The sequence below is a fragment of the Malus domestica genome, chromosome 03 (assembly GCF_042453785.1).
Source record: "Malus domestica chromosome 03, GDT2T_hap1".
Classification (NCBI taxonomy): Eukaryota; Viridiplantae; Streptophyta; class Magnoliopsida; order Rosales; family Rosaceae; genus Malus; species Malus domestica.
The window spans coordinates 1,979,740-2,121,069 of NC_091663.1; the positions used below are offsets into that span (position 1 = coordinate 1,979,740).

Genomic DNA, 141,330 nt, shown 5'->3' on the forward strand with positions numbered 1-141,330 from the left:
TTATTCAAGAAATACCTTTCTTGTGCTTATCCTTCAGCTAAAAAAATGCTTTTAGAATCAAAGAAGCACTTAACTATTTAATTAGAAGATGCAGGAAGCTCATCCAACGCAATCAAAACCCTAGCTTCCAACACGCTTTCTTCCTAACACAAGAACGAGACTCCGTTTCCCCACTCCAATTTTCGGCTCATCGATCAAATATTGTGAGTTCTTTATGTCTTTCTTCTTCTTCTTCTTCTTCTTTTTTCAAGAGCAGGATTATGTTGTTCTCTTCTGTTTTAGTTTTTGTTATAGCAACAGTTCCCTTGAATTTTAGTTTCTTCTTCTCAATTATAGCTAGGTTATTGTTTTGTAATTATATATATTTCCTCACCCTCGATCTCTATCAAATGTGCAGCCTAGGAATTCAAATTTTGAAACAATGGCTCACAATTTGCCTGAGGAAATCATACACGATATACTTTATAGACTACCGCCGAAATCCTTGATCATATGCACCTCGGTGTGCAAGCCATGGAACTCCATGATAAAAATTCCAAACTTTATACGCACCCACCTCAACCGTACAATCGATCTTAATAACCAGTTTGGTACCCACCTCCTCCTTGTGTACTGTGATCGTATGGTTAAACATTTTAGCAACACCAATGGTGACATTGAAGAAGAGTTATTGGAGGGGCATTACAATTTGCATTATGACAACCTTGCTTTTGATGAGTACTGCAAACTAGAATTTCCAATTGTTCCCAAGGAAGAACTGTTCAATAATGTTTTAAAGGTGGTCGGCATTTGTAATGGGCTGGTGCTTCTTGAGGATTGTAAATTTTTTTCAGGTAACACCGCCATGTTATGCAACCCATCTACGAGAAAGTCAGTGACCCTTCCTAAGCCTCATTATCCCTTCAAAGGAGATGGCGGTTATTATGATTATATTGGTTTTGGTTTTGGTTTTGACGCTGTGACTAACGACTACAAGGTTGTGAGAATTACCGTTGATGAATGGGATGATCTGAGTGTTTCATATGAGGTTTATTCACTGGCGGCAGGCTCATGGAGTGATCCTTGTTCTTTGGATCACATAAGTGGACTTGAAAGAACTTGCCAAACCGCTTTTGTTAATGGTGCTCTTCACTGGCTGGCATTCAAGCGTTTGACATATGGTGGTTCTGAAGATTTCATTTTGGCGTTTGACGTGGGCAGCGGCTCATTTCGCAGGATAATGACACCAGAGAATTTGAGAAGCTTATGTGGCGAGTACTTGTATATTTCAGGTTACGGGAAATCTATTGCTCTGTCCAAGCCTCATTACAGTAATATTGGAGAGCCTTGTCTTGATATATGGGTGATGAAAGAGTACGGCGTGGAAGAGTCGTGGACGAAGGCAACTCTATGTCCAGCAGGTCCACAAAGAGGAGTTAGCTACTTGCCATCATGTTCTAGGAAGAGTGGTGATGTAGTGTTGAAACCGATTGATGGTTATTGGAATGATGATGAAAGGTATGGATTAGCTTGTGTAGACCTTGTGAGCAAGCAACTTAAAAGTCTTGGAATTCATGGATATGGACATTTCTATGTTGAATCTTATGTTGAGAGCCTCGTCTTACTCGACAAGAAAGATGCAGTTTCTTACTGAGGAAAACAACAGGTAAGGTGGTATGACGGCTTCTGTTTAGCTGCCAAGTGATGACATAATGTGCTTCAGAAGTTTATGAAGACTTTGAATCTATTGCTTTTCTTTCTGTTTGGTAGGATATGATTGGGAATTTGGCCCCTTGTTACCATTTGCATTTCCATTGAATAGAAGTTCTTTCTCGTTGTTTCCAAACAAAGCCCAAAGTAAGGAGGCTCTCTAACTCTCTACCACCTCATGTTTTTATGATTGTAATTACAAAAATTCTATTGGAAATAGAGGAATGCTAAGGAGACTCTTCAAAGTGGGACTCTCCACCCCTTATGTTTTTGGCACAATTCTAGTGCCAAACATTATAAAACATTGTGGAAAAAATATAAGGTGGCGGAGAGTCTATAGAGAGTTCTACTTTGAAAGAGTCTCCTCAGCATTTTTCTTGAAAATATCTTTGTTCACCACCCTTAAATGATAGTAATGCTCATCACTTTATTTTTGTACTATTTGTTGAATTTAAATTTTGAAATTTGTATAGTAGATAATAAGTAGGGTGGTGAACATTACCACTACTTGATGGTAGTGAGCAAAAATGCACACAAAATTCTAGTGCCAAACATTATAAAACATTGTGGAAAAAATATAAGGTGGCGGAGAGTCTATAGAGAGTTCTACTTTGAAAGAGTCTCCTCAGCATTTTTCTTGAAAATATCTTTGTTCACCACCCTTAAATGATAGTAATGCTCATCACTTTATTTTTGTACTATTTGTTGAATTTAAATTTTGAAATTTGTATAGTAGATAATAAGTAGGGTGGTGAACATTACCACTACTTGATAGTAGTGAGCAAAAATGCACACAAAATTCTATTAATTTTTCAAATTCAACATCTTATATATTAGTCACGAATCTATCCAACTAAAACTATGAGAAACATATGTGGTTAGTGTGTAAGCGGTAGATTCACATAATGGTTAAGGCCTTTTTCTTTTATCCTCTACCTCCGAAATTCAAACCTTCTCTTCTTTTCTAAGGGTAAATTAAAATATTAATATTGCTTGTATAAAAAGAAAAAAATGTGGTCGGCTTAGTTCTTTAAAGCCATTTTATAAGTTTTCCAAAGCTTCACCAAATCAATTATTAGGCTGCTTCCAACCGAGGGTCAAATGGTTATATGACTCGTTTTAGTCCTGTCACAAAAAACCATCTCTAACTGAGGATCAAAGGGCTATAGTATGGAATGTGAAGAATTGAAATAAAATGAGGTTAGATAGTATGGAATAGTGAAAAATATGTGAGAAATGATGTAGGAAAAAAAATAGAAATTAAAAAAAAAAGTCCAAAAAATTAAAAAAAAAGCTGTTGGGCATAAAAACAAAATGTGGGCTGGGACCATAAAAAAAAGAAGGGTAAATTACACTTTTATACTTCAGGTTTGGGGTCTATTTCAATTCCTTACAACATCTTTAAAACATTTCACTTTCATACCTTACGTATTATTTTATTTCAAAATAATACATCTGTTACATTTTCCATCAATTGATCTGTTAAATGCTGACGTGGCTACCACATATATGCCACGTGTCTGCCACGTGGCAAATAAAAAAAATTAATTTAAAAAAAAAAACCTGAATTTTCTCAACAAAAAAAAAAAAAAATTGAAACCCACATATGCAAGAAGAAGAAGAAGAAGAGGGAGGAAGAAAGAAAAAGAAAAAAAAAATTGTCCCTCATCCCCCCCCCCCCAAACGACCCATAAGAAGAAGAGGAGGGAGGAAGAAAGAAAAAGAACCAAAAAAAAAAAATTGTCCCTCATCCCCCCAGCGAAGAAGAAAAAGGAGGAAAAGAAAAGAAAAAAAAAATGTCCCCCCCGGGACCCAGAAGAAGAAGAAGAAGAAAGATAACCCAAAAACCCCCTTCCTCACCCCCCACCCCCGGCGACCCTCCCCCCACCCTGACCCATCTCCCTTCCTCCTTCTTCTTCTTCTTCTTATTCTTCTTCTTCTTCTTCTTCTCCTTCTTCTTCTTCTTGTTGCAGATGTGGGTTTCTATTTTTTTTTTCTTCTTCTTCTTTCTCTTCTTCTAGGTCGCTGAGGGGAGGAGGGACAATTTTTTTTTCTTTCTTCCTCCCTCTTCTTCTTCTTCTTGCAGATGTGGGTTTCTATTTTTTTTTGTTGAGAAAATTTAGGTTTTAAAAAAAAAAATTAAAAAATTATTTTATTTGCCACGTGACAGACATTTGGCAGCGACGTCAACATTTAATAGATCAATGGCTTCTTCTTCTTCTTCTTCTTCTTGCAGATGTGGGTTTCTATTTTTTTTTTTTTTCTTCTTTCTCTTCTTCTGGGTCGCTGGGGGGAGGAGGGACAATTTTTTTTTTCTTTCTTCCTCCCTCTTCTTCTTCTTCTTGCAGATGTGGGTTTCTATTTTTTTTTTGTTGAGAAAATTCAGGTTTAAAAAAAAAATTAAAAAATTATTTTATTTGCCACGTGACAGACATTTGGCAGCCACGTCAACATTTAATAGATCAATGGATGTAAAATGTAACGGATGTATTATTTTGAAATAAAATAGTACTTAAGGTATGAAAGTGAAATGTTTTAAATATGCTGTAAGGAATTGAAATAGACCCCAAACGTGAGGTATGAAAGTGTAATTTATCCAAAAAAAAAAAGCCATAAACCCTAAAGTGGGTTGGGCAATGGAAAAGAACAAAAAAAAAAAAAAAGAAATTGGACTAGCCAGCAAGCTGGCTGGCTGGTTGAAAGTGGTCAGCCGATTGGCCCTTTCAAACTCTGTGGGACCCACAAGTCCTCTAGTCTAGCCCTCCATTAGAGATGATTTTCGGATGTTTTTTGGCCTTTTGGCCCTTTGGACTTGTCACATCCCGATTCGGGCTCCACCACATCCTGAGCTCGACTCTGCCGTAACACAATATTGTCCGCTTTGGGCATCGACCACGCCCTCACGGTTTTGCTTCTGAGAACTCACACGAGAACTTCCCAGTGGGTCACCCATCCTGGGATTTTTCTCGTGCGATCTCGCTTAACTTCGGAGTTCCTATGGAACCCGAAGCCAGTGAGCTCCCAAAAAGCCTCATGCTATATGGAGGTGGGCATGTACATATAAGGCACATCATCCCCTCTCCGTTGATCGATGTGGGATGTTACAATCCAACCACTTTAGAGGTCCAACGTCATTGTCGGCACACTCGCACTACACAGCAGAGTGGCTCTCTAATACCAAATTGTCACATCTCGACCTGGGTTCCACCACATCCAGGGCTCGACTCCACCGTAGCATGATATTATCCGTTTTGGGCCCCGACCACGCCCTCACGGTTTTGCTTTTGGAAACTCACATGAGAACTTTGATGAGTAGATTTTATATTATATATTTTACCCTAATCTTAGTATATTTTGGTTAATATTTTGGAATAATTTTGATGCTTTGAATTATATTTTCAATATAGGACTTTCGACTTCCTCTGGAGCAAAACAAGATCAAATGGATGAATTTTGGAGTAATTCCAGTTGGAGGACGTTCGTAAGTCACTTAGCTTGATCGTATTTCCACCAAGCGGTTATTTTGTGGCGATAAAATAAAGGAGCGATGCGCAGTGCTGGAAAATGACGTTTTTGGGCTTAAATTGCGTTTTTGGAGCCTAAGATGAAATCGGATGGGTTCGTGGCCTTTTGGAGAAGTGTTCAGAATATTCCCAACATTAAATCTAGCTATATTAGGCTAGTTTTGGAGCAGCTTATGTGTCCAAAACGTGGCTGTTCGGATTTTAGACGAATTTTACCATTTAATTTAGGATTATGTTTCCTATTTTTATTTTATTATTAATTTTTAGTTTTCTAGGGGGAATAAAGGACCTGTTTTTAGGGTTTGTGGGGGGGGGGGCTTGGCAGATTTATTGCTTGGCCGTCTACCATTTTTCTGGACGCTTTATTTTATGCAACTTTGGAGACAGAGAGAATTGCTAGGGTTTTGGAGATTTTCTACTTGAAGGTGTTTTCAATCCTTTTCTTAATAATATTTTCTATGATTTCAATTATGAATATGCATAACTAATTTCTTTTGCTAGGGCGAAACCTTGAGCCTTAACATGAATATATGATTTTTATTTAATTGCTTATGATTGATTGCATGCATACTTTGAATTGTTAATCACCGGGATAAAAACGATCTAATTGTCTTAACGCCTGATCACCATTAGGATCTTTAGAAAAGTAATTTGATGCAATTTTGATCGGAAGGTTCCCTGAAATTGACGCTGGCTTTTTGTGATTAATAATTGTAATTTCACTTAGGATAACCACCACGTCTAAAGGGTTGCATAGTTTTTCAAAAGGTTTTTATAAAGCATAATGAGTCTTTCATGTTCAGATTTGATCCGAACGTCCGAACGGGTTGCATGTTAGATATACGTTATATGTTGGAGGTTCCAAGTAGAATATGAATTAGGAAAATCTAACCTTCAAAGTGGCATATGTAGATCACAAGTAATTGGTAAAAGTTCATAGGATTGCTAGGTGATGGTGGAACCCTTGCTTTCTTAATTTGATTTCTCCCAAAACTGTTTTCTTTTCCCTATCAAACTTCCTAGTGGGTCACCCATCCTGGGATTGCTCTCGTGCGATCTCGCTTAACTTCGGAGTTCATATGGAACCCGAAATCAGTAAGCTCCCAAAAGGCCTCATGCTATATGGAGGTGGACATGTACATATAAGGTACATCACCCCTTATCATTTGATCGATGTGGGATATTACAGAACCCTTCGGTTGGAGATAGCCTTACATTCCGGTTTTTTTTAGACCCTTTGACTTTATATGGTCAAATGCACTCAAATTGGACACTACGAACCAATTCTATAGTGGCATTCTATTTTAATAACATAATATTATATGAAGTTAGATTAATATTTGACATTATATTATTAGACCGAAAGTAGTATCATTAGACCGAAACTGGCGTCGTTAGACCGAGACGCCACATTGACTCCTTAACGTCCATACATCTAGGCCACCCTCCAAAATAGGGGGCCAAAGTAGAAGTTGTAGAAATTAGATAAATTATAGCGGTAAAGTTAATCATTAATCCCTGTATAAACACAAGATGAAGGCATTTAAATCTCCAACGGGCATATAAATACAGAGACGGAGATACACAGGATCTTCCTTCTCTAGGGTTTGTGCCGATGCCTTTCCCTCACCTACAGAAGGCAACGCCCTAGAACCCTGAAAGCCTCCATTTTTTTTCGGCTCAGCAACGCCGCAAAAGTGTTAGAGAAGGAGTCTTATACAAGCAAATCGTTTATCCTGAGGTTTAAGAGTTATTATTGTAATATAATTCTGATTGTATTCATGTTTTATAGAGATCCTTACTTGTAACTAAGTCTACTCATTTATATAATTGTACCTTTGTGCTATGAATATAATTATCAGATTATAATTTCTATAAGAAGGACAAGCCTCGCTTCCTTAATTCCAATCTTAAGTCCAATTTTCGGCTCATCGAATTTGTGAGTTTCTAAAGTCTTTTCTTCTTTTTGTGGTGTTTTTTTATTAGAAGAGCTTATTTCCTATAACAATGGTGGATTTGGATATAGTGTTCGTTTCTTCAGATGGATTTTGATTTTATTTATTTATTTATGGAGTGGAGATATTTGGATATTTGGTTACTCTACTGTTAAAACAGTTGCCTTGATCTTTACTGCATTTCAATTACAGTTAACGTAATAATTTCCAAAGCAAACCTAATGCAAGGATATTTGGTTGCTCTACTGTTAAAGCAGCTAGCTGTTTGATCTTTGCTACTCTATATACTGCCAATTGGTTTTATGGTGGAACCTAACGTTTTTCATGGTATCAGAGTAGGTTGTCCTACGTATGAAGCTAAATGGCCACAGGCGCTCTACGTCACCTCATTGTGTTGTCCACGTGATAGGCTTGAAAATTCGCTACGTGAGTGGGCGTGTTGAGAATGAATCCCACATTGTATGGCCTTATAAGAGGTTGGGCTACTCCTTATATTGTCAATTGGTTTTATAGTGAAACATAAACCTTCTCCACAAATATTCTGATTCCTAATGTCTCTTTTCTCTTTTTATTTCTTTTTTCAAGAGCAGGATTTTGTAGTTCTCTTCTGTTTTAGGTTTTGTTATAACAACATTTCCCTTGAATTTTAGTTTCTTCTTCTCAATTATATTTATGTGGGTTTTTATCACAAATGGTTCTTAAAATTAACCTACCCCATCAAAATGGTCCATGAAATTGAAAATCAATCAATGTAGTCTCTGAAAATGGGTGTCGCAAATCAATCTAGTCATTCCGTTACAATTCCGTCAAAATTTCTATTAAGTGATGACATGACACATAACTGGACCCTACAAGTCTAATTAAATATTGACACGCCCCGATCCTGATATTCCCCGAATATCAGGATAGGCACGTGGTGGCCGACACCTGAGGTGACGAAAGCCATTTATTGAAATACAAGAGAAATGATTAGGAGAAACACGCACGATTAAACATCTGAATCCAAAGGGAGTTACAAACAAAGTTTAGGGAAATATCTAGAGTGCGCAAAACACGTTCGAAGTCAAGATCACAAAAGGAAAGATCATTACAAATATTACATAAGTGGAAGATAGACTGCTACTGGTAGGAGAATGCCTCGTAGTTCTCGTTCCTAAGACCTGAATGGGGGCTCAAAACAAGGGTGAGTGGACCAAGTTTATATACATACATAATACGAAAATAATTATAAACATACTAACCCCCACAGTTAAGATAATGAAAACTACTAAATAATAAGTGATAGGTTTCTCAAAACCTCTAGCATGCCATAAAAATAATTCATATATCTCTCTGCAATCAATCCCAGAAAATCATATCAGAAATTGTATCAGGAAGCATAACACAAGTTGTGCTGCTAGTGAGTGCACTGAATAATAATACTCCTAACCCAATGCCTGCACCTCAGTCTTTATGCCCGTAGCCAGAGATATCTCCCTCCTGGCCCAATGCTTGTCACTGTGTCCCTCAGCCTTTCGCTAGGGATTATTTCTCCCGGCCTCAATGCCAACACCAGATCCTCACCCCAGGCGGCATATTGTTCACTAGGTACGCACAAAACATAATTCATCTCTAAAATACAACTTCGTAGCATAAATTCATCGATCCTCTATACTACGAAGAGGTGTTCGAAAGTCATTTGAAACACATTCTTAGCATCCTATCATCATCGATCAGATAGTCTACCAGAATGAGGGTTCTATAGAAAATACAATATAATGAAAATAGTTCAAAATATATATAATCAATCATAATTAAATCATCATGCTTCCTGTAAAGTATTCCTCAAATCAATAATTCTGCAAGGCATGCTATTAAATTATGCAATTCTATCAATAAAACATGCAATTTTCGAAGGTGGTCCACTCACAGATACTCCGAAGCAGCAGAATTGTGCGGAAAATGATTAAGGAAGTCTCCACTAGCAACTTCACCTAAGCACGAAAATGTACAACTTAATCAAACTACCCAAACAATATAATTCTAGGAAATGGAAATGGGCCTTGGATTTGGATAGGTAGGTGGTTTGGGCTTGAGCCCAACCCATACTTATCAACACACACACACATGCAAAGCATGCACTGCTCACACACACTTGCATATACATATACATATATAAACACACACACACACACACACACACGGCATGCATAAGCATGCACTGCACACACACATTTGCATATATATAAATACATATATGAACACACACACACACACACGGCATGCATAAGCATGCACCGCACACACACATTTGCATATATATATATATATAAATACATATATAAACGCGCGCACACACACACACAGCCAGTTCGCACACACACACACACCTGCACCACGTACACACTGCACAAACACACACTCACGAACTCGCCGGAGTTCGTCGTCGGAACCGGACATGCATGCCCAAGGGATGGCAAGGGTTAGGGCTTGAATAAAGGGTTCTAAAACTTCACAAATATACCTAAGAACTCACCTGGACGCACTGCAGCAGGTTTTGGGAAGAGATGGACCTCGAACTCGTCGGAGTTCGTCGTCGGAGCTAGATTATTGACACAGAGAAAAACTGAGATCAAAACCCTTGAGTTTTGTCATAAAACCAACATGCATAACCCAGAAATTTTAAGAAGGAACACAATCCTCACCTGGGTTCGAGTTTTAGAGCTTTGAAGCTCTCGGCTTCAATGGCAGAAAACCCCACGGTGCTCATATGGCGCATGCAAGGGTACCATTGAGTTCGTTAGGTCTCAAGGATTCCAAATATATGGTTTTTGGGGTTTGATTTGTGAGGGAAGTGAGGTGAAAGCTAGAGAGAAGCTATCGGAGCTTAGAGAGTGTGAGAAAGAGAGAGAAGAAACCGAAAGAGAGAGAGAGCACTGAGATTGAAAATTGTTTCGGGAAGAGAGGGAAGAAAAGAGGGTTCTGAGAACTGCCACATGGCAGTTTAAGGACAATAACATTTCTAGATCAAGGGTTAGGATTAAAAGAGAAAAAGGGACTAAATTGATAGATAACAAATATGTTCCAAGGGAAAAATAGAAATAGTATGAAAATATGGGGGTGGGGTTTAACAAATATGCCACGTGGATTAAAAATATTTAAATTAAAAAACATTTTTTATTTTTTGTATAATTAAAAACTTAAAAATAAAAAAAAAAGAAGACCAGCGCATCTTCTTCTCCTCCCAATTGAACACAATCACACCTGCATTACACCCAAACCCCTCCTCACGATTTTAATTGCCAATACATCAACAACTTCGAAGAGTTCGGTGATGGAATTGATATAACAATGAGCCAAAAAATTAGCTATTGCTTCACCCCATCATCTACTGCTTCTCCAAACCCGTCATCACCTCCTCCAGCATAGCCACCACCTTCTCCACCAGCTGCCTCTCCTTCGGCTACGTCAGAACACCCACTAGATGCGCTTCCCCACCACCTCCATCAGAGGGTTCCCCCTCCCAAATCTTCCCCAACACCTCCAGCAGAAGCCTCACCTCACCTCCACCTAAATCCACAGAGTCCCCACCTCCTCTAGCTGATGTCCCGCCCCCTTCGTCCGATTCTCCACTAGCACCACAAGGAGAAGCACCAGAAAAATATCCTCCATCCCCCACCGTCACACCTCCTCCATCTGGTTCCAAATCTGCTCCTCCACCAGCTAATAACTCAATAACTCATCCCTTGCGCCCACGATGCAGTCACCACCTCCTTCTGTCCCTTCACCCCCTGGTACTTCGCTCCTTTAACTTCCCTATTAATTGAGAAATTAATGCAATAAGAAAGGATTTGGGTGTGGTTGTGTTCGGGTGGGAGGAGAAGAAGATTGACTGATCTTCCTTTTTTTTTTTTTATATTAATTATTTAAATATTTTTAATTCATGTGGTAATATTTAATTAGACTTGTGGGACCTAATTATGTGCCATGTCATCACATAACGGAATTTTTGACGGAAATGTAACGAAACAATTAGATTGATTTGTGACATCTATTTTCAGGGACTACATTGATTGATTTTCAATTTTAGTGACCATTTTAATGAAGTTGGTCAATTTCAGGGATCATTTGTGATAAAAACCCTATCTAGGTTATTGTTTTGTAATTATATATATTTCCTCACTTACTCTATCTCTATGAAATCTACAGCCTGGGAATTTAAATTTTGAAATAATGGCTCACAATTTGCCTGAGGAAATCGTACATGATATACTATAGGCCTAATCGGATAAACGATCCCTGTGGTGATAAGGTAATCAGAAAGTAGCTCCCGTGGTAAAAAAATTAGGATTTAAACCCTCGTGGTGTAATCCGTTAGCAAATTTAGTCCAAAAGTGATTTTTCCATTAAAAGTCTGTTATATGCAAGGGTAAAAATGTACATTGATGTGTGTCTTCTTCTTCATAGTCTCATAGAACACCGGGAGTATTTAAAACCTCAAAAGCCATCATTCAGCCAAGAAAATTACGACATGGCCCGAGTATTTTCCTTGATCAGGGAATGCTACTGAATCAAAAGCTGAGAGCTCTGAATCTTGAGAGGAAGCTTCATAAAGCTGGCGGGTTAAGCAGTGGTTAGCATCACTAGGACTAGGGGTAGTTTGTTAGGATTTTCCAGAGGAAAAGTCTGAGTAAGTTCCAGTTGGTGAATCTGACCATGAAGAAGCTCAACGACATGGGTGCCAATGCAGTAGGGTATAAATGTACATTTTTACCCTTGCATATAACAGACATTTAATGGAAAAATCAATTTTGGACTAAATTTGCTAACAGACTACACCACGAGGGTTTAAATCCTAATTTTTTTACCACGGGGGCTACTTTCCGATTACCTTATCACTACGGGGACCGTTTATCCGATTAGACCTATACTATATAGACTACCGCCTAAATCTTTGATCAGGTGCGCCTCAGTGTGCAAGCCATGGAACTCCATCACCTCAACCGTACAATCTCTCTTAATACCCAGTTTGGCACCCAAGTCCGCTTACTCCACTGTTCCTAGAGCTATTCTTTCCAGCAATGTCAACGTTCGCGCAGACGAGCCAAGGGAAGAGCATTACAATTTGCACTATGACAACCATGCTTTTGATGAGTACTGCAAGCTAGAATTTCCAATTGTTCCCAAGATGAATAAATTTCATCGCGTGGTTGGAATTTGTAATGGGCTGGTGTTCCTTACTGATGATAAGGACCGTTTAGGTTACACATTCAAGTTATGCAACCCGTCTATAAGAGAGTCAGTGACACTCCCTAAGCCTCATCTATCCTTCGAGACAATTGACCCGTACTACGCTTGTATTGGTTTTGGTTTTGGTTTTGATGCTGTGACTAATGACTACAAGGTTGTGAGACTTGTCATTGATCTATGTGAGGGTATGAATACTTTTTATGAGGTTTATTCACTAGCTGGAGGCTCATGGAGTGATCCTCGTCCTTTGGATCTTGCACGTTTAGTTATGAATCCTCGAAAACCCCATGCTTTTGTTAATGGGGCTATTCATTTTGAGGCATGGCGCCCTTTGACAACCATGCTTTTGATGAGTACTGCAAGCTAGAATTTCCAATTGTTCCCAAGATGAATAAATTTCTTCGCGTGGATGGAATTTGTAATGGCCTGGTGTTCCTTGCTGATGATAACGACCGTTTAGGTTACACATTCATGTTATGCAACCCGTCTATCAGAAAGTCAGTGACACTTCCTAAGCCTCATCTATCCTTCAAGCCAATAGGCCGGTACCATGCTTGTATTGGTTTTGGTTTTGACGCTGTGACTAATGACTACAAGGTTGTCAGACTTATCACTGATCAATGTGAGGATCCAAATACTTTTTATGAGGTTTATTCACTTGCTGGTGGCTCATGGAGTGAGCCTCGTTCTTTGGATCACGTACGTGAAGTTACAGATCCTCGTAAACCCCAGGCTTTTGTTAATGGAGCCATTCATTGGTAGGCATGTCGCCGTTTGAAAAATGGGGATTATGAAGATTTCATTTTGGCATATGACTTGGGCAGCGATTCATTTCGTGGGATAATGGCACCAAAGAGTTTCCATAGCTCATGGACCTCGCAGTTGTTTGTTTCAGGTGACGGTAAATCCATTGCTTTGTTTCAGCCTTATTTGACGAATACTGAAAAGCTTTGTTTTAATATATGGGTGATGAAAGAATATGGCAAGGAAGAGTCATGGACCAAATTGACAACTCTAATGGCGCGTTTACTAATCCGTAATCAAATTGAGAGGAATTTGATTGAGGGGGAATTGGATTGAGGAGGAATTGAAATGAGGTGGAATCAGAATCAGATTCCTGTTGAAGTTGTTTACTAAAACTGTCATGAATCGGAGTAGGAATGATGTTGAGTCCATATAAGTTGTTTACTAATTCATTTCAATCGGAATGAAAACTAGGTTGATTACTATATTGCCCTTACATAAATAAATTATTTTCATACTAATAATTTAATTAAATTCTTAATTAAATTTATATAATAAAATTCATCTATATAAGCATGTATAAATAGGTTTTATTTATTTATTAAAAGATGGCAAAAATGATATTGAGTCTATATAAGTTGTTTACTAATTCACTTCAATCGGAATGAAAACTAAGTTGATGACTAAATTGCCCTTACATAAATAAATTATTTTCATACTAATTAATTAAATTAAATTCTTAATTAAATTTATATAATAAAATTATCTATATAAAAAAATATAAATAGGTTTTATTTATTTATTAAAAATGACATAATGAGTGTCAAATGAAGGGCAATGTTGGGATAATAAGAAACAAGTGAGGGCATAATTGGAATAAAATATGCATTCCTGATTCCCTTGCCCTTAGGGAATTCAAATACCTCACAAAACTAGGGAATCCGGTTCCTCCAATTTCAGGAATTGGATTCCTTGTTTCGTGTGGGCTCCACCACTTTTTTGATTCCTTAATATTTAGTAAACACTGGAATACTCCGTAATCGGAATTCAATTCCCTTTCTTTATTCCGATTACCCTTACGTAAACATGCCATAAGTCCATCAGGTCCACAAAGAGGAGTTCGCTACAGGCCATTATGTTTTAGGAAGTGTGGTCATGTAGTGTTGGCACCAACTTATGGTTATTGGGATGATACTGGTAGGCATGAATTAGTTTGTCTCGACCTTATGAGCAAGCAATTTAAAAATCTTGGAATTCATGGACATAGATATTACTATGCTGAATCTTATGTTGAGAGCCTCGTCTTACTTGACAAGACCAATGCAGTTTCTTACTGAGGAGAAGAACAGGTAAGGTGATAGCATTGGTTTTTCTTTGGTTTTCATTTTCTTCTTGTTTCTAACGCTTATACCTCCAAACTCCAACTGACTTTGACATGATATGACCATTAGATTCTGGCATCGGAACAAAGTTTGTTATGCATTTGTTGCTTGAATTATTCTTGCCCTGTAATTGGTTGCTTATTTTACATTCATGAAATGGACATTGAACCGAAGTGGTGATTGAAGATACTTCAAAAACCACCAATGTGGGACGATTAATGATAGCAGGACGTACTAGTAGTGATAACTCTAATAAATGTTATTTGCCCGTGAAATCACAGGGAACTCTTCTTTCTACATTGTTGCCTTTCAAGGTGCAGACTATGTAATACTTGCTGCTTGATAGTAGCATGTTTATCTTTGCAAATCATTTACGTTTTGGATATACCTATATTGAACATTGGTTATTGTTGTCCATCATATTAGGACAGATGATACATCATCCATTTCTGTTAATGATAAATAGTTTGGAAAAACTAAATGTAGTTAGTTTTGTTATTAGTTGTGGTTAGTTAGGATTGTACAAGTTTAGTTAAGGAAGCTAAGGGTATAAATGTAAAGAGCCAAAGGCTATATAAATGTACATCCATGTAATTGTTTATTCAGTCAATGAAATACAATCTTACAGAAGAAGATTTGTTTCTCTTTATGGTATCAGAGCAAGAGCTGTATATTTTTGGGCTACAGTCTTCAACACAAAGGCTATCGCTGTTTTGATCCTATTGACAACCGAGTCTACATCTCTAGACATGTAATCTTTCATGAAGACGCATATCCTTTTCAGTCCCTGCCTCTTCATTACTCTCGGTCAGCCACTGCTTCTCCAGTTTCTTCTTCTTCCATGGACCTTTACTTTAGCAAGTTTACTCAACCTGCTAATCCAGGTGCTGCTACCTCATCTTCCTCTAGCCCGAGGTCTCTTTCTTCACCGGGTGCTTCTCATCCTGCCTCTATGCCTGCAAGTCCTGCTGTATCACCAACTGCAAATCCTGATGTCTCACCACCTGCATCTCTGCCTGCAAGTCCTGATGTATCACCACCTGTGCCACGCCCTCTTCCCATTTCTGTTAATGTTCATCCTATGATTACTAGATCTAAGGCAGGAATTTACAAACCTGAGGCTTATGCAGCAACTAAACATCCACTCCCAGTTCCTCTTGATTTTGTTCCAAGCACCTATTTACAAGCGTCTAAGTATGCTCATTGGAGGGCTGCTATGCAGGATGAATATAATGCATTACTATCTACAGGGACTTGGTCTCTAGTTCCTTCTCATTCCACTCAAAATGTCGTCGGCTGCAAGTGGGTGTTTCGTGTCAAGACAAAAGCTGATGGTACTGTTGATCGATACAAAGCCCGACTAGTGGCCAAGGGCTTTCATCAGCAAGAGGGAATTGATTTCCAAGAAACCTTTAGTCCGGTTGCTAAACCGGTTACCATTCGAATTCTGCTTACTCTTGCTGTTCAACACAATTGGTTCTTAAATCAATTAGATATTAGCAACGCCTTTCTTCATGGTGACTTAAAAGAGGTTGTTTACATGCAACAACCCCATGGTTTCATTGATCCTCTCTTTCCAGATCATGTATGCAAGCTCAGAAAATCGTTGTATGGACTCAAACAAGCGCCTCGCGCTTGGTTTGATAAACTGTTTCAAGCATTACATGCTCTTGGTTTCACCCAATCCTCCTCTGATGCATCTTTATTTGTATTGAATGGTCCTCAGTTGGTTATAGTTCTTGTGTATGTGGATGACATTCTTGTCACTGGGCCTAACTCCACTCTCTGTCATCAGTTTATTCAGCAGCTAAGTGACAGATTTCCAGTGAAGGATCTTGGTCCTTTACACTATTTTTTGGGGTTGGAAGTTCAGAGGTCTTCCCACGGGATCTTTCTTCATCAAACAAAATATTTACTTGATCTTCTCCAGCGGACAAATATGGAGGGTGCAAAGCCTTGCTGCACACCTCTTGGCTCTCAAAAACTGGATCACAGTGGGTCACTTCTCTCCAATCCGACTGAATATCGGTCTCTTGTTGGAGGTCTTCAATACCTCACCTGGACTAGACCGGACATTGCTTTTGCTGTTAATCAGTTATGTCAATTCATGCATGCTCCGCGTGATCACCACTTTCAGGCCGCTAAAAGAGTCCTCCGTTTTCTCAAAGGTTCTTTTTCCCAAGGACTGTGGTTTACCAAAGGTTCTGTTGCTCTCTCTGCCTACTCAGATGCTGATTGGGCTGGCTGCACATTTGATCGGCGGTCGACTACTGGTTATTGTGTTTTTCTTGGCTCTAATCTCATCAGCTGGAGTGCCAAGAAACAAAGCAATGTTGCTCGTTCTTCTACAGAAGCCGAATATCGGTCTCTGGCTCACACAGCTGCAGAACTCACTTGGGTCTGCAAAATTCTTCGTGACCTTCACTGTTCTATTCCTAAACTGCCTACTCTGTGGTGTGATAACATCTCCGCCATTTCCTTAGCTTCAAATCCTGTTTTCCATGCTCGCACTAAGCATGTCGAGATTGACTACCACTACATTAGAGAACTGGTTTTAGCTCATCTGCTTAAAGTGCAGTTTGTGTGCAGTGTTGATCAATTGGCTGATCTACACACCAAGTCCTTGTCCAAAACCAGATTCCGCTACTTGTGTTCCAAGCTTCCTCTTGGCATCACTTCTGATTCCTCCTCTCGCTTGAGGGGGTGTATTAGGACAGATGATACATCATCCATTTCTGTTAATGATAAATAGTTTGGAAAAACTAAATGTAGTTAGTTTTGTTATTAGTTGTGGTTAGTTAGGATTGTACAAGTTTAGTTAAGGAAGCTAAGGGTATAAATGTAAAGAGCCAAAGGCTATATAAATGTACATCCATGTAATTGTTTATTCAGTCAATGAAATACAATCTTACAGAAGAAGATTTGTTTCTCTTTACATCAAGCACAGCTCGTTGAAGCATAATTGTATTCATTCATCCTCCATGTAGGTCGAAAATGGGGCAGATAACCTTCAAGACTTTTACGATGTCTTCTCAGTAGCTGCGTAGTGCTAGCCTTGCTGTGTAGTGCTAGCCTTTCAAGTGATTGAAAGAGTACCTTTCTGTTTGCTAGGAGATGTTTGGGATTTGGTAACCTTCTTATTTAACTATCTGTAATTTCGAGTTTCGACTAGAAAAAGGACATCACTTGTAATCGGGATTTTCTGCCGTCCCTTAATGATGAATATCCTGTCACTAAATATGCTCTTGGTTAGAAATAACCATTGTTTCCCTTTAATTTGTTCGGTTTACACTCGTAGAAAAGTTGCTTATTACATTCTGCAAAGATTTGATGTTGTTTTGATCCCCTTGTTAACCCCAGCTCTGTGCTTTGCATATGTTGGTGACAAATGTTAAGTGCATTGTATCCTTTTCTTGATTACAAACCTTCATCTTGATGTCCTTTCTTGTGAAGCTTGCACCTCCGATAGCCGAGAAAAACTTTCATATCTCGAGATCGTAGCTCGAATGTTTCCATCTCTGCTCTTTCCTTCAGTAAGTGTAATAGTACTCCAAAAGGTATTATCAATGTCAAATTGCCACATAAGGCATCAAATATCATTTTGATGTTTGAAAATTAATAGCTTCCTTTAGAGATGGTCTTAGTTGCCGTGGTTCTGGGGTTTTTAGGGACCGATATTTATACTAGCCAAAAAGTTAGAGTTTCCATCCATAAAGTAAGCCTAAAAGCCCTCTTTCTTGGTTTCCAAGTAGAATATCATAATCACATTCAATTGAGGACTCCATCAATCCTACTTAGAATATAAGACACTTGATCAAATCACAATCTACATTATTATCAAAGTATACATTCCTATTCAATATAGAAACCACTTAAATGTTGATTCATATTGGATAAATCCGACATTTCACTCACCCAATTACCTACAGAAACCGATGCCCTAGAGCCTAGAAAGCGTCCTCCAACAACGTGACTCGCTTCCTCAGCTGCATTTTCCGGCTCACAGAATATTGTGAGTTTCTGAAGCCTTTTTTTAATTAAAAAAAATATATATATATATATCCTTTTTGGGTTTTTCAGATGGGTTTTGATTTTTCTCATATATAAAGTGGAGATGTTTGGTTTCATCTGCAATTTTTTTAGTTTTTAAAATGAATGTTGCTCGGCTGTTAAAACACTTGCCTTGATTTTTACTTCTTTTCCATTTTAGATTATTTTTTTAATTAATTCCCTCTTGTTTTATCTGTATGGAAATTGCAGCTTGGGATTTGAAAATTTGAAGCAATGATTCACAAATATCCTGTTTAGATAACCTACTAAATCATTGATCAGATGCACCTCAGTGTGCAAGTCATGGAACTCCATGATAAAAAATCCCAGCTTTATTCGCACCCAACTCAGCCGTACAATCAATCTTAATAACCAGTCTGACGCCCACCGCCTCCTTCTGTACCGTGTTCGTACAGCGCCAATCGAGGAGCATTGCAATTTGCGTTATGACAACCTTGCCTTCAACGAGTACTCCAAGCTGGAATTTCCAATTCTTCCCAGGGAAGAACTGTGCAATAAGTTTCTACGTGTGGTCGGTGTTTGTATGGGCTGGTGTTCCTTGCTGATGATAAGGAATATTTAGGTTACATGTTCATGTTATGGAACCCGTCAATAAGAAAGTCAGTGACCCTTCCTAAGCCTCGTCTTACCTTCGAGACAATTAGCATGTATTATGCTTGTATTGGTATTGGTTTTGGTTTCGATGCTGTGACTAATGACTACAAGGTTGTGAGACTTATCACTGAGCAATGTGAGGATCCGAATATTTTCTATGAGGTTTATTCACTAGCTGGAGGCTCATGGAGTGATAGTCGTTCTTTTGATTTCGGATGTGAAGTTGTGAGTTGTCCCAAGCCTCATGCTTTTGTTAATGGTGCTATTCATTGGGAGGCATTCTGCCGTTTGACAGACGGTGGTTTTGAATGTTTCATTTTGGTGTTTGACGTGGGCAGCAATTCATTTCGCAGGATAATGGCACCAAAGAATTTCATAACCTCGTGCTCAACGCAACTGTTTATTTCAGGTGACGGGAAATCTATTGCTCTGTCCAAGATGTATTCTACTAATACTAGAGAGTCATATCTTGATGTATGGGTGGTGAAAGAGTATGGCATGGAAGAGTCATGGACCAAATTGACAACTCTATGTCCATCACCAGATATGGGCTGGTTTGGTATTGCTGCGCTTTGAAAAAAAAACTGCTTCTACTGTGTTGTGAGAATAAGCTCATTTTTGCTGCTTTACGTTTTCAACTTTTTTTCACCCAAAACTGTGAGTTGTTTTTAAGTGTTTACCAAACACATTTTTGAGCTCAACTTTTTTTGATACCCACATTTTATAAAAGCACTTCAGTACCAAATCAGTACATACAAAGAGAAGTTCCTTACAAGCCATTATGTTTTAGGAAAAGTGGTGATGTAGTGTTGGTTCCGACTGATAGTATTTTTTTATTATGGTGATAGGTGTGAATTAGTTTGTCTAGACCTTGTGAGCAAGCAATTTTAAAGTCTAGGAATTCATGGATATGAATATTACTATGCTGAATCTTATGTTGAGAGCCTCGCCTTACTCTACAAGACCGATTCAGTTTCTTACTGAGGAAGATAATAGGTAAGGTGTGGTGCGACGGGTTTTGTGTAGCTGCGAAGCGATGACATCGTCGGGCATAATATTCTTCAGAAGTTTATGAAGACTTTGAATCTATTGCTTCTTTTCCTATTTGGTAGGAGATGATTGGGAATTTGGCACCTTTTTATCATTTGCTTCTCTTTGATTTTTTCTACATGTCTGTAGTAACTCTTTCAATCTAGCATCTGCCACCTGGTTTATTTCATCAATCTCGCTTCGACTTTTGAGTTTCGACTAGTTAAGGATATTCCGGTTTCATAGTAGTTCTAGTTTCTCTGTTTGTTATGATTATGTGGATTTCTTGTAGTTTCATGTGGCCTGTCAGTATACTAATATTTTGAAACATATACGATTTAAATTTGTGTCTTCAACACGAAAGAAGCAAGATCTAAAAGAGGAAGTGTATTCTTGACCAAGGATGAAAATATCGATATTATCGGCGATATTTCGCCGATAATATCATTTTTTTGAGATAACGATATTTTTACATATATCCACTTAATTATCGTCCAAATATCACGATATTATCGATAATATCGATAATATCGCGATATTTTCGATATCTTTTCGATATTTTCGCGAGGAGGATGCTCCGACGAGGAAGAAGAAGGAGCAGAGCTAGAAGAGGCGGAGGAGGGCTTACTGAACGGTGGAAAGGGAGTGGAGCCGCCGGAATCCGCCGAGCGCGAGGACTCCTCTGGACCGAAGGTGCCGAGCCAGACCCGGGTCTTCTTCCACGGGTCACGGATCTCGGCAGCAAACCGGCCCCACGGTCTTTTCCGAACCCCTTGGTACCGGACCTCTTTTCCAATACAGGGTCTGGATTCGGTGGGTTCGGCCGGCGGCGTTGCGGGTCTCGTAGCGGCTCCTCTTCCCCTCCTCATGGCCAAGAATCGGGCTTTTTAGAGTCTGATGGTCATAGAAAGAATTGGGTGTTTGAGAGATTTGGATTGGGAAAATTGAAAGATGGGTTTTGCAGAGACAGGAAGAGAAGAGAGAGAGAGAGAGGATATGGGGGAAGGTTTGCTTAGAGGGATGGGTGGGAGAAGAACTGGATGGCACCAGCACCACCTTCCCTTCTACACAAAAAATATATAAATAATAATGATTTTTTTGGTTTTTGGTTTCTGGGATTATTTTTTTATTTATTTTTTGGGATTTCTGGCTGAGATAAAATTGGCTTTTTTTTTTTTTGAACTTTTTTCCGGGTCAAAGAAAAGAAATAGGGTATTTTGGTTGTTTCTTTTTCTTTGGTTTCTTTGTTCCTTCCTTTCTCGATTAGTGTAGCTTCTGTTGCCCCCACAAACCGACCGGACTCGATTTCTTTGCTTCTCCCTTTATCATTCTCGTCCTCCCATTTTATTTTTTTCAAGTTTCGTAAATTATGAATTTTCGTTTCTTCCCTTTTCGGCTTTTCCACCGCATTCCAAATCTAAAATGTTTTATGTTATTTAGCAAAACGATTATTTTTTGTTCTTTGTATTTTTAAGTCAAAGTCAAACAGTGTCCTAAGTTTGACATCAAATTATCACGAATTCAATATCAATTTTGTTTTGTTGGTTTTTTTATGTGTTTAAGTTTACATATTACAATTAAATGATAATCATCTTTATTTGTAAGTTAATAAAATCTTAAATTGGATGCCAATTTATCACAAATTCTATACTAAATTATCAATGTTAGCACTTGTGTGGCATGACCAAAATCCACACTCCTACATTAATTACTACATATTTTCTACACTCACAATGTTTGTCAGCTCGCTATATAATCAACTTGATAATGTTAAATCCATCATGCAATGCATTTCCTTCCAATTTTTTGTGATAAACTAATAGATAATTGACTAAATAAAATCTTGCAAAGTTTCAATATAAATTTCCAAGTTTTTCTTACAATTTCCGTGGTTTCCATGTAATTTTTATCGATATCGATATTATCCCGATATTTCCATCGATATTTCCGTGTTTTCGAACTACCGATATTTTCGATATTACCGATATTTTCTTCCTTGTTCTTGACAACTAAATAAAAAGAATTTTGAAAGTCTTTATTCGCGAAGTACATTCATTGTGCTTCTCCAAATCATACTTAATGTTTAGGGTTTAAGATTTCGATCGATTTTACTCTAAAACCGCAATGTGACAATTTCAATGGAATGGTTTGGTTCAATCGGTTTTACAAAAGTCATTGAGCCATATTACAGCTGAGCATTATGCAAGGGATAATCCCTCTAGCTTGTTAGTTTTTGAGAGAAACTTGTCCACCCAAAGGAAGAAGAAAACAAATTGATTTGAGAACCAACAAAACAAATGACATTTAGTATCACTGGAGTTGGGCATGCCACGAACAGATCGGTTATACTTAAACAACAAAAGTGCAAGCTTGAACCAATTATAATAATATAAATTTAGTGCAGATGACGCTTTATCGCAGTGTCAAAAAATTATATTATATCTGCAAACCATTCGCCCTCCTAACAACTACAATTTAACCCACTAAGCCCTGATTTGGCATTGAGGTGATTTTAAAAAAAAGTGGGTATAAAAAAAAGTTGGGAGGGTTTTTGGTGTTTGGTAAACTCTCAAAATCAGCTTTATTTCAAAAGTTTTGGATGAAAATAAACCCAAAACTTGAAGCTGCAAATAGCAGCTTCCAAAAACCAGCTTATTTTAAAAAACATGGGTGAACAATAATCTTTAATGAATTTTTCAATAACCCAAAATTGCCCTCATTTCCTTGCATTCACGCTCTCGCAAAACCCGAACCAGAAAACTTCAATCCCAGATCTCTCTCGTTCTCCAGGTTTCTTCGGCTCAATATAGATTCAGAGTTACCTAGAGTTAAGATTTGACAATTGGTGTAGATTCAGTCTTAAGTTCGCCGGAAAAATGACCAAGAAGATCACCAGATTTCTGGGCATGAACACATAGAGGACACTTGGGGTTAAATCCCAAGAATTTCATGCCAAAATTCGATTTGCAAGATACAGAAGTTGTACTTGAGATTAAATGAAGGTTGAATTGAGTTTGAAGCACCCCAATTTCATCGAGCCTCAGGTCAACTCGTCAAAGAGTTTTTCACCAAGAGGGAAGGGTTGGCTTTCTTCATTTTTGAGTACTTGATCTTCACATGCAACGCCACCATTCGAATCCATAGGTCAAACTACACCTAAAACATGGAATATTGGTATGGATTTCACTTGAAAATTGGTGTTGGTGTGGGTGATTCTCTCGGTAATTAGAGAGAGTGAGGGTATCATAGAGAGAGAGTTAGAGAGAAAGGAGAGTCTTACCGAAAAAAAAAAGGAAGAAAGAGAGAAGAAGGAGACCAAATAAAAGGAGTGGGCCCCTCAAGGCACACTAAATAAGACCAAATCATTTTTGGTCATTTTACACAGTCACAATTATTTTACATAAAAATTTACTAAACACTATAATACTGCTTTTTTTTTTCTTCCAAAATCACTTTTACAAAAAAGTTTATCAAACATTCTGTTGCTTTATTTCACAGCTGCCTAACAACTAACAATTTAACTCACTAACGCTATCATTTGTAATATATATAATTGATCTTTTTAGCAATTTATTTGTAAAGTAATTTCTACAAACCATTTTTGGTAGTGTCCAAAGTAAATAGAAAATAATTGACTCGAGAATTAACTATGATATATTGATTTGATCATACATTGAAGACACATATACCATGTATTGACGACATATCACTTTCATATTAACAATATAACAATAAATATCTTTCTCTTCCAGCCACTGCCACTCAAGTTTAAACCTTCTCTTATTTTTTAGTGTAAATATATATTTTTTTACTTTATTTGATATTTTATTTTTGAACAAACGATATTATCTACACTAAGGGAATGATGGTGAACTTAGTCTCACAATAAGCTAGCATTAATGTAGTTCAAATTCACTTTTTAGCGAGAATCAAACCTAAAACCTCTCACTTATAAATAAAAAGAAAGATCACCAAATAATAGTACTAAATGATTTTTTTAGTGTAAATTAAAATAGTAATCTTGCTCGTGCGTACTAAAAAAGGTCAGCCTAATTCTTTTTAAGCCATTTTATAAGTTCTCCAAATCTCAGCCAAATCAATTTGTAGACATCGAAATTTCGGTAAATAAATGTTGACCGATAAATCAAAGTTTCAACGCTCATGTATTACATAAATTTTACACGTAGCGTGTGTCTAAACAAAAAATCGAGAATCATCGGAAAAGTCATCAAATAGGACACATGTCAACACCTGGCAGAAACGACTTATTTCATATGGAATATTATATTCAAAATTAGGCATTGGAAAATTCTATAAATAGAAGCCAATTTCATTCTTTTCAGAGGACGAATTCATATTACACCTTGAAGCTCTGAAACTCCGAAGCTCTCAAGCATCCAAGTTCCCGAAGAATCAAGAAAGCCTTCTTCGTTCTTCGTTCATCGTTCATCCTAAGATCAAGCCCAAACGGCCCTTTGGATCAACAATCATCCACCAATTCAAGATCAAGCCCCAAAGGCCCTTGAAGAACATCTACCAATTCAAGATCAAGCCCCGACGGCCCTTGAAGAAAGTGTTCTTCGTTCTTCCAAGATCAAGCCCCAACGGCCCTTTGGATCAACAATCATCCACCAATCCAAGATCAAGCCCCGAGGGCCCTCGGATCAACAATCATCCACCATCAAAATCAAGTCCCAAAGGCCCTTGAAGAACTTCCACCAATTCAAGATCAAGCCCCGACGTCCCCTTGAAGAAAGTGTTCATCGTTCATCATCCGTTCATCACTATTCTTCAAAGATCAAGCCCAAAAGCCCCTTGAAGATCCGTTCATCACCGTTATTCAAGATCAAGCCTCAACGGCCCTTGAAGAAACGCTCATCCTCAAGATCAAGCCTCAACGGCTCTTTGAAGATCCGCTCAAATCCACCTTCAAGATCAAGCCCACGGCCCTTGAAGAACGTTCATCCTTAGATCAAGCCTAACGGCCCTTTGGATCAATCGCACATCCACAAATCAACACCTTACGGAGATCGAATCAGATGATCAAATTTAAGAGAGATTGTAACCCAAAATCATCAAATACAAATATTATTTTATGCACGTTGTTCTTATCTCTTTCCTTTCAGGAAATTTTCGTGTTGACACAATTATTACAATCTAGTTTATTTTTAGACCATTTGACTCTTCTATCGTCAAAATAGACTCAAACCGGCCACTGCGAACCAATTAGTTTGGATGGTTCAGTCGGATTGTTGCTCACCCCTAATCGAAACCTTTTGTGAAAGTCGTACTCGTCAGAACGAAAAATGACTTAGATGGATCGGGCCATACTGTAACAACCCGTCCCGAGATTTACTGTACATAAATGGTATTTTTGTATTTTCATCAAGTTTGGGAATTTATCTTCCTTTTGAAATTTGTTTTTGGTCTTAAATGGTGAGCCAAGGGGACCCACCCCCTGATTTCTGTCCCCAGCCTCCCATCTCTCTCTTCCTTCTTCTTCGTCTCTCTCTCCCGTAACTCTCCCTTAGCTCTCTCCCTCTCAGCTCTCCCGTACCTCTCTCCCTCAACCTCTCGCATCTCTCTCTTCCCCTAGACTCACTAGGACCGAGTCACCATCGAAGAGAGGCTCGCAACGAACCCCGGACCCTGCCCTGCGAGTTCGACGGCACGGAGTAAGCTCCGGCGACTTTCGATGAAATTTCCGGCCAAACCACGGCGAGTTGGCCGGCGTGCAAGGTATTAATATCTTCGTCTCGTCGAGTGCTACAACTTTCCTTTTTGTTTCACTCAATTTCATTGAGTATTGAAGAAGTTATACTCATTTGAATCTTACCCAGTTTCCGGCGACCTCCTAGGATTTCGAGGCAATTTCCGGCCAAACCACGGCGAGTTAGACGTCGTGTGAGGTATCATTCTCTTCGTCTCTTCCAGGGCTACAACTTTCGTTTTTGTCTCGCTTGATTTCGTTGAGTAGTGACAAAGTTATGGGCGTTTAAAGTTAGGTGGTTTTCCGGCCGAATTTCCGGCCTTCCCTCTCTCGGCAAAACCAGGCCATCCGGCCTCTCCCCTTTCCCCCCCCCCCTCGGGCCTTAGGCCCGTGATGTCTTAAGCCCAGTACCCTAACCCTTTCAGTTTTTATTTTTAGTTATATGTTTTTAAAACCCAAAGGGCTCGGGCCCTAGTTTTGGTTGGCCTTGGGCCGGTTTTCAACCAAGGGCTTAAAGCCCTGATTTCTGTTAGGAGGCCTTAGGGCCTTGTGTAGTGTGTGTGTGTGTGTGTGTTTATAGTATATGTATATGTTTGGGCTTCAGCCCAAACCCCCTTTCCATACCCTTTTAAATCCTAAGGCCTAGGTTCCTAAAATCCTTTAAAATCCTAAACCCATCCAATCCCAAATTCCCTATTTTATTTAATTCAACCCAATATTTTAGAAAATCCTTTTATTTATTACTTATATATTTTTGTGCTTAGGTAAAATTGCTAGTGGAGAAATTCTATATCTTTATTCGCGCGATTCTTCTGCTAAGGAACATTTGTGAGTGGACCCCTTCTAAAATTACATGATTTTATAGTTTAATTGCATAAATGATTAGCATGCCTACGAATTTGTGAAGTGATTTATGTGAAGCATGTTGATTAAATATATTGATTATCGTCTCGTGTTTTGGTGAGGAATTAATTGTTAGCCTATACTGAGCTATATTTCAATATATCGTATTTTCTATAAAAATCATGAACTGGTAGACTATCTGACAGATGACGATAGGATGCTAGGACATGATTTTGAACCCTCTTTATAGCGTAGACGATATTCGGTAACCTATGCTATGAAGTGGTTATTTAAGAGAGACGTAACTATTTGTGCGTACCTAGTGGACACTATGCCGCCTGGGGCGAGGATCTGGTGTTGGCATGTAGGCCGGGAGAAATAATCCCTAGCGAAAGGCTGAGGGACACGGAGACAGGCATTGGGCCGGGAGGGAGTTATCTCTGGCTACGGGCACAGAGACTGAGGTGTAGGCATTGGGCCGGGAGTTATATTTATTCAGTGATCTTTCTAGCAGCACACCGCGTTTATGAGACGATTTACGAGACGTTTACTGTTTTGATTTCCGCGATGTTATTCCGCGATATGGCTTTTTGAGATACTTTGGCATGCTAGGATTTTTATTAAATCCATCACTTATTATGTTAGTAGTTTTCATTTATATAAACTTTAGGGGTTAGTATCTTGATAATTGTTTTATTATTATTGTATATATAAACTTGGTCCACTCACCTTTGTTTTGCGCCCCCATTCAGGACTTAGAATCAAGGCACATAATTCCGGCATGAAGACACTTCCGCAGCAGCATCTCCGGGTCAGCTCGAATGTAGGACTCACTCCTTATTCATTAAATTTTATTTTAATTATTCTTAGCGATTAGGTTTAGTTGTATGCTCTGAGCACGTTCCTAAACTGTTAACTCATGGTATTTTAAATTCATAACCCTTATTTATTTCTTATTCTTAGCTTTTGTATCAATTAATGGCTTTCGTCACCCTCGGGTGTCGGCCAGCACGTGTCGGTCTTGGTATTCGGGGAATACCAGGGTCGGGGCGTGTCACATACTATTGGGCATTATGATTCAAAACACAATATTTATGATGTAAGATTAATATGAGATATTGTGTCATTAGACCGAGGCCATAGACTGTTTACTGGTACATGGGGAAAAGAGGAAGATTGTCTTCCCTCCTATTTGGGTGTTATTCTCATCCTCTCTTATTTTGTGCTGTCACGGTTAAGTCACGTCAACGTTTTATATTAATTTTTTTATAAAGATAATAAGACAAAAAACAATAAGAATATAAAATGTTGACGTGGTTTAACCGTGACCGCACAAATAGAAGTGGATGAGAATGGTACCCAAACAGGAGGGCATACAATCTGCCTCCTACGGGAAAAGGATCCTCACCGGATCATTTTTATGAAGATCCGGAGAATTCCGTGATCATATCCGTTCATCGTACATCGTATTATTAGAAATTGTTTTAAATTTAAAATTAAATATAAATATTATCTAATGAAAACTAACGATAAAGGAACGTGATCATGGATTCCGAGGAAAAGGAGTTACGCTCCAAAATAAGGGGCCAAAGTTGAAATAAGATGAATTGTTAGCGCTAAAACTAATCATTAAACCCTGTATAAACACAAGATGAACATGAAGCTTTTAAATCTCCAACGGGCATATAAATACAGATAGTGAGATACAGACTACAGAGGATACTTCCTTCCACTAGGGTTTGTGCCGATGCCTTTTCCTCACCTAAAGAAAGCAACGCCCTAGAAGGCTAGAACCCAGAAAACCTTCACTTTTTTTCGCTTCAGCAACGCCGCAGAAGAACGAGGCTCGCTTCCTTAACTCCAATTTTCTGCCCATCGAATTTGTGAGTTTCTAAAGTCTTTTCTTTTCTTCTATTTTTTTTTTCTGGCCTTTTTTTAAGAGCTTATTTCCTATAACAATGGTGGATTTGGATTTAGTGTTCGTTTTTTCAGATGGGTTTTGATATTTGGTTTCATCTGCAATGTTTTTAGTTTTTTTATATGAATGTTGCACTGCTGTTAAAACAAGGTGTTATCTACACATCCCATTTTACTTTTCACACATCCTTAATAATTTATGAATGTTGATTTTCTTCAATTCATTTGATCCAACGGTCGAAAATTAAAAAGATGCGTGAGAAATAAAATGGGATGTGTGGACCCTAAAACAATTGCCTTGATTTTTTTTTAACTTCTTTTCAATTTTTGGGTTATTTTTTTTTTTTTTGTAATTAAATTCACTCTTATTCTATCTATATGGAAACTGCAGCTTGGGATTTGAAAGTTTGAAGCAATGATTCACAAATTTCCTGAGGAAATCATACATGATATCCTGTTTAGATTACCTCCTAAAACGTTGATCAGATGCACCTCAGTGTGCAAGCCATGGAACTCCATGATAAAAAATCCCAGCTTCATACGAACCCACCTCAACCGTACAATCAATCTTAATAACCAGTTTGGCACCCACCTCCGCCTACTCCACTGTGTTCCTAGAGCTATTCTTTCCAGCAACGTCAATATTCGCGTAGACGAGCCAAGGGATGAGCAGTTCTATTTGCATTATGACAACCATGCTTTTGATGAGTACTGCAAGCTGGAATTTCCAATTTTTCCCAGGGAAGAAATGCACAATAAATTTCTTCGGGTGGTCGGCATTTGTAATGGACTGGTGTTCCTTGCTGATGATAAGGATTGTTTAGGTTATACCTTCATGTTATGCAACCCGTCTATGAGAAAGTCAGTGACCCTACCTAAGCCTCATCTTACCTTCAACACAATTGGCCCTTATTATGCTTGTATTGGTTTTGGTTTTGACGCTGTGACTAATGACTACAAGGTTGTCAGACTTATCACTGATCAATGTGAGGATCCAAATACTTTTTATGAGGTTTATTCACTTGCTGGTGGCTCATGGAGTGAGCCTCGTTCTTTGGATCACGTATGTGAAGTTACAGATCCTCGTAAACCCCAAGCTTTTGTTAATGGAGCCATTCATTGGGAGGCATGTCGCCGTTTGAAAAATGGTGATTATGAAGATTTCATTTTGGCATATGACTTGGGCAGCGATTCATTTCGTGGGATAATGGCACCAAAGAGTTTCCGTAGCTCATGGACCACGCAGTTGTCTGTTTCAGGTGACGGGAAATCCATTGCTTTGTTTCAGCCTTATTTGACTAATACCGAAAAGCTTTGTCTTGATATATGGGTGATGAAAGAATATGGCAAGGAAGAGTCATGGACCAAATTGACAACTCTAAGTCCATCAGGTCCACAAAGAGGAGTTCGCTACAGGCCATTATGTTTTAGGAAGTGTGGTGATGTAGTGTTGGCACCAACTTATGGTTATTGGGATGATACTGGCAGGCATGAATTAGTTTGTCTCGACCTTATGAGCAAGCAATTTAAAAATCTTGGAATTCATGGACATAAATATTACTATGCTGAATCTTATGTTGAGAGCCTCGTCTTACTTGACAAGACCAATGCAGTTTCTTACTGAGGAGAAGAACAGGTAAGGTGCGTTGGTTTTTCTTTGGTTTTCATTTTCTTCTTGTTTCTAACGCTTATACCTTCAAACTCCAACTGACCGTGACATGATATGACCATTAGATTCTGGCATCGGAACAAAGTTTGTTATGCATTTGTTGCTTGAATTATTCTTGCCCTGTAATTGGTTGCTTATTTTACCTTCATGAAATGGACATTTAACCGAAGTGGTGATTGAAGATACTTCAAAAACCACCAATATGGGACGATTAATGATAGCAGGACATACTAGTAGTGATAACTCTAATAAATTTTATTTGCCCGTGAAATCACGAGGAACTCTTCTTTCTACATTGTTGCCTTTCAAGGTGTAGACCATGTAATACTTGCTGCTTGATAGTAGCATGCTTATCTTTGCAAATCATTTACATTTTGGATATACCTATATTGAACATTGGTTATTGTCGTCCATCAAGCACAGCTCGTTGAGGCATAATTGTATTCATTCGTCCTCCATGTAGGAAATGGGGCAGATAACCTTCAAGACTTTTACAATGTCTTCTCAGTAGCTGCGTAGTGCTAGCCTTGCTGTGTAGTGCTAGCCCTTCAAGTGATTGAAAGTGTACCTTTCTGTTTGCTAGGAGATGTTTGGGATTTGGTAACCTTCTTATTTAACTATCTGTAATTTCGAGTTTCGACTATAAAAAGGACATCACTTGTAATCGGGATTTTCTGCCGTTCCTGTCACTAAACATGCTATTGGTTAGAAATAACCTTTGTTTCCCTTTAATTTGTTCACTTTACACTCGAAGAAAAGTTACTTATTACATTCTGCAAAGATTTGATGTTGTTTTGATCCCCTTGTTAACCCCAGCTCTGTGCTCTGCATATGTTGGTGACAAATGTTGAGTGCATTATATCCTTTTCTTGATTACAAACCTTCATCTTGATGTCCTTTCTTGTGAAGCTTGCACCTCCGATAGGCGAGAAAAGCTTTCAAATCTTGATATTGTAGCTCGAATGTTTCCATCTCTACTCTTTCCTTTAGTAAGTGTAATAGTACTCCGAAAGGTATTATCAATGACTTGAAAATCACGAGACTTGTTTATCCCTATAGATGTTTGATCTTCAGTTTCTCAGAGTTCAATTGGAAGTACTTTTAAAATGATTGAAAACGCTTTTGGTGAAAATGTTTTTGAAATCAATCATTAGTAAAAATACAAGGAAACTTGAAAAAGCATTTTGCAATAAGCATATGCCTGGTGATTCTTTCAGAAAGCATTTCAAGTTTTTGAAACGTAATTTTTTCCTTTTTCTAAAGTACTTTTAGTCATTTTATGAACATTTTCAAACGAGTCCTTAATTAAATTGAGGAATTGACAACCACGAGACCTCCACATAGACCAAGAACAGTCATTATGGAGCTTAAAGTTCTCTTGAAATGACAGTTGCACAATTTGGTCACAATGGTCCAAGTGTGGCTTCTATGTATCGTAAAAACTGGGTTCCACGTTTGCTTGATCATTAATCTACGCTCTACGGGAGGTCCAGAGGGTCTAATAGACAATAGAAATAAATTGATACAATTTTCAGAACCTTGACGTGCACGTGAAAAAATTGAAAGTTTGTTACCCATTTTAAAAATCACGATTCACCGTAAATATGAAGAATGTAGTTAACCCTAAAGTTTTTATTAAATAACTTCTTCAAGAAATACCTTTCATACGCTTTACCATAAAGCTAAAAAAATGCTTTTAGAATCAAAGAAGCACTTTTAACTATTTGGTCCCTAATATAATAATGTTTCAAACGATAATATTACGTAATATTAAGCAAGAAAGAGTTACAAAAGAAAGGATGGCCTCGTTAGAATTTTGAATGGTGCTTTCACTTGAGTTGCAAGAAAGGAAAATTAAACACCATGAAAAACTAGGTAATATTTTTCAAAGTGAACCTATAAATAGGACAAAGATCCTCTTTCGATCTCACTACCAAGAGTCCAGAGACTAGGTAATCTGGACCACTCAAATTGAATCTAACTGTTCTCATTAACTCATTTTGTTGGACCACTCACACAAACCAAGGATTCCGATCTCTCTTTCACATAAACCAAGGGCCTGGATTTCCTACTCTTTAGAAGGTCTATCCAAATTCCTATACATAGATGATGCAGGAATATCATCCAACGCAATCAAAACGGATTTCCTACTCTTTAGAAGGTCGATCCAAATTCCTATAAATAGATGAAGCAGGAATATCATCCAACGCAATCAAAACCCTAGCTTGCAGCACTCTTCTTCTCTAACACAACACAGTAACGAGTCTCGGTTTCCCCAACTCATCTTTTCGCCTCATCGATCAAATATTGTAAGTTCTTAATGCATTATTTTTTTTCTTCTTTTTCAAGAGTAGGATTTTGTTCTTCTCTTCTGTTTTAGTTTTTGTTGTAGCGACAGTTAGTTTCTTCTTCTCAATTATTGCTGGGTTATTGTTTTGTAATATATTTCCTCACTTATTGTTAGGTTATAAATTATTTCCTGACTCGGTCTATCTCTATGAAATCTGCAGCCTGGGAATTGAAATTTTGAAACAATGGCTCACAATTTGCCTGAGGAAATCATACATGATATACTATCTAGACTACCGCCTAAATCTTTGATCAGATGCACCTTGGTGTGCAAGGCATGGAGGTCCACGATAAAAAATCCCAGCTTTATTCCCTCCCACCTCAACCGTACAATCTATCTTAATAACCAGTTTGGCACCCACCTCCTCCTACTCCACTGTGTTTCTAGAGCTATTCTTTCCAGCAGCGTCAACATTTGGCTTGACGAGCCAAGGGAGAAGCATTGCAATTTGCACTATGACAACCATGCTTTTGATGAGTACTGCAAGCTAGAATTTCCAATCATTCCCAACATGAATAAATTTCTTCGCGTGGTTGGAGTTTGTAATGGGCTGGTGTGCTTGATAACAACCGTTTAGGTTACATATGCATGTTATGCAACCCGTCTATAAGAAAGTCCATGACACTTCCGAAGCCTCATCTATCCTTCGAGACCATTGGCCCGTACGATGCTTATATTGGTTTTGGTTTTGACGCTGTGACTAATGACTACAAGGTTGTGAGACTTATCACTGAGCACCGTGAAGAGCCGAATACTTTTTATGAGGTTTATTCACTAGCTGGAGGCTATTGGAGTGATCCTCGTTCTCTAGATCACGTATGTGAAGTTACAGATCCTCATAAACCCCCGGCTTTTATTAATGGTGCTATTCATTTTAAGGCATTCTACCGTTCGACAAATGGTGGTTTTGAATGGTTCATTTTGGCGTTTGACGTGGGCAGCAATACATTTCGCAGGATAATGGCACCGACGGATTTTGCAGCCTCAGCGTTAACGCAAGTGTCTATATCAGGTGACGGGAAATCTATTGCTATATTCAACCTTTGTCAGTCATTTCTTGATGGCACATATCTTGATATATGGGTGATGAAAGAGTATGGCATGGAAGAGTCATGGACCAAACTGACAACTCCATGTCCACCAGATATACAAAGAGAAATTCCCTACAAGCCATTATGTTTTAGGAAGAGTGGTGATGTAGTGTTGGTACCGGATGGTCATCCTATTTATTATGGTGATCCGTATGGAATAGTTTCTCTAGACCCTGTGAGCAAGCAATTCAAAAGTCTTGGATTTCTTGATTGCGAATATTACTATGTTGAATCTTATGTTGAGAGCCTCGTCTTACTCGACAAGACCGATACAGTTTCTTACTGAAGAAAATAACGGTAAGGTGGTCCGACGGCTTTTGTGTAGCTGCCAACTGATGACATAATATTCTTCAGAAGTTTATCAAGACAGATGAATCTGTTGCTTCTCTTTCTGTAGTCACTGTTTCAATCTAGTATCTGCTGCATGGTTTATTAATTCTAACAATCTCGCTTCTCTTTTCGAGTTTCGACTAGATTAAGGATATCCTGGTTTCATATATCTAGTTTCTCTGTTTTTGATCATGTGGATTTGTTGTCGTTTCATGTAAGTTTTTTTTTTCTCCATAAACTATGGTGTGTCAGTATCTTAATATTTCGAAACATTACTATTTAAATTTTTGTCTTCAATGCGAGAAGAGCAAGATCTAAAAGAGGAAGCTTATGCTTGACAACTAAATAAAAACAAGTTTAAAAATCTCTAATTAACTTAGTACATTCGTTGTGCTTCATCAAATCATTCTTAATTTTTAGGTTTAGGGTATAAGATTTTCAACCTAAAGACTAATAATGACTAAACGAGGGTTTAAGTTTTCAATTTTTAATTTTGCAATTCACCTTAATCGTCCCATCTATCCTCCTTACTAGAAGTTTGGTTTCAAACCCCGGGACACACATGAGAACATATTTACAAGCTTTATCACTAAGCCGAAAAAGTTAAGTCACTTGAACTAAAAGCTCGATCTCATTCCACAAACGAGGTAATATTAGCTTGGCGTTGAAGAAATCATTTGAGTCGTATACGAGCTTTATTCGAGATTGAGCCGAGTTTGAATTTAAGTAATAGGATTCGAACGGAACTTAAGGATTTTGATATTCGGCTTAGCTCGACTTGTTTACACCCACGTGAGAAAGTCAAGAAGAATCATAACTACAATAGTTAAACCGAAAACATTGTAGCAATGTTCATTGAACTTTGGCCCAATTGGAGTTTTGGTTCTGTTGACCCTAACTAGCAAGTCTACGTGTGGCGCAGACCGAGTAACTAATGAGCTAACTATGTCCTTCAGTTGATGCGGGCGTGCCAACTCGTCGACCAAGCTTGGCCGAGGAGTAAAATGTGTTGATGTTGCGTTGAGCGCGCGGCTGACTTCTCGATCTTGCGACTGCGGTCAAGGAATGAACACGTCCTGGCCTTTGGGTTCTAGAGCCTGAAGACAAGGTTGCTAACTTTGCGAAGTTCACAAATCGTTGACGCCGGATTCGGTCACAGTGATTATATTTGTAAGGGTGTAAGCACACCGAATCGGCACCAGAGTATAGGGGCACATATACTCAAAACAGATATATGTCTTGATGGTAAATGTGGTTCGGCCGTCAGAATGCCGAACTCTAAAGCTTACTTGTGAGTATCCAATCATAAAACTACTCGGCGTTCAATGTGCCGAGCACTAGTAGACTGTAACACCTCACCTCGCCGAAAAGGCTAATGAGATGACCTTTGCCAATAAAGGCCCGAAAGTCTTTCTCGACTGAGACTTGGATAGATAACCAGTCAGCCTCGACGCAATGCTATTTATCCAAACTGAAGGTGTTCCGCGGTCGGCTGGTTCTACGGCGATAGTGTTGTTTATCCAAATTGAAGGTATCACCGGTTGCCTTCACAGTGCTGTTGATCCAAATTGTATGTGTCAGCGAAAAAGAAAATAACAATCTCAAGGTTGTTGAGAGGTTTTGCGTAGAGCGAGAATTTGCGCAGGGCAGCTTGTGTGTTAAATTGGAGGGGTCATTTTCCGTTGTTTGCAGCCTTGTATTTATAGCGAGTCTCCTTGATCGCCAATCCAATAGAGACCTTTTCCGAATATCCCAAAAACAACATCAAAATAACTGATATTATTTTAAATATATTTCGACAAAATATCTTCCTAGTCTCCTTATGCATGTAGACTTTTACAAGAGGAACAACATGTGTTCTTTTCAGATCTCGAAATACCATTTCACACGGTATGCACATCGTATTCCCACCGTCAATTCTGATCACTTTGCACCCAATCTAACAATACCCATCACCATGCAAAAAAGCCAGTCTACCTAGGTTTCTTATCTCATCATTATCCAAGACCATGATTGTACTTTTGGAAATCATCAAATCCCATATGCTGATCTCCACTCCAAACTGTTTCAATCTACACGTCTGCTACTAGTCATCCCAAATTAATTTGAACCGTACCGTTTGCTTCATTATCTGATGTTGTGCATATCCTGGATTTAGAGTAATATTAGGGTCAAATAATTTAATATATTAGTAAGAGATAATATCATGATTAAAATCACAATATTATTTCTCAATAATAATATAAAATTATTTCAACCACTTTATCATTCAACGGTCTGAAATCATGCTCATTCAACGGCCTCGATTACTCGGACTGATAGTGTAATTTTGAGCCCAAACAGGTTCTTAAACTAAAAATTCGTTATCCCTAAACTTGTTATAATTGTTAAACCGAGAAACTTGGAGCAATGGTTCTTGATCCTTGTCGAATTTGAGCTTTGGTCGATAAACTAAAAATCCATGACTATTGATCCTGAACTCTATAAGTACTTCCATTCAAAATAAAAAGTTTTAAAGAGATTAAAAAATTTGATGAAAGTTCAAACAGAGTTAATAAAAAAAAAATTATTGTTCCACATTATAAATTGATCAATGCTGACGAATTTTTAATTCACACAAGAAGGCTCCAATTTTCACTAACCTATAAATGGTTCGCGTGTAATATACTTCAGCCGTTGGATGTTATAATCCAACGGTTTCTGTCACTCGTGCTCACCGGCGCCGAAAGATAGGCACCTTCAGTCAGCTCTTTGGTTTTCCAGTGAAGGAAGAAGAAAAGGCGCCACCGAAGTAAATTCCCAATGTTGTCCTCAACGGCAAGGCCGAAGCAATTCGCTCTAGGTTCCCATGCAGTTTCAAAGCTCAGAGCTTTCCATGCTTTCTCCCAGAAAAATCCCAATCCGAATCTCGGAGCCGACGGCGCCAAAAGCATCACTCGCGAAAATCCACAAGCCTCCGGTACGTACCTTTCTGTGGGCCTTTTTCGAGATTGAAGTTTTGATTTTGGTGCACGATTAGGCTTTTTTGAGGGGGATGAACTGTTGAAATTTGGGAAATTATGGCAGTTTCTCTGTGTCTCTCCGTTTTGAGATTAAAGTTTTGATTTTTGGGCACATTTCAAACTGTTAACATTTGGGGGATTCAGGTTGAAATTTGTGTGTTTTCTTTCACTGTTTTGTTTTGCTTTGAGAGTAAAGTTATGATTTTGGGTACTGTGTGTTTGTTTTCGAATTCGGTCACTTGGTCCCTCAGAAACTCATGAATTTTTAGGTGAGGGACCCAACCCAAGTGCTGAGTTTTGAAGACTTAAGAGAACATTTGCGATAAAAACCTGCTAAACTGTTGAAATTTGGGAACTGCAGGTTCAGAAATGGAGAAGAGCATATATGCAATTCTGACCATTGATCGTTGGGTGTCACTGAACCACATGGAGTATAGGATGGCTTCTCTCAGACCAGTTCATGGAAAGCTGGCTTTGAAGTTTCTAAATTGGGTCATCGAACAATCTGGTTTGGAACTCAACCATTTGACTCATATACTTTCTGTCACAACCCATATACTTGTTCGAGCTAGAATGTATGATTCTGCCAAATCAGTTTTGGGTCATTTGTTGCAAATGAATTTTGGCCCGAAATCTGTTTTCAGTGCTCTAATGGACACCTACCCGCTTTGCAATTCAAACCCTTCGGTTTTTGACCTTCTAATTAGAGTATATTTGAGGGAAGGAATGGCTGGTTGTGCTGTAGAGGCTTCGTATTTGATGGGTTTGAGGGGATTTAGACCGTCTACTTGTACTTGTAATATGATCCTAGCTTTGTTGGCAAAGGACCAGAAAGTGGCATCAGTATGGTCTTTTTTCAAAGAAATGCTTGCTCAGAAGGTATGCCCTGATGTTGCTACTTTTAATATATTGATTGGTGTTTTATGTGCGGAAGGGAAGCTTAAGAGAGCTAGTTATCTTTTGAGAAAGATGGAAAAGAGTGGCTATGCTCCGAACACTGTTACTTATAACACTTTGCTCAATTGGTACTGCAAAAAGGGGAGGTATAAAGCAGCCTTTGAGCTTATTGATCATATGGGTTCAAAGGGTATAGAAGCAGATGTGTGTACATATAACATGCTTATTGGCGATTTATGTAGAAATAATAGAAGTGCAAAAAGTTATCTGCTGTTGAAGAAAATGAGAAGGAAGAAGTTATCTCCAAACGAGGTTACTTACAATACTCTTATTAGCGGGTTTGTTAAGGAGGGGAAAATTGATGTTGCTACCAGGGTTTTTGACGAGATGTCTAGGTTTAATCTATCACCAAATTCTGTTACTTTCAATGCTTTGATTAATGGCCTCTCTCAAAATGGTAAGCTTGAAGAAGCTTTCAGACTTTTCGACATGATGGAAGCAACGGGAATAAGACCTACTGAAGTCAGCTATGGGGCTCTTTTGAATGGGCTGTGTAAGCATGCCAAGTTTGATTTAGCAAGAAGTGTTATTGAGAAATTGCGGATGGATGGGATTGCTGTTAGTTGTATTATGTATACAGAGATCATGGATGGGTTATGCAAAAATGGGTTGCTTGATGAAGCTATGAAATTCTTTAATATGATGGTCCAGGATGGTGTGAATCCCGATATTGTAGCATTTTCAGTGCTCATAAATGGACTTTGCAAAGCTGGGAAGATGAAACATGTGAAGGAGATGGTATGTAAAATCTATAAAGCTGGCCTTTCACCGAATAGAATAATATATTCTACTTTAATCTATAACTCTTGCAAGAAGGGTAACATAGCGGAAGCATGTAACATTTATGCAGCTATGAACTGCACTGGTCATGGTGCTGACCATTTCACATGTAATCTATTGATTGGTTCCCTTTGTGAAGCTGGAAAGCTGGGAGTGGCAGAAGATTTCATGCGTCATATGAGCAGTATCGGTCTTGATCCCAATTCTGTTACTTTCGATTGTCTAATAAATGGCTACGGAAGCATGGGAAATGGATTGAAAGCATTTTCTATATTTGATGAAATGATTAAATCAGGGCATCATCCAAGCCCATTCACATATGGAAGTATACTGAAAGGGCTATGCAAGGGTGGAAATTTGGGGGAGGCAAAGAAATTTTTGAAGAAACTCCACGGCATTCCATATGCTGTTGATACTGTTGTGTACAATACAATACTGCATGAGACATGTAAATCTGGAAATCTGCATGAGGCTGTTTCCCTTCTTGATGAGATGGTTGAGAATAACGTTCTGCCTGATAATTATACGTATGGTAGCCTTCTTGCTGGGTTATGTTGGAAGGGAAAAATTGTTGCTGCCATCCTGTTGTTCGGGAAAGTGATGGAAAAGGTGACTCTCTCACAAAGTGCAACGATGTATACCTGTCTAGTGGATGGCCTTTTCAAGACCGGCCAGTCAAAGGCTGCTTCATATCTCTTTGAAGAGATGGAAAACAAAGGTTTATACTCAGATACTATTGCTTGCAATGTAATGATAGATGGATACTCAAGGATGGGAAAAATGACGAAGGCAAAAGAACTCTTTTCAACTATGGGGAGCCAAAGATTGCCCCCTAATTTGGATACATATAATATTCTCTTGCATGGATACTCGAAAAACCGGGACCTCTTGACATGCTCTGGTTTATACAAGAAAATGATCCGGGCTGGATTATATCCTGATAAAATGACATTCCACTCTCTTATTCAGGGATTATGTGAGTCTGGTATGTTGGATATTGGCCGCAAAATGTTGAATAAGATGATAATGGAAGGTGCTGCAGCTGATCAGTTAACATTTAACATGCTTATTAGAAAGTTTTCGGAGACTGGTAAGGTGGGGAAGGCCTGTGATCTTGTTGGGGTCATGGATATGTTAGGGGTTTCTGCTAATATAGAAACCCATGGTGCAATCTTGAATGGACTATTTAGATGCTCGAATTTCCAAGCATCCTGTGTTCTTCTTTATGAAATGTTGGCCAAAGGTTTCACTCCTGAGCATACACATTATATCACCCTAATTAATGGTATGTGCAGAGTGGGAGATATACAAGGAGCATTCGAGCTAAAAGATCAGATGGGAGCTCTTGGTGTCACTTCACGTGACATTGCTGAGAGTGCTATGGTTAGAGGGCTAGCGAAATGTGGGAAGATTGAAGACGCCATGCTTGTTTTTGATCACATGCTTCGGATGAAACTCATTCCAACGACTGCTACTTTTACTACTTTGATGCACATGTTCTGTAAAGAAGCCAACCTTGAAGAGGCTCTAAAACTGAGGGGCGTAATGGAACGTTGTGGTCTGAAGCTTGATGTTCCAGTGTTTAATGTTCTGATTTCAGGCCTTTGTGCTAATGGCGATGTTGTGGCTGCATTTGCGCTTTATAAGGAGATGAAACAAAGAGGGCTGCTGCCCAACGTGACAACATATACTCTGCTCGTTGGTGCTGTTTCTGCCGAAAATAATCTTATCGAAGGTGAACAACTTTTGGAAGATTTATGTGAAAGGGGATTGATATCTGGAAATTGGGATGGAAACGCCCTAACGCTACATGAGGTTTTGATGATTGCAATGCAAAAACTCAATTCTTTGAGGCGCATAAAAGGAACTAATACTAAGACGTGTAGTGAATCAACATAATTTGATTGGGAGTTGTGACTTCGGTGGGCTCTCAGTACTAAACCAAGTTTTAATGTATACATTTCTACTGGAGGTCTGGTGGTCTGGAGGGAGATGGAAATCCAATGGGCTCTCTCTCTCTATCTCTCTTTATCGATGGGAGATGAGTATGATGGCTCTCATCACTTGCCCAAGCTATGATACAACATGACCTTCTGAGGTAGGCTTCTTTCTCTTTTTATTTTACCTTCTTACGATATATTCTGGTTAGCCGACATTCACCTCTCCCAGACCCTGCGTAAAGCGGGAGCCTTGTGCACTGGGTACGACGACGATATATTCTGGTTATTATATTTATACCATAATGTATTTTCTGCTACTTGGGTGAAATTCAGTCTACCTAATGCTTGGATGCCATGTTTCTTGAGATGATATTTGCTCTGCCAAAATGTATCACGCTACGCGCTATGTAAGTTCCAACTTTTGCTTACGTGCATTTACAAGCCCTTGTTTTCTTTCATGATCAAGGCCGTACGAGGTTCAGTTTCCCATTTTAACACCAATATTCTGTTAACATTCTCTTTATGTAGCAGAGGCTACTTTCTGGCAACAGTTACCTGAACGCCGAAGATGGTCTCCTATAATGCATTAGGTTCGCTGATAGGTAATACCGTACTAGGCCATTATCTGGTTTAGTTACTTCTCTCTTTCACATCGGTGTCTGAATATTTCATTTTTGTGCTGCAACTATTAAAGAGAGAGGTCTCTTGGTCTTCGCAAATGCGCAAGAGTTTCCGAGCACTGTCATTCGGCTAGCTGTAAGTTGTGTTTTGCCTGAAATACATTTCTGGAAATCTTTCCATAATCCGTTAAACTTTCTCGTTTTGTATCAAATCTAAATTCTGCGTTTTTTTCTTTTCGAGTGAGGGAATATAATCCATCCCGGCGCCTTGAATACCCAGATTTTTTCGGAAGACACATAACATGGCAACAAAGGTGGAGGGAAACAGATCTTTGGTAGAGAAGGGAGTTGGCTACTGAGGAGGGAACCAAATGGAGAGGATGGGGTGTCTCTGAATCTGCTTCTCCATGTATTTTAGGGTTCTATATTTGCAACATATAATGCCATGCTAACTGCATGGCAGACAGAATCTAGCAAAATTTACATGGGAAAATTGCATTTGTTGACTTTGTGTAATTTATAATATGCCCTATTATTTTTGTTTGTATTTATGCTTTCTCTTTGTCTCTCAGATTCCTCTAGGCTCAGGGATTTTAATTTAATTTAATTTAGGCTTTTTAGCGAAAATGATATTGAGATTGGCGTAGCTCCGCACTTTGGTTAGTGACAATGAAAATCCATAGAAGTGGTACCTGAGTTTGCCTATTGTAAATTATTTTGGTTATTCTGTGAAAAATATGTCCATATCAAAATGATTCACATTGAACAAACTCAAGAACACTTCTATCGATTTTCATTGTTAGAGATCAAAATGAGTAGGTATACCAATCTCAATGACCATTTTGTATAAAGTCTTTTAATTTATTTCCCCCCCCCCCTCAAAATCTACAAGTTTTGAAATCAAGATTTTACGTGATATATGATGACTCCCCCCCCCCCAAAAAAAATCTACAAGTTTTGAAATCGAGATTTTACTTGATATATGATGACTCTAAAACCAATATTGTTGCTAGGGGCTAGTCGCTCATATAATTAAGAGCATTTATTCTAAACTCAAGCTTTGCGTTTGAATTTTCTCACAATATTGTTTGTATCAAAGAAACCGATAGTGATAAATTTGGTAAGGATATAGTTTAGCGAAGCCATATACAAATCTAGCGTACAATTTACCATTTCTAACTCACGATCTAAACCAAGTGTTTACAATTTTCGTATCTTATCTCTACGTCATTTGAATTAGATCTTGTGGACGCTTATCGACCTTTATCGAAACACAAATGTTAACTGATAGATGTTCATTTTTCTTTCATTAATGGAAACAAAAACTTTGATCCAAACAAATTGACGATTAATTAAGTGATTAATTAATTAATTAATTTGATGGCAACTGACAAGACTTGGAGACGCCCAACCGTTTTGAAATTTTAGAGACATGGAATGCCAGCAAGGCAATGTGCTGTTTGCTTCCGTGTAACCCAACAGCTACTCCTTTACTTCCTCACTCCGTCTGCCAGCTCACCATCCCGTTCCATTATTACTTTTCTTTTGGATTAAATTACACAAATGCCTCTACATTATTATTATTAAACAAAATAACAACAAAATCTTATCTCATCAAGTAAGGCCGTCTGTATAAATTGTAAAACATTATTGTGCTTAATTTTGTGGTAAGTTTTCTATGACTCGTCCGCTCCAAGTACTCTATGTCTGAACTGATTTGTAATTCAAATTGATGAAGATTGATACATTCACATAAAAACATCAGGCTTAGGGAAATATTTGCTTATGTTTGGGTGGCAGACACACCTAATAGTAGGAGAGCAGCTTGTACAACACATGTACACTGTACACCACAACAATGACGTCTCGTAAATACAAAGTCACATGGAAAGAAAACTAGTATACGTTTTTTGTTACATTTACACATGTCCTCATAATAGAAGAGGTAGTGCTCGTACAATTTTTCTGTAAAATGATTTTTACACACGTTTTAATCTTCTCATATGCTTCTTCTTTATGTCTGACCATTAGACTAAATAAGTCAAATAAACTAACAGCCAAAATTAAATATAAGTATGTAATAGTGTATATGATTTCTCCTCTTTTTTTTTTCAATTATTTCAACCTGCCTTCCTTTCAATTTTATTCCAAACGCACAAATCACGTCAGGGCTGACGCCCACTTAACGGCGATGCGATCACCTTTCCGTTCACGTCAACAAAATAACGCCGTTCATCCAAGAAACAAAAACCATTAAAGCCTCTCATTTTCTTCCCAGATTTCACATCAATCATAGGCCCATTTCTGGCCCAACCTCTTCTCTCTCTCTCTCTCTCTCTCGCTCTGCTTTCCGAGTCATTTCATTTTCCCGGAAAATAAAAAAGATCTTTCCTTTTGATCGAATTCATGTCGGTACGTAATCGTTTTCGTCTCTTTCTTCAATCCGAATATAAATTCTTAATCTTTGTATGCCTTTATTTGTTTTTGTTTATCTTTAATCTCTGCGATGCTTAATTTGCTGGATTTCTGATTGGATTAAGCTCTAATTCATAGATTTGTTCGTTAATCTGTATTAATCTGATTGTAATTATCTCAGATGCATTTGTTTTACATTAATTTCTGAGCAAAATTCATGTTTTTTATTTAAATTTTTATGTTTTATCATTATGTTAAAGTAAATACATACTTGATGCAAAGTTTGAATTTTCCAGGGGAGCAGATTCTAATTCTTCAGTTTGGTTTTTAGTTTTGTTTAATTGGGAATATAGTGAAAATTAAATGAACAGAAAAGGGTAGTGAGAAAATGACAAGTTTCGTTTGTGTTTTTACAAAATTAATAAGTTGAAATTTTGGAGAGTATATTGGTTTTCGGAGCAGGTATTGTTTCGAGAGTGAATAGTTTGAGTGATCTCGGGCATCTTCACCACCGTTGCCAATTGGTTTTGGGTTGGATGCTCGAATTGTTATAGACTTATAGGTATTGTTGGTTTTTTTTATTGTCATTCATTGTTTGAGTGAGAGGTCGCACTTGGTGCGATGGCAAGTGCCTTCGCCCATGAGCGGTAGGTCTCGGGTTCGAGACTTGGGAGCAGCCTCTCCATAAATGGGGGTAAGGCTAGCCGACATTCACCTCTCCCAGACCCTGCGTAAAGCGGGAGCCTTGTGCACTGGGTACGACCTTTATTCATTGTTTGAGTGGTAGGTCTCGGGTTCGAGACTTGGGAGCAGCCTCTCCATAAATGGGGGTAAGGCTAGCCGACATTCACCTCTCCCAGACCCTGCGTAAAGAGCCTTGTGCACTGGGTACGACCTTTTATTCATTGTTTGAGTGGGGAATATAATCTTTGTACAAATTGCTTCCTGATGATGGTATTGTCTGGTTTCTGTATTTTACTTTTAATGATTAGTATATTAAGGGCATTGTGTACTTCCTAAGTTCTCATGTCATGTTCATGTGTATATGTGGTTCTGTATGTATGCGTGTGTTCTTCATCCCGACTTTGAATGTGTAAACCATCTGGACAAGGAGGTTTTGTTGTAATTGCCTCGCCCAAACCAAGTATTTCATTAAGGGCTAAATAGATTTATTTTAACTGGGTTCTTATGTCCACGGGGAAGGTTAGAGTTCTTTTTCCTTTTTCACGTTTCAGTCAATTTGTGTATCTTTGGGGTTTTTATTAGTATGATTATGGTGGGTTGAACTTCTGTGCTAGGTGTGCTTCCTGAAAATGACTGAGTTATGTTGTCTAAAGTTGTGTGTCCAAATTTAACAATCAGTTGCCTTTTCTGAGTTTTTCCTTCCTGTCTGATTTTTATTTTCCACCTTTTTTCATAGGATATTAGCTCCATGGTATGCTGGTTGCTTCTTGTTTGTATATTCTCGTGTTTTTCCTTTACAATGAACTCAGTGAAATGTTACTATGAATTGGAGTGTTTCACAACTTCACGTTGTCTTCGAGTGATTCCTAATCCTATCACAGTATTCAGGAGAGGAAATCGCTCTTATTTTTGTAGTCTAGGATTATCCTAAGAGATGCAGCACTGAGTAGGAGTTAGGAATTGAACTCAGTGTTGCACATTGAACTCAGTGTTGCACAAACTTACTACCAAGAGAAAGTTTGTAAGCACTTCTATTTTGACTCAGATCCTTACCGAAGTTTTTTTGGAAAGTTGAAACCATATAGCAGTAGCCCAAGGTTGAGATCAGGTTAGAATTATTAGATTGGTGTTCGGCATGTAAATACTAGTGATATGATATTGGTATGCGTTCTTAGGTATATGGGGCCATTACCTGTAAGCTTGGTAGATATGGACACCCTTTTCCGGGAATTGATTTCAATGGTGTTTGATCCTATTGAAGGATCATTTGCATTTTGCAGTCTAGAAAACCAGGGGAGCTTGACATTGGGTTTCTGGTGGTCTGTCCTCTGTGATTAATGCAATTCATCCTGGTGTGGGGTATTTGATTGATGACAACCTAAATAGGTTCGAGATGTAACAGAGTGCTTGTCTGTCCTTTTGTCTTTGTACTTGAGAGAATATGTTATTGCTTTAACAATGAGAATATTTTACTGATTTCTAACAGGAAAAAGGCAGGCCACTCCCAAAATTTGGTGAATGGGACGTCAATGATCCTGCTTCGGCTGAGGGGTTTACTGTGATCTTTAACAAGGCTAGGGATGAGAAGAAGACAGGTGGAAAACCCGAGTCACCAGGAAAGGCTGATCCTAATATCAGGCAGGGAGGAGGAATGGATCCTGGCACTGGCAGGCCTTCATCTGTAAGATTCTTTCTCATAACTGTTGACTCGTTTCTTTCTCTGGTGATTTGATATATAATGAGTTAGCCAATAGCAGTTCATTCTTTTGCCTACTAGATGGCGGTTTTCTTAGTAGTAAGTTTTTACTTTCCAAGTGATGGTAGTACAATATACAACTATATGTAATGCTGCCTTACCTGTCAAACTCAGCATACCATTTGATGTTAAAATAAATGCAACCGACTTTTATAGAATTCTAGTTAGGAGAAGGGCAAAAAGGCTTTACATCTAATATTAGTACCAAGATATTTGAAAAGTAAAATAAAAGAAGATGATTCGGCTGTTTTATCTGCATTTGATTGCTCCATGCGAGTGGAATTGGCATACGAAGTCACAAACACTCTGGTTGTCTTTTTTTAGACAGATGTAGTCTAATAGATGCAGTTTGTTTCATTGTGAATAATTGAAATAACTAGTGGCCCTGAAAGTATTCTCTCTTCTTGTCAATTGATGATTGCGTGACCTTTTCGTTTCTATGTTTTTGAGTATCTGTTGTGTTTCCAGTCAGTAGAATAATAGAAACAGTTGACCGGTGGGTCATTAGTTATGCTGCTGAAAGTTGATCTAGTTTGCTTGATTTGATTTCTTGGTGCACAGAAAAAATGGTTTTGCTGCCTTCATCAACCACAGACCGAGTCTTGACAATGTTGTTCTCTGCGCAAGTGCTCCGATGGAGGAGCACGGTGTTCTGTAACTTGCTCCACCATATTTTTCCAAAGAAGATAGGGAGCTGTATAGCAATGTTGGATGGAATTACCATGTCGCGTAAAAAAACAAAAACACTGTGATGGGAGGAGTAAAGAATGACAAATACTTATTGTATCTATATTGTCCGTCTGATCTGTTTCTTCGTCTTATCTTTGCTTATGACATTCTTTTCCTTCTTCCCTAATTGTATTATCAAACCACTCTTTGTGTGAAATTATTTTGTTCTCGATTTCGAATTCCGAAAACCTCTATCTTCTTTTCCATGACGTTCGTATCTAGTTTTGGTAAATAAATTCTACTTTTCGATGAAAAGAAGACAAAGGGAAATGATTTCTTGCTAGATTTGAATGGATGAGCAATACTGGAGGAGTCATTACGCGTTGCCTGCAAATCACAGTTTAACGCATGCCCAAAAACTCGTTCTCAAAACGAGTTATTTCTGTATGTTTTAAACTGTGATTTATAGGCAAGGAAGAGAAATGACTCCTTGTAGGGAAAGAGCCAAATGTGTACGTTAATATATCAACCAAAATTATCGATCAATCGCCATTGCATATGAACGTGTATTCTTCACAAGTCACAAAGAACCACCAGGCACAAACGCACATAATTTCCAGTTACTCGTGTTCAATGATTCGCCGAGAAAGTAAAAAAAAAAACGTAAGCATGGAGTAACAATTGAAATGTAAAATTCTTCTACTGTGATAAAATGTCGTGGCTGTGTCAAGGCTAGACTCTGGTCATCCCAAGCTTCCGTTCAAAAAGGCGGCGAAGTAGGAAAACTTGGAGAAGACTGGCACCAACAAGGGCTGCTGATTCGAAGAAAACCTTATGGATCGCCCTCCGGCCCATTGCTTCGTTTGCTGCATCAACGAATGCAAGAAACAAATTATATCACGAAAAGACAGACAAAGACACTACGTTTAGACACTGCTAGCGAAAGATAATTGTTTATGCACACTACGGAATCAATACTAGTTCAATTGAGAAAGAGTAAATGCAAAAAGAATAGTCGTAGAGATGCCTGATTTGGATATAATCCTCAACGTAGTCAATAAAAAGGCGAACCCAAGCCAACAAGGTTCCCGGCTTTGCAAGGTCACCCTCAATGTAATCAATCATCAAGGTATTTAGAGTTGAGGAAATACCTATTGCCTGTCGTTCGGTCTGAGCCTCTAGCCAATGCTGCTCAAATTGAATGTTATAAAGAGCCTCCTCTAACTTTGATACCTGTTCTAACAACGGATTAAAGTGCTCTGGACGCACGCACAAAACTACCATAAGTTGTCGTCCTTATTTTTACAAGGATCTTGCTAGTGAAAATGTAATCAAAGAAATCTAAAGAGTAAAATGGCACGTATCAATCACTCACCATCTTTTGCGTGTTGATCATAGTACGTAAAATGGCTAACATGTATATCGAAATCTATGGTTTCATGATAAGGAGACTTGTTAGTGAAGCAAAACTGATGGATTCCTTTGTGATGAGCGACAAAGTCATACTTCTCGGTAGTCTTGTCACGAAAATCATGAATCTTGTCACCGGAAGGCCCCTTCACCTGAAAATTTCAACGGCATTGTATGATCACTACGATCCATCATCCATATACATACACGAACACATGGTTTCTGTTTAGCTATGTACGCTATGAGCTATCTTATCAATTTGGCCAGTAAATGCAGAAGATTATAGCGCAGTTAAAAACATATATTGGAAATTATCAACCCGAATCAGACAACAAACAAGGAGCTTACCATGAGATCAACACCGTCTTGAGTATGATGCCACGACGCATCAACCTTAATAACAACGAAAGAAATGTGGACGGTATCTCCTTCGTATTGAACATTATGAGAGAAGCACTCTTCTCTGTCAATCACAAATCTGATTCCAAAAGCTGCTTCTAGGCTCAACAAAAATGTCAGCAGCAAAACAGCAGCACAATTCGAAAACCCAACTTTCATCTGCAGATTTAATAAAGGGTTGTCAAAATCTTTAAAAATATAAAATAAAACTACAGAAAATTCTAGCTCACACAAATAATTACATACAAAATAGGAAACTTTCTGGTTTCCTTCTCTTATAACTGAGAAATAAATACTACCCAGAAACTATTTTCCACCAGAAGAAATAGAGAAAAATTAAGAATTCTAATACCCCATTAAAACTCCGTCTGTGTAAGTTTATCGTACGCTGTTGGTCCCAAGTGTGGATAAAAGGAGAGGGCATCAAGTAATCGACAACCGGCATTCCGTTTTCACCTCGAATCCCTATGAATATCCATTACAACTCTTCCGCAAAGTAATTATAATCTAATTTTAAAACAAAAGACTCCACTTTTTAAGAGATTGGCCGGAAACAGATTAAAGATTAAAACATGCGATACAATCAAAGGGTGCAATCACAACAAATAGATTCCATTCCATGTCCTGTTTGGCTGCCTAGAAAGTGAAGGAAAATTCAGAAACACCCTCAATTAACGTAAAAAAATAAGTTCCAAAATTTTTTACGTCCATGTTCTTTTCTTTTGCATCAAAAAAGAGTTACATAGGATCGAACAAAACGAGATTAATTGTTGGAAACTATGAAATTTGTAGAAAGAGATAGGATTTACCTTGGAATGTTTGAACGATTTGATTAAGCCCGCAGAGGAAAAAATATATGTTTGAACGATTTGTCGGAGATAAACGGTTGGGAGGATGAAAGAGTTTTGTGTTTATTTATGTTTCATATCTCGAAGGGGAATACTTCGAACGTAACGAGACTGCTAGTACACCAAAAGCTTCAGTTTAGTACTTTTTGTCGTTTTATATCCGACATGTCGTTTTCCTTCTTTCTTAAATTTTTGTTTGCGTGAATTACATTTTACCCTTCAAGTTTGGATGTATGTGCAATCTCATACAATATTTTTAAAACATTTTCATTTCATATAACATGTAACATTTTATTTTAATTTCATACATCTGTTAATTATTTTGGTTAGTTACTGTTAACTAATGACGTGGCCAAAGTTGTCCACATAGATAAAAAAAATATAAATAAATCAATTTAAAAAGAAAATATTTTTTATGCCAAGCCCACCGCATCTGCATATCTGTTCTACTCCGTTCCTCATGCGCCCTCACCCGCCACCACCCCCACCCCATCTCATCACTTAATGATTAAATTAACGGTTTGATTAACAGATATATAAAATTGTAACTAAATATAAGTTTGTGTATAAAATTGAAATGTTTTAAAGATGTTGTATGAAGTTGTAATTGTACCCAAACTTGAGGAGATAAAATGTAATTTATTCTTTTTATTTTTATTGTTTTTTCCAAAAGCCGCTATGGTTTTGATGTTTGTAATAAGAATTTTTTATGATGCTCTGAAGCATCGGGTAATTCATATTTTTAAACTATTAGATAGTTGATAAACACATAAAAACAAAAATTTGACAATTAAAAATTCAGAATATAGAATACTCTAAACCAGAGAATTGTTGTCGTAATAGAATGGATTTGTGAATTTGTTTCTAATTTTTACAAGTAAATAAACATTTATGAAAGAAAAGAAACGCTTAAACTACACAAGATAGTATACAATAAGGAGAACATAATTATTGTTGACCTTTGTATTTTAGGTAGGATCCCTAATTGATTGTCATTCCGTGTATTCTCATGTAATCACTTGTAATTAGTTCTCTTTCTATTTATGTTAGGGTTGTAAACCTACAAGTACCTTTTATTGAGAAGAATATAATACAATTCAAAGCATTCTCTTCTTGGCACCAGAACCAGGTTAAGAAAAATAATAAAAAATTATTATTATCGTAATTTGTTCGAAGAACAGAAATCGCCGTGCAGCCTGTTGTGCTGCGCACTCTGAAACCAGCGAGCGACGTTGTCGTTGCTGATTCGAGTCCACCGAAGACCACCGCGCATCCAATTGTGTACCGTGCCCGTCCGACCAGCGAGCGACGCCGTCGTTGCTGACCGGAGTTCACCGAACCGATCCCTACATCCACTCACGACCTACTGCTGCATCACGTACTCACGTACTCACTATGCATCGATCTGACCAAACCGAACATGAGAGTAAGATCAATCGTGGCTGATTCAAGTCACGTGCATTGGTTGTCGAAGCCAAGGCAAATTCTGATCATACAAGTAATGATGGTAAGGCTTTAAAAATTTCTGCATCTGTTATGAATAGTACATGGATAATTGATTATGGTGCTACTGAACATATAACTTGTGATTCTAGACATGTCCAAACCCTAAAACCATCCACCAATACTATAGTTAGTGTTGCCAATGGTAATGTTGTCCCCATTATTGGGGAAGGCGATGTCTCCCTCTCTGATACCCTGAATCTTGACTCTGTACTTGTTGTTCCTTCCCTTGACTATAATTTATTATCTATTGCTCAAATAACTCTCACCCTACATTGCCTTGTTATTTTTTGGCCTTCCTTTTGTGTTGTTAAGGACATTCGGACTCATAAGGCGATTGGTTATGGTATTCGAAGGGGAAAGCTCTACTACTTGGAGCTGACATCGAACAGTTCTCAAAATTTGACTCAAGCTCTTGACATGGAAGGATCTCATGGGGAGAGGGATAAAGCTTCGGAGGTTTGGTTATGGCATCGTCGACTTTGACATGCTTTTTTTGGCTATTTACGAAGGTTGTTTCCTAGCCTATTTGTTAAGTATGACGTTTCTAGCTTTAAATGTGGTGTTTGTGAAATGGCTAAAAGTCATCATACTTCATTTCCGTCCAATATGAATAAAAGTTCAGTTCCATTTATGATAATTCATTCTGATGTTTGGGGGGCCATCTAAAACTGCTACGTTTGGTGGTGCTCATTGGTTCGTTACTTTTATTGATGATTGCACACGTATGACTTGGGTATGTTTGATGAAGTCCAACAGTGAAGTTCCTTCTTTGTTTCAGCAGTTTTATAAAATGGTACAAATACAATATAAGTCCCACATACAGGTTCTCATGAGTGATAATGGTGGTGAATATGTTAACTCTGACCTTCGTGCCTTTCTTGATCATCATGGCATTGTTCATCAAACCATGTGCCCATATACTTCACAACAAAATGGGGTTGCAAAACGCAAGAACCATCAGCTTTTGGAGGTTGTTCGTGCTTCTTTGCTCGAGGCTCATCTCTCATTATCCTATTGGGGAGAATCCCTCACCTTAGCTGCGTATCTCATTAATCGTGTTCCATCCCGATCCGTTGATTTTCAAACACCACTTCAGGTTCTCTCCTCACACGTTGATGCTCCTGCAGTCCCTAATCTTCCACCTCATATGTTTGGTTGTGTGGCATTCGTTCATCTTCATAAACAGCAAAGGAGTAAGCTTGAACCTCGGGCTTTACGGTGTGTGTTTGTGGGGTATACCTCAAATCAGAAGAGATATCGTTGTTATCACCCTCCGACGAAAAAGTTGTTTGTCACTATGGATGTTGTTGATGCACAAAATCAGTGAGGACTTTGGTACAACAGAAAATGTTAAGTTTGTGACCTTCGCTAGATTGCTCCGGTTACTAGTGTGGATAAGTATGTAAATGGATAGAGACAGGGAAGCAAACACAAGATGTATGTGGTTCACCCAGATTGGCTACGTCCATGGAGTAGAGGAGTTCTCATTAATTGTGAAGGGTTTACACAAGTACATTTACATAGGTTCAAACTCTTCTTTAGTAAGTACAAGTGAATGATTTAGTACAAATGACATTAGGAAATATTGTGGGAGAATGATCTCCTTTTATAGAAGAGAGTTTCTAGCTTTGTTCTGACATTGACACGTGTCGTGTTGTGATTGGATTCCGATGTTGACACGTGTCGCGCTATGATTGGCTTCTGATGTTGACACGTGTCGCGCTATGATTGGCATCCTGGTTGGAGGGAAACTTTTCCAGGTCCTTGACGGTATAATGTTGACCGGTACTCGGTAGTTTCAGGATTGGTCAAGTATGGTACAAACAAATGTTGCTTTTCATGAGAATGATATGTACTTTGCCAGTCCTGAGTCTTCACTTCAGGGGGAGAATCAAACATAAGTTCAAACTCTTGACTATACTATTCCGGAGAATGATAGTTGAATGATTTAGATTTAAGTAGTGATCATTCACAAGAAAATAATAATGTGAATGAATTGGAGGTAAGTGGTAATGTCTTTGAGACAAGTGGTGATCATTCACATGGAAACAATGTTGAAAACTTTGAAAGTAACGAGTTGACTGCACCAGATAACTCACAGCCTTCATCTCCGACTGACAGCTCACTGCCAGTTTCCTCACCAACGGATAACCCTGTGTCGCCAACTACCTCACAATCGATCTCATCGCCCTTGAGCCCCAATAACCATAATCAATCGCCTTCGATCCCGGATGCACCACCGCCACGTCGCTTCCCTGGCCATGTAAACTGAGGTTTTCCTAAACCTACTTATGAAGCTGACCCTACATGCAAAACTAGGTGTCCAATGAATAAGCCTAACCCTGAATCCAATGTGTTATACCCATTAACTAATTATGTGTCGACCAGTCACCTGTCAGAATCAAATAAGTCATTTGTGTATCAATTATTTACTATATCTATTCCTAACAGTGTGCAGAAGGCTTAAGCTGATCCATGTTGGCAAGCAACAATGAATGAAGAGTTAAAGTCTTTGAAGAAGAATGCTACTTGAGAGATCACTGATTTGCCAGCTGATAAGAAACATGTGGGATGTAAATGGGTTTATACTGTGAAGTATAAAGCTGATGGGACGGTGGATCGCTTCAAGGCAAGATTGGTAGCAAAAGGATACACTCAAAAATATGGAATTGACTATACAGATACATTTGCTCATGTGGCCAAGATCAACACCGTTCGTGTTTTGTTATCCTTGGCTGCAAATCTTGATTGGCCTTTACAGCAGTTTAATGTGAAGAATGCCTTCTTGCATGGAGATTTGACTGAAGATATTTATATGGATCTTCCACTTTGATGTAATGCTCCAGATAAATACAAAAGAAAGGTGTGCAGGTTGAAGAAATCCTTGTATGGCTTGAAGCAGTATCCTCGAGCATGGTTTGGAAGATTCACAAAATCTATGAGAGCATTTGGTTACAGACAAAGTAACTCCGATCATACTTTGTTCCTGAACAGACAGAACGGGAAGCTTACTGCACTTATTGTGTATGTAGACGATATGGTGGTAACAGGTAATGATCCGGAAGAACGTGCGGCCTTGCAAAGATACCTGTCTACATAATTTGAAATGAAAGACCTTGGATCCCTGAAATGTTTTTTAGGGATTGAGGTGTCGAGAAGCAGTTCTGGAATTTTCTTGTCTCAAATGAAGTATATTATTGATTTGTTGCACGAAACTGGCATGTCAGCCAATAGTTACACCATTAGAATAATGATTGAAACTTAGTGTTGATTCTAATCAAGTACCAGTTGACAAAGGAAGATACCAAAGGTTAGTAGGCCGTTTGATGTATTTGGCACACACAAGATTGGACCTTGCTTATGCCTTGAGTGTAGTGAGTCAATACATGCATGATCCTGAAGAACAACATATGAATGCCGTGATGAGAATATTGCGATATTTGAAGGGAAGTCTAGGCAAAGGAATTTTGTTTAAAAGGAATAATCACTTTAGCGTTGAAGGTTATACTGATGCAGACCCGGGCAGGTTCAATTGATAATAGGTGCTTAACATTAGGTTACTTTACGTTTGTTGAGGGTAACTTGGTTACATGGAGAAGTAAGAAACATAATGTGGTTGCCCATTCCAGTGCAGAAGCCGAATACAGAGGTATGGCTTTGGGAATTTGTGAAATTTTGTGGCTTAAGCTTCTGTTAAGCGATTTGGGTATACAACATGATCAACCCATGAAATTATTTTGTGATAATAAAGCTGCCCGTGACATCGCACATAATCCAGTACAACATGATAGAACAAAGCATGTTGAAGTTGACCGGTTCTTCATCAAATAAAAATTGGAAGGGAAAATAATTGAAGTACCGACGATAAGAACAGAAGATCAGTTGACAGATATCCTCACAAAAGCTGTTTCAAGTCACAAGTTTTCAAGTTTCTTACACAAGTTGGGTATGAGCGACATATATGCACCAACTTGAGGGGGAGTGTTGACTTTTGTATTTTAGGTAGGATCCCTAATTGATTGTAATTCCGTGTATTCTCATGTAATCACTTGTAATTAGTTCTCTTTCCATTTATGTTAGGGTTGTGAACCTATAAGTACCTCTTATTGAGAAAAATATAATACAATTCAAAGCACTCTCTTCTATTATTAAACTACACAGTACAGTATATAACAAGGGATCAATGTGGTATATATAGAAGTAATAAAAAGTGGTGTTGTGTGTTATTCCTCTAACAAGTTCATGTCCTAAACGAACCCCTCCATTTGTTTAGGTCTGGTTTTCTAATACAATTATGTATGTTTTAAATATATGTAACACTTATTTATGTATTATATAATAAATTTAATTAAAATAAAAAAATCGTCCTGGACTTTCATCTAAGGGATTTAAGTTCTTAGGCCATCTCAAACCGAAGGAGGGCCAAAGGGCCATGTCTAGCCCTATAGTCCTGCAAAAAATTATATTTTAATGAACAATACCAGACCATATTTTATACCATCTCCAACCGAGAGGACCATAGGCCTAACATAATTAATATATATTTTATTATTTTAATTGAATTAATATGGTTAATTAAATTAAGGGTTTCAGACATATTTTGAGTGTCACTTGTCGCTGAATGAATAAGCTTCTAGATTTCTTATCTTTATCTAATCTCAATAATTTTTCGGATAAGATTTTGAGTGACAAGTGTCGCTAACGTGAGTAACTCTCCAAATTTGAAACAAAATGAGGTAAGATAGTGTGGAATGGTGAAAAGTATGTGATGAATGGTGTAGGAATGACTTAGGTATTTATATGAAAAAAGTTAGAAATTTTTTTTTATAAAAAAAATTGATCCAAAAAAAAAAATCAAATTCCAACGGTAACCTCGCATCAGCTAGTCGTTGCTAGTTGACGTCATGCTGATGCCAGGTAGCCGTTGGAGTGCAAGTGGGCTGGGCTGGAGGGCTGAAAATGGCTAGCCCGCTGGCCTGATTTGGTGGTTTTTGCCCAATGGGGCCCACAAGCCCTTTGACCTAACTCTCGATTGGAGACGGTTTTCGTGTCATTTCAAGCTATTTTTAACCCTATAGCTCTTTGGCCAGGTCAGTTGGAGATGACCTTTCCCACCGCCTGACAACCGCTTAGTGATTTTTTTTAATATTGAAAATAAATAGAGAAAATACAATATCGATGTACTTACTAGCTAGCTGAAGTTTTTTAGTATTATTATTAGCTAATTAAATTTCTCCAATACCAAAGTCGAAAGAAGGTAAACGCTCAGTATTTTCGATGATATATTTGCATGTATTGGGTTTCCTTCTTGGTACGTATGGTAGTTGTACATCTTTGTTTGATAACATTTAATTACATCTTCCATACATATCACACTTGCAAATAATGTATGTTTATCGCATAACTTAATAATAATGTCACATGCATCACAACTTTAAACCATAAATTTATTTTTGTCACAATGTTTCAATGAATCAATGCTATATTTCGAATTTTACCTCTCTCTCATCTGTTTTTTTATACAATATTTACAATAAGAGGTGAAGAAATAACTTGGTATCAAACTAATCATTCTTTATATTTAAACATGAAATCTTTCACTTATAAATGAAAAAGAATAGGCCAATTTAGAAGATAGGCTCCGTGGTTAAAAAAAAAAAAAAAAAAAGAAGGATTCGAACACTTGTGCGGTGAAGATCGTTAATCCAAAAATGAAATTTCCATCAAATCTCTATTAGATGCTGGGATAAAAATGTCCATCACCACACTTTTTTCTTTTTACCTTATTCTCTCTTCATCTATCTCCTCTCTGTAATTGTATTCTCTCTTCATGGCCCCCAAAAGAGGAGTAAAAGCTCCGGTTGCAGCTTCCAAGAAGAAGATGTACAAGGTTGTGAACCTGCTGTTCCAAGAAGAAGACGGACAAGGTCTTGTTGGCAATCAAAGCCAACTTCAATGACAAGTATGAAGAGTACAGGAAAATGTGGGGTGGCGGCATCATGGGTTCCAAATCCCAGGCAAAAACAAAGGCGAAGGAGAAGCTCCTTGCGAAAGAAGCTGCTCAAAGGCTGACTTAATCTGGTTGTTTCTGGATTTCATTTTACTTAGGAAAAATTGTCGGGTCTGCTTCTGGATTTGTAAATGTTGAAGTTTATTTAAATCCACGGAGGTTTTTCATTCCTCTAAATGCTGCGATGTTGTTTAGCTATATTGATTGGACTTAATGGACATGCCGATTTTGAGACGGTTTTTTGGGTATTTCAAAAAAAAAAAAAAAGAGTTCGACATGTTTGTCCTTGCATCTAACTGATATTTGACAGAAAATTCAACTTTTGGATTAAATTTACTATGTTTAAATCTTAATTTTTTACCACGTCTTATCTTCCGAATCCCTTATATCATTATAATACATGCACAAACATTGCTACAATATTATAATAGATTTAGGGTCTGGATACTAATTGTACGCATGCTAAAATTTATACCTACTATTGCATATGCACTAGCTATATATTGATACTAAATTCAATGCAGATGACTTACTGACTAACGTCTTAACATCTAGCTATTGTACTTGAATATGGACAACATCTATGTACATACAATGCCAGATTATTTAAAACCTCCTCGCATGTTGCACCTGACAAGCAACATGGTGGCACAATTTGTAAATGGTTGAAACATTGTGGGTAATGTTCATCCTTTGATGGCTTCATATTTATGAACTGAGGCGCGGCAACAGTTTCATAATTTACTACGGTTGGTTTAAGTGATAGATATCCATTAATTTTCCCAACCACAAATATATAGAGAGCTTTGGGAGCAGCCTCTCCATAAATGGGGGTAAGGCTAGCCGACATTCACTTCTCCCAGACCCTACGTAAAGCGGGAGCCTTGTGCACTGGGTACGACGACGACAAATGTACAGAGAGCTGAGAGAGATTAGGGAGCTAGCTAGTAAGCTGAGAAATGGAGAAGGAACCATTGTTTGAGACGCAGAGAGCCAAGGGAAGAGTTCTATATAGGGTTTTTGCAGCATCTATATTTGCAGGAATATGTTTAGTTTGGGTTTACAGGGCGAGTCACATACCAAAAGCAGGAGAAGATGGAAGGTTTGGTTGGATTGGACTTTTGGGTGCGGAGATATGGTTTGGATTTTACTGGCTCCTCACTCAGGCCTCCCGGTGGAACCCTGTCTATAGGCACACCTTCAAAGATAGGCTTTCTCAAAGGTAAATCAATTACCTCATGTTAGTTTGTTAATTATCATTTTTATTCAACAACTGTAGTTCATAAGATTTGAATTGATGACATATTGGAGTTACATGAACAGATATGAAAATGAGTTGCCGGGAGTGGATGTATTTGTGTGCACAGCGGACGCAACCATAGAGCCGCCGTTGATGGTGATAAACACGGTTTTATCAGTGATGGCTTATGATTACCCGCCGGAGAAGCTGAGCGTCTATCTGTCCGATGACGGCGGGTCGGAAATTACATACTATGCTCTCTTGGAGGCTGCTGAGTTTGCAAAGCAATGGATACCATATTGCAAGAGGTACAAAGTGGAGCCAAGGTCACCTGCTGCTTATTTTGTCTCAATATCTGCTGAAGCAATTGTTGATCATCAGGCCAAAGATTTCTGGGCTATTAAGGTATTTTCAGTTCTTTTTTGTGGTCGGGTCCGGAATTAGATATCAATTCAAACCAACCATTCATCAAAGATTGTGAGGTTACAATCTTTTTATATTTTTAAAAGTAAAGCAACTTCGTTTTATGTGAAAAATATATAAAAAGAAAAAGTTATTGTGGCACAATCTTTGATAAACAGTTGTTATTAATTGATTCCTGAAAATCCAAGTAAAGGATTCCAAAGACAATCTAATTCCGTCAGGTCCAAGCCATAAGATACGAAATACAAGTGGTCAACAATGGACTTGGATTGTCTGCCCTCCCATTTAGGTGCTCTCCCCGTGCCCTCCTGTTTTGTGTGGTCACGGTTAAGACACGTCAATATTTTATATTATTTTTTTATAAAAATAATAAAACAAAAAAAAATAGTAATATAAAATGTTGACGTGGCTTAACCGTGACCACAAAAACAGGAGGGCACAGAAATTAGAGGGCAGACAATCCAAGTCCGTCAACAATAGCTACATTTATGTCTTAGTTGGAAAGTCAAAGGACCACAAAAGCCAATAATTTCGTTAATTATGGTGGTATATGAATGCCGTCATGGAGGAGTGGGGATTCTCACATGATTCTCTTTGTAAGAATTTCAAGAATTTTTTAATCATATTCGTCGTATATTGTGTGGTTAGTTTTTTTTTTTTAAGTACGGTTTATATTCAATTTTAAATAAAAAAAACTTACAATGATTTCTGACCGTACGATGTACAATGAACAAATGTGATTAGAGGATCTTCAGGATCTTCACAAAAAGAATCATATGAGGATTCTCCTTGGTCATGGAGGATGCATTTTCAATTACTCGTTTGAAAAGAATTTTAAAATAATTAAAAGTATTTTTGTAAAATTAATTTTTGGTTCTAAGAACATATTGCATAAAACATTTAAAGTATTTTTTCGAAATTCACTTAAATTTTTACTAAAAATTAATTTAAAATATATTTTTACCAAAAATGCTTTCTATTATTTAAAAAGTATTTCTAAACGTGTACGTATCTAATGAGTTTTGTATTAAATTCCATTCTTCTAAATTCATTTACTATTTATTTATTTTTCTAATCTTTTTATTGCATAAAATGAGCATAAAGGACACGTTAACTTAAACCTAATTATAACCCTAATACAGTGAACCTAGGATTTTATCTATGGTGCACTCACTAAAAGTAAAAACCCTATAGTCCATACATTTTGCCATTTTGGAAACAAAACTCCTCTTCACCCATATCACCTCATCTCCTTTTCACCGAAAAAATCAACAAGTCATCAAGATCATCTTTAATTGTTATTTCAAATTTACTATGAGATTATGATAGTGTAATTTTCTATTAGTATTTCATTAATTAGCTAGCTTATTCATATCTGCCTTCTTACTGACGTGTTGTTATAGAAATTATACAAACACATTGAGAAAGAAATCGAAAGTATAGTGAAGCTAGGCTGCGTTTCAGAAGAAGTCCGATCGAGACGTAAAGGCTTTTCTCAATGGGATTCATATTCATCTCAACGCGACCATGACACCATTCTTCAAGTATGAATTAATACTAACATTATTTGAGTTCGATGTATGAATCCAAAGAAGGGAATTGTTGCATGTATGTCAATTTTGAATTCTACACATTGAGAAGAAAAGAATTTGAGTTTTAATTTCCTTAAACTTTTCCAGATAGTAATTGATGGGAGAAACCAAAATGCAACAGACGTTGAAGGGTGTAGATTGCCAACGTTAGTGTATTTGGCTCGCGAGAAGAGACCCCAATATCACCATAACTTCAAGGGTGGCGCTATGAACGCACTGGTAAATGGATCACCTTTACTGACCATCTCTCTCATACAAGTCGCCTCACGTAGATAATTGGATCCACCTTTATTAGATAGGTCGTCACAGCAGTATTAAAAATCCAAAAGAAAATTTACAGTGTCAATTTTGTTTGTTATGTAATATCCTTAATTTTCATCTACATTTGCAGATTAGAGTATCATCAAACATCAGCAATGGGAAGTTGCTTCTTAATGTGGATTGTGATATGTATTCAAACAACTCCATGGCCATACGGGATGCACTTTGTTTCTTTATGGATGAAGAAAAAGGCCATGAGATTGCATATGTGCAGTTCCCACAAAACTTCGAAAACCTTACTAAGAACGAGCTATACGCTTCACTGAGAGTAATCAATGAGGTGAGGTTATATGTTAGTGGAATATTAGATTAGCTGAACTTTTTAGTTAAAGTTCTAAGTTAAATTTTAATCTAGCTAATTATCGATTACATATTTGGAATTATTTGGTTTCGTATATATATGGAAGGTGGAAGCCCATGGCGTGGATTCTTATGGAGGCCCTCTATATATTGGAAGCGGATGTTTTCACAGAAGAGATACTCTTTGTGGGAGGAAATTCAGCAAGGGATGTAAAAGTGATATGAAGTGGGAGAATAGAGAAGGAAAAGAACTTGGCATTCATGAACTGGAAGAAAGTTCGAAAAGCCTTGCAAGTTGTACATTTGAAGAGAACACTCAATGGGGAAAAGAGGTATTTGTCCCTCTCTCACCATATAGACTTCAGGGTCAAAAAAAGGTATACCACGTAATCATTTTGACGTGGTACACTAACAAACCAAATGACACGTAATCAATGTTTGTACAACCCATCTTCCTCAATTAAGTTCAAAATTTCATGATAATTTTGACATAAACGATGATTACGAGCAATAGATTATTCCATTAATTATTGGTTTTTTAACTTTGTCCACACAAAACTGTATTTGAGCTTAACGAGTGATATTAATATAATTCGTAGATGGGTCTGAAATATGGCTGTCCAGTTGAAGATATAATAACGGGGCTATCAATCCATTGCCGGGGATGGAAATCGGTGAATTGCAATCCAACAAGGAAAGCTTTCTTAGGGTTAGCTCCAACCACACTGCCTGATATGCTTGTGCAATATAAGAGATGGTCAGAAGGTAACCTCCAGATTTTGCTTTCAAAGTACAGTCCTGCATGGTATGCCTATGGAAAGACTAGTTTAGGACATCAACTTGGATATCTCCGATACTCCTTTTGGGCTGCAAATTGCTGGGCAACACTAGTTTACTCAATTCTTCCTTCACTTTACCTCCTTAGAGGCACATCCTTATTTCCGCAGGTATGGTTCTAAGTCCTTACTCTCATTAATTTGCCACAAAATTGCACAATGACATGTTTCTTGTATACATTTGCAATTGTCCCTTATTTAATTACCATAAACTAATTGATGGGGTGAGTAATCATGTCGGTCATTCAATGAATCTGTGACCCAAATTGACAATGTCGCTATATATCTTTACCTATTTGTTTCAAATAAAAAACCATGTGCAGACCAACTATGATTTTGAGGGCCTCATTTAACTTATGACCCCCAAAATCTCATAATCCACCTTACTTCTCAATGTTTCAAACGAAATCTGTTCAGGTTTTGAATATCAAGCTCATGGATGACACCATATGTACATGTATGCTTCTATCTATGCATTAGCTTGTCAAATTCGGATCACACGTTCAGACAAAAATTAACCTAACAGACTAAGTGAACAAACAGTTACTTTCTATATATTTATTTAGTATATGTTTTATGTCTAATGGGTTTTGGTTTGTGAATTTAGATCTCAAGCCCATGGTTCATACCATTTGCATATGTGATCATTGGAAAGTACACTTGGAGCTTTGCGGAGTTTTTGTGGTGTGGTGGCACAACTTTAGGTTGGTGGAACGAGCAGCGCATATGGCTTTACCAGAGAACAAGCTCCTATCTCTTTGCCTTCATTGACACCATTCTACACTCCTTTGGATATAGTGATTCAGCATTTGTAATAACCGCCAAGGTGGCTGATGAAGATGTGTCACAGCGGTACAAGAAAGAGATTATGGAATTCGGGGACTCTTCTCCAATGCTTACCCCATTGGCAACAATTGCATTGCTCAATTTGTATTGCTTTGCTGGGTTTGTTAAGGAAGCAATCAATCGGAAGGGCATAGCACAAGTTTATGATACATTGACTTTGCAAATTATGCTATGCGGGGCTCTGATTCTCATCAACCTACCCTTGTTCCAAGCACTTTACCTAAGGAAGGACAAGGGAAAGATTCCAGCCACCGTCACTTTTAAGTCAATGGCATGTGCTGTGATTGCTTGTACTTGTTTTAAATTTTCGTATTAAGGAACGGGAAACTCTTTAGATTCAACTCTCTCACACAAGGTGACTTTTGTGTGTGCTGAAAGCTTGTTTAAGATCAAAATAATGTTGTCTCTCTGTTTTAAATTAGTTATTGTATCATCTTAATATAAATTCTGTTGTCAAAGGATTACCAGATCAGTGCTTGATCTTCTTCACAATATTATGAAAACCCCTATCAAAGTTTACCTCCTGCACAACGCATAATCTTTGTTTTGATCAGTATTATGCAACACAATCTGCACAACTAGCTCATGTCGTGCCCCTCTGACATATCCATGGTGACCGCCTAACTGCCTCATTCTTTGCAATCCTTTGGAATTTGGATCACACCATATTCTAAGTTCATCATTCGTGTGTAGTCCTTGATCATCGCATGGCTTCAATAATTCTGATAGCATTCTTGGCTTCAAAGGCACCAGAAAATGCTAGACTTCTAGCCACCAGAAAGAGTAGCTAGTAGATGGCCCACTTAATGATTTCATAGCAGCTTAATATTTGTAATGTGTTTAAGGTAGATGATTAACTTGGTATCCTAGGATTGCACGCTGCGTATGTAGTCTTTCATAAGAACATATTGTAATACTATGGAAACAAACTCGCACTTTTCAGAATAGCATAGGGAAATTGCATGGAGCAAGCCATGGAGCAAGAAAGAGGATAAAAATCACATTTCTTTGCTTGAAGTAGGAATAAAATCACATAAACATAGGGTTTAGGAAGTCATCTTAAGCCCTGAAATCCTCATGGACAATCGGCGGAAGTGACAATTTTTAATTGTTCTAATAACGAATTTCTTTCAATACAAATACTGGAAACAAATGCAAGCAGACACTGCAAATGCCATCGATTTAAAAGCTACAGAGCTTGGCATCTTTCCCTTGTCCTTCCTTAGGTAAAGGGCTTGGTATAATGGTAGGTTGAGAAGAATTAAAACCCCAGATAGAAGAATTTGCCAAGGCATTTTCTCGTAAGCTTTCGTTATGCCTTCTCCAGAGATTGCTTTGTTTAAAAACCCAAGGAAGCAGTACAAATTGAGAATTGCTAGTGTTGCAAGTACCGTAAACATTGGTGACGAATCTCCAAATTCCATAACCTCTTTCTTGTATCGTTCTGACACATCTTCGTCATCCACCTTAGATGTTATCATGAATGCTGTATCAGAATATCCAAGCGACTTTAAAGTGGTGTCAATGAAGGCAAATAGGTAGGAACTTGTTCTCTTGTAAAGCCACATTCGTTGATCGTTCCACCAACCTAAGATTGTGCCACCACACCACAAAAACTCAACAAAACTCCAAGTGTACGTCGAAACTATCACGTATGCAAATGGTATGAGCCAAGGGCTCCAGACCTAAATCCAGAAAGCAAAACCCTTATTATTATAAACATTGAGTAAGTTGCAAAAAAAAATATGTATATTGTGACACAAAAACAGTACCTGTGGAAATAAGGAAATGCCTTTGAGGAGGTAAAGGGAAGGGACAATCGAATAAAATAACGTTGCCAAGGAATTCGAACACCAGAAGCCGTAGCAACAATATCCAAGTTGAAGACCAAAGCTAATTTTTCCATGTGCATACCATGCAGGGCTGTATTTAGAAAGCAAAACCTGGAAATTGCCTTCTGTCCATCTCTTATGCTGCACAAGCGTCTGAGTTAGCGTGGTTGGGGCTACTCCTAAGAAAGCTTTCCTTGTGGGATTGCAATACACTGATTTCCAACCGCGGCATTGGATTGATAGCCCTGTGATCACATCTTCTACCGGACATCCGTATTTCAATCCCATCTGCAAATTATAGACATTCATCAAGCTCAAATTAGTGTGCAGTTGTGTGTGTGTGTGTGAGAGAGAGAGAGAGAGAGAGAGAGAGAGAGAGACCTCTTTTCCCCATTGAGTGTTCTCTTCAAATGTACAGCTTGCAAGACTTCTTGAATTTTCTTCTAATTCATGAATTCTACTTTCTTCTATTTGTCCACTGAACTCCCATTTCATATCAATCTTGGATCCCTTGATAAACTTTCTCCCACAAAGAGTCTCTCTTCTGTGAAAGCATCCACTTCCGACATATAGAGTGCCGCCATAACCATCCAAGCCATGGAATTCCACCTTCAATCCCCACTCCAACATGTCAACTATAAAGTTCAATATAATTTAACATGAAACTCCAATTAAAATAAGTTCAATTCTACAATCATGTAACTCCATTAACATCTACTCACCTCGCAGATTACGAGTAAAGAATTGCTATACAAGTCATTCTTAGTTATATTTTCAAAATTCTGTGGGAACTGTACGAAGGCAACCTCTTGGCCTTCTTCTTCATCCATGAAGAAACAAAGCGCATCATGTATGGCCATGGAGTTGTTCGAATACATATCGCAGTCTACATTAAGAATGACCTGCCCATTGCTAATGTTTGAAGACACCCTAATCTGCATAAATATTAAGGATCACAGAACAAACAGTGAATGATTATTACATCAATAAACACTCTAAATTTGATGGTTTTGGAAGCACCATTTTTGGTTTCTAAGGGCGATCCCTAACCAACAAGGCTCCCTGCTTTTGCGAGGGTCGGGTGAGAACGTCTATCGTACACATCCTCACCCTTTTTAGTCTCTCTTGTAAAAAATAAAAAATAAAATTCACCGAATAGATGTAAGTTTATAATTACCAGAGCATTCATAGCGCCAGCTTTGAAGTTATGGTGATGTTGAGGCCTTTTCTCCCGAGCTAAATACACTAAAGTTGGCAATACACACCCCTCAACATCTCCTGAATTAGGGTTCCTCCCATCAATTAGAATCTGGAAAAAGCATTTAATTAGTACACATCAAATTTTTCTTTCCACTGTTTTACTATGATTTGAGACACGAGTACTTGGAGCGAACGGAAAATTTAATACAAAATCGAGCGTATTGACATTCTAGGACATACAGCCAACCCCATTTAATAGAATAAGGATTTGTTGTTGTCGTAGTTGTTTACTATAACTCTATGACCATGAATTGCATTTTTTTCCTTTAAAAGATATCATTTGAGTATCAAATTAGTTTCATACGTACTTGAAGAATGGTGTCATGGTCACGTCTAGATGAATTTGGATCCCACTGAGAAAAGCCTTTGCATTTTGATCGTATTTGTTCAGAAATCCTGCCTAGCTTCACTGCATTTTGAATTTGATTCTCCATTTCTTTGTATGATGTCTGTAGCAAAAATTTCAGAAAACAGGTATCAGTGAACTAAACAATATAAATTGGGCTGGACTGCCCAAACTTATTTTATTACCGTTAATATTTACTTTGAAAGTGGACAACTTCATTGCTGTTTGCATAAATTATCTATAACAACGATATCCTAAGCCCATTACTACGCTCAGCTAATTGTTTTGCTGATATATTTTCTTAAAGAAATTATTATTGATACTTTAAAATAAATTATGCACTTTAAACTTCTTAGGCGTGGATGATTAGACTATGGCAGTGTCAATTATAGTTCTCTTTTTTAATATACAGACAATATTAAAAAGGTAACAAGAAACCGTAAAAAGAGAGGAAAACTAATGAAAATGGTTTGAAAACTTTGAGTTTTAATGATAAGGACAAAATAAAGGGTAAAGTGAATAGTACCATGTTTGACTTTTTAGTGACTTTTTAGTGTAAAAAAATGGTTTTTCATTAAAGTGAACAGTACCGTAGACTTTTCGTTAAAACTCCCTAAAAAGATACAAACCACTTTCTTTCATAAATAGAAAAAGATTACAAACCACTTGCATTTGTTTACTAGGTGTTGTATACTTTATTTTATTATTTTCAATTTAGGCCTACTTTCAACTTCATTTAATTTTATTAAGATGCACGCATACAAATAATTTAGTGAATAAAATTATAAATAAAAAAAATTTGTGTAATTTGAACATTATTATCTCAATCATACTCTTAGCAAATGTTCCAAACACACATAAAAAAAATTCCTCTTGGTCAATGACCAAAATACTAACTCGAAAATTGTCAAAAGACTCATAGCTGATTTTTATTTTTTATAAAGCGATATGTTATAAACAATCCTAATTTACAAAAACAATAATTAAATTCTGATGCAAAAGAAAGGTGTCTTGCACATTTAGTAATGCTATGTAGACCAAATTTATAAATTATATGATGTGTTATTAATAAAAAAAATAAGCACATTATTAACATTTAAATAATAATTCAATCATTAACAATGATGTCATATAATTTACAATATATAATTAAATATTTAGTCTCTCTTGTATTGCCCTTTTGAATTTGTTATATTCAATTGATATATCCCACAGATACGGCTGCAATAACTAATAGTTATAAGAACTGTTAGATTAGGTGGTTAAAAACATTCATCATTACACATGAGGAAACCCATAACTCATGATTGCCGTTTGAGAAAAACAAAAAATAAACATGATTAGTTTACCCATTTAGGTATGGTTTGGCATTGAGATGCTTAAAGAAAAGCTGCTTATTTTCAAAGTTTTTATGTTGAAGGTGTTTGGTAAACTTAAAAAAAAAGATTATTTTGGAAGCTGCTGTGAGAATAAATTGAAATCATTAGAAAAGCTGAAGCAACTAAATGCTGCTTTGGAAAACTGGTTTTTTTTCAAAGCACGCAGAGCTACAGTGCTCCTTTAATGAAACTTTCTAAAGTTCAATAACACCCTCAAACCAGAAACGGTGCTCATTTGCCGATCTCCACAAAACCCAGAAACCCACCAAAAACGGCTTTGCCGATCTGCACAAGAAATGGAAACCCAGAAACCCACTAGACCACCACAGCCAAAACCGATAATCGCAAAAACCAAAAAAAGCATAAAACTCTCATTTTCCTCTACTACTTCAAGAATCTGCAGACAAAAAGAACAACAACAATTCAATTTCTCCTTCTTCAAAGTTTACAACTTTGAATTTGTTTCAAATCAGAAAAAAGAAAACGAGGAAGAGGTGGAAGAGATAACCTTGAGTCGCTGCTTGCAGAAGGAAGAGATGTTGGACTGGAGACAACGAGAAGAAGAGGATTGAGTCACTGCCTCCGTTATCCATCTTCAATTTCTCATTCTTCAAAATTTACAACTTGGAGACAACGAGAAACGAAGCGAGGCTGGACTTGAGTCGCTGCCTTCATTATCTAAAGCCTGCAGATGATTGGAGGGGCGAAGCGAAGCGGTCTTGCTCTGATGGAGAGAGGGTAGAAAAAGAACAACAACAATTCAATTTATCCTTCTTCAAAGTTTACAACTTTGAATTTGTTTCAAATCAGAAAAAAGAAAACGAGGAGGAGGTGGAAGAGATAACCTTGAGTCGCTCCGCAACCTTGAGTCGCTGCTTGCGGAAGGAAGAGATGCTGGACTGGAGACAACGAGAAGAAGAAGATTGAGTCACTGCCTCCGTTGTCCATCTTCAATTTCTCCTTCTTCAAAATTTACAACTTGGAGACAACGAGAAACGAAGCGAGGCTGGACTTGAGTCGCTGCCTTCGTTATCTAAAGCCTGCAGATGATTGGAGGGGCGAAGCGAAGCGGTCTTGCTCCGATGAAGAGAAGGTAGGAGAGAGGAGAGTAGTGAAGAGGGTAGGAGAGAGGAGAGTAGTGAAGAGGGGCGGAGATGGAAGAGGAGGAGGTGGTAGCGGTGAGGAAGGTATTGATTTTTTAGGGTTTTGGATTAAGGATTTCACGGCCACACAATTGGTGGTGTCGCCGTTGTCATCCGTGTGTGTATGTCAGAGGAGGAAGAAGAAAGTGAAAACAATGAAAGGGAGAGGAAGGTGTGAAACTGAGTGAAAATCCTCACATAAAAATAGTAATATTAAATAAAAGGGAGACTTTGGATGCGGTCCTTAGTTATGAATATTCTTTAATTGAAACCTTGTTGGTTTTTAATTTTTTATCGAGGTCCCTGAAGTTAATGTGATAATTTATTTCTATGTACGTTACTATATTTTGTAAATTAAAAATTAGAAATTTTAGTTGTTTATATAAACGAGATTTTAAATAAAAAAACCATATTTTGTGGGATTAAAAATATTAAAATATAAATATACTATTGTATGTGTGTATATATATATAAACATGGGTACATTCATCAAAATTAACCAAAAAATTTATTGTATCAAAACATGGGTACATTCTTCAAAATCACAAAAAAAAAAGAAGATATTAGGGTTAATAACATTAGTAAATTTCTTCAATTAAACTTGGCATGAATACATTTTAAAATCAAAGAAAAAAGAACGTACCCATATAAGTTTAAAAATAGATTAGAAAAAAAAATGAATAGATTTTATATATTAAAAAAAAAGGGTACATTTTACATATAACAAATTGGTATATTTAAGAATGAGTACATTTTAAGATTAAAAAGTTTTACATGAATGGGTACATATAATTAGCATGGGTACATTTAGCAAAATAAAAAGTACAAATAAAAAAATATATATGGGTACAAATACAAAGAAACTTTAAAAAATATGGACACAAAAAGAAATTAATATATGGGTACAAATTAAACTTAAAAGAAAATTGGTACAAGTTAAAAAAGAATTACAAATTAAAAATGGGTACAAACTAAAACTAAAAATATATGATAAAAAATTTAGTCATAAATATAAATATACTAATTGTAACATTTTTAACATTAAATGAATATATTTAGAAATAAAAAAAATATTTTATTATTGAAATAATTAATGATGTTATTAATACCCAAAGACCTTGATCAAAAATTGAAAATGAATATGATTTTAATCAATGAAGTAGCAAAAGGAAGGATGAGAACCTAATTAATGATGTTATTAATACCCAAGGACCTTGATCAAAAATTGAACATGAATAGGATTTTAATCAATGAAGTAGCAAAAGGAAGGATGAGAACCTAATTTCTCCTAAATAAAATATCATAATAATAATAATATAGTATTATACCATTTTTGATCATTTCACACAATCACAGTTGTTTTACATAAAAGTTTATCAAACACTATAATACTGTTTTTTTTTTCAAAAGCACTTTTACAAAAAACGTTTACCAAACACTTTATTGTTTTATTTCACAGCACAGCAAAAGCAACTTTTTTTTCAAAGCACAGCAATACCAAACCATCTCTTAGTCTTTTATTTTTAGGAAAACTAATAGAAAGGACTTGAAAACTTTGAGTTTTAACGATAATGACAAAATAAAGGATAAAGTGAATAGTACCAGGTTTGACTTTTTAATGTAAAAATATAGTTTTTCATTAAAATGAATAGTATAATGGACTTTTAGTTAAAACTCCCTTTATCTTTACGTTATCTTCTTAGCTTTTTGGGCTGTCACGAATATAATAAGTTACACAAAATTCTGAATTTGATCCAATACAGAAAAAATTTGTGTACCTTAGTAACCCAGAAATCTTTAGCCTGATCATCATCAATTGCATCAGCAGATACTGTGACAAAATAAGCAGCAGGTGACCTTGGCTCCACTTTGTACCTCTTGCAGTATGGTATCCAATACTTTGCAAACTCAGCAGCCTCCAAGAGAGCATAGTATGTAAGTTCCGACCCGCCATCATCGGACAGATAGACGCTCAGCTTCTCCGGCGGGTAATCATAAGCCATCACTGACAAAACCGTGTTAATCACCATCATAGGCGGCTCAATGGTTGGGTCTGCCGTGCACACAAATACGTCCACTCCCGGCAATTCATTCTCGTATCTGAGTTCAAATTTCATGAACGATACTTGTTGGATAACAAATATAAAGAAATGAGTATGAAGTTAGAAATACATATAGGAAAGTACCTTTGAGATAGCCTATCTTTGAAGGTGTACCTATACACACGGTTCCACCGGGAGGCCTGAGTGAGGAGCCAGTAAAAACCAAACCATATCTCAGCACCCAAAAGTCCAATCCAACCAAACCTTCCATCTTCTCCTGCTTTTGGTATGTAACTCAATCTATAAACCCAAATCAAACATATTCCTGCAAATATAGATGCTGCAAAAACCCTATACAGTACTGTTCCCTTGGCTCTCCTCGTCTCGAACAATGGCAAATACCCTTCATTTCCCATCTAGTTCAGACCTCTCTCAGCTCAGCTCAGCTCTCTCTGTCTCTTTCTATCTTAAAATAACAGAGAACGACGAATATGGTTATATTTATTTGTCAGCCACAGCCTAACATTGTTGACAATTATTTACTCCATTGATGCAAGCCACCTATGGCAGAATGGATATTATATTAGCACAAGCACCTACTGGAATTATTCAAAAATTTAATGTTATTGTATTAGATGCGTTGAACATTCTACTTTGAACATTCTACTATCTAGAGGTTGATTGATTTTGAGAGAAAGAGAAATTGTACGTAAATTTTCTTAAAGTGAGATTCTTTATAAATTTTCTGTCACTTCACATTTTGACGTTAATTTCGTACCAATATTATAAAATATTGTTCAAAAAATACAAGATAATAGAAAATTTATGAAAAGTCCTATTTTTTTTAAAGTCTGTACCGACTCAAGTTGGACTTTTGGTCAACCCTCACAAGGCTTGACATATAGCCAGCTCTAATGACATCATCCATTCGTCACTGGTGTGGTACCTTTTACCACCTAGCAATTTGTCAACTTTGAGTGACATAGGTGACCGAGAGCAATGATATAATCCACTCCTCTAAACCTAAAGTCACTCTGTTTATAAAGTTGGATTGCTCAAGATTGAGTCTTCTTAAGATTCGCCTTTTAATCTTAATTTTTTTTAATAGAGGTAGTTGGGTTTGATGGCGGCTCTCTTCAGGTAGTGACAGTCGTACTCATAATTTAGCGATTTAAGTTTGTTTATTTAGGTTGTTTGGGGTAGCGTGGGTTTGGCACGGTATTGAGCTTAATTTTTGTGAGACGAGTTTTTTCTAGATGGTAGTGTGGCTGTTGTCCATACTAAATTTGTCTTTGTGAGCTTGTGTCTTTTGCCGTATCTCATGGCGATACTGGTGTGGTTTACCTGATGCAACCAGTAGCTTAGTTGTTAGTTTTTGTGCGTGTTCGTGGCAAGAATTTCCGTCGGGGAATGTTCCCTGGCCGACGAGCACACAGCTTCCCGAGAGGTTGGCGCCGGTTGATGGTTACTGTCGGGCTTCTGCTTTACTGGCGGGCTTGTCGGGCAAGGCTGAAAGAGAAGAACAGAGTTAACTTTGAAAGGTGTCTTTGTGGGGCCTTAGGTATAGGCCTTGAGGCTCACAATCAAGATTAACTTTTACGTGCTCAAGCGTGCCACTACCATCTTCAGCATGGCAGATGTAAAACGGATGTCGAGTTTTAGTTGTATATATGCTCGAGAGACCGTGTTAGTTATGATAGGTGCCTTTGTGGGGCCTTAAGTATAGGCCTTGAGGCTTCCAGTCAATAACTAAACTGGTACTCAAACATATAACGTTTGTTTCATTGATTTCAGGAGTCTTATAACCATTATACTTCTGATTACCCGAGCCCGAGGAACAGAGTGAATCCAAATAGGTGCCTTTGTGGGGCCTTAGATGTAGGCCTCGAGGCTTCCTATCAGAATTAACTCTATACTCAAATACTCTAGCCCGAAGAGCAGAATGAATCCAAATAGGTGCCTTTGTAGGGCCTTAGATGTAGGCCTTGAGGCTTCCCATCAGAATTCATTATGTACTCAAACGTTCTATGATAATCATAATATAATAGAAATAAAACTAAGGGATAGGTTGATTACTTGCGCCCCAAGTAACTTCGGACTTCTTGTTTATCAAGGGCTGTCGTGGATAGGTTAAGTCCACATAAGGTTCTTTTTTATGCCTTGAGGCCAAGGACTTTTGAATGATCAAATTTACATGCCCGAGGGCTTAGAACTTAGATCTGGTTTGAACTATGAAGATATATTCAAATCGGATTCAAGTACTAAGAGAGTCTTTTAATAGTCACCTTACTAGAAATAACTTGAATACAACTGGAAGTATATAACATATTGCTAGGCTAATGAATGAAAAGACAAAAACAAAGAGGGTCGGGCAAGGTTTAACCTTGTCGGGCAAGGCTGATCGTCTTGCAACTTCCTATCTTTGTGGTTTATCGAGGGGTTTGAAAGCTTCAGAAAATGGGGTAAGGAGATGAGTTTACAGAAAAAAATCGATACTACAGCAAGAGTTGAACAGGGTAGCAGAGCTATTACAAAGGTTTGAATGAAGGTTTATCCTGAGATGGATGAAGGCTTGGGCTGACTACAGCTTCGTTTGAAGGCAAATCTGGCTTTTGAGCAGAGTTTGTGCTTGCATTTGTTTGTTTGTTTGAGTGTCCTTATTCCTGGTTTCTCTTTCTTCTTTTATAGGCAACTCGGCTTGGCCTCCTGTAGCAACAACCTTGCCCGAATGTAGCTGGAAGGGTAGTGACTCATCAGCTATTTTACTTGTACTGCCACTATAAAGTACTTTATGGGCTGTATAGCTGGTCAGTCTATACCACTTGGCCTTTGGGTAGGTGAGCAAGTGGTCTTCATGAGCTGCACCAAGTCAGAAAATGCCTTTTCTACTTTCTGGGTTTCAGCTGGGCTTTGGCCATCTCCCTTTCTAGGCTTCCTTTTGGGCTAACTCATTCCTAAGCCCAAAGTTCAAATTTTACTCCAAACAGTGCCCCCTTCAATTAATGTTAAGGTTGGAATCCAAGACGCCAACATTGATTGAATATCCGCATGCTTGTATATCAACTCTTGGAACTTGTGTTTTCTGGACAGGATGCAGACGATCCTATGTCTCTTGCTCTTTTCACGACCTTTGAACTGTCCTCTGAGGTTCCTATAAATTCTGGCTCGAATTTTCTTCTGTCAAGCCAACAAATCCTCTTCAGCCTTTTTTTTTTTTTTTTATCTCCCTTGAGCGTTCTTGTCTTCTTCTAAAACTGAAAAATGGGTTCCTCAGGATTTAAGTGGGGCTTCTTAAAACTCCCTTTTCGTGAGAAAATGGGTTTTCATCAAATGACTGCTATCTTCAACACCCTTGGTCAACCACCCCGCTATCTCCAACACCCTTGGTCAGGCGGTTTCCTCTTGAAGGCTTGCCTTTCTACTTGTTGCTGTGATAAATCAGGCTTCACCATCACATATGGTGATGACCTGTTTGAGGATCCCCTACCAGGCCCATCTTGGCCGCACAACCCGATCACCTGATCAGATTCTTTCCATGAAGACATCGGAAAACCAGCTAAAACCTTGTTGCATCCAGAAGGAATTGATCACAGCATATTGAGAATGAATTTGTTTGTAAATTTCACCAATTTGTCGAAATGAAATAAACATTATTTTAGCAACCTTTATCTTTCTGTCTTCTTGAATGATTGTTGAACATACACTGCACTTGGTATCTCGAAGCCTGTTCTACCTTGCATCCTCTTCAATATAACAATCTCTAACATCCCATAATGTAGGACAATATTTCTTCAAGAATTTAACATTAATGGGATGTTTCTGCCCATTTCCTTCAAGGTCCGCCAAGTAGTATCCTCCATTGTCCAATACTAAACTAATAATGAAAGGACCTTCCCACGTCGGGCTCCACTTTCCAAAGCCCCTAAGCTGAGCTCCTAGAGGGAGGACTGTTTTCCATACCAAATCTCCCTTTCACCTTTTTGTTATAGGCTCAGGCAACAACTTTCTTTCCTTCCTGAATCTGGTTCAAGGCTTCAATTCGGGCTACATCTAAGTCTTCAATTCCTTGACACATGGCTTCGATGTACTCTTCATTGTGTAACCCGAACTGATTTTGAATTCTGACAGAACTTACATTGATCTTCATGGGAAGCACTGCATCTTGCCCGAAGGTTAAAGCATAAGGAGTTGTCCCTGTTCCAGCCCTCTTGGAAGTTCTGTATGCCCACAAAGTATTCCCTAGCTTTTCATGCCACTTCTCCGGACTGTCTATCACCATTCTTTTGATAATGTTTACCAAAATCTTGTTGCTGGATTCTGCTTGGCCATTTGACTGTGGGTAGTAAGGATTGGACTGGATCATCTTGATTTTGTATTTGCTGGCAAATTCTTCAACTTCTTTTGAAATAAAATATGGCCCACGATCCGTCACTATTGTTTCGGGCACCCCAAATCTATACAGAATCTTGGTTTCAATAAAATTCTTAACCGCAGCCGAGGTTATGGATTTTACAGCCGAGGCCTCTACCCATTTGGTGAAGTAATCCATTGCCACAATTATAAAAGTGTGTCCCTTGCTAGAAGCTGGATAGATTTGCCCGATGAAGTTCATTGCCCATCCCCTGAAGGGCCAAGGCTTGACCACTGGATTTAAATGCACTGAAGGCACATGTTGGAGGGGACCGTGCCTTTGGCACCCTTCACAGCCTCGGGCATAAGACTTGCAGTCTTTTTCCATGTCGAGCCAGAAATAACCATACCTTCTAAGCAACCACCTCATTTTTGTTCCAGCCTGATGTGCTCCGCATACTCCTTCATGTACTTCAGCCATCACTCTCATAGACTCTTCTTGGCCTAAGCATTTCAATAGTAACCTGTCTGGAGTTTTTCTTAGCAGGTCCTTCGCCCATAAGACATACTTGGTTGCTTGTTGCCTATTCCTTTTGCTTGTGGGTGAAGAAGGATCTTTCAAATGATGAATAATAGGTGACCTCCAATCTTCTACCTCAGTCTCTAGAACTATTACATCCAGACTAAATCCTCTTTCTAAGATAGAAGGAAGGTTTCTTTTTTGAATCTCGACATCCACCCCATACTTTCTTTCCTGTATTGGCACTCCTGAGGCTAGTTGCGCCATTTCGTTGGCCGCTAAGTTGGATCCTCTGGGAACATGACTAACAGATATATCAAAATCCCAGAAACCCAGTAATTGTGTAGCCGCCAAGTAATATCCCGCCATGGTGATATGCCTGTACTTGAACTCACCATTCAGCTGGTTTATAACTAACTCCGAATCACCAAAGACCTCTACCTCTACTGCCCCCAGATCCATCAAGATTTCCAGACCAATTATTAAGGCTTCATACTCTGCCCGATTATTGGTGTTCCCCTGGTAGTATAGGAGAAATGAGTAATAATGATAAACCCCTTGGGGGTTCACAATGACAATCCCAGCTCCAGAGGCCTTCTGAGTGTGGGAACCATCAAAATACAGCTTCCAAGGAGTAATCCAGAGACCAGTCACTCTTTTTATCTCTTCCTGAATCCACTCCTCTTTGCCCGAGATATCTTTGCTTGGCGGGATCCAAACACTAGTGACTTCTAGGGTACCTAGGATATTGATTATCTCATCTTGAGATTCTTGATGCTCTGCTTGGAAATCAGCAACTGCTTGGCCTTTAACTGCCCTTTGGGGGACATACTGAAAGCTGAATTCTGGTAATGCTAGAATCCATTTCCCGATCCTCCCTATCAGCATTGGCTTCGATAACATGTACTTTATCACATCTGTCTTGGCGATGATGTGCACATGACAAGGTAACATGTAATGCCTCAGTTTATTGGCGGTAAAGTACAGAGCCAAGCACAATCTCTCTACTGGGGAATATCTTGTTTCTACCTCGGTCAGAATTTTACTGAGGTAATACACTGCCTGCTTTTTCCCGCCTTCATTATTTTGAGCTAGCAAACTCCCAATTGATTTTTCTGAGGCAGAGATATATAGTTTTAAGGGTTTTCCCTTTTGAGGTGGCACTAACACTGGTGGGGAAGTCAAATAGGCCTTAATGCTGTCGAAGGCCTTTTGGTGTGATGGTCCCCACTCGAAATTCTCCTTATCCTTCAGTCTCAGCAAAGGAGTCAGCGGCTGGATCTTGCCTGATAAATTGGCAATGAATCTTCTCAAGAAATTAATTTTGCCTAGCAGCCTCTGGAGTTGCACCTTGTTGGTGGGTGAAGGCGACTCCATTATTGCCCGAGATTTGTTCTTGTCCACTTCTACACTTCTCTGATGCACCAGGAATCCCAAGAAGTTGCCCGCTCTCACTCCAAACGCGCACTTCTTTAGATTCATCTTCAATTTGTGGATCCTCATCCTTGTCAATGCTTGCCTGAGGTCTACTAGATGCTGCTCTTCTGTTTTAGATTTCACCACGATGTCATCGATGTATACTTCCATACTCTGGCCAATCAGATCGTGAAAGATGGCATTCATTACCCTTTGGTAGGTTGCACCAGCATTCTTGAGCCCGAATGGCATGACCAGATATTCATATGCCCCCACATGACTGGGACACCTAAAAGCTGTTTTATGTATATCTTCTGGAGCCATCTTTATCTGATTATACTCGGCATTCCCATCCATAAAAGATAAGACTTTATGTTTTGCTACTACATCTATGGATAGATCGGCCATAGGCATGGGATACTCATCTTTTGGTGTAGCGCCATTAATATTTTTGTAATCAACACAACATCGTACTGCTTTTGTTATAGCTTTTAAAACGGGTACAATGTTGGCTAACCATTCCACATATTTGGTTGGTCTGATAAAGCCAGCTTTTACTAGCCTTTCAATCTCTTCTTTGACCTTCCCTTCAATCTTTTTTGACATCCTTCGTGGTGCTTGCTTAACAGGCTTATATCCTTCCTTGATGGGCATTCTATGTTCCACCAAGGTTGAATCTAAACCTGGCATCTCAGTATAATGCCAAGCAAAACAGTCTTTGAATTCTTGCAAAAGACAGATAATCCTTGCTCGATCATCAACCTCCAATAAACCACTGATTTGTATTGGTCTTGGATCTTCCTTGGTCCCTAGATCAATAACTTCCAGAGGATCCTGGACTTCTGGTGGTGGCTTATCCGGTTTTGCACACAAAAATTTGACTGGCTCCGGGTTCTCGGGCAAGTCGTCTGGCCCATCTAGGTCATATATGCACTCGGCCATTTGAATGGCCCTCTCCAATTCTTCTCTGCAAGATTCCTCCTTACTTTCATCCTGGCTGGTTGAAGCTCATACCTGTCATTCCTGCTCTTCTTTTTCCAAGAGCTCCCTTTCTTGCCTTCTTCCCTTCCCATACACCAACAGTCTTTTAATCAGGGACCTGACTGCTATTACCTGATCCTTCCTTTTTTGTTCAGTCATTGATGGTGTAGGGGGTTTGGGATGATACAAGGTCTATCCCACTCCTCTCTAGTAAGGAGCATTCCTTGTTCAAAAAGCTTTTGGGCCGTCACCTTGGTAGGGCGGCCGTTCTCATCAGCTCCTGAACATTTCAAGATTCCTACGTTGGGGTTGTAGAAACTTACTTCCGCAACATTGGCTGTGGGGAGAAATGGCCGTGATTCGGCCTCTACCATCTCTCAAAAGCCTGGTCCCTCTGTGCCCGCTTCATGATAAACAGCCACTTGTTGATGAAGAGTGGAGGGTATGGCCAGACTTTGGTGGATCCAATCTCTTCCGAGTAAGGCTCTATAGGTGGAAGTGCAGTCCACCACAAAGAATGCTAGCATGATCTGTTTAGACCCCAAATCCACTTCTAAAGGCAATATCCCATGAGTCTTGGTGATAGCGCCCGAGAAGCTAGAAACCGTGAGGTCTGTAGGAATAAGATCCTCTGTTCCTCTTCCCAACTTTTTCATTTGCTTGGCCAGTAGTACATTAACAGCTGCTCCTCCATCAATTAAAATCCTTTTGAATGGCACCCTCTCCAAATGAGCTGTAACATATATGGGCTTTAGATGATTGGCAAGTGAAATGTTTGGGCGGCTGAACACCGTCTTATCTGTGTAGATCCTTAGAGGACTATCTTTGGATGCTTCAGATGATTCAACTGAAGGAAATCTTTTGGGAAAAACATGTTCATTTGAGCAACATCATATAGCATGCAATTAACAATTAAAGGCGGAATCATGCTTATATGTACTCAAAAACAAAACATGACCATGAAATTCAAAGCCTAGTAGATTGGTGAACCAATAATCAACTCAAAAACAAAGTGAGTTGAAATTTACCTTTGTAGATTCCTCTTTGCATAAGCAAAGGCTAATCACCCAAAGAGATAGGGCCTTCATTCCTTGCTTCTTAGATCCATGGATTTGGATGGAAGAATAGGTTCTCCAAGTTCCCAAAATTGAGAACCTCTAAGTCTCTACACCAAGGAGAGATTGGATGATGAATGAGTGACCTTGGAGGATTAGATGACTAGCTAATCACCTCCAAGGTGTTGGCCTCTTTAGAGAGAAAATGGAGAGACAATTCTCACCCATTTTCCCCAAAAATAAACCCTTATTTCACTTAATGAATATTTAGTTATAAAGTCATTTATATAGTCACTTCTTTAAGTGACCTAAATAACCAAACAACCCTAATTCATCTAATATGGCCATTTAGGGGAATTTTGGGCTTTTGGGCTTTAATGAATCTTTATTCATTAAATTGTCATACAACTTAAGTTAATGGGCTTGACGTTCGAAGCCCATTGGGCCTTAAGGTCCAAAACTATCCCGAAGTCTTTAACGAACTTATTCGTTTGATTAATTAACATATTAATTAATCCTTGCCATAAATAATTAAACCATTCAATTAATCTTACTCATTTCATTTATTTCGTCCATCTCTACCTTACACGGTGTACGATCCATTAGGTTCCTTTTAGCGAGGTAGTGGGCGATTAAAACCATTTTACATCGATTGTGAATTGAAACTATTTTCAATTCTCCCTTTAGTGATTACACACGTTTAGGGCTTCCACAAACCATGAGTGACACCTAGCCGTATGTCATGGTTACCCAAGCTAATCAGAAGAGGTGGAGAACCTATTCAGTCTGGGATTACAAATGCAATACGGTCCTTCTCTAATCTAATACTCTTGACCACATTGTTTGGTTTGATAGTTTATTTTCTCATGTCTACTATCCAATGTGTGTCTTGTGCTTATATGATTACCTTGAATGTGATTAGGAACGCATTCCCAAATCTCATTCATACTCTGGCCAGAGATTCAAATCATATCAGAGAGTATTCTCCTTCAAACGGTTTGAAGGTTAGAGATCCCTTGTTGCGCATTCACTCGTCTCCATAGCTAAGCGGCTTGACCCCAACGATGCCGTGGACACCCTCCTGGTGGGATGACTTTGACATAATCAAAGATCAAGGTCTTAACCACAAGACAACTATGATGCCTCAGGTCAAAGGACTACTTTGCATTATCCCAACCATGAGTTCTCATGTGACATGGAATATGAGAACTCTTCGTTGATCGCGTTCAGTGAACTCATTCTCTATTGAGCACCTACCGTACTTGTCTTGATGTCACACACACCAATGACTAGAGACTAATCACTCTCCCTGAGAGAAGACATAGTACGTACCGATCTTGACGGACTGTCAATGCCCAATTGGCAATCCTATGATCAGGAACGTTTAGGATGTGTCTACGAAAGAATGGTCTCAAGAATCTAACTTCATTAGATTACATTCTCCCAATCACAAATTCCTTGGACTTTATTGTTTAAGCATATAACATTTATATGAGACGGCTCAAACAATAATGTATGCCCTTTATATGTAAAACTAGATTAGTTTAACATGTGAAATGTCCGTAAAGTATCATCACATGATTGGCTTTAGGGCACATTTCCAACAATCTCCCACTTGCACTAGAGCCAATCAGCTTGATCATTAATGATGATATCTCTTCTGTAGTCATTTCATAAATGGCTGAATAGTAGGCCTAGACAGTGGATATCTATATGTGTTATCCATAGAAGCAACCTTGAGAATAACGACGTCACCATTATACATGATTCTCAATCATGTGGTTCAGTCTCTCATTTGTGTTCGGATCTTGATGAGACCTTGATTCCCAGGCTTGAGCTATCGCCCCATTAGTGTCATACACTTTCTGGTTGGAATCGAATAGAGAGTTCATAAATGAACTTTCCCATCCAAACAACATTGTTGTAAACTTCTATATGGCAATATATCTTGCATTCATAATGGAACACACTAAAGTCATTACTTTAATGTTTCCATCCAAATATCTCTTTAGTCATAATAAAGAGATATTCGTTTATCTCTTCATTCATAATGAAGAAACATCCAATGATGGATTAGATTCATAATCTAATACATTTACGCTTCCATTACGTTACTCTAATTCTTCCTCATTCTTTGAGGAATTTATCCTTTAGTATTTCTTAAATACTTAAGGACTCACTTGACAGTTGCCATGGTTCTGATCCTGGGCTTGCACTGATATCATCTTGTACCGTTCTAGGTACAACTCATATCAATGTTTTTCATACAATATGAAATACATAAATCACCTTTCTGCATATGCATAAAGGATTCTATTTACGCATTATTTCTTTGGGAGTCAAAGGGGCACGTTCCCTTTGAGAAGGGCAACTTGCTAGTCTCACTAGAATCGTCCTTCTATTGAAGTTTATCATCATATGAGAAACTTCCTAGCATCCATTGTCTATTATTAGGGATTGATATAATCCAATTATATCATGAAATATATCATTATAGATTTCCATCCCATGTATATAGACTATGTCTCCCATATACATTCTATCTTCATATAATGTATTAAAGTCATAACTTTAACGAAGAAGTATTCTTTTCATTTCCAAAATTAATATATCATATATATTTAAATTTTTAGGAACATGATTAACTCCCACTAATCTTTTGTAAAACTAGTAAACAAAAGATTCATTTACATCTTTATGAGAAATCAAACGATTTGATCATTTCTCATAAAATGCAAATAGCTCCCACTAACTTGCTAAGATCCATGATGGATGGATCTCTACAACTTACATGTCTTGTGATTTATAGTTTTAGACATATATTATCAAGACTATCTTAATAATGGTTTCGGAAACCCATATTATGTCAAAACATTGAATCACCATTTAGTTGTAGCTAGCAATCTTCGAATTAATTGAAACTAAGACTACGTCAAAAATGGTTCCTTTAAAGTCAACCATTCTCTTTGATTGTAGTCACCTTAAGCTACCAATTAGCTATGAAGGTTTCATTATTTCGAGTCAAATGGTACTTTACCATTTCCTTGAGTATATATCGTATATGCACTCAATGTAGTCATAAGGATTTTCATTCTTACTTCTTTCGAATTAAGAGGTGTAACTCTATGACATAGTCATAAAGTTCAAAACCATTCAACTGAGACGGTTTATAAATCCTTATCGACTACCTTAGAGCTTGTGGTATAGGAACTAGGTTGTTATATTTGTTGATTACTATCTTGTCTCTCAAAGAACCCATTCTTCGAGTTCTATCTCTCGTTCATTTGCTTTTAGGCAAATCACATTGTAGAATTACAATGAACTACCCAACAAAACAACATTTGTTAGTTGGTTTATAGAAGCGATATCCAAAAGTTATTTTAAGGATATCCTACAAGATTGTTATCTAACAAATATTGCTTATTAGCACACAACCCCAAATCTTTAACATGCTTAAGATTTGTCTTTCTTTCCAACTACATCTTATGGAGTCATGAAAATATTGGAAGATCTTCTCATTGACAATCATATTGTTTTAGAAGTATATATCCTATATATGGGTAATTGATAATATCTAACGAACTAAATCTTATTCGAGTTCGTTCTTCTCCTAATGGAGAAATACATTATCTTATGATGCTATTTTCCTTGATATCTTTCAAGGAAACTTATCTAAAGTGTTACCTTTCCTTGGATCAAATCTAAGGAGGTAAATACTTTAGATGTCTTACTCATCAACTTACATTACTTGAATTCTTTGAAACATTTTGCAAAGTATTCGGACTTGTGTTTATTCAAAATAAACTATAGTCCAACCGAGAGTGATCTTCGGTGAATGTTATCCAACATGAGTAGTATTATGTTTGTGGACAAGTGCCACTAACATCTAAGTGAATTAACCTCAACAACTTTGTGATTCTTTCTTCTTTCCAAAAGAATAAAGATTCGAACATTTCGCCTCCATACAATTTTAACAAGAAGATATTGGATCCGGATCTAACGATCCAAAGCGTCCATTTATGACCAACTCGTAATTTATGTTTTAGAGGTATCACAACTTTAGTTGGGATTAGTCACTATCTTGCAACCTTTTGGGTTTTAAGCATCATTATTTTCTAAACAGTTAACACTACCATATTATCTCTACTATAGAGATAATTAATTAGATTACCATAATCCAATCATTGATTAATAAAGAACATTGTTTTGTCAAACAAAACATTTATCCATTTCACATAGTGACGGAATTTAGTTCCTTAAAATTGGAATATAAAGACAATCTATGTTTTTCCAATTTCTTTGGTAGTTCATATGAGGAAGTAAGTACCATCTGCTTTCGCAGAGATCTACATTTGATTCACGTTTCCGAATGTGAAGCACTTTCTCTTCTCTCATTAATCTTCTACTTCTTATTAGCCACACTTTTACAACGATTGTAAAACATAGTTACTAATACGGAATCATGCATTCAAGTAGAAGAACAAACTGTTTTGAACTTTTCAAGAACAATTTACAACACCTTCGAAAGGTGTGTCCTTGACACTTGCAAGACATTTCTTGCAAATACCCCTTCCAATGTCCATCCTTTCATAAAGAAAGTTTGTTCCCTTGGAGTTATTTATCTTCTTTATTTGACTTTCACCTTTGACTACATTAGTCATTGTCCCTAAACTCCCACTATCTCTCTTGAAACCTTTTTCAATTGTGTTATACACATCAAACAATTTTGGAGAGCATGTGGTTTTTGTTCACTACATAGTTTACAATAAACTTAGTGAACGATTAGGATAGGGAAACAAAGGTGAAGTCCTTGCCTAGTTTCCGTCTCGTTAAGTGATTTATCACTTCAACACTTAATGATTCAAAATCATCATAAGTCCATGTTAATGGACTATTTTTGTCAACCAACCATTATGTTCTAAACATAATTACAAACCTTCAAGAGTTGTACAAGGCAACTCTCATTTCTTCATACAACAATTTGTAAGTGAAGAAACATGGCACATAAAGTGTTCATACCTTTGTGCTTTCTTCTCAAGTTCTTTGTTCATTTAACAAAGAAATAAGCACTAGTGTTTGCATTGACTAAGAGTTGTTCAAAGCAACTCCTATTTCTTCATACAACAATTGTAATTGAAGAATTATGACATTTAATAGTGTTGTCCTCTTTATGATAGACATTTTCTAACATATTCTTCTAATGATACATTATCAATAGGAAGATTGTGAGGATGAGACTACTTTGGTACTTTTACAAGCCATTAAAGACAATCTATGGTTTTGTAGTACCAAGTCCGTAAACTAAACGTTCGGTTTTGTCAAGTGTTGGATAGCGTTTGCAAATATATTGGTAATCAAATACATAACGAATATAAATTGATTGATTTTAAGCCATTTGATTCGGGTCTTTAAATCAAAATAGCACCACCCACTATTTTTGGCAAATTCCATATCCCTCATAGGAATTCGAGAGTTTTGGATGAAACTCCTAGTAGGTTATGGGAGGCTCACTATTACCAAGCCCACCTCACGATGATACGATGTATGGCTAGCAACAATAATAATGAGAGAGTACGCTTACTCATTTGCAACTAATGCAAGTACCCATCTTATTTGGCCTCTAGAGAATGTCACCTCACAATGATATGATGTTGGCTCCATTTCACTTAGTTAAGTTCTTCCCACCATGCTTAGTGTGTGAAGGGGTTCAAGAATAGCCTCACGATGATACGATGTATAGCTATCCTCGTTGCCTACACTCACCTCATCATATGTATATGGATTCCTCCTGAGTATAAGCATGCACTTTGTACTCCCCCATGATAGGGTGAAGCCGGTGTACAAGTCATAAACGATTGGATCCCACCACGGTGGAAGGCCACGAAGAGATATTCTAAACATCTCTCGCTTATCAACTTAATATTGGTTTGATTGAGGGTTTTAGGTCTCATCACATATAAACATACATTTTAATCTCTATTAAAACTATTTTAGTCCTATTACAACTATTGGTCCATCTCATTGTTTTAGTTGTACATAATACTCCCACTATGCTTTTAAAACGATTTTTAAAGCAAGAGTATATGATACTACTAACATAAACTTTGCATTCATTTGATGGACTACATAGTTGCCTTAGGGCCTAAGGATGATTATGAACCTTTGTTTAGATTCAACACGAGCCTTGTGTTGAACCTCGGTCTAGGAATGAAGATTGATTTTAGTTACGCGTTTAATCACATTAAGGCGTGTTGTCTTATGGGCGTTGGACCCAACTACTTCATTTTCATGCATATCGTATAAAGCAAGAAAGAAGTACTTCAAAGTAAAGGTGAGCTTATGCTCATTACAACATTTGCATATAACAAATTACTTTAAAGTAAAGAAGAGCTTAAGCCCTTTTACAACATTTGATCAAATCAAATTACAACCAAAATTTAATCTACACATTCCCATGGTTCAAACAAATTTGAAACGCCTTTCACATAGCTCAATTATATTAGGCTTAGGTTCATAATCACCCTTTAATTAATTAACACTTTAACTAATTAATTGAATGCAACATTTTCATTTGGTTTTTGTATCCATAAGATTGATTTAAATGGAGCTAAACAAAATGAAAATCCAATTCTCATTTAAAGAGACAAAACAATTTTGTTCTCATCCTATTTGGGCCATCTTGCAATTAACCTCAACTTTTGGGCCATATTGCAAATACAAAAACTTTTGGGGTCACTTTGTATAATACACAAAAGTCACAACTTCATGTAAATACAACTAGAACCCAAACTTTAATCAATGCAAAAACTTCATTAAAGGAACAAAACAATTTGTCCTTTAGCGTTTTTGGACCTAAACGTAAAAACGTAAACTTTTGGGCCAAAGTGCAAATACACAAAAGTATCAAAACTTTATGTAATTGCATAAAAGCCCCAAAAGTACTCCCTTTGAGGGAGTGGCTGGTTTTAGGGAGGGATAAGGTTGGTGTGTGTGTTGATTTGTGAGTTTTGTCAAAAACATGCAAGTGTATGTAAGATAAGATATGTTTTTGAAATAATTCAAACACAATTATTTCAATCATCATTTATACAAATATTTAACACTTTAAATACATAATAAATCATTTAAAAACATATCACATAAACTTTATGAAATAATTCAAAACTTTGAATCAAAACACCAAACCTTTTTGTTCTTGGCAAGAACATCAAGAACAATGAAGAACATCCATGAAAAACCCAAATTTTTCCATGAATTTTTTTCACCCAAAAACATTCCAAAACCATTCTTACTTAAGGGAAATAACATCTAACCAAACTAGGGTACTTAGGGGTTCCAAAGAACACATTAAAACACTTTTAACAAGTCAAACAAGAACCCAAAAATCCACCCTTTGGATTTGGCCGAATTTTCCCAAAAGCATGGCACCAAATTTTAGCTCCAATATTCATGCTCATATGAACAACATCTACAACATTTGAGATAGCAAATTTTCCAACAAAATTTACTTTCAAAGAAGCAAGAATAAAGCTTGTAACAATTACAACTTTTAGATCACAAACTTATGAACTACAAAACACAAAAGGATTCACCAACTACTAGACCTAGGCTCTGATACCACTTGAAGGAAATCTTTTGGGAAAAACATGTTCATTTGAGCAACATCATATAGCATGCAATTAACAATTAAAGGCGGAATCATGCTTATATGTACTCAAAAACAAAACATGACCATGAAATTCAAAGCCTAGTAGATTGGTGAACCAATAATCAACTCAAAAACAAAGTGAGTTGAAATTTACCTTTGTAGATTCCTCTTTGCATAAGCAAAGGCTAATCACCCAAAGAGATAGGGCCTTCATTCCTTGCTTCTTAGATCCATGGATTTGGATGGAAGAATAGGTTCTCCAAGTTCCCAAAATTGAGAACCTCTAAGTCTCTACACCAAGGAGAGATTGGATGATGAATGAGTGACCTTGGAGGATTAGATGACTAGCTAATCACCTCCAAGGTGTTGGCCTCTTTAGAGAGAAAATGGAGAGACAATTCTCACCCATTTTCCCCAAAAATAAACCCTTATTTCACTTAATGAATATTTAGTTATAAAGTCATTTATATAGTCACTTCTTTAAGTGACCTAAATAACCAAACAACCCTAATTCATCTAATATGGCCATTTAGGGGAATTTTGGGCTTTTGGGCTTTAATGAATCTTTATTCATTAAATTGTCATACAACTTAAGTTAATGGGCTTGACGTTCGAAGCCCATTGGGCCTTAAGGTCCAAAACTATCCCGAAGTCTTTAACGAACTTATTCGTTTGATTAATTAACATATTAATTAATCCTTGCCATAAATAATTAAACCATTCAATTAATCTTACTCATTTCATTTATTTCGTCCATCTCTACCTTACACGGTGTACGATCCATTAGGTTCCTTTTAGCGAGGTAGTGGGCGATTAAAACCATTTTACATCGATTGTGAATTGAAACTATTTTCAATTCTCCCTTTAGTGATTACACACGTTTAGGGCTTCCACAAACCATGAGTGACACCTAGCCGTATGTCATGGTTACCCAAGCTAATCAGAAGAGGTGGAGAACCTATTCAGTCTGGGATTACAAATGCAATACGGTCCTTCTCTAATCTAATACTCTTGACCACATTGTTTGGTTTGATAGTTTATTTTCTCATGTCTACTATCCAATGTGTGTCTTGTGCTTATATGATTACCTTGAATGTGATTAGGAACGCATTCCCAAATCTCATTCATACTCTGGCCAGAGATTCAAATCATATCAGAGAGTATTCTCCTTCAAACGGTTTGAAGGTTAGAGATCCCTTGTTGCGCATTCACTCGTCTCCATAGCTAAGCGGCTTGACCCCAACGATGCCGTGGACACCCTCCTGGTGGGATGACTTTGACATAATCAAAGATCAAGGTCTTAACCACAAGACAACTATGATGCCTCAGGTCAAAGGACTACTTTGCATTATCCCAACCATGAGTTCTCATGTGACATGGAATATGAGAACTCTTCGTTGATCGCGTTCAGTGAACTCATTCTCTATTGAGCACCTACCGTACTTGTCTTGATGTCACACACACCAATGACTAGAGACTAATCACTCTCCCTGAGAGAAGACATAGTACGTACCGATCTTGACGGACTGTCAATGCCCAATTGGCAATCCTATGATCAGGAACGTTTAGGATGTGTCTACGAAAGAATGGTCTCAAGAATCTAACTTCATTAGATTACATTCTCCCAATCACAAATTCCTTGGACTTTATTGTTTAAGCATATAACATTTATATGAGACGGCTCAAACAATAATGTATGCCCTTTATATGTAAAACTAGATTAGTTTAACATGTGAAATGTCCGTAAAGTATCATCACATGATTGGCTTTAGGGCACATTTCCAACATCAACCTTTCTCGATTCTCCTTCTTCAGCAACCTCCACATTGACATGAGCCATCATTGGCTCAGTTGTCAAGTAATCACCTTCCATAGTATCAGGCTGATCAGGTCTAGCACCAAACATGGCGGATAGTACATATGCCATGTTGATATGAAAATTGCTAGGCTCGGGCATATCCTCTTTCTTGCTCCCAATCTAGTCCATGAATTCATCCAACCAAGTCATCGCATCTGCTAGAAGTAATGGTTCTGGTGCCCCTCATGTTGATTCATGCCCGCATACAGCGTTTGCTTTGGAACTTTACCAAAAGGATCCACCAATGGCAGAGAAGGTGGTTTCCTTTCAGATGAAACAGTTCCAAAACAAATAGGCTCTGGCTTCCATCTGGGAGTTGGTACCATGATCAGATTTTCTTGAGCCCTCATCAAGATCCTATACTTCCCAAGGTGTTGGCTCTGCGGCACATGATTCCCCTCGCTTTCTGTCTTGCTATTGGCCTTTTCCACCTCTTTCTTACTCCTCCAGCGGAGCTGACTACTCCCCCCAGATGACACTTTCTCCAACTTTTGATTTTTGGATGCTTCAGACGTTGCAAGGGTTTTTAAGGAGTTCATGTAGGCTTTGTGTTACCTTTGGACCCTTCTGACCATTGAGGCTCCCATTTGTTTAACAGGCTGTCCATTCTTCCCAACCACGTACCATTTCCTCCCAAGGAGGGCAGGGTTATCTTTCTGGACAGGATTTGTTATCCTATCACTCCTCTTGGTTTCTCTTCCCATGTGGCCGTATTGAGAATGCTCTGTACCCCTCTCTTTTGGGTTTTTAACATCCTTGTCTTCTGCTTCCTCAGAAACTTCATGATTACGGAATATTTCTGATAAAGCTCTTGGTTGGGAATCGCCTCCTAACCGTTGAAAAACACTCCGGGAAATGTCTCTTCCTGTTGCCCGTCTGGCTCTTTCGCGGGCTTCTTTCCTTTTTTCTTCTTCCTTCCTCCTAATCAGCTCATAATCCATGAGGATTCCTACGGGTGGTATTTCGAGCTCACACTTGCATTGGCATTTGCTGCACAACACCATCCCCTTGATTATGGCTGCTTTTGGAGGTTCAGGCATTTTGATTATCCCCTCTGTGGGTTTATCAGCCAATCTTCTTTCCTCCACTTCCCTTGTGATTTTTTCTTTTCCCTTCTCAGCCCATGCCATACTGATCATATTTATAGGGGTCTCTGAGAATGGAACTGCAGGTTTGTCCACCACCGCCTCCTTTGGCTGGCTGGTTTTAAGTCTCTTTTCCTCCCTATCATCTTTTTCCCCAAGCTGTGGTAAAGATGTAGGAATAGTTGGCCTTTTAACCATATCTGCTTTCTTTCTGGAGCCTGTGGAGGCGTTCTCCAATCTTTGCAACATCTGCAACAATGTAGTTTGCAAATCTTCTAGCATGTTTGACATATGTCTTCTGATCAAATGGATCCCACCGGGCGTGCCAAAACTATGTTCGTGGCAGGAAATTCCGTCGGGGAATGTTCCCTGGCCGACGAGCACACAGCTCCCCGAGAGGTTGGCGCCGGTTGATGGTTATTGTCGGGCTTCTGCTTTACTGGCGGGCTTGTCGGGCAAGGCTGAAAGAGAAGGACAAAGTTAACTTTGAAAGGTGCCTTTGTGGGGCCTTAGGTATAAGCATTGAGGCTCACAATCAAGATTAACTTTTACGTGCTCAGGCGTGCCACTGCCATCTTCAGCATGGCAGATGTAAAATGGATGTCGAGTTTTAGTTGTATATATGCTCGAGAGACCGTGTTAGTTATGATAGGTGCCTTTGTGGAGCCTTAAGTATAGGCCTTGAGGCTTCCAGTCAATAACTAAACCGGTACTCAAACATATAACGTTTGTTTCATTGATTTCAGGAGTCTTATAACCATTATACTTCTTATTACCCGAGCCCGAGGAACAGAGTGAATCCAAATAGGTGCCTTTGTGGGGCCTTAGATGTAGGCCTTGAGGCTTCCTATCAGAATTAACTCTATACTCAAACACTCTAGCCTGAAGAGCAGAATGAATCCAAATAGGTGCCTTTGTAAGGCCTTAGATGTAGGCCTTGAGGCTTCCCATCAGAATTCATTATGTACTCAAACGTTCTATGATAATCATAATATAATAGAAATAAAACTAAGGGATAGGTTGATTACTTGCGCCCCAAGTAACTTCGGACTTCTTGTTTATCAAGGGCTGTCGTGGATGGGTTAAGTCCACATAAGGTTCTTTTTTATGCCTTGAGGCCAAGGACTTTTGAATGATCAAATTTACATGCCCGAGGGCTTAGAACTTAGATCTGGTTTGAACTATGAAGATATATTCAAATCGGATTCAAGTACTGAGAGAGTCTTTTAATAGTCACCTTACTAGAAATAACTTGAATACAACTGGAAGTATACAACATATTGCTAGGCTAATGAATGAAAAGACAAAAATAAAGAAGGTCGGGCAAGGTTTAACCTTGTCGGGCAAGGCTGATCGTCTTGCAACTTCCTATCTTTGTGGTTTATCGAGGGGTTTGAAAGCTTCAGAAAATGGGGTAAGGAGATGAGTTTACAGAAAAAAATCGATACTACAGCAAGAGTTGAACAGGGTAGCAGAGCTATTACAAAGGTTTGAATGAAGGTTTATCCCGAGAGGGATGAAGGCTTGGGCTGACTACAGCTTCGTTTGAAGGCAAATCTGGCTTTTGAGCAGAATTTGTGCTTGCATTTGTTTGTTTGAGTGTCCTTATTCCTGGTTTCTCTTTCTTCTTTTATAGGTAACTCGGCTTGGCCTCCTGTAACAACAACCTTGCCCCAATGTAGCCGGAAGGGTAGTGACTCATCAGCTATTTTACTTGTACTGCCACTATAAAGTACTTTACGGGCTGTATAGCTGGTCAGTCTATACCACTTGGCCTTTGGGTAGGTGAGCAAGTGGTCTTCATGAGCTGCACCAAGTCAGAAAAGGCCTTTTCTACTTTCTGGGTTTCGGCTAGGCTTTGACCATCTCCCCTTCTAGGCTTCCTTTTGGGCCAACTCCTTCCTAAGCCCAAAGTTCAAATTTTACTCCAAACAGTGCGCAAAGTCCTTTATTGTAGCGATGCTCTGTTGTTGGTTTACCTGATGCAACTAGTAGCTTAGTTGTTGGTTTCTTGTGCAGTTCCTCCTCAGAGTTGGCTATGCTTACTAGTTTTGTTGGTGGTTTTGTGCGTTTTCTCCTATATGATGGGTTATGAAGGGATTAAACACTTCATTTTCACGATGAACTCTTTTGGTTTTGGAGTGTTGGTTGCATTGGTTTACCCTCGAATTTCACATAATAAAAAACACTCCCCCATTAACAACCTTAAATATCTTTTGAATACGCAAGAGAAGGTGTGACAGTAAGCACCGAGACTTGTGCAAGAGCTTAATTTCAATATTTTGAAAAACTGAGGGACGGATCTTGGTTCTGTCTCTAGACATCAATAGCTATAAAAATAGAACAACAGGTCACCAATTTGTAGAAGCATTGTTTCTATTGTTTAAAGATATAAACAAAAGTAGAGACGCTTAAACCTCTGAAGCTAGTGAAGCTTTTTCTTGTAGTGTATTCATCGTCACTCTCAGTCATCGACACTCATTCGACAGTCATTCTTCTTGTGCCCACGTCAGAAATGAAACAAACAACGAAAACATCCACATGAAGAAGATATACTAATGGTAAGTTTAGATTGCCAATCAATTGTTAAATCCATGGATATTAATGGTGAGCAAAAACAAACTGAATAGGAAACCAACTAAAGTGGGGCCATGCACGTAAATCCCCCTAAACTGAGAAGGAAAGGAAGGGAAACGGTCAACAAGACACTAATATGTAATGTCCTAATGCAACTAGGGTTTTGTACATGAACAAGGATTGAAGTCAGAGATCTATATACGGGGAGGTCTATTTGATTATCTTTCAAAACATATTGTTACCTGTGAGCAGAATCAGATTATCAACTAGGCCGCCCGTGATCAGAAACCTAATTAAAAACAACAACAAAAAAACCCTACGAGGTCAAATCATGATTGCTACCAAAGTTCAGAAACCCTAGCTTTAGCTATCTCGAATATGGCGAAGCGCTCCAATGACTCCAATTCTTACCGTTGTCAGACAATAAGAAGGTAACACTCTCGCTCTAGCTCTCTCTCTCTCTCTCTCTCTCTCTCTCTCTCTCTCATATGGGGAATTGTGGGTACGAATTTAAACTTTCTAAAATTTGTTAGTAGTTAGTACTTAGTAGTTACCCGACCGAGAGGTGATTGAAAAACTTGAATAGTTTTGTGTTGTTTGTTTCAGTGGGTTGGATGTTGTTCGTGGTGGTGCTACGAGCGGATGTCGTGGCTCAGAACGGTTAGCACAGCATTATGGTGCTGATGCTGTTCGAGACACCTCAAATACGACCAGCGAGGTCACTAAGTATAGGAGGAATTGGAGGAAAATGGCTGCTCAAGGTGGCACATTTGAAACGCAGGACCTCAAGAGTGAAATTACTAATGATAGCACCTCTTATAAGGTCGGGAAAGTCGAGGAGTATACTACTCAAGGCAGCACGTATGAAACGCAGGACCTCAATACTCATGGCACCTCTTGTAAGCCCCAAGGCAGCACGCCAGAAAAGCAGCACCTCAATTTTGATGACACCTCTTATACGGTCGAGGAGTATAGGCAACGGAGGGGAATCAATGTTGAAGGTTGTGGTGATATTCCAAACCCCATCAGGACTTTTGATGACACTCGGTTTCCAAGGTACCTACTTTTTAATTTTTTTTCTTGTTTTAAACAAGTTAAATTGTTATATAATAGAGTAATGTAGGTAAACTAAATTTGTAAACTAATTTACAAATTAAAGGATGTGTTATCAATAAGAAATAAGCATGTTAATCAACACTTAAGTAAAAATTCAATCATCAACTTTCATGTCATTTAGTTTATAAAATTTAATCTCCCTAGAATTACCCTATATAATATAACAAACATATATATAATTATTGAGTGTTGATGATTTGATAACAAAGTGTCCTACATCGGTGAGGGATAGACCAATGCAAGGCTTATAAGGTATTGGACTAATCCCTGTATTGTCAATTGGTTTATGGGGAAATCTCAAATTCTTCGTGGTATTAAAGTAGGTTGTCCTTGGTTTGAAAGCCCAAAAAAGCCCAGGGGCAACACGTGCTCACGCATTCACCCAATTTGTTGTCCACGTGTAGGCTTGAAAATTGACCACATGTGAGAGGGTGTGTTGCAAGTTGATATGCTTGTGCAATATAAGAGATGGTCAGAAGGTAACCTCCTGATTTTGCTTTCAAAGTATAGTCCTGCATGGTATGCCTATGGAAAGATTAGTTTAGGCCATCAACTTGGACATCATCGATACTCCTTTTGGGCTGCAAATTGCTGGGCAACACTAGTTTACTCAATTCTTCCTTCACTTTACCTCCTTAGAGGCGCATCCTTATTTCCACAGGTATGGTTCTAAGTCCTTATTCTCATTAATTTGCCACAAAATTACACAATGACATGTTCCTTATATACATTTGTAATTGTACCTTATTTAATTACCAAAACTAATTGATGGGTTAGTAATCATGTTGGTCCTTCCATGAATATGTGACCCAAATTGGCAATGTCGCTATATATCTATACCTATTTGTTTCAAATAAAAAACCATATGCATACCAACTATGATTTTGGGGGCCTCATTTAAGTTTTGCTTATGACCCGCAAAATCTCAAGATCAACCTTACTTCTCAATGTTTATGTAGACATCGAAATTTCGGTGAAATAAATGTTGATCAATAATTAAAATTTCAATGTTCACGTGTCACATAAATTTTACACATAGCATGTGACTCAACGAAAAATCGAGAATCATCAGAAAAGTCATCAAACATGACACGTGTCAACACTTGGCAGAAATGATTTATTTCATTTGATTATTTAAATCCAAAATTCAAGTTTTGGAATTCTATAAATAGGAAGTCAAGGCATTCATTTTGGGACACGAATTCATAACCAATTCACCTCACACCAAAACCTTGAAACTTTGAAACTCCAAAGCTCCCAAGCAAATCCTGAAGAATCAAGAAAGATATCTTTGTTCTTCGTCAAATCCTCATTCAAGACCAAGCCCCAACGGCCCTTGAAGAACTTCCTCATTTAAAATCAAGCCCCAACGGCCCTTGAAGAACTTCCACCAATTCAAGATCAAGCTCCGACGGCCCTTGAAGAAAGTGTTCATCATTCATCATTCGTTCATCCCTAGATCAAGTTCCGACGGCCCTTTGGATCAACGACGTCAACAAATCCGCACAATTGTTTATCCTAAGATCAAGCCCCAACGGCCCTTGGATCAACAACCCAATCCACAAATCTACACATTACGAAGATCAAATCAGAGACTAAATTTGTAGAAGAGATTGTAACCCCTAAATCATTAATACAAATATTATTTTGTACACATGTTCTTGTCTCGTTCATCGCAGGAATTTCCGTGTTTACAGTTTCAAACGAATATCGGTTCAGTTTTTAGATATGAAGCTCATGGCTGACACCATATGTACATGTATGCTTGCATGCATTAGCTTGTTAGATTCGGATCACACATTCAGACAAAAATTAACCTAATAGACCAAGTAAACAAACAGTTGCTTTCTAAATATTTATTTAGTATATATTTTATGTCTAATGGGTTTTGATTTGTGAATTTAGATCTCAAGCATGGTTCATACCATTTGCATATGTGATCATTGAAAAGTACACATGGAGCTTTGTGGAGTTTTTGTGGTGTGGTGGCACAACTTTAGGTTGGTGGAACGAGCAGCGCATATGAGCTCCTATCTCTTTGCCTTCTTTGACACCATTCTACACTCCTTTGGATATAGTAATTTAGCATTTCTAATAACCGCCAAGGTGGCTAATGAAGATGTGTCACAGCGGCACAAGAAAGAGATTATGGAATTCGGGGACTCTTCTCCAATGCTTACCCCATTGGCAACACTTGCATTGCCCAATTTGTACTGCTTTGCTGGGTTTCTTAAGGAAGCAATCAATGGGAAGGGCATAGCACAAGTTTATGATACATTGACTTTGCAAATTCTGCTATGCGGGGCTCTGATTCTCATCAACCTACCCTTGTACCAAGCACTTTACCTAAGGAAAGACAAAGGAAAGATTCCAGCCACAGTCGCTTTTAAGTCAATGGCATTTGCTGTGGTTGCTTGTACTTGTTTCAAATTTTCGTATTAAAGCATGCAAAACTCTTTAGATTCAACTCTTTCACACAAGGTATTTTTGTGAACTAAAATTTTGTTTAGGATCAAAATAATGTTGTCTCTCTGTTTTTAAATTAGTTTATTGTATCATCTTAATATAAATTCTATTGTCGAAAGCTTATCAGATCAGTGTTTGATCTTCTTCCTAGTAACATGAAAAACCCTATCAAAGTTTTCCTCCTGCACAACGCACAATCTGTATTGATCAGAATTAGGCAACACAATCTGCAAAACCTCTAGCTCATGCCCCTCTGACATATCCTCGCCTAGTTAGTGATGCGTATAAACTCCGTTTCTGATAGTCCTAATTGCCAGAGTCTTTGCAATCCTCCGAAATTCGGATCTAACCATGTTTTTTGTAAGTTCATCATTCTAGTGTAGTCCGTCTCATGGCTTCAATAATTCTGAAAGCATTCTTGGCTTCAAAGGCACAAGAAAATGCTAGACTAGTATAACCACCTGAAAGAGTAGCAACTAAACGGCCTACTTAATGATTTGATAGTAGCTTAATATTTCTAATGAGTTTAAGATAGATGATTAACTTGGTATTCCCGGGATTACACGCTGCGTAGTCTTTTATATGAACATATTGTAATACTATGGTACCAAACTCATAATTTTCAGAATAGCATAGGGCAATGGCATGGAGCAAGCCATGGAGTAAGAAAGATGATGAACAATCACATTTCTTTGGTTGGAATAGGAATTAAATCACATAATATCTCATTAAGGTAGAGTTTAGGAAGTCATCTTAAGCCCTGAAATCCTCATGGTAGGCCTCAATCGGGGGTAATAACAATTTCTAATGGTTCTAATAGCACATTTCTTCTAATACAAATATTGGAAACAGATACAAGCAGAAACGGCAAATGCCATTGATTTAAAAGCTACAGAGCTTGGCAGCTTTCCCTTGTCCTTCCTTAGGTAAAGAGCCTGGTATAATGGCAGGTTGAGAAGAACTAAAACCCCACACAGAAGAATTTGCAAAGGCATTTTCTCATAAGCTTCTGCTATTCCTTCTCCAGAGATTGCTTTGTTTAAAAACCCAAGGAAGCAGTACAAATTGAGAATTGCTAGTGTTGCAAGTACGGTAAACATTGGCGACGAATCTCCAAATTCCATAACCTCTTTCTTGTATCGTTCTGACACATCTTCGTCATCCACCTTAGATGTTATTATGAATGCTGTATCAGAATATCCAAGCGAGTTTAAAATGGTGTCAATGAAGGCAAATAGGTAGGAACTTGTTCTCTTGTAAAGCCACATTCGTTGATCGTTCCACCAACCTAAGATTGTGCCACCACACCCCAAAAACTCAACAAAACTCCAAGTGTACTTCGAAATTATCACGTATGCAAATGGTATGAGCCAAGGGCTCGAGACCTAAGTCCAGAAAGCAAAACCCTTATTATAAACATTGAGTAAGTTGCAAAAGAAAATATGTATATTTTGACACAAAAACAGTACCTGTGGAAATAAGGAAATGCCTTTGAGGAGGTAAAGGGAAGGGACAATCGAATAAAATAATGCTGCCAACGAATTCGAACACCAGAAGCAGTAGCAACAATATCCAAGTTGAAGACCAAAGCTAATTTTTCCATGTGCATACCATGCAGGGCTGTATTTAGAAAGCAAAATCTGGAAATCGCCTTCTGTCCATCTCTTATGCTGCACAAGCGTCTGAGTTAGCGTGGTTGGGGCTACTCCTAAGAAAGCTTTCCTTGTGGGATTGCAATACACTGATTTCCAACCGCGGCATTGGATTGATAGCCCTGTGATCACATCTTCTACCGGACATCCATATTTCAATCCCATCTGCAAATTATAGACATTCATCAAGCTCAAATTAGTGTGCAGTTGTGTGTGTGTGTGTGAGAGAGAGAGAGAGAGACCTCTTTTCCCCATTGAGTGTTCTCTTCAAATGTACAGCTTGCAAGACTTCCTGAATTTTCTTCTAATTCATGAATTCTACTTTCTTCTCTTTGTCCACTGAACTCCCATTTCATATCAATCTTGGATCCCTTGATAAACTTTCTCCCACAAAGAGTCTCTCTTCTGTGAAAGCATCCACTTCCGACATATAGAGTGCCGCCATAACCATCCAAGCCATGGAATTCCACCTTCAATCCCCACTCCAACATGTCAACTATAAAGTTCAATATAATTTAACATGAAACTCCAATTAAAATAAGTTCAATTCTACAATCATGTAACTCCATTAACATCTACTCACCTCGCTGATTATGAGTAAAGAATTGCTATACAAGTCATTCTTAGTTATATTTTCAAAATTCTGTGGGAACTGTACGAAGGCAACCTCTTGGCCTTCTTCTTCATCCATGAAGAAACAAAGCGCATCATGTATGGCCATGGAGTTGTTCGAATACATATCGCAGTCTACATTAAGAATGACCTGCCCATTGCTAATGTTTGAAGACACCCTAATCTGCATAAATATTAAGGATCACAGAACAAACAGTGAATGATTATTACATCAATAAACACTCTAAATTTGATGGTTTTGGAAGCACCATTTTTGGTCTCTAAGTGCGATCCCTAACCAACAAGGCTCCCTGATTTTGCGAAGGTCGGGTGAGAACGTATATCGTACACAGCCTCAACCTTTTTAGTCTTTCTTGTAAAAAAAAAAAATTCACCGAATAGATGTAAGTTTATAATTACCAGAGCATTCATAGCGCCAGCTTTGAAGTTATGGTGATGTTGAGGCCTTTTCTCCCGAGCTAAATACACTAAAGTTGGCAATACACACCCTTCAACATCTCCTGAATTAGGGTTCCTCCCATCAATTAGAATCTGGAAAAAGCATTTAATTAGTACACATCAAATTTTTCTTTCCACTATTTTACTATGATTTGAGAAAAAACATGGAGTACTTGGACATAAAGGAAAACTTAGCACAAAATCGAGCGCATTGTCGTTCTAGAACATCCATTTAATAGAATAAGGATTTGTTGTTGTTGTAGTTGTTTACCATGACTCTATGACCATGAGTTGCATTTTTTTCTTTAAAAGAGATCATTTAAGTATCAAATTAGTTTCATACGTACTTGAAGAATGGTGTCATGGTCACGTCTAGATGAATTTGGATCCCACTGAGAAAAGCCTTTGCATTTTGATCGTACTTCTTCTGAAATCCTGCCTAGCTTCACTGCATTTTGAATTTGATTCTCCATTTCTTTGTATGATTTCTGTAGCAAAAATTTCAGAAAACAGGTATCAGTGAACTAAACAATATAAATTGGGCTGGACTGCCCAAACTTATTTTATTACCGTTAATATTTACTTTGAAAAGTGGACATCTTCATTGCTGTTTGCATAACTTATCTATAACAACGATGTCCTAAGCCCATTACTATGCTCAGCTAATTGTTTTGGTGATATATTTTCTTAAAGAAATTATTATTAATACTTTAAAAATAAATTATACACTTTAAACTTCTTAGGCGTGGACGATTAGACTATGGGAGTGTCAATTATAGTTCTCTTTTTTAATATACAGACAATATTAAAAAGGTAACAAGAAATGGTAAAAAGATACAAACCACTTTCTTTCATAAATAGAAAAAGATTACAAACCACTTACATTTGTTTACTAGGTGTTGTGTACTTTATTTTATTATTTTCAATTTAGGCCTACTTTCAACTTCATTTAATTTTATCAAGATGCACGCATACAAATAATTTAGTAAATAAAATTATAAATAAAAATTTTGTGTAATTTGAACATTATTATCTCAATCATACTCTTAGCAAATGTTCCAAACACACATAAAAACAAAATTCCTCTTGGTCAATGACCAAAATACTAACTCGAAAATTGTCAAACGACTCATAGCTGATTTTTATTTTTTTTATTTTTTATTTTTTATAAAGCGATATGTTATAAACAATACTAATTTACAAAAACAATAATTAAATTCTGATACAAAAGAAAGGTGCCTTGCACGTTTAGTAATGCTAAGTAGATCAAATTTATAAATTATATGATGTGTCATTAATAAAAAAATAAGCACGTTATTAACACTTAAATAATAATTCAATTATTAACAACGACATCATATGATTTACAAAATATAATTGAATAGTTAGTCTCTTTCGTTTGCCCCTTTGAATTTGTTATATTCAATTGGTATATCCTACAGATACGGCTGTAATAACTAATAGTTATAAGAACTGTTAGATTAGGTGGTTAAAAACATTCATCATTACACATGAGGAAACCCTTAACTCATGACTGCCGTTTGAGAAAAACAAAAAATTAAACATGATTAGTTGCCCCATTTAGTCTTTTATCTTTACGTTATCTTCTTAGCTTTTTGGGCTGTCACGAATATAATAAGTTACACAAAATTCTGAATTTGATCCAATTCAGAAAAAATTTGTGTACCTTAGTAACCCAGAAATCTTTAGCCTGATCATCATCAATTGCATCAGCAGATACTGTGACAAAATAAGTAGCAGGTGACCTTGGCTCCACTTTGTACCTCTTGCAGTATGGTATCCAATACTTTGCAAACTCAGCAGCCTCCAAGAGAGCATAGTACGTAAGTTCCGACCCGCCATCATCGGACAGATAGACGCTCAGCTTCTCCGGCGGGTAATCATAAGCCATCACTGACAAAACCGTGTTAATCACCATCATCGGCGGCTCAATGGTTGGGTCTGCCGTGCACACAAATACGTCCACTCCCGGCAATTCATTCTCGTCTCTGAGTTTAAATTTAATGAACGATACTTGTTGGATAACAAATATAAAGAAATGAGTATGAAGTTAGAAACACATGTAGGAAAGTACCTTTGAGATAGCCTATCTTTGAAGGTGTACCTATACACACGGTTCCACCGGGAGGCCTGAGTGAGGAGCCAGTAAAAACCAAACCATATCTCAGCACCCAAAAGTCCAATCCAACCAAACCTTCCATCTTCTCCTGCTTTTGGTATGTGACTCAATCTATAAACCCAAATCAAACATATTCCTGCAAATATAGATGCTGCAAAAACTTTATACAGGACTGTTCCCTTGGCTCTCCTCGTCTCGAACAACGGCAAATACCCTTCATTTCCCATCTAGTTCAGACCTCTCTCAACTCAGCTCAGCTCTCTCTGTCTCTCTATCTTAAAATAACAGAGAACGACAAATATGGTTATAGTTATTTGTCAGCCACAGCCTAACATTGTTGACAATTATTTACTCCATTGATGTGAGCCACCTATGGGAGAAAGGATATTATATTAGCACAAGCACCTATTGGAATTATTCAAATTTTTAATGTTATTGTATTAGATGCACTGAACATTGTACTGTCTAGAGGTTGATTTGAGAACAAAGTGTCCTACATCAGTGAGGGATAGACCAATGCAAGACTTATAAGATATTAGACTACTTTCCATATTACCAATTGATTTACGAGGAAATCCCAAATTCTTTATGTTATCAAAGGAGGTTGTCTCTGGTTTAAAAGCCCAGGGGCAACATGTGCTCACACATTCTCCTAATTTGTTGTCCAAGTGTAAGCTTGAAAATTGATCACACGTGAGAGGGTATGTTGTGAGTTGATATGCTTGTGCAATATAAGAGATGGTCAGAAGGTAACCTCCAGATTTTGCATTCAAAGTATAGTCCTGCATGGTATGCCTATGGAAAGATTAGTTTAGGCCATCAACTTGGATATCTTCGATACTCCTTTTGGGCTGCAAATTGCTGGGCAACACTAGTTTACTCAATTCTTCCTTCACTTTACCTCCTTAGAGGCACATCCTTATTTCCACAGGTATGGTTCTAAGTCCTTATTCTCATTAATTTCCCACAAAATTGCACGATGCATGTTTCTTATATACATTTGCAATTGTACCTTATTTAACTACCAAAACTAATTGATGGGTTAGTAATCATGTTGGTCCTTCAATGAATTTGTGACTCAAATTGGCAATGTCGGTATATATCTATACCTATTTGTTTCAAATAAAAAACCATATGCAGTTCAACTATGATTTTGGGGGCCTCATTTAAGTTTTGCTTATGACCCCCAAAATCTAAGGATCAACCTTACTTCTCAATGTTTCAAAAGAATATCTGTTCAGTTTTTAGATATGAAGCTCATGGCTGACACCATATGTACATGTATGCTTGCATGCATTAGCTTGTTAGATTCGGATCAAACAACAACAACAACAAAGCCTTTTCCCACTAAGTAGGGTCGGCTATATGAATCCTAGAACGCCATTGCGCTCGGTTTTGTGTCATGTCCTCCGTTAGATCCAAGTACTCTAAGTCTTTTCTTAGGGTCTCTTCCAAAGTTTTCCTAGGTCTTCCTCTACCCCTTCGGCTCTGAACCTCTGTCCCGTGGTCACATTGTCGAACCGGAGCGTCAGTAGGCCTTCTTTGCACATGTCCAAACCACCGTAACCGATTTTCTCTCCTCTTTCCTTCAATTTCGGCTACTCCTACTTTACCTCGGATATCCTCATTCCTAATCTTATCCTTTCTCGTGTGCCCACACATCCAACGAAGCATCCTCATCTCCACTACACCTACGTGTTGATGCTTCACCGCCCAACATTCTATGCCATATAGCATTGCCGACCTTATTGCCGTCCTATAAAATTTTCCCTTGAGCTTCAGTGAACAAACAGTTACTTTCTAAATAGGACTAAGTGAACAAACAGTTACTTTCTAAATATTTATTTAGTATATATTTTATGTCTAATGGGTTTTGTTTTGTGAATTTAGATCTCAAGATCTCAAGCATGGTTCATACCATTTGTGTATGTGATCATTGGAAAGTACACTTGGAGCTTTGTGGAGTTTTTGTGGTGTGGTGGCACAACTTTAGGTTGGTGGAACGAGCAGCGCATATGAGCTTCTATCTCTTTGCCTTCTACACTACTTTGGATATAATGATTCAGCATTTGTAATAACCGCCAAGGTGGCTGATGAAGATGTGTCACAGCGGCACAAGAAAGAGATTATGGAATTCGGGGACTCTTCTCCAATGCTTACCCCATTGCCAACACTTGCATTGCTCAATTTGTACTGCTTTGCTGGGTTTCTTAAGGAAGCAATCAATGGGAAGGGCATAGCACAAGTTTATGATTCATTGACTTTGCAAATTCTGATGTACGGGGCTCTGATTCTCATCAACCTACCCTTGTACCAAGCACTTTACCTAAGGAAAGACAAGGGAAAGATTCCAGCCACCGTCGCTTTTAAGTCGATGTCATTTGCTGTGGTTGCTTGTACTTGTTTCAAATTTTCGTATTAAAGCATGCAAAACTCTTTAGATTCAACTCTTTCACACAAGGTATTTTTGTGAACTAAATTTTGTTTAGGATCAAAATAATGTTGTCTCTCTGTTTTAAATTAGTTTATTGTATCATCTTAATATAAATTCTATTGTCGAAAGCTTATCAGATCAGTGCTTGATCTTCTTCCCAGTAACATGAAAAACCCTATCAAAGTTTTCCTCCTGCACAACGCACAATCTTTGTATTGATCAGAATTAGGCAACACAATCTGCAAAACCTCTAGCTCATGCCCCTCTGACATATCCTCGCCTAGTTAATGATGCGTATAAACTCCATTTCAGATAGTCCTAATTGCCTCAGTCTTTGCAATCCTCTGAATTTCGGATCAAACCATGTTTTTTGTAAGTTCATCATTCTAGTGTAGTCCGTCTCATGGCTTCAATAATTCTGAAAGCATTCTTGGCTTCAAAGGCACAAGAAAATGCTAGACTAGTATAACCACCTGAAAGAGTAGCAAGTAAACGGCATACTTAATGATTTGATAGTAGCTTAATATTTCTAATGAGTTTAAGATAGATGATTAACTTGGTATTCCCGGGATTACACGCTGCGTAGTCTTTTATATGAACATATTGTAATACTATGGTACCAAACTCATAATTTTCAGAATAGCATAGGGAAATGGCATGGAGCAAGCCATGGAGTAAGCAAAATGATGAACAATCACATTTCTTTTTCTTTGGTTGAAATAGGAATTAAATCACATAATATCTCATTAAGGTAGAGTTTAGGAAGTCATCTTAAGCCCTGAAATCCTCATGGTAGGCCCTCAATCGGGGGTAATAACAATTTCGAATGGTTCTAATAGCACATTTCTTCTAATATAAATATTGGAAACAGATACAAGCAGATACTGCAAATGCCATTGATTTAAAAGCTACAGAGCTTGGCAGCTTTCCCTTGTCCTTCCTTAGGTAAAGAGCCTGGTATAATGGTAGGTTGAGAAGAACTAAAACCCCACACAGAAGAATTTGCAAAGGCATTTTCTCATAAGCTTCTGCTATTCCTTCTCCAGAGATTGCTTTGTTTAAAAACCCAAGGAAGCAGTACAAATTGAGAATTGCTAGTGTTGCAAGTATGGTAAACATTGGCGACGAATCTCCAAATTCCATAACCTCTTTCTTGTATCGTTCTGACACATCTTCGTCATCCACCTTAGATGTTAATATGAATGCTGTATCAGAATATCCAAGCGAGTTTAAAATGGTGTCAATGAAGGCAAATAGGTAGGAACTTGTTCTCTTGTAAAGCCACATTCGTTGATCGTTCCACCAACCTAAGATTGTGCCACCACACCCCAAAAACTCAACAAAACTCCAAGTGTACTTCGAAATTATCACGTATGCAAATGGTATGAACCAAGGGCTCGAGACCTAAGTCCAGAAAGCAAAACCCTTACTATAAACATTGAGTTAGTTGCAAAAGAAAATATGTATATTTTGACACAAAAACAGTACCTGTGGAAATAAGGAAATGCCTTTGAGGAGGTAAAGGGAAGGGACAATCGAATAAAATAACGTTGCCAAGGAATTCGAACACCAGAAGGAGAAGCAACAATATCCAAGTTGAAGACCAAAGCTAATTTTTCCATGTGCATACCATGCAGGGCTGTATTTAGTAAACAAAATCTGGAAATCGCCTTCTGTCCATCTCTTATGCTGCACAAGCGTCTGAGTTAGCGTAGTTGGGGCTACTCCTAAGAAAGCTTTCCTTGTGGGATTGCAATACACTGATTTCCAACCATGGCATTGGATTGATAGCCCTGTGATCACATCTTCTACCGGACATCCATATTTCAATCCCATCTGCAAATTATAGACATTCGTCAAGTTCAAATTAGTGTGCAGTTGTGTGTGTGTGTGTGTGTGTGTTTGTGTGTGTGTGTGTGTGTGTGTGTGTGTGTGAGAGAGAGAGAGAGAGAGAGAGACCTCTTTTCCCCATTGAGTGTTCTCTTCAAATGTACAGCTTGCAAGACTTCTTGAATTTTCTTCTAATTCATGAATTCTACTTTCTTCTCTTTGTCCGCTGATCTCCCTTTTCATATCAAACTTGGATCCCTTGATAAACTTTCTCCCACAAAGAGTCTCTCTTCTGTGAAAGCATCCAGTTCCGACATACAGAGTGCCGCCATAACCATCCATGCCATGGAATTCCACCTTCAATCCCCACTCCAACATGTCAATTATAAAGATTAGAATAACTTAAAATAAAACTTTTCAATTAAATAAGTTCAATTCTACAGTCTTGTAACTCTATTAACATCTACTCACCTCGAAGATTACACGTAAAGTATTGCCATACAAATCATTTTTAGTTATATTTTCAAAATTCTGTGGGAACTGTACGAAGGCAACCTCTTGGCCTTCTTCTTCATCCATTAAGAAACAAAGCGCATCACGTATGGCCATGGAATTGTTCGAATACATATCGCAGTCTACATTAAGAATGACCTGCCCATTGCTAATGTTTGAAGATACCCTAATCTGCATTAATGTTAAGGATCACATAACAAACAGTGAATGATTATTATATCAACAAACAAGCTAATATTTGATGGTTTCGGAAGCACCATTTTTACCTCTTTAAGGGCGATCCGAAGCCAACAAGGCTCCCCGCTTTGCGAGAGTTGGCCAGGAATGTTTATCGCTTTTATTGTCTTTTGTTAAAAAAAATTTATAAAAAATTACCGAATAGATGTAAGTTTATAATTATTACCAGAGCATTCATAGCGCCAGCTTTGAAGTTATGGTGATGCTGAGGCCTTTTCTCCCGAGCTAAATACACTAAAGTTGGCAATACACACCCTTCAACATCTCTTGAATTAGGGTTTCTCCCATCGATTAGAATCTGGAAAAAGAGTTTAATTATTACACATCAAATATCAGACAGCAGTGGAAAAGTTTGACTTTTTTTTACCACGTACGATCATGAGAAAAGACATTAAATACTTGGAGCAAATGGAAGACTTGTCACAAAATCAAGCACATTAAAGTTCTAAGATTCATACAGCGACCCATTTAATGAGATAAGACTCTGTTGTTGTTTACTATGACCCTGAATTGCATTTTTAATTTAAAAGAGATGATTTGAATATCAAATTAGTTTCATACTCGAAGAATGGTGTCATGGTCACGTCTAGATGAATTTGGATCCCACTGAGAAAAGCCTTTGCATTTTGATCGTTCTTTTTCTGAAATTCTGCCTAGCTTCACTGCATTTTGGATTTGATTCTCCATTTCTTTGTATAATTTCTGTAGCAAAAAAAAAAAATCAGAAAACAGGTATCAGATCATCGGTGAACTAATCATTATATATTGGGCTGCACTGCCCAAACTTATGTTTTTTACCGTTAATATTTACTTTGAAAGTGTGCACCTCCATGTGTTGTGTGTGTGTGTATTTTTTAAATTGTTATTAACACTAAAAAAATCTAATTATATACTCTAAACTTTCTATATTTAAAAATACAAATACTCTTAGAGCAACTTTACTCTATTCAGTTGTCAATGGAAATAGACAATTTTATCCGCCAATACCTAAAAACCCCTCTCCACCCCAGCCCAAAAAGTCGGGCTACATGTGGGCCCATCCATTTTGGACCAAGCAATCAGTCGGGGATAGCCCGTGTGTGTGCCTAAGTCTATTTGACGTCAAGCTGATGTTAGCCACATTTATATTCGTTAAGTCAATAATTGCCTTTGTCCAATTGTCTCGACAATTATTGCCTTAACGGGGGTGTAATTGCTCTTATAAAATGTGCAAGATTAAAATTTTAAAGTGTCAATAGTAATTCTCTTTCTAAACATATAAACAATATTAAAAAAGAATCGCCAAAACACAGTAAGAAAATACAAAGCACTTACATTTGTTTACCACGTTTTGTATTGCTAGCTGCACTTTGATTTATTTTTTCTAATTTAGGCCTACTTCCAACTTCACCTAATTTTATTAAGATGCACACATACAAATAATTTAGTGAATAAAATGTGTAAATTAAAAAAAAAAATGTGTATAAATTTGAACATTATTATCTCAATCATACCCATAGGCAAATGTTCCAAATACACATGAAAATTTTTCCTTGTGGTCAATGACCAAAATGATGACTCGAAAATTGTCAAAAGACTCATAGCTGATTTTTTTTTTTTTTTTTTTTTTTTTATAAAGCGGTATGTTATTAAAAACAAAAAAAAACAAAAAAACAAAAAAAAATCCTAATTTACAAAAAGATATATTTTGGTGTAAAAGAAAGGCTTATTGCGAATTGAGTAGTGCTAAGTAGATCATATTTTTAAATCAAATTTACAATCATATGATGTTTCATAAATAATCCAATCACCAACAAACACGTTATATAAATTATAAAATATACTTTAAAGAGTTGGTATCCCTAACATTACCTTACTAATTTATATTCAATTAATAGAATCCCACACACAGAGCTTTCACAACTAATACTGATGATACCCATAATGATGCTTGCCCATTTTGTGAAAACAACAAGTAAACGTGAGAAAACCCATAACCAATGCTTGCCCTTTTGAGAAAAGCAAAAAATAAACATGATCGGTTGACGGACTTTGTCTTTATCATTTACGTTTCTTCTAAGCTTTTAGAACCGTCACGAATATTATAAAGTTATACAAAATTCTGAATTTGATCCAATACAGAAAATCTTTGTGTACCTTAATAACCCAGAAATCTTCGGCCTGATGATGATCAATTGCATCAGCAGCTACTGTGACAAAATAAGCAGCAGGTGACCTTGGCTCCACTCTGTACCTCTTGCAATATGGTATCCAATGCTTTGCAAATTCAGCGGCCTCCAAGAGAGCATAGTATGTAAGTTCCGACCCGCCATCATCGGACAGATAGACGCTCAGCTTCTCCGGCGGGTAATCATAAGCCATCACTGACAAAACCGTGTTAATCACCATCATTGGTGGCTCCATGGTTGCGTCCGCTGTGCACACAAATACATCCACTCCCGGCAACTCATTTTCATATCTGTTCATGTAACTCCAATATGTCATCAGGTCAAATTTTAGGAAGGAAAAATTAGTATTCGATTCCTAGTTACTAATGTTCATTGATTGAGACCTTATTAGTTTTCAAATTTTGATTAGAGTCCCTAGCATTAATGTGATAATGAATTTACATGTTTATTACATATTTTTTAAAATAAAAATTAGTAATTGATTTAGAGTTTTAGTACTCACACCTGTATTAAACTCCTAATTAATTTTCAATTCAAACATTTTCAAAAAAAAAAAATTTTAATTAGAATAAGTTTGTACCCATTAGTTTTTTATGAAAGGATTCTCAATTTTTAAATCTTAAATGTACCCATTCATATAATTTTCAATTTTTTTAATCTTAAATGTACCCATTATTAAATATACAAATTTGTTATATGTAAAATGTACCATTTTTTTAATATAAAATGTACAAATTTTTTATACAAAAAGTACCCAATTTTTTTAATACAAAATCCATTTTTAAACTTATATGGGTACATTTTTTTTCCGTTGATTTGAGAATGTATCTATGTCAAGTTTAATCGAATAAATTTACTAATGTTATTAAGCCTAATATCTTCATTTTTTCTGTGTTTTGAATAATGTATCCATGTTTTGGTACAATAATTTTTTTTTGTTAATTTTGATGAATGTACCCATATTTATATATATACACACACACATAAAATAATAGAGAGTATAATTTATATTTTATTTTTTTTAATCCCGGAAATTATGGTTTATATTTAAAATCTCATTAATATAAACAAATACTAATTATTTTTAATTTAAAAAATATTACTTACACTATTACTTTAATGTTAGAGACTTCGATCAAAAACTAAAAACATACAAGATTTCAATCAAAGAGTATTAATAGTTGGGAACCGAATCCAAAATGTCCCTTTTATGAACCACAGTTGTCCAATAACAAATAACAAACTAACATGAAGTAATTGATATACCTTTGAGAAAGCCTGTCTTTGAAGGTGTGCCTATACACACGGTTCCATCGGCAGGCATGAGTGAGGAGCCAGTAAAAACCAAACCATATCTCAGCACCCAAAAGTCCAATCCAAGCAAACCTTCCATCTTCTCCTTCTTTTGGTATGTGACAGAATCTATAAATCCAAATCAAACATATTCCTGCAAAATTAGATGCTGCAAAAACCCTATACAGGACTGTTCCCTTGGCTCTCCTCGTCTCGTACAATGGTATGTACCCTTCACTTCCCATCTAGTTCAGACTCTCTCTCAGCTCAGCGCTCTCTCTCTTTCTATCCTAAATAATAGATAAGGACATGTATGGTTACATATATTTGTAAGCTACAGCCTAACATTAATTATTGACAATTTTATCCATATGATGTGACTTCCACCAATGGCAGATTGGATATTAGATTAGCACAAGGGACCTGACTTCTCTGCCCTCCCAGTTCTCATACACTCTCATCCCCTCCTATTTTGTGCGGTCACTATTACGCCACATCAATATTTTATATTAATTTTTTTTATAGAGATAATAAGACAAAAAACAATAATGATATAAAATGTTGACGTGGCTTAATCGTGACCGCACAAATAGGAGAGGATGGGAGTGTATGGGAACTGGGAGGGCAGAGAAGCCAGGTGCACTTATCGGAATATTCAGTTTTTAATGCTATTGTATTCAGTGCACTGAGCATTCTACTATGGACAGAGGTAGATTGTGTTTGAGTGGAAATTTAATATTCGGCTTAGTGAGAGTGGAGGCTCAAGAACACAAAAAAGGCAAAGGGAGAATTGGGCTCGGACAAGTTGACAGCCCAGAAGGAATAAAAATCATTTTTTGACAAGGAATAGACAACAAACCTATGTGAGAAGTGACATTTAGTAGGGCAGCTCACCCTTAGCAAAAAATACTTTTCAAGGGCATGGATAGGTAAATAAGTGGTGACTCAACATGTTCCGGAGGCCATCACCAAAAGGCAAGGTTTGGACAGTCGGGCTAAAAAGTCTATAAAAGCAGCAAGGGATACCAGAGACAAGGACACTCAACCAATCAATCAAAAGACATCCAACTTTGCTCTCAGAAAAGCAAGAAACCAAAAAGTTTTAGTTTGTCCATACTATGTTCTTTTAGTCATAGATTCACCATATAAAGCTATCTTTTGTCAAGTTTTAGAAACTCTGCTACACTTCCCCAGCGTTGTAGTATCGAATCCCTTTAGTAAACTCGTTTTACCTTTCATTCTCCAAATATTACAACCCCTCTAAACACAAAGAGAAGTGGTCGCAAGAAGATGAACCTTGCCTGACAAGTTTATAATCTTGCCCGAGTCTCTTTTGTTTGTACTTACATAAAGTAGATATGTTGTTTAAATGCATCTTCCTTTGTGTTTTAAATCATTTTCAACTGATTTTCATTCAAAGTTCATCTATGATTAATCTGGTTAAACTAATTAACCTTACTTTTTTAGTGTTAACTGTAATCAAAGAAATAGTTGGAAGGGTCCTGAACTCCCTTTATCCGGGCTTATAATATTATGAGTAAAAGTCCTTGTTTACAAGGGAAGAAAAAAAAAACCTGATACAAACTTAACACATCTGTAACAATCCAGTAAGTTTAAGAAGTCTAAGTAACTTGTGGCGCAAGTAATCAACCCAGTTAATAACAACAAAAAAAACAATCTATTATACAAAGATAACAGTGACACGCTTAGATCCATATTAGTTTTGATTGTGAGCCTCAATGCCTAACAAAGGCCCTACAAAGGCACCATTCAAACTAATAGCAAACTCATATTGTAGCACACCAAGCAACAAACCTTGCTCGACAGGCAAGACTCTAGGGAGTTGTGTGAGGGACAGATCTAGCACGAACATAGTTTTGGCATGCCCAATGGAACTTATTTTGTGATATGTATGCCAAGACAAAGGAAGGATCGAACGTTCAAATGGAAGGTGGAATTTAGGCAACCTATTTCCAACAGAAGCAGGCATGACAGATCACCCATAAGACTTTCCTTCACTGCACGGTCCCGAAATCTTAGAGAACCCCACCTCTTCTGAAAAGTCGGGTGGAAAGGTTACTAATGAAGATCAACAAGCCACCATGGTGCAAGTATTGAGGAGTATGGAGAAGATCTCTCTGGAGACCAAATGAGAAGTTAACAGGAACGCTACAAAGAAAGTTGGAGTTAAAGTGTTCCACACCGAATGATGGTTACAATAGGGAAGGAATCATGGAGACAAGCCCAGAAAATGAACCAGCAATTTTTTTGTTTCCCTTACTTAAAGAAAAGAAGAACAAGGGGAAAAAGAAAAAAAAAAGGCTGAAACCAGTAGGCAAGAAAAAGAAGAGTTTCAAGAGACAGGCTTGCCCGATCCTCTGCCACCACCACTAGATGTTAGAAGGCGGGTCAGGCAAGAAGGGATAAAGATTGGTGCGTCTAACTATGTGGGTGAAACAAGCAGAAAAATGGTTTATCCACAGTTGGGGGCAAGCCTCTTCTTTATAGGCCACCACCAATGGCTAATAAGGAAGAAAGATAAGCTAGATAGAGACAACCATACCCATAGAGATAAGCTTTTTCGGGCATTGATCATAGCCCAAAGTGGGGGACTTCCTATCCCCCACACAATAATATGGATAATCACAACTCAGGAATGAATTGGCAGAATTGACGAGGATGGTGGTACAAAATGCTCAATCGCAAGCTCGCCCGATGTTTAGGATAACATACCAGAAGCCTTATCTTAAGTACATTGATGAGTAGAATCTTTTCCCTCTCAATTTCAAGATGCCCGTGTTCCTAACTTTTAGTGGGGAAGACTGTAATGTGTCTTCCAGAGATCATATTTTCAAGTTTTCAAATCACCGTGTAGTGTTTAAAGTCAACCCCAACTACAAACTATGACTATTTGGTAACTCACTAGTAGGCTTGGCTTCCCAATGGTACCCTCTGTTACCCATCAATTCCATTGCCAACTGGGGGCAAATGGAGATGGCCTTTCATGAGGAGTTATATCGGGTGGAACTTGAAATGACCATTAATGATCTGGTGGAAGTAAAGCAATATGAATATAAGCCTACAGAGGATTTTTTTTTATGAGGTTCAAGAATACCAAGATGAGATGCTAGTTCCCAATCAACCATGCTCAACTCATAGCCATTGCCCAGAAGGCTCTGAGACAACCCCTGAGAAAGAAGTTCTATGATGTACAGTTTAACGAGCTTCAAGAGCTGGTGATTGCGACCACTAAGTATGAGAAGTTGTTGGTAGAAGAACAACGAGTGAAGCATTCATCTAAAGTGGCCCGTTTTTATAAAAGCAAAGCACCAATATATCAGCTAGAGTTTGAAGGCCTAGAGGCAGGAGAAAATTATAACAGCGTGGGAGAAGGGATAGAGTTGTGTGCTGTAGAGATGACCACTCCTTAGACTTGAGTAACAATGTGACCTAAACTAACTAATTTAGACGTCGATTGAACAGCAGCTTTGGCCCTAACTTTCTCCATTTCATAACACCTGTTACCAATTGGACTCTAAACTCTTTTCTTATTGTAACGGGGTAGCTAATCGCCTTGCGATGTTTTCTTTTATTACGGAAATTTGATTCACATCATGTTATGTATTTTTACACTCAACTTAAAATGTTAACATGCGTGTTTCTACATTGGACGCTTGTCTAATTCCGCATTCTTATTTTCTACTGGATATCTGGTACACCATGTACGATGTGACCTCATCAGTGGCAGTACTGCCTCCTGGTGATGGACTTTCTAATTATAATATGTGGTGTTTTAGGAAGAATCAATATGGAAATACTAGTTCATAAACAATGCCTGTTCATTAATCTTTCAGCTAGCTAGCTTTCCTAGTAAATAGGCATCAGGCATGCCAGTGTAAGCAACAAAACAGACTTGAACACGACAGACGATGGTATATGACCCTTATCGCTGCGGAAGAAGAGCGCCTGGTACACCGGTAAGTTGATCATGACCAATATGCCACAAAGAAAAACTTGACTGATCAACTGCTCTGAAGCTTTGGAATCTATATCCATGGCAACCCTCTTTGTTCCCCATACTAAGCTCATTAAGTTTAGCAACGCTGATGTTGCCAAGACGGTATACAAAATGCTTGGACTTCCAAATTCCATGACCTCCTGCTCATACCTCTTTGTCACATCCTCTGTCATCACCTTATCAGTGAGGGCAAAATCTGTTTCGGATAGCCCCAATTGCCTCTTTATGGTATCGAAGAAGGCGAAAAAGTAGGACGTAATTCTTCGGAACAGCCACATTCTTTGTAAGTTCCACCATGCTTTGAGTGAACTACCACAATGGAGGGCCTCAATTATGCTGTAAACATTCTTGGCTACAAAAACATAAGTAAATGCTAGGAACCATGGACTTGACACCTGAAAACATCAATTAGAAGCAATCAGTTCAACTCAACGAATTTAAATGACCTTCATATGAGTAGCTCGCCAATGACTATTTGGTCTTCTAGCACTCAGTCTCCACTTTGTAGGAGGAGGTACTGAGTTCAAATTTATATCCAACAATTGTTGAATAAAAGAAAACATATAAAGGGAAGTGATATTCCGCTCATCCTTTTCTCCCATGCAATTTCTATTTATTTATGGTCTTTCGATTGAATCAATTAAAGCAGAAGCAAGTGACAAAAATCAACAGAGGTGTGCAGAAGGAAAGAGTTGTGTGGAAATCATTTTTCCGTATAAATAACCAGCTCGTAAAGGAAATTCATCCCTCCAACATACAAGAAGAGTGAGATTGAGGTACCTTTGGGAACAAGGGAATGCCATGGAGCAAGCAAAGAGGAGGAACAGCCACATAATACATAGTTGGGAAGGAAAGTGGTGCCCACAAAAGGTAGAGACAATATCCCATTTGGGCACCCAACTTTATCTTTCCATGCCCATATATGAAAGGGCAATACTTGGAGAAAAATATCTGAAACATGCCCTCACACCACCTTTTTTGTTGAACAAGTGCTATATCCAAAGTATTTGGAGAAATACCTAGAAACCCTTTTCTCTCTGGATTGTAATAGATCGACTTCCATCCCCTACATTGAATCGCCAAGCCAGAAACTATATCTTCAACCGGGCATCCATACATCAGTCCCATCTGCATATAAAAACAACATATATTTCATCGTGATATTCGGGTCTAGTATTCGGAAACAGGGAATTGCGAAGAGAAAGAGGGAGAGAGAGACCTCTTTTCCCCATTTAGTACCCTTTTCGTAGCTACAAGTGATAAGAGTTTTTGCAGATTCCTCCAACTCTTGGATACTTCTGTCAATAGTATTTTGGCCCTCTGTGTTCCATTGTCCTCTATAATCCTTGGAATACTTCTTTCCGAAAAGACATTCTCTTCGATGGAAACATCCGGTGCCACAAAACAAGGCCGCGCCATATCCACCTAACCCAGCAAGCTCAACCTTTATGCATGACAACCCAAACCAGAACATGTTAGTCCAGCAAAAACCATGAACCTTTCTTTACTAATAATTTAGAAGTGCAAAGCTACAACTACAATCTGTGTCTCTCACCGCATTAATTACAAAACATCCACTTCCATAGATATCGTCCTTGGTGAGATTGTTATAGTTTTGTGGATGTTGCACGAAAGCAATCTCGTGGCCATACTTGCCGTCCAAGAAAAAGCATAATGCCTCTCGTATTGAGTCTGCGTTGTTTGCATACATGTCACAGTCCAGGAGGAGGATGAAGGGTGCCTTGCTTATTTCTGATGACACTCTCAGCTGCACAACAACAAAAAATAACCTTTTTCAGTTTGCATAACACAAAATTTTAGTAAAATTTATATTGGAAGAGTTAATGGTTTTTAATCAAACACAAATTTGCCTAAAACGAGAAGATCCATTATTAGTGTCTATAATTGATTTCTTCCGTGTAGTCGTAATCGAGAGGGCCTCATTGGTGAGCGCTACAAGATCTCACCGCCAGTGTTCATCCTTATTCCTCAGCCAGGATCTAACTCTCCATGAAATTCATAGTTGTGCTCAATTTCTCATGCAGCGAAATTCTCATCAGTACAAGTCAAGTGAGAACATATGAGGGTAAAATATACACAAGTTATGCGCAGATACAAATTAAAATTAGTAGGAGCAATGTAGTTGGAACTTGGATGTAAGGAAGCTAAAGCTAACCAGTGCATTCACAGCTCCTGCTTTGAAGTTGTGAGGCTGTTGGGGTCTTTTTTCTCGTGACACATACACCATTGTTGCCAACCGGCATCCATCATTATCCACGGCGTTCATGTCTCTTCCATCCGTTATAATCTTCAAAAGAAACGAAAGGGACAGGGCAATCAAACAAAAAAGAGTGACAAAAAGTAATGGGCAAAGATCAGTTCATTCAAAGAATTGCATACTTGCACAATTGGCTGATGATCATTCTTTGCTACTTTGAGGTTCCACTCTGAGAACCCTTTGTGTTGCATCTTTGTTTCTTCGGGAATCTTGCCCGTTTCAACAGCAGATTCAATCCGATTCTTCATATCTTCGTAACGTTTCTTTGAAAACATATATGTGTGAGTCAGTTAGTACGTTACCTGGATGTCCTATCTAAAACAAAGAAAACTGAAAACGAAATTGTCACCTAACGAACTCTATAGCTACATTCGGCATTTTTTTACCTTGATTTCCAACCATTCCTGACCATACTTTATGTCATGCACATCAGAGTGCAGGGCAAAGTAGGCCTCTGGAGACCTTGGCTCAATATTGAACTTTTTACAGAAGGGAATCCAGTACTTAGCGAAACTGGCGGCCTCTAAGAGCGCGTAGAAAGTGAACTCCGAACCGCCATCATCAGAAACATAAACATTCAATTTCTCAGTTGGATAATTGTAGGCCAGGACTGATAACAAAGTGTTGACCACCAAAGTTGGTGGCTCCATTTTGGGGTCTGCAGTGCATATAAAAATGTCAACACCTGGTAACTTGTCCTCATATCTGCAAAATATTCAAAGAAATATAATCTTTATTGGTTAGAAAATCATAACTGCACTCTTTCATGTTTTACGTTTTTATTTTTTACGGCGTTTTGATTTAATTATTCAAAGGAGAATCAAGGTAGAGAAACAAGAGAACTGCTGGTGCAGCAGGAGAAAACATGAGCCTAGAAATCACTACCCTCTATTTAGAAAGTTTTAACGAAAAACTTTCAATACAACTTTTTACAAAAAATCATATTTTATCTTTTTCATTAAAATTAAAAAAAAATTTGAACTTTTTGTTAGAGAAAAGCAATTTCCACACATCATTTTTCTTTACATATACGCTCCTATTTGTTTATAACACTTGAATCATATAAATCAAAGAAAAACCAGACGATTGTCCGAACTAAACAAAGTGCTCAAAAAGAGAAAGATGTGTGCGAAGATTATTCATCTGTTTTTAAACCAACTGCATACTATTAACTGTATGAACTTAAGATGGAGGGGTAGCAAACCTGTGAGAAAGCCTGTCCTTGAAAGTTCGACGATAGGTAACGTCCCATCGGACAGACTGAGTTATAATCCAGTACAGGCTAAACCAGAACTCAGCTATGAGCATGCCAATCCAAGCCCATCTTCCTGCCTCTCCTGGTTTTGGGATGTTTGTTACTCTATACACCCATATCAAACATATACCCACCAATATTGTTGACGCAAATACTCTATATATACCCCTAAACTTTGCAGTTGTGCTCTCAAACAACGGAAGACTACTCTCTTCTCCTTCTCCACCACTCTCCTGCTTGCCCATCTCTCTGTTTCTTCACCCTCTCTGGTTGGATGAAGAGAGTTGGTTCATTTGTTTATGGATATGGATCGTCTGCCCTTCCCAATTCATATCCTCCCATGCCCTCCTATTTTTGTGGTTACGATTAAGCCACGTCAACGTTTTATATTCTAATTATTTTTTGTCTTATTATTTTTATAAAAGAAAATCAATATAAAATATTAACGTAGCTTAACCGTGACCACAGAATATAAAAGGGTATGGAAAATGTATGAGATGAGAAGGGCAGACAATCCAAGTCCTTTGTTTATACATATATGTATAATATATACATTTAAAGTAAAATAATGCTGACGTACCAAACAGTCTTTACATGATGACGATAATTGAGTAAGCAAGAAGATTAAATTTGTAGACAGAATTTTATAAACTAAATGACATTAAAATTGAAGATTAAATTATTACTTAAGCATTGATAAACGTGCATATTTTCTATTGGTGACACATCATTAGTTTACAAATTTTGTCTACAAATTTTGTTTCTCTAGTTCACTCGATTGAGTATGTATGTTTGAATATGCGGTTCTGATTCACACCAAACAAAATAATGGTAATGCTATAGAGACTAAATTAATAGACAAAATTAAACTAAATGTTGATGCACAAAATCAGCGAGGACTTTGGTATAACAGAAAGTGTCAGGTTTGTGACATTCGCTTGGTTGCTTCGATCACTAGTGAAGATAAGTACGTAAATGAATAGGGACAGGGAAGCAAACATAAGATGTACGTGGGTCACCCAGATCGGCTAGAGGAGTTCTCATTAATTGTGAAGGGTTTACACAAATACATAGGTTCAAGCTCTCATTTTGTGAGTTCTAGTGAATAGTTTAGTACAAAATGACATTCGAGATTATTGTGGGAGAATGATCCTTATTTATAGAAGAGAGTTTCTAGTTTTGTTCTAACATTGACACGTGTCGTGTTGTGATTGGCTTCTGATGTTGACACGTGTCGCGCTGTGATTGGCTTCTGATGTCGACACGTGTCGCATTGTGATTGGCCTCCTGGTTGAAGGGAAGCTCTTCTGGGTCCTTGACGGTATAACGTTGACCGGTGCTCAGTAGTTTCGGGATTGGTCAAGTATGGATGGGATTCTCCCGACGTTGCTTTAAGAAGTCTCGACAATCGCGATAGACAGCTTCTGATCCTTCCACTCCTTCTGTGAAGATGTGCTTTCCTCTACTCCTTCTGCTTCGGGTTGAAGCAGCTGGGTTGAGAGAAGTCTCATGTTGATTATCACATTGATGTGTAGCTCGATCCCTATCAGGGATGTCCGTGTTGGATATCGGTGACCCTCCATGTTGGGGGGCATTCAGATGATTGTTGACCTCAGCAGGGGCGAGGAGCTTGTGTGCTTGAGCATGCCTAACCTCGTGAAGCATCTCGAAAAGTTTTTCATACTGCTCCTGGAGGACCTCGTTCCTTATCACTATCTTGTTGTTCTGAGCTTCTAACTCATCGACTTTAGCTTGAAGAGTAACTCTATTTCCTTCCTGCTTTCGTTGCTTCATACTAGGTCCAATGGGGGTGTCATTCTGTGTGATATGGCTTCTTTCGCTCCTCATGTTGGAGAGAGATGTTTGGCCAAAAGAAAGTGTACGAGTGGTGGAAACCAGCTTAACAAAGCTGAAGAGAGTGGGAGTAAGTGTCTTTCCCACAGACGGCGCCATATATTTTTTTTATTTTTTATTTTTTCGGAAATTCGAAAATTAAAAAATCCGGAAATTTGAAAATTCAAAAAAAAAAAAAAAGAGGAAATTGGAAATTGGGAAATTCAACAAAGCTTCATCAATGGAACACAACTACAATCCTCAAAAGCTTCGCACTATCTTCATCAAGATAGTGTGAAGCAAAATAAATTTATGGTGCCAACAAAAGCTTCATCAATGGAGGACAAATATCAATCTCAAAAGTTTTGCACTATCTTCATCAGGATAGTGTGAAGCAAAATCAATTTATGGTGCCAACAAAAGCTTCATCAATGGAGGACAAATATCAATCTCAAAAGCTTTGCACTATCTTCATCAAGATAGTGTGAAGCAAAATCAATTTATGATGCCAACCAAAGCTTCATCAATGGAGGACAAATATCAATCTCAAAAGCTTTGCACTATCTTCATCAAGATAGTGTGAAGCAAAATCAATTTATGATGCCAACAAAAGCTTCACCTATAAAGCTTCAACCCCAAAGCTTCACCTATAAAGCTTTAACACCAAAAGCTTCACCTATAAAGCTTCAACCCTTCAACACCAAAGCTTCACCTATAAAGCTTTAACACCAAAGCTTCACCTATCAAGCTTCAACCCCAAAGCTTCACCTACAATACAAAATTTCAACACCAAAACATATAAAAGCTTCACACACTCTTCATCAAAATAGTGTGAAGCAAAATCAATTCATGATGCCCAACAAAGCTTCAACCTCAAAGCTTCAACCTCAAAGCTTCACCTACAAAGCTTCAACACCAAAGCTTTTAAATATATATATATATATATATATATATTTGTTGATGCACAAAACCGGATGGTCTTGGTACAACGTAAATCCGACCGTGAATCTGCATGAAATGTAAATGACACAAGAGTTATCGTGGTTCACCCCAAGGTTTGGGCTACGTCCACACTGAATATGTATTTATCTGAGAGTATTTGTGAGAGAAGGAACTCTGTGAGTGAAGAGCTTTGAGAGGGGGTGAGAAGGCTCCAGAAATTGGCCTCCGAGAGTGAGAGTGAGCTCTCCCCTAGAATAAGGGTAGGAGTCCCCTTTTATAGAATAAGGGGCTCCTCCTCTTTTACAAAGTATGGGCTTTAGTGTGAGGCCCAAATACAAGGCCCAAGGCCCAAATATACGAGGCCCTAAATATGGTATAAACAGTAATCCCCCAAGTCTTCAGTCAAGAGAGTCTTTTGGCTGGAGACTTGAAATTCAGTCCATGTGTGGGCCGAAGTAACTGATGCTCGATATGAGGCGGTGCCCAATCTGAAATGATGCTCAACTAGAAGTAGCACATGCTGTGAGGCTGCTCGGCTCGTGGCTTATGTTGCCTTGGTTAGCTCGACTTGCGGCGTTTGAAGGTGAGGGAGTCCCTTTTATAGAATAAGGGCTCGCTCCTCAATACATGAATGATGGGCTAGAGTTGATGCTCTCTAATGATGGTGAGGGAGTCCCTTTTATAGAATAAGGGTTCACTCCTCAGTACATGAATAATGGGTGCTCTCTAATGAAAGTGAGGGATTCCCTTTTATAGAATAAGGGCTCACTCCTCAATACATAAGTGATGGGCTAGAGTCCCCCAAATATTTTTCATGAGGCCCAGTTGAGGCCCAATATATGGTACATAATGTAGTCCCCCAAGTCTTCGGTCAATAGAGTCTGTTGGCTGGAGACTTCAAATTGAATCCATGTATGGGCCGAAGTGGCGGTTGTTCGGAGGCGGTCTTTGTAGACCATGCACTGAAGCTTTGTAAGTGAAGCTTTGCAAGTGAAGCTTTGAAGCTATAGCTCTGTAAATGAAGTCTTTGAAGCTAGAGCTCTTGTAAATGAAGCTGTTGAAGCTAGAGCTCTGTAAATGAAGCTTTTGAAGCTAGAGCTCTTGTAAATGAAGCTTTTGAAGCTAGAGCTCTTGTAAATGAAGTCTTTGAAGCTAGAGCTCTGTAAATGAAGTCTTTGAAGCTGATTGACATGAATGATGCTCATGAATGTTTATGTTGATTGACATGAGTGATGCTCATGGATGTTAACATGAGTGATGCTCATGAATGTTAACATGAGTGATGCTCATGAATGTTTATGTATGATTGGATGAGTGATGCTCATGAATGTTTATGTATGATTGACATGAGTAATGCTCATGTATGACTTGAAGTACTGGGCGTACTTTTGATCACCTGGTTGGTGGTAATAGCGGCGAGTTGCCGAATAATTGTGGAGTACTGGGTGTACTTTTGATCACCTGGTTGGTGGTAATAACGGCGGGTTGCCGAATAATTGCGGAGTACTGGGCGTACTTTTGATGACCTGGTTGGTGCTATTTCAGGCCTATGGGCCTTTGCCCTCCACAACATGTCAGCCATTTGTTTTGGGCTTTTCCTTTTTTTTTTTTTTTTTTTTTTTTTTTTTTTTTTTTTTGACCCTCTGATGGGGTTTATACATATTACCCTCTGATGGGGTTTATACATATTACCCTCTGATGGGGTTTATACAGATGTCTCCGAAAGATAATAAAAATAAATTACATCATTCGGGTGAGGTGTTTATTCCTTGCTTTTGCAGTGTTTTTCTGCTGCCCTCTCTCTATATCTTCACCTGGTAAGAAATCATAATAATAGAAAAATCTTTTGCTTTTCTCTTTTGCTTTTGTTTTTTGCTTTCTCTTTATTTTTCTTTCTTTTGGCAGATGACAGACAAGGGAATAATCTTTTGCTTTTGCTTTCTCTTTCTGCTCATTCTCTGTCCACCCATGTTCTATGGCCTTGGAGACCATCTGACTTTAACCTTTTAATTGCCATTGCTTTTCTTGCTTTTCTCTAAAATGACAGCTGCTTGGTATCCATAGCTTTTATGACTCCAGTTGGTTTTAACACTGATATTTCCGTGGTAATAATTGCAGCCAAAGTGACAGCTGCTTTCTGCTTTTCTTGTTGATGAATGCCTCGAGAAATTGCTGCTTCGCTCCTGGCAAAGCAGAATGTTTGTGGAAGACAGCAATAAAGAAAGCTCCTCCGTTTTGATCATGTGGGACTATCCTCATGCAGCGTTCTAATGGAAAATCAGAAACTTCCTCCTCTTGTTCATTGGCTACAGTTGCATGATCATCAGTTGATTGCAATGCATCTTCAACATTTCCACCATTCTCATGCTTTTCTCCCACTTCCATACTATCATTTGCGTCCATTTGTTCTGTAAAGCTTTTTTTTCAGAAGGAAACATGCTTGTTTGCGGTAGGCGAACCGGCCCTTCGAAACCAGGTAAGGGTCCAGGCGTTCTGGCAGCCGCTCGTGATCTCAGCAAGGAGGAGGAGAGTGAGGATGGCGTGGGCCCCATGGCGGACGGCGTAGTAGGTGGTAGTTCAGATCGTGGGGTTCAGGATGACTAACTACAGCTTTCTCACACTCTAAAAAACCATGGATCCCGAAATGGGATCTGAGAGCAGGCAAGCTTAAAACTGGGAGAAGATGCACCTGATTTCCATCTTTTGCACACTGAAGTAAGGTGGAAGAAGGCAGATGTTGGTAGTCTCGACAGCATCATTTCGAGAAGGTCTTAACCCATCAGACCCGAGAAATGCAAACGGGTCGTGAGAGTTGTGGTGGCAGAGATGCAGGGCGAGCCCACTGAGGGTGCCAGGCATGCCTTGGACGTCCTTTATTCTCACTCTGAGAGCGTTCTGGGCTGTCGCTTTAGTCGTGGGCGGGGCCTCTTCTGGATGGACCAACGGGTGGCTTACATACATACAAAATCTCTCTGCGCACCCAATCTTTTGGTGACTGAAGCTTCTTGTAGTGCTGTCGGCGGAGGTCGGCGAAACATTGAGCTGATCGATCGTGTCCTCAAACAGGTCCTCGCAGACGGCCAGAGCTTTCTCCAGGCGGGCGTCGTTGACCCGGTTCATGACCCGATCTATGACCCGAGAGTGCGGACCTGGTCCATGGCCTGACCCATTCATCATCTTCGTCAGGTTCGAACGCTTCCCAATCTGCCAGCGAGTGCTTAGTGTCGATCCGAACGAGATCGATGCCCCGCGATCGGGCTAGGTCGATCAGCGACCCTGGGATGAAGCTTTGCCGCTTTTTAAGTTTGTCGGACGAAGAAGGTTGGGGTTGATATCTGGCGCTTCAGAAACACACGGAGGTGAAGAAGTTTGGGGTTGATCTGGACCGTTCGATTTGTATCTTTACACCACCAAACACTATTTATCAGATCTCTATATGAGGATACAGAAACAAATAGAGAGAGAAAAAGAGCTGCCCTCTCTCTATATCTTCACCTGGTAAGAAATCATAATAATAGAAAAATCTTTTGCTTTTCTCTTTTGCTTTTGTTTTTTGCTTTCTCTTTATTTTTCTTTCTTTTGGCAGATGACAGACAAGGGAATAATCTTTTGCTTTTGCTTTCTCTTTCTGCTCATTCTCTGTCCACCCATGTTCTATGGCCTTGGAGACCATCTGACTTTAACCTTTTAATTGCCATTGCTTTTCTTGCTTTTCTCTAAAATGACAGCTGCTTGGTATCCATAGCTTTTATGACTCCAGTTGGTTTTAACACTGATATTTCCGTGGTAATAATTGCAGCCAAAGTGACAGCTGCTTTCTGCTTTTCTTGTTGATGAATGCCTCGAGAAATTGCTGCTTCGCTCCTGGCAAAGCAGAATGTTTGTGGAAGACAGCAATAAAGAAAGCTCCTCCGTTTTGATCATGTGGGACTATCCTCATGCAGCGTTCTAATGGAAAATCAGAAACTTCCTCCTCTTGTTCATTGGCTACAGTTGCATGATCATCAGTTGATTGCAATGCATCTTCAACATTTCCACCATTCTCATGCTTTTCTCCCACTTCCATACTATCATTTGCGTCCATTTGTTCTGTAAAGCTTTTTTTTCAGAAGGAAACATGCTTGTTTGCGGTAGGCGAACCGGCCCTTCGAAACCAGGTAAGGGTCCAGGCGTTCTGGCAGCCGCTCGTGATCTCAGCAAGGAGGAGGAGAGTGAGGATGGCGTGGGCCCCATGGCGGACGGCGTAGTAGGTGGTAGTTCAGATCGTGGGGTTCAGGATGACTAACTACAGCTTTCTCACACTCTAAAAAACCATGGATCCCGAAATGGGATCTGATAGCAGGCAAGCTTAAAACTGGGAGAAGATGCACCTGATTTCCATCTTTTGCACACTGAAGTAAGGTGGAAGAAGGCAGATGTTGGTAGTCTCGACAGCATCATTTCGAGAAGGTCTTAACCCATCAGACCCGAGAAATGCAAACGGGTCGTGAGAGTTGTGGTGGCAGAGATGCAGGGCGAGCCCACTGAGGGTGCCAGGCATGCCTTGGACGTCCTTTATTCTCACTCTGAGAGCGTTCTGGGCTGTCGCTTTAGTCGTGGGCGGGGCCTCTTCTGGATGGACCAACGGGTGGCTTACATACATACAAAATCTCTCTGCGCACCCAATCTTTTGGTGACTGAAGCTTCTTGTAGTGCTGTCGGCGGAGGTCGGCGAATCATTGAGCTGATCGATCGTGTCCTCAAACAGGTCCTCGCAGACGGCCAGAGCTTTCTCCAGGCGGGCGTCGTTGACCCGGTTCATGACCCGATCTATGACCCGAGAGTGCGGACCTGGTCCATGGCCTGACCCATTCATCATCTTCGTCAGGTTCGAACGCTTCCCAATCTGCCAGCGAGTGCTTAGTGTCGATCCGAACGAGATCGATGCCCCGCGATCGGGCTAGGTCGATCAGCGACCCTGGGATGAAGCTTTGCCGCTTTTTAAGTTTGTCGGACGAAGAAGGTTGGGGTTGATATCTGGCGCTTCAGAAACACACGGAGGTGAAGAAGTTTGGGGTTGATCTGGACCGTTCGATTTGTATCTTTACACCACCAAACACTATTTATCAGATCTCTATATGAGGATACAGAAACAAATAGAGAGAGAAAAAGAGCTGCCCTCTCTCTATATCTTCACCTGGTAAGAAATCATAATAATAGAAAAATCTTTTGCTTTTCTCTTTTGCTTTTGTTTTTTGCTTTCTCTTTATTTTTCTTTCTTTTGGCAGATGACAGACAAGGGAATAATCTTTTGCTTTTGCTTTCTCTTTCTGCTCATTCTCTGTCCACCCATGTTCTATGGCCTTGGAGACCATCTGACTTTAACCTTTTAATTGCCATTGCTTTTCTTGCTTTTCTCTAAAATGACAGCTGCTTGGTATCCATAGCTTTTATGACTCCAGTTGGTTTTAACACTGATATTTCCGTGGTAATAATTGCAGCCAAAGTGACAGCTGCTTTCTGCTTTTCTTGTTGATGAATGCCTCGAGAAATTGCTGCTTCGCTCCTGGCAAAGCAGAATGTTTGTGGAAGACAGCAATAAAGAAAGCTCCTCCGTTTTGATCATGTGGGACTATCCTCATGCAGCGTTCTAATGGAAAATCAGAAACTTCCTCCTCTTGTTCATTGGCTACAGTTGCATGATCATCAGTTGATTGCAATGCATCTTCAACATTTCCACCATTCTCATGCTTTTCTCCCACTTCCATACTATCATTTGTGTCCATTTGTTCTGTAAAGCTTTTTTTTCAGAAGGAAACATGCTTGTTTGCGGTAGGCGAACCGGCCCTTCGAAACCAGGTAAGGGTCCAGGCGTTCTGGCAGCCGCTCGTGATCTCAGCAAGGAGGAGGAGAGTGAGGATGGCGTGGGCCCCATGGCGGACGGCGTAGTAGGTGGTAGTTCAGATCGTGGGGTTCAGGATGACTAACTACAGCTTTCTCACACTCTAAAAAACCATGGATCCCGAAATGGGATCTGAGAGCAGGCAAGCTTAAAACTGGGAGAAGATGCACCTGATTTCCATCTTTTGCACACTGAAGTAAGGTGGAAGAAGGCAGATGTTGGTAGTCTCGACAGCATCATTTCGAGAAGGTCTTAACCCATCAGACCCGAGAAATGCAAACGGGTCGTGAGAGTTGTGGTGGCAGAGATGCAGGGCGAGCCCACTGAGGGTGCCAGGCATGCCTTGGACGTCCTTTATTCTCACTCTGAGAGCGTTCTGGGCTGTCGCTTTAGTCGTGGGCGGGGCCTCTTCTGGATGGACCAACGGGTGGCTTACATACATACAAAATCTCTCTGCGCACCCAATCTTTTGGTGACTGAAGCTTCTTGTAGTGCTGTCGGCGGAGGTCGGCGAATCATTGAGCTGATCGATCGTGTCCTCAAACAGGTCCTCGCAGACGGCCAGAGCTTTCTCCAGGCGGGCGTCGTTGACCCGGTTCATGACCCGATCTATGACCCGAGAGTGCGGACCTGGTCCATGGCCTGACCCATTCATCATCTTCGTCAGGTTCGAACGCTTCCCAATCTGCCAGCGAGTGCTTAGTGTCGATCCGAACGAGATCGATGCCCCGCGATCGGGCTAGGTCGATCAGCGACCCTGGGATGAAGCTTTGCCGCTTTTTAAGTTTGTCGGACGAAGAAGGTTGGGGTTGATATCTGGCGCTTCAGAAACACACGGAGGTGAAGAAGTTTGGGGTTGATCTGGACCGTTCGATTTGTATCTTTACACCACCAAACACTATTTATCAGATCTCTATATGAGGATACAGAAACAAATAGAGAGAGAAAAAGAGCTGCCCTCTCTCTATATCTTCACCTGGTAAGAAATCATAATAATAGAAAAATCTTTTGCTTTTCTCTTTTGCTTTTGTTTTTTGCTTTCTCTTTATTTTTCTTTCTTTTGGCAGATGACAGACAAGGGAATAATCTTTTGCTTTTGCTTTCTCTTTCTGCTCATTCTCTGTCCACCCATGTTCTATGGCCTTGGAGACCATCTGACTTTAACCTTTTAATTGCCATTGCTTTTCTTGCTTTTCTCTAAAATGACAGCTGCTTGGTATCCATAGCTTTTATGACTCCAGTTGGTTTTAACACTGATATTTCCGTGGTAATAATTGCAGCCAAAGTGACAGCTGCTTTCTGCTTTTCTTGTTGATGAATGCCTCGAGAAATTGCTGCTTCGCTCCTGGCAAAGCAGAATGTTTGTGGAAGACAGCAATAAAGAAAGCTCCTCCGTTTTGATCATGTGGGACTATCCTCATGCAGCGTTCTAATGGAAAATCAGAAACTTCCTCCTCTTGTTCATTGGCTACAGTTGCATGATCATCAGTTGATTGCAATGCATCTTCAACATTTCCACCATTCTCATGCTTTTCTCCCACTTCCATACTATCATTTGCGTCCATTTGTTCTGTAAAGCTTTTTTTTCAGAAGGAAACATGCTTGTTTGCGGTAGGCGAACCGGCCCTTCGAAACCAGGTAAGGGTCCAGGCGTTCTGGCAGCCGCTCGTGATCTCAGCAAGGAGGAGGAGAGTGAGGATGGCGTGGGCCCCATGGCGGACGGCGTAGTAGGTGGTAGTTCAGATCGTGGGGTTCAGGATGACTAACTACAGCTTTCTCACACTCTAAAAAACCATGGATCCCGAAATGGGATCTGAGAGCAGGCAAGCTTAAAACTGGGAGAAGATGCACCTGATTTCCATCTTTTGCACACTGAAGTAAGGTGGAAGAAGGCAGATGTTGGTAGTCTCGACAGCATCATTTCGAGAAGGTCTTAACCCATCAGACCCGAGAAATGCAAACGGGTCGTGAGAGTTGTGGTGGCAGAGATGCAGGGCGAGCCCACTGAGGGTGCCAGGCATGCCTTGGACGTCCTTTATTCTCACTCTGAGAGCGTTCTGGGCTGTCGCTTTAGTCGTGGGCGGGGCCTCTTCTGGATGGACCAACGGGTGGCTTACATACATACAAAATCTCTCTGCGCACCCAATCTTTTGGTGACTGAAGCTTCTTGTAGTGCTGTCGGCGGAGGTCGGCGAAACATTGAGCTGATCGATCGTGTCCTCAAACAGGTCCTCGCAGACGGCCAGAGCTTTCTCCAGGCGGGCGTCGTTGACCCGGTTCATGACCCGAGAGTGCGGACCTGGTCCATGGCCTGACCCATTCATCATCTTCGTCAGGTTCGAACGCTTCCCAATCTGCCAGCGAGTGCTTAGTGTCGATCCGAACGAGATCGATGCCCCGCGATCGGGCTAGGTCGATCAGCGACCCTGGGATGAAGCTTTGCCGCTTTTTAAGTTTGTCGGACGAAGAAGGTTGGGGTTGATATCTGGCGCTTCAGAAACACACGGAGGTGAAGAAGTTTGGGGTTGATCTGGACCGTTCGATTTGTATCTTTACACCACCAAACACTATTTATCAGATCTCTATATGAGGATACAGAAACAAATAGAGAGAGAAAAAGAGCTGCCCTCTCTCTATATCTTCACCTGGTAAGAAATCATAATAATAGAAAAATCTTTTGCTTTTCTCTTTTGCTTTTGTTTTTTGCTTTCTCTTTATTTTTCTTTCTTTTGGCAGATGACAGACAAGGGAATAATCTTTTGCTTTTGCTTTCTCTTTCTGCTCATTCTCTGTCCACCCATGTTCTATGGCCTTGGAGACCATCTGACTTTAACCTTTTAATTGCCATTGCTTTTCTTGCTTTTCTCTAAAATGACAGCTGCTTGGTATCCATAGCTTTTATGACTCCAGTTGGTTTTAACACTGATATTTCCGTGGTAATAATTGCAGCCAAAGTGACAGCTGCTTTCTGCTTTTCTTGTTGATGAATGCCTCGAGAAATTGATGCTTCGCTCCTGGCAAAGCAGAATGTTTGTGGAAGACAGCAATAAAGAAAGCTCCTCCGTTTTGATCATGTGGGACTATCCTCATGCAGCGTTCTAATGGAAAATCAGAAACTTCCTCCTCTTGTTCATTGGCTACAGTTGCATGATCATCAGTTGATTGCAATGCATCTTCAACATTTCCACCATTCTCATGCTTTTCTCCCACTTCCATACTATCATTTGCGTCCATTTGTTCTGTAAAGCTTTTTTTTCAGAAGGAAACATGCTTGTTTGCGGTAGGCGAACCGGCCCTTCGAAACCAGGTAAGGGTCCAGGCGTTCTGGCAGCCGCTCGTGATCTCAGCAAGGAGGAGGAGAGTGAGGATGGCGTGGGCCCCATGGCGGACGGCGTAGTAGGTGGTAGTTCAGATCGTGGGGTTCAGGATGACTAACTACAGCTTTCTCACACTCTAAAAAACCATGGATCCCGAAATGGGATCTGAGAGCAGGCAAGCTTAAAACTGGGAGAAGATGCACCTGATTTCCATCTTTTGCACACTGAAGTAAGGTGGAAGAAGGCAGATGTTGGTAGTCTCGACAGCATCATTTCGAGAAGGTCTTAACCCATCAGACCCGAGAAATGCAAACGGGTCGTGAGAGTTGTGGTGGCAGAGATGCAGGGCGAGCCCACTGAGGGTGCCAGGCATGCCTTGGACGTCCTTTATTCTCACTCTGAGAGCGTTCTGGGCTGTCGCTTTAGTCGTGGGCGGGGCCTCTTCTGGATGGACCAACGGGTGGCTTACATACATACAAAATCTCTCTGCGCACCCAATCTTTTGGTGACTGAAGCTTCTTGTAGTGCTGTCGGCGGAGGTCGGCGAATCATTGAGCTGATCGATCGTGTCCTCAAACAGGTCCTCGCAGACGGCCAGAGCTTTCTCCAGGCGGGCGTCGTTGACCCGGTTCATGACCCGATCTATGACCCGAGAGTGCGGACCTGGTCCATGGCCTGACCCATTCATCATCTTCGTCAGGTTCGAACGCTTCCCAATCTGCCAGCGAGTGCTTAGTGTCGATCCGAACGAGATCGATGCCCCGCGATCGGGCTAGGTCGATCAGCGACCCTGGGATGAAGCTTTGCCGCTTTTTAAGTTTGTCGGACGAAGAAGGTTGGGGTTGATATCTGGCGCTTCAGAAACACACGGAGGTGAAGAAGTTTGGGGTTGATCTGGACCGTTCGATTTGTATCTTTACACCACCAAACACTATTTATCAGATCTCTATATGAGGATACAGAAACAAATAGAGAGAGAAAAAGAGAGGAGATAACATGGTGGCTTGTTGTTTGTGGGGATTTTCTGGGAAAGATTTGGGTTCTTGGTTTCTGCAGATTCATGGCGGTGATGAAAAAAATGAAAGAGAACCGACATAGCTTTTTGTGTCGATTCCCACAGACGGCGCCAAATGTTGATGCACAAAACCGGATGGTCTTGGTACAACGTAAATCCGACCGTGAATCTGCATGAAATGTAAATGACACAAGAGTTATCGTGGTTCACCCCAAGGTTTGGGCTACGTCCACACTGAATATGTATTTATCTGAGAGTATTTGTGAGAGAAGGAACTCTGTGAGTGAAGAGCTTTGAGAGGGGGTGAGAAGGCTCCAGAAATTGGCCTCCGAGAGTGAGAGTGAGCTCTCCCCTAGAATAAGGGTAGGAGTCCCCTTTTATAGAATAAGGGGCTCCTCCTCTTTTACAAAGTATGGGCTTTAGTGTGAGGCCCAAATACAAGGCCCAAGGCCCAAATATACGAGGCCCTAAATATGGTATAAACAGTAGTCCCCCAAGTCTTCAGTCAAGAGAGTCTTTTGGCTGGAGACTTGAAATTCAGTCCATGTGTGGGCCGAAGTAACTAGATGTCGTCTAGAACTAATGCTTGATATGAGGCGGTGCCCAATCTGAAATGATGCTCAACTAGAAGTAGCACATGTTGCGAGGCCGCTTTGCTTGTAGCTTGTGTTGCCTTGGTTGGCTCGGCTTGTGGCGTTTGAAGGTGAGGGAGTCCCTTTTATAGAATAAGGGCTCTCTCCTCAATACATAAGTGATGGGTTAGAGTTGATGCTCGCTGTGAGACGGTTGCTCAGTAGGCGGCGATGCTCTCTAATGAAGGTGAGGGAGTCCCTTTTATAGAATAAGGGCTCGCTCCTCAATACATAAATAATGGGCTAGAGTCCCCCAAGTATTTTTCATGAGGCCCAGTTGAGGCCCAATATATGGTACATAATGTAGTCCCCCAAGTCTTCGGTCAATAGAGTATGTTGGCTGAAGACTTCAAATTGAATCCATGTATGGGCCGAAGTGGCGGTTGTTCGGATGTGGTATTTGTATACCCTGCACTGAAGCTTTGTAGGTGAAGCTTTGTAGGTGAAGCTTTGCAAGTGAAGCTTTGAAGCTAGAGCTCTGTAAATGAAGCTTTTAAAGCTAGAGCTTTTGTAAATGAAGCTTTTGAAGCTAGAGCTCTGTAAATGAAGTCTTTGAAGCTAGAGCTCTTGTAAATGAAGCTTTTGAAGCTAGAGCTCTGTAAATGAAGCTTTTGAAGCTGATTGAAGAACATCCTTTGTAGATTCGGCATTCCCAATGCGATAGTCACTGACAATGGGCGACAGTTTGACAACAAGAAGTTCAGGTTGTTCTGCTCTAAGTTTAACATCAACTTATGTTTTGCCTCTCCAGCTCATCCCCAGTCTAATGGACAAGTTGAGGCCATCAACAAAATAATCAAGCGCACTTTGAAAACCAGCTTGGACAAAGCTAAAGGCTGTTGGCCAGAATTTGTACCCCAAGTTCTTTGGTCATATCGCACTTCATATCGGACTTCAACAGGAGAAACTCCATTCTCACTTGCCTTTGGCACAGAGGCGGTTGTCCCTGTTGAGCTTGAGCAAGCAACATTCCGAGTCCAGAACTACATTCAAAGTGAAAATGACGAACAACTCACCCTCAACTTGGATTTAGTCGAGGAACACAGAAACCAAGCTCACTTGAGGAATGTCGCCTACAAGCAGCGCATCTCCAACTATTATGACTCTAGGGTCAAGCCTCGTTCTTTCAAAATAGGAGACTGGGTTTTAAAGAAAAGATTACTCTGCGACAGAGTCCCGAGTGAAGGCACACTTAGTCCAAACTGGGATGGACCGTATGAAGTCATTGGCATCAGTCGCCCTGGCTCTTACACACTTAGAAGCTCCGATGGCAAGACCCTTGGCCATCCATGGAACGCTGATCACTTGAAGTACTACTACAAATAGACTCACGATGTACAAGTGTTGAGCTATAGCCGTTCGGCATCCTATGTAATGAAGGCCATTTGGCAATGAATTCAATAAAGAGGTAATTTAGCCAACTCAGCCCTCACTCTTTTACATTCATAGCAAGCGATGCCGAAACCCTTCTCAATCAGAAAGCAATCTGTCTTCCACAGTCACTACAAAACAAGCAAATGAAGACCGTGTCAAGCGCCAAAAAAAAAAAAAAAAAAAAAAAAAAAACAACTTCATCCAAAAAGCTTCACCCGAAAAGCTTCACCTCCAAAGCTTCACCCACAAAGCTTCACCTAAAAAGCTTCACCCAAAAAGCTTCACCATCAAAGCTTCACCTAAAAAGCTTCACCCAAAAAGCTTCACCTAAAAAGCTTCACCCAAAAAGCTTCACCATCAAAGCTTCACCTAAAAAAGCTTCACCCAAAAAGCTTCACCCGAAAAGCTTCACCTAAAAAGCTTCACCCAAAAAGCTTCACCCGAAAAGCTTCACCTAAAAAGCTTCACCCACAAAGCTTCACCTAAAAAGCTTCACCCAACAAGCTTCACCCGAAAAGCTTCACCTCCAAAGCTTCACCCACAAAGCTTCAACACCAAAGCTTCACCTACAAAGCTTCAACACAAAACCTTGCTCCAAATAAACAAATTTTGTTCACAAAACCCAAGATGCCCTTGAACTTGTACAAAAACACTTGGGGAAACATAAACATTTTTTGTTTTACACCCACAAGGGCCCAAAATTTTCCTTCTTATTTATTCACTTATATATGTTCCCAAACATATTATAATAGATCCAACAACAAGCCAAAGTCCCAAATTTCATAATGGACAAAAGTACAAGCAATTCATCAATAATGAAGGTGCTACAAAAATTGGAATCTGCCCCAAAATAGAAATCCAACCCAAGAGACTTTTTCTCTCTCTTCTTCTTCCGCCTCCTTTCATCTATCAAATTTCTGCAACCTCTGCTCTTCTCCAATGGAGCTGAATTTTGGACACCCTATAGTTCTTGAGCATATGAACAACTTTCAAGAAGGAACCATTTCTGTTTGAGCGACGGAAATTAAAGTGTTGAAGCTCCAAACATGATAGTCGGCTTCTTGCAGATTTCGAAGCTGTTGTGATGTTTCGAAGATCTGGAAATATTTAACCGTTAGTTCATCCTGAATTTTTGATATGTTATGAAAGAGTCGATGAGGAACAACTTCAATGAAGAAAGCATACCGATCTGAACAAGAGAAAATGGAGTTTCGAAGCTCACAACAAATCTGATGGGTTGACAGACAAATAATAACCAGTCATTCATCATACCTGAATTTCTTGAGTTATACAGCTCCGAGGGATCTCAAATTTGGATATGTTGTAGTTCACAAGCTGAGGAACAACTTCAATGAAGAAAGCATACCGATCTGAACAAGAGAAAATGGAGTTTCGAAGCTCACAACAAATCTGACGGGTTGACAGAAAAATAATAACCAGTCATTCATCATACCTGAGTTTCTTGAGTTATACAGCTCCGAGGGATCTCAAATTTGGATATGTTTTAGTTCACAAGCTGAGGAACAACTTCAATGAAGAAAGCATACCGATCTGAACAAGAGAAAATGGAGTTTCGAAGCTCACAACAAATCTGACGGGTTGACAGAAAAATAATAACCAGTCATTCATCATACCTGAGTTTCTTGAGTTATACAGCTCCGAGGGATCTCAAATTTGGATATGTTGTAGTTAAGGAATTAACGAACAACTTTCATGAAGACAACTTTGTGATTCGACCTACAGATGATGGTGTTATGTTGAAAAACAATTCCGGTTGTTAGGGGAAATGAAAAACAATTCCACCAAAGAAACATCATTATGATGTTTCATCATTATGGTGTTTTCATCATTATGATGTTTCATCATTATGGTGTTTTCATCATTATGATGCTTTCATCATTGTGATGCTTCCATCATTGTGATGCTTCCATTATGATGTTAATGCACCAACGGTTACACCTTCTGCAATTCCACTTATTCGGGCCTAGCAACCTTCATCAACAAAATCTATGAAGAAAAAGTCCGGGGCTACCACTTAGAAAACAAAAGAATGAAGTTTTGGTACTTACGACATGGACTATTAGCAAGACACCTCATTCGTCAACTCCCTCGACTAGAGACTTGGGGGACTCCCACCATATGCTACTACGCCTTGGTACTCAAAAGTTCGTGACTACTCAGTGACTTGGATTTTTCAAGTCTCCAACCGAGAAGTTTTCCTCACTCGGGAAATTAAGGGAACACTACCTCAAACTACATGCTTCACTCACAAAGCTTCAACAATACAGGTTTCAACAAAAGCAAAAATTCAAAGAACTTTATGAAGAAGGCTTTGGTGTATTTAACACAATATGTTGAAATGAAGCAAAGCTTATTTATTAATATTTTCGATAAGCCACAAATATGTACATATACATGAGTCAAAATAAACAAACAAAAGGGAGCCTTCACAAAGGTTGCTTAGGGGAAGTCTCAGCAGTCGGTAGAGCCCCAGAAAGAGAAAGCACCGGAGGGTGGTTATCCGGAGCCTCAGTACTTGACAAAACCCCAGAAGGAGGAGGCATTGGAGGTTCATCATTTGAAGCTTCATTACCAGGTACAGCCCCAGAGGACGAAGGCAATAAATGCCTTTGGAACAAACCCACAAACCGCTGATGATCAAGTAAAACCTTACCATCAGATTCCTTCATCTGGTCAAGCTTCCTCTTCATGTTTGTAGCATAGTCATGGGCGAGCCGGTGCAACTGCTTATTCTCATGCTTGAGCCCTCTAATCTCCTGTTTGAGACTCATCACTTCAGCAGCCAATGATTCAACTTGGCGGGTTCTAGCAAATAGGCGTTGGGCCATATTAGACACAGAACCTGCACACTGAACACTAAGAGCCAGAGAGTCCTTAACAGCCAACTCATCAGACCGTTTGGAAAGTAGTCTGTTATCTTTGGGAGTGAGAAGGTTCCTGGCCACCACTGCAGCGGTCATATCATTCTTCATCACAGAATCCCCAACGGTAAGAGGACCAGTAGGGGATATGAAGGATGGGCGCCATATATTGTCTGGAGAAGGCGTGGCTGTCTCTTCTCCAAGGTTCAAGTCAAAACGACGGTCGGAGGGTCCAGACATTTTCAAATGTGTTGAAGAAGGAAGAGGTCAGACAAATCAAGATCTTAGAAGTGCAAGAAATGAGCTTCTACTGGTAGAGATTCAAGTGTGCTGTGGAACTTAATGCCAGCCTCTATAAAAATCTGCACTCGACGGAGCTTCAGAAATCGAAGAGGCGTTTGCTTTCTCAAAAGCTGGGCTGCTCAGAGACCACGAGGGCCGATCTCAGAAATCGAAGAAGCACCTGCTTTTTCAGCCTCGTCAGCACCTGTCACATGCACACTCAGCTTTGCGGAAATTACGGGCAATCTGTCGAAGATTTCTGGTGAAGTAGAAAGCACGTGAATCTTACTGTTCAATCACCGCTCTCCATATGCACCATCAACTCCTCGGGTACCACATATAACTTTGTCAAAGATCTCTGACAAAGTTTAGGCACGAGAATTTCGAAGTTCCAGCTACCCTACTATTACCCATAAGGGTAAAGGAACAGCACCACTGCTTGACAACTGGAAAGTCCCTATGTGTGTCGACCTCCGTGTTTTGCGGCAAGACAGGTTGGCAAGAACGTCCAACCTTTACTCACATTCGAGAAAAGACTCCCAACATAATTACTTTCTCAAAAACCGGAGTAGCACCGCTTTCCGAATCTCGAGAGTCAGATCCTCGACGGGATTGCTTGTTCGAAAACCGAAGAGGCACAACTCTCAGAACTTCGAGAGCCAGATTTCCTTAGATAAAGCTTGTCTGTAATCTTCACACGTAATATCAGCTTTCCAGATACCACATACCACTTTTTCAAAGTGCTCTGACAAAATTAAAACACGTGAAGCTGGCAGCTCCCACTACATTGATGTGACCAAGAAGGGTAAAAGAATAGCATTACTACTTGTTATTGGGAAATCCCTATATACATTGACCTCCCTCCTCAACGGACAGGCAAACCTGCAAAAATGCTCAACCCTTTCTCGCATTCGAAGAGGCACCCTCAACATAACCTCTCGAAATACTCAGCTTTATTTCCCCCCGATAATACCTCAGCAAATAAGCCACACCAAGAACAAGAGTATCTCATATCATCAGGGTCGAAAGCAAGAGTATCCCATATCATGCTTTCTCCCTGTCTTTGTCTTTGTCCTTGTCCACACCTGCAGGACAAGGAGAAAGAGAGCAGTCAGTCGGAACCTGAAATCAAACCTCCAATTTGGAACTGACTGCCTGGAGCCTTTGCCTGGTCGCTTACTTAGCATTGCTCTCGAGTACTCATCCTCAACTGCTGTCAAGGTCACGAATTCCACCGGCAAATACCTCATGACAGTTGATCAGATATTGGCTCTTTACACTGAAGCTGCCAAGCGTGAATGAGTCACTATGAAGGAATGTTCTGAAGGACCATTTAAATGCAAAGGTTGCACACCACTTCTGCCATGCAAAAGATTGAAGCAGAAGGTTCAACGGTGGGCTGAAACAGATCACTACAGCACGACACCTTTCCATACCACATTCATTATTCCGTCAACAGCAATAGTATCCCATATCATCAAGGTCGAACGTACTCTAGATTTGATGGACTTGTTTTGACCCTCAAATTTTTGAGTCGGCCTTATACTCTGAAGGGCACCAGAAAACCCTCCAGCACAGTTCAAGAATAAGCCTGTGGAAAGTTACTTCTTCAAAAGCAAAAGTATCTCATATCATCTCTTATCCATTTGCTTCTCCTTATCCTGGCAATTGAATGAGAGACAAGGAGAATGAGAACAATCAACCGGAAGCCGAAGTCAAACCTCTGCTCCTGGGTTGCTTACTTGGAAGTTTGACTGCTTACCTTGTCTGTCACCTCTTTCGGCAGATCTCCTAGCTCGGCGACTTGGGGGACTCCTACTATAGGGTTTGTATCGCACTTGACCAAGCCCGAAACTACAAGTAAGCTTCAAGTGAAATTGATACATTACCTTGTGCGTCAACATCAGCTAAATACACCATTCCCGGATGGAGGAAAGGTACTTCCAGAGAAGGGCAGATGAAGATCAGACCACACTTCGGTACTTAGAAGTTTCGTGATTACTCAAGGGATTGGATCTTGCAAGTCCCCAACCGAGGAGTTTCCCTCACTCGGGAACTTAGGGGAGCACTGTTTATACCATATTTAGGGCCTCGTATATTTGGGCCTTGGGCCTTGTATTTGGGCCTCACACTAAAGCCCATACTTTGTAAAAGAGGAGGAGCCCCTTATTCTATAAAAGGGGACTCCTACCCTTATTCTAGGGGAGAGCTCACTCTCACTCTCGGAGGCCAATTTCTGGAGCCTTCTCACCCCCTCTCAAAGCTCTTCACTCACAGAGTTCCTTCTCTCACAAATACTCTCAGATAAATACATATTCAGTGTGGACGTAGCCCAAACCTTGGGGTGAACCACGATAACTCTTGTGTCATTTACATTTCATGCAGATTCACGGTCGGATTTACGTTGTACCAAGACCATCCGGTTTTGTGCATCAACATTTGGCGCCGTCTGTGGGAATCGACACAAAAAGCTATGTCGGTTCTCTTTCATTTTTTTCATCACCGCCATGAATCTGCAGAAACCAAGAACCCAAATCTTTCCCAGAAAATCCCCACAAACAACAAGCCACCATGTTATCTCCTCTCTTTTTCTCTCTCTATTTGTTTCTGTATCCTCATATAGAGATCTGATAAATAGTGTTTGGTGGTGTAAAGATACAAATCGAACGGTCCAGATCAACCCCAAACTTCTTCACCTCCGTGTGTTTCTGAAGCGCCAGATATCAACCCCAACCTTCTTCGTCCGACAAACTTAAAAAGCGGCAAAGCTTCATCCCAGGGTCGCTGATCGACCTAGCCCGATCGCGGGGCATCGATCTCGTTCGGATCGACACTAAGCACTCGCTGGCAGATTGGGAAGCGTTCGAACCTGACGAAGATGATGAATGGGTCAGGCCATGGACCAGGTCCGCACTCTCGGGTCATAGATCGGGTCATGAACCGGGTCAACGACGCCCGCCTGGAGAAAGCTCTGGCCGTCTGCGAGGACCTGTTTGAGGACACGATCGATCAGCTCAATGATTCGCCGACCTCCGCCGACAGCACTACAAGAAGCTTCAGTCACCAAAAGATTGGGTGCGCAGAGAGATTTTGTATGTATGTAAGCCACCCGTTGGTCCATCCAGAAGAGGCCCCGCCCACGACTAAAGCGACAGCCCAGAACGCTCTCAGAGTGAGAATAAAGGACGTCCAAGGCATGCCTGGCACCCTCAGTGGGCTCGCCCTGCATCTCTGCCACCACAACTCTCACGACCCGTTTGCATTTCTCGGGTCTGATGGGTTAAGACCTTCTCGAAATGATGCTGTCGAGACTACCAACATCTGCCTTCTTCCACCTTACTTCAGTGTGCAAAAGATGGAAATCAGGTGCATCTTCTCCCAGTTTTAAGCTTGCCTGCTCTCAGATCCCATTTCGGGATCCATGGTTTTTTAGAGTGTGAGAAAGCTGTAGTTAGTCATCCTGAACCCCACGATCTGAACTACCACCTACTACGCCGTCCGCCATGGGGCCCACGCCATCCTCACTCTCCTCCTCCTTGCTGAGATCACGAGCGGCTGCCAGAACGCCTGGACCCTTACCTGGTTTCGAAGGGCCGGTTCGCCTACCGCAAACAAGCATGTTTCCTTCTGAAAAAAAAGCTTTACAGAACAAATGGACGCAAATGATAGTATGGAAGTGGGAGAAAAGCATGAGAATGGTGGAAATGTTGAAGATGCATTGCAATCAACTGATGATCATGCAACTGTAGCCAATGAACAAGAGGAGGAAGTTTCTGATTTTCCATTAGAACGCTGCATGAGGATAGTCCCACATGATCAAAACGGAGGAGCTTTCTTTATTGCTGTCTTCCACAAACATTCTGCTTTGCCAGGAGCGAAGCAGCAATTTCTCGAGGCATTCATCAACAAGAAAAGCAGAAAGCAGCTGTCACTTTGGCTGCAATTATTACCACGGAAATATCAGTGTTAAAACCAACTGGAGTCATAAAAGCTATGGATACCAAGCAGCTGTCATTTTAGAGAAAAGCAAGAAAAGCAATGGCAATTAAAAGGTTAAAGTCAGATGGTCTCCAAGGCCATAGAACATGGGTGGACAGAGAATGAGCAGAAAGAGAAAGCAAAAGCAAAAGATTATTCCCTTGTCTGTCATCTGCCAAAAGAAAGAAAAATAAAGAGAAAGCAAAAAACAAAAGCAAAAGAGAAAAGCAAAAGATTTTTCTATTATTATGATTTCTTACCAGGTGAAGATATAGAGAGAGGGCAGCTCTTTTTCTCTCTCTATTTGTTTCTGTATCCTCATATAGAGATCTGATAAATAGTGTTTGGTGGTGTAAAGATACAAATCGAACGGTCCAGATCAACCCCAAACTTCTTCACCTCCGTGTGTTTCTGAAGCGCCAGATATCAACCCCAACCTTCTTCGTCCGACAAACTTAAAAAGCGGCAAAGCTTCATCCCAGGGTCGCTGATCGACCTAGCCCGATCGCGGGGCATCGATCTCGTTCGGATCGACACTAAGCACTCGCTGGCAGATTGGGAAGCGTTCGAACCTGACGAAGATGATGAATGGGTCAGGCCATGGACCAGGTCCGCACTCTCGGGTCATAGATCGGGTCATGAACCGGGTCAACGACGCCCGCCTGGAGAAAGCTCTGGCCGTCTGCGAGGACCTGTTTGAGGACACGATCGATCAGCTCAATGTTTCGCCGACCTCCGCCGACAGCACTACAAGAAGCTTCAGTCACCAAAAGATTGGGTGCGCAGAGAGATTTTGTATGTATGTAAGCCACCCGTTGGTCCATCCAGAAGAGGCCCCGCCCACGACTAAAGCGACAGCCCAGAACGCTCTCAGAGTGAGAATAAAGGACGTCCAAGGCATGCCTGGCACCCTCAGTGGGCTCGCCCTGCATCTCTGCCACCACAACTCTCACGACCCGTTTGCATTTCTCGGGTCTGATGGGTTAAGACCTTCTCGAAATGATGCTGTCGAGACTACCAACATCTGCCTTCTTCCACCTTACTTCAGTGTGCAAAAGATGGAAATCAGGTGCATCTTCTCCCAGTTTTAAGCTTGCCTGCTCTCAGATCCCATTTCGGGATCCATGGTTTTTTAGAGTGTGAGAAAGCTGTAGTTAGTCATCCTGAACCCCACGATCTGAACTACCACCTACTACGCCGTCCGCCATGGGGCCCACGCCATCCTCACTCTCCTCCTCCTTGCTGAGATCACGAGCGGCTGCCAGAACGCCTGGACCCTTACCTGGTTTCGAAGGGCCGGTTCGCCTACCGCAAACAAGCATGTTTCCTTCTGAAAAAAAAGCTTTACAGAACAAATGGACGCAAATGATAGTATGGAAGTGGGAGAAAAGCATGAGAATGGTGGAAATGTTGAAGATGCATTGCAATCAACTGATGATCATGCAACTGTAGCCAATGAACAAGAGGAGGAAGTTTCTGATTTTCCATTAGAACGCTGCATGAGGATAGTCCCACATGATCAAAACGGAGGAGCTTTCTTTATTGCTGTCTTCCACAAACATTCTGCTTTGCCAGGAGCGAAGCAGCAATTTCTCGAGGCATTCATCAACAAGAAAAGCAGAAAGCAGCTGTCACTTTGGCTGCAATTATTACCACGGAAATATCAGTGTTAAAACCAACTGGAGTCATAAAAGCTATGGATACCAAGCAGCTGTCATTTTAGAGAAAAGCAAGAAAAGCAATGGCAATTAAAAGGTTAAAGTCAGATGGTCTCCAAGGCCATAGAACATGGGTGGACAGAGAATGAGCAGAAAGAGAAAGCAAAAGCAAAAGATTATTCCCTTGTCTGTCATCTGCCAAAAGAAAGAAAAATAAAGAGAAAGCAAAAAACAAAAGCAAAAGAGAAAAGCAAAAGATTTTTCTATTATTATGATTTCTTACCAGGTGAAGATATAGAGAGAGGGCAGCAGAAAAACACTGCAAAAGCAAGGAATAAACACCTCACCCGAATGATGTAATTTATTTTTATTATCTTTCGGAGACATCTGTATAAACCCCATCAGAGGGTAATATGTATAAACCCCATCAGAGGGTAATATGTATAAACCCCATCAGAGGGTCAAAAAAAAAAAAAAAAAAAAAAAAAAAAAAAAAAAAAGGAAAAGCCCAAAACAAATGGCTGACATGTTGTGGAGGGCAAAGGCCCATAGGCCTGAAATAGCACCAACCAGGTCATCAAAAGTACGCCCAGTACTCCGCAATTATTCGGCAACCCGCCGTTATTACCACCAACCAGGTGATCAAAAGTACACCCAGTACTCCACAATTATTCGGCAACTCGCCGCTATTACCACCAACCAGGTGATCAAAAGTACGCCCAGTACTTCAAGTCATACATGAGCATTACTCATGTCAATCATACATAAACATTCATGAGCATCACTCATCCAATCATACATAAACATTCATGAGCATCACTCATGTTAACATTCATGAGCATCACTCATGTTAACATCCATGAGCATCACTCATGTCAATCAACATAAACATT

At 38.9% G+C, this 141,330-nt stretch overlaps 13 protein-coding genes and 8 long non-coding RNA genes across 25 annotated transcripts; 12 read left to right on the plus strand and 9 right to left on the minus strand.

Annotated features, from left to right (window-relative positions):
- The first annotated feature begins 421 nt into the window (after positions 1-421).
- LOC103434573 (F-box/kelch-repeat protein At3g06240-like) lies at positions 422-1,633 on the plus strand. Its single transcript, XM_008372933.4, has one exon. The coding sequence runs from the start codon at positions 422-424 to the stop codon at positions 1,631-1,633; it is 1,212 nt and encodes a 403-aa protein (XP_008371155.3).
- Positions 1,634-9,001: 7,368 nt separating this feature from the next.
- Positions 9,002-9,988, minus strand: LOC139194155 (uncharacterized). Its single transcript, XR_011578930.1, has 3 exons — positions 9,853-9,988; positions 9,684-9,749; positions 9,002-9,141 (listed from the first exon to the last, which is right to left on the minus strand). It is a non-coding gene; the product is annotated as an uncharacterized lncRNA (long non-coding RNA).
- A 4,362-nt stretch (positions 9,989-14,350) lies between these two features.
- On the plus strand, positions 14,351-17,761 carry LOC139194014 (uncharacterized). Its single transcript, XR_011578674.1, has 2 exons — positions 14,351-14,490; positions 17,511-17,761. It is a non-coding gene; the product is annotated as an uncharacterized lncRNA (long non-coding RNA).
- Positions 17,762-25,684: 7,923 nt separating this feature from the next.
- LOC139194015 (uncharacterized) lies at positions 25,685-27,726 on the plus strand. Its single transcript, XR_011578675.1, has 4 exons — positions 25,685-25,956; positions 26,058-26,126; positions 26,692-26,755; positions 27,523-27,726. It is a non-coding gene; the product is annotated as an uncharacterized lncRNA (long non-coding RNA).
- A 758-nt stretch (positions 27,727-28,484) lies between these two features.
- On the plus strand, positions 28,485-31,091 carry LOC103429748 (F-box protein CPR1-like). 2 transcript variants are annotated; one of them, XM_070818069.1, is made up of 3 exons: positions 28,485-28,653; positions 29,079-30,328; positions 30,820-31,091. In XM_070818069.1, the coding sequence occupies exon 2, from the start codon at positions 29,103-29,105 to the stop codon at positions 30,309-30,311; it is 1,209 nt and encodes a 402-aa protein (XP_070674170.1). In that variant the 5' UTR covers positions 28,485-28,653; positions 29,079-29,102; the 3' UTR covers positions 30,312-30,328; positions 30,820-31,091. The 2 variants fall into 2 exon arrangements, with proteins under 2 accessions (XP_070674170.1, XP_070674169.1); XM_070818068.1 differs by having other exon boundaries at positions 29,079-30,323.
- Positions 31,092-33,324: 2,233 nt separating this feature from the next.
- LOC103416482 (F-box/kelch-repeat protein At3g06240-like) lies at positions 33,325-34,083 on the plus strand. Its single transcript, XM_008354727.4, has one exon. The coding sequence runs from the start codon at positions 33,325-33,327 to the stop codon at positions 34,081-34,083; it is 759 nt and encodes a 252-aa protein (XP_008352949.4).
- A 2,653-nt stretch (positions 34,084-36,736) lies between these two features.
- LOC103412576 (pentatricopeptide repeat-containing protein At5g55840) lies at positions 36,737-41,973 on the plus strand. Of its 2 annotated transcripts, none has more exons than XM_029099398.2 (6): positions 36,737-37,086; positions 37,491-40,964; positions 41,140-41,213; positions 41,335-41,408; positions 41,501-41,562; positions 41,668-41,973. In XM_029099398.2, exons 1-2 carry the CDS (start codon positions 36,930-36,932, stop codon positions 40,763-40,765), a joined length of 3,432 nt encoding a protein of 1,143 aa, XP_028955231.2. In that variant the 5' UTR covers positions 36,737-36,929; the 3' UTR covers positions 40,766-40,964; positions 41,140-41,213; positions 41,335-41,408; positions 41,501-41,562; positions 41,668-41,973. The 2 variants fall into 2 exon arrangements, with proteins under 2 accessions (XP_028955231.2, XP_028955230.2); XM_029099397.2 differs by having other exon boundaries at positions 41,338-41,408.
- A 1,690-nt stretch (positions 41,974-43,663) lies between these two features.
- On the plus strand, positions 43,664-47,198 carry LOC103422506 (protein NOI4). Its single transcript, XM_029099406.2, has 3 exons — positions 43,664-43,838; positions 46,012-46,206; positions 46,843-47,198. The coding sequence occupies exons 1-3, from the start codon at positions 43,833-43,835 to the stop codon at positions 46,885-46,887; spliced, it is 246 nt and encodes an 81-aa protein (XP_028955239.2). The 5' UTR covers positions 43,664-43,832; the 3' UTR covers positions 46,888-47,198.
- Positions 44,280-45,912, plus strand: LOC139194016 (uncharacterized). Its single transcript, XR_011578676.1, has 2 exons — positions 44,280-44,403; positions 45,787-45,912. It is a non-coding gene; the product is annotated as an uncharacterized lncRNA (long non-coding RNA).
- A 275-nt stretch (positions 47,199-47,473) lies between the features above and the next one.
- On the minus strand, positions 47,474-49,731 carry LOC103422505 (transmembrane emp24 domain-containing protein p24beta2-like). The gene is made up of 5 exons (XM_029099405.2): positions 49,569-49,731; positions 48,709-48,918; positions 48,326-48,512; positions 48,102-48,209; positions 47,474-47,816 (listed from the first exon to the last, which is right to left on the minus strand). The coding sequence occupies exons 2-5, from the start codon at positions 48,916-48,918 to the stop codon at positions 47,683-47,685; spliced, it is 639 nt and encodes a 212-aa protein (XP_028955238.1). The 5' UTR covers positions 49,569-49,731; the 3' UTR covers positions 47,474-47,682.
- An 8,130-nt stretch (positions 49,732-57,861) lies between these two features.
- On the plus strand, positions 57,862-63,153 carry LOC103429746 (cellulose synthase-like protein E1). Of its 2 annotated transcripts, XM_029099402.2 has the most exons (8): positions 57,862-58,345; positions 58,447-58,768; positions 60,190-60,330; positions 60,466-60,597; positions 60,770-60,979; positions 61,107-61,331; positions 61,599-61,946; positions 62,443-63,153. In XM_029099402.2, the coding sequence occupies exons 1-8, from the start codon at positions 58,083-58,085 to the stop codon at positions 62,995-62,997; spliced, it is 2,196 nt and encodes a 731-aa protein (XP_028955235.2). In that variant the 5' UTR covers positions 57,862-58,082; the 3' UTR covers positions 62,998-63,153. The 2 variants fall into 2 exon arrangements, with proteins under 2 accessions (XP_028955235.2, XP_028955236.2); XM_029099403.2 differs by lacking the exon at positions 60,190-60,330.
- Positions 63,154-63,673: 520 nt separating this feature from the next.
- LOC103425728 (cellulose synthase-like protein E1) lies at positions 63,674-71,151 on the minus strand. The gene is made up of 8 exons (XM_070818070.1): positions 70,827-71,151; positions 70,419-70,740; positions 66,082-66,222; positions 65,691-65,822; positions 65,236-65,448; positions 64,895-65,122; positions 64,454-64,801; positions 63,674-64,366 (listed from the first exon to the last, which is right to left on the minus strand). Exons 1-8 carry the CDS (start codon positions 71,096-71,098, stop codon positions 63,812-63,814), a joined length of 2,211 nt encoding a protein of 736 aa, XP_070674171.1. The 5' UTR covers positions 71,099-71,151; the 3' UTR covers positions 63,674-63,811.
- On the minus strand, positions 66,234-69,162 carry LOC139194017 (uncharacterized). Its single transcript, XR_011578677.1, has 3 exons — positions 68,344-69,162; positions 68,007-68,222; positions 66,234-67,895 (listed from the first exon to the last, which is right to left on the minus strand). It is a non-coding gene; the product is annotated as an uncharacterized lncRNA (long non-coding RNA).
- Positions 71,152-95,244: 24,093 nt separating the features above from the next.
- On the plus strand, positions 95,245-95,730 carry LOC139194326 (cellulose synthase-like protein E1). Its single transcript, XM_070818634.1, has one exon. It carries the CDS (start codon positions 95,245-95,247, stop codon positions 95,728-95,730), a length of 486 nt encoding a protein of 161 aa, XP_070674735.1.
- Positions 95,731-96,417: 687 nt separating this feature from the next.
- On the minus strand, positions 96,418-100,939 carry LOC139194018 (cellulose synthase-like protein E1). The gene is made up of 8 exons (XM_070818071.1): positions 100,573-100,939; positions 100,165-100,486; positions 98,825-98,965; positions 98,439-98,570; positions 97,990-98,202; positions 97,649-97,876; positions 97,224-97,571; positions 96,418-97,139 (listed from the first exon to the last, which is right to left on the minus strand). The coding sequence occupies exons 1-8, from the start codon at positions 100,842-100,844 to the stop codon at positions 96,585-96,587; spliced, it is 2,211 nt and encodes a 736-aa protein (XP_070674172.1). The 5' UTR covers positions 100,845-100,939; the 3' UTR covers positions 96,418-96,584.
- A 767-nt stretch (positions 100,940-101,706) lies between these two features.
- LOC139194327 (cellulose synthase-like protein E1) lies at positions 101,707-103,039 on the plus strand. The gene is made up of 3 exons (XM_070818635.1): positions 101,707-101,712; positions 102,508-102,610; positions 102,684-103,039. The coding sequence occupies exons 1-3, from the start codon at positions 101,707-101,709 to the stop codon at positions 103,037-103,039; spliced, it is 465 nt and encodes a 154-aa protein (XP_070674736.1).
- Positions 103,040-103,726: 687 nt separating this feature from the next.
- On the minus strand, positions 103,727-109,441 carry LOC114823850 (cellulose synthase-like protein E1). The gene is made up of 8 exons (XM_029099401.2): positions 109,066-109,441; positions 107,768-108,089; positions 106,193-106,333; positions 105,798-105,929; positions 105,353-105,565; positions 105,011-105,238; positions 104,540-104,887; positions 103,727-104,455 (listed from the first exon to the last, which is right to left on the minus strand). Exons 1-8 carry the CDS (start codon positions 109,335-109,337, stop codon positions 103,901-103,903), a joined length of 2,211 nt encoding a protein of 736 aa, XP_028955234.2. The 5' UTR covers positions 109,338-109,441; the 3' UTR covers positions 103,727-103,900.
- Positions 109,442-112,883: 3,442 nt separating this feature from the next.
- LOC114823851 (cellulose synthase-like protein E6) lies at positions 112,884-116,984 on the minus strand. Of its 2 annotated transcripts, none has more exons than XM_029099407.2 (8): positions 116,593-116,984; positions 115,775-116,093; positions 115,511-115,651; positions 115,287-115,418; positions 114,666-114,878; positions 114,330-114,554; positions 113,891-114,238; positions 112,884-113,505 (listed from the first exon to the last, which is right to left on the minus strand). In XM_029099407.2, exons 1-8 carry the CDS (start codon positions 116,886-116,888, stop codon positions 112,960-112,962), a joined length of 2,220 nt encoding a protein of 739 aa, XP_028955240.2. In that variant the 5' UTR covers positions 116,889-116,984; the 3' UTR covers positions 112,884-112,959. The 2 variants fall into 2 exon arrangements, with proteins under 2 accessions (XP_028955240.2, XP_028955241.2); XM_029099408.2 differs by having other exon boundaries at positions 115,775-116,046; positions 116,593-116,889.
- A 3,644-nt stretch (positions 116,985-120,628) lies between these two features.
- On the minus strand, positions 120,629-121,055 carry LOC139194369 (uncharacterized). Its single transcript, XR_011579095.1, has 2 exons — positions 120,945-121,055; positions 120,629-120,879 (listed from the first exon to the last, which is right to left on the minus strand). It is a non-coding gene; the product is annotated as an uncharacterized lncRNA (long non-coding RNA).
- An 11,478-nt stretch (positions 121,056-132,533) lies between these two features.
- On the minus strand, positions 132,534-133,177 carry LOC139194370 (uncharacterized). The gene is made up of 3 exons (XR_011579096.1): positions 133,091-133,177; positions 132,910-133,007; positions 132,534-132,734 (listed from the first exon to the last, which is right to left on the minus strand). It is a non-coding gene; the product is annotated as an uncharacterized lncRNA (long non-coding RNA).
- Positions 133,178-140,900: 7,723 nt separating this feature from the next.
- LOC139194371 (uncharacterized) lies at positions 140,901-141,326 on the plus strand. The gene is made up of 2 exons (XR_011579097.1): positions 140,901-141,010; positions 141,076-141,326. It is a non-coding gene; the product is annotated as an uncharacterized lncRNA (long non-coding RNA).
- Positions 141,327-141,330: the final 4 nt, after the last annotated feature.

Coding starts and splice junctions, on each gene's coding strand:
- LOC103434573 (XM_008372933.4), top strand. CDS start 422: ATGGCTCACAATTTGCCTGAGGAAATCATACACGATATACTTTATAGA.
- LOC103429748 (XM_070818069.1), top strand. CDS start 29,103: ATGATTCACAAATTTCCTGAGGAAATCATACATGATATCCTGTTTAGA.
- LOC103416482 (XM_008354727.4), top strand. CDS start 33,325: ATGACACTTCCGAAGCCTCATCTATCCTTCGAGACCATTGGCCCGTAC.
- LOC103412576 (XM_029099398.2), top strand. CDS start 36,930: ATGTTGTCCTCAACGGCAAGGCCGAAGCAATTCGCTCTAGGTTCCCAT. Junction 37,087..37,490: donor CGAAAATCCACAAGCCTCCG/GTACGTACCTTT, acceptor TGGGAACTGCAG/GTTCAGAAATGGAGAAGAGC.
- LOC103422506 (XM_029099406.2), top strand. Junction 46,207..46,842: donor GCACTGGCAGGCCTTCATCT/GTAAGATTCTTT, acceptor CTTGGTGCACAG/AAAAAATGGTTTTGCTGCCT.
- LOC103422505 (XM_029099405.2), bottom strand. CDS start 48,918: ATGAAAGTTGGGTTTTCGAATTGTGCTGCTGTTTTGCTGCTGACATTT. Junction 48,513..48,708: donor AAGACGGTGTTGATCTCATG/GTAAGCTCCTTG, acceptor TGAAATTTTCAG/GTGAAGGGGCCTTCCGGTGA. Junction 48,210..48,325: donor TGATCAACACGCAAAAGATG/GTGAGTGATTGA, acceptor GCGTGCGTCCAG/AGCACTTTAATCCGTTGTTA.
- LOC103429746 (XM_029099402.2), top strand. CDS start 58,083: ATGGAGAAGGAACCATTGTTTGAGACGCAGAGAGCCAAGGGAAGAGTT. Junction 58,346..58,446: donor AAAGATAGGCTTTCTCAAAG/GTAAATCAATTA, acceptor TTACATGAACAG/ATATGAAAATGAGTTGCCGG. Junction 61,947..62,442: donor GCACATCCTTATTTCCGCAG/GTATGGTTCTAA, acceptor TTGTGAATTTAG/ATCTCAAGCCCATGGTTCAT.
- LOC103425728 (XM_070818070.1), bottom strand. CDS start 71,098: ATGGGAAATGAAGGGTATTTGCCATTGTTCGAGACGAGGAGAGCCAAG. Junction 66,223..70,418: donor AAGATTTCTGGGTTACTAAG/GTACACAAATTT, acceptor TTTTTGCTACAG/ACATCATACAAAGAAATGGA. Junction 64,802..64,894: donor ACACTCAATGGGGAAAAGAG/GTCTCTCTCTCT, acceptor TATAATTTGCAG/ATGGGATTGAAATACGGATG.
- LOC139194326 (XM_070818634.1), top strand. CDS start 95,245: ATGGAGCTTTGTGGAGTTTTTGTGGTGTGGTGGCACAACTTTAGGTTG.
- LOC139194018 (XM_070818071.1), bottom strand. CDS start 100,844: ATGGGAAATGAAGGGTATTTGCCGTTGTTCGAGACGAGGAGAGCCAAG. Junction 100,487..100,572: donor AAAGATAGGCTATCTCAAAG/GTACTTTCCTAC, acceptor ATTTAAACTCAG/AGACGAGAATGAATTGCCGG. Junction 97,572..97,648: donor ACACTCAATGGGGAAAAGAG/GTCTCTCTCTCT, acceptor TATAATTTGCAG/ATGGGATTGAAATATGGATG.
- LOC139194327 (XM_070818635.1), top strand. Junction 102,611..102,683: donor GTGTGGTGGCACAACTTTAG/GTTGGTGGAACG, acceptor ATAATGATTCAG/CATTTGTAATAACCGCCAAG.
- LOC114823850 (XM_029099401.2), bottom strand. CDS start 109,337: ATGGGAAGTGAAGGGTACATACCATTGTACGAGACGAGGAGAGCCAAG. Junction 105,239..105,352: donor CTTTACGTGTAATCTTCGAG/GTGAGTAGATGT, acceptor TGGGGATTGAAG/GTGGAATTCCATGGCATGGA. Junction 104,456..104,539: donor GCATTTCCTTATTTCCACAG/GTACTGTTTTTG, acceptor TTCTGGACTTAG/GTCTCGAGCCCTTGGTTCAT.
- LOC114823851 (XM_029099407.2), bottom strand. CDS start 116,888: ATGGGCAAGCAGGAGAGTGGTGGAGAAGGAGAAGAGAGTAGTCTTCCG. Junction 115,419..115,510: donor ATCATCAGCCAATTGTGCAA/GTATGCAATTCT, acceptor TTTCTTTTGAAG/ATTATAACGGATGGAAGAGA. Junction 114,879..115,286: donor CAGGAGCTGTGAATGCACTG/GTTAGCTTTAGC, acceptor GTTGTTGTGCAG/CTGAGAGTGTCATCAGAAAT.